General features: G+C 49.9%; 3 protein-coding genes and 3 non-coding genes across 6 annotated transcripts; 1 reads left to right on the forward strand and 5 right to left on the reverse strand.

The window, feature by feature from the left end:
• Positions 1–1260: 1260 nt before the first annotated feature.
• KIF24 (kinesin family member 24) lies at positions 1261–86718 on the reverse strand. Its single transcript, XM_060236611.1, has 14 exons — positions 86543–86718; positions 83557–83712; positions 55270–55894; positions 54578–54767; positions 45236–45333; positions 40767–40982; positions 29595–29682; positions 23905–24026; positions 20227–20332; positions 18077–18148; positions 15132–15241; positions 7201–9438; positions 4055–4148; positions 1261–1432 (listed from the first exon to the last, which is right to left on the reverse strand). The coding sequence occupies exons 3-14, from the start codon at positions 55875–55877 to the stop codon at positions 1310–1312; spliced, it is 4065 nt and encodes a 1354-aa protein (XP_060092594.1). The 5' UTR covers positions 55878–55894; positions 83557–83712; positions 86543–86718; the 3' UTR covers positions 1261–1309.
• TRNAT-GGU (transfer RNA threonine (anticodon GGU)) lies at positions 46342–46411 on the reverse strand. The gene has a single exon. It is a non-coding gene; the product is annotated as a tRNA-Thr (tRNA).
• TRNAN-GUU (transfer RNA asparagine (anticodon GUU)) lies at positions 68718–68789 on the reverse strand. The gene has a single exon. It is a non-coding gene; the product is annotated as a tRNA-Asn (tRNA).
• A 284-nt stretch (positions 86719–87002) lies between the features above and the next one.
• Positions 87003–95349, forward strand: NUDT2 (nudix hydrolase 2). Its single transcript, XM_060236245.1, has 3 exons — positions 87003–87239; positions 89536–89694; positions 94953–95349. Exons 2-3 carry the CDS (start codon positions 89547–89549, stop codon positions 95264–95266), a joined length of 462 nt encoding a protein of 153 aa, XP_060092228.1. The 5' UTR covers positions 87003–87239; positions 89536–89546; the 3' UTR covers positions 95267–95349.
• TRNAN-GUU (transfer RNA asparagine (anticodon GUU)) lies at positions 90879–90950 on the reverse strand. Its single transcript has one exon. It is a non-coding gene; the product is annotated as a tRNA-Asn (tRNA).
• An 11493-nt stretch (positions 95350–106842) lies between the features above and the next one.
• LOC132570178 (uncharacterized) lies at positions 106843–116867 on the reverse strand. The gene is made up of 3 exons (XM_060236612.1): positions 116746–116867; positions 108789–109259; positions 106843–107048 (listed from the first exon to the last, which is right to left on the reverse strand). Exons 1-3 carry the CDS (start codon positions 116798–116800, stop codon positions 106843–106845), a joined length of 732 nt encoding a protein of 243 aa, XP_060092595.1. The 5' UTR covers positions 116801–116867.
• Positions 116868–141688: the final 24821 nt, after the last annotated feature.

The raw sequence follows: 141688 nt of genomic DNA on the forward strand, positions 1-141688 counted from the left end.
CCGGTTAGCAAACTCTGCTCCACAAAAGCCCAGGGCGTTGCCGATGGTTCACAAATTAGACTCCTATCCTTCTGGGCGCAGGCTAAATCTTGTCTCCTGCATCCCCCCTGAATCGTTGACGGAGCCGAATCAAAGTACCTACATGGATTGCGAGCCTTGGGTAGTCTTCTGCAAGCCCCAGTGGTCAGCCTCACTGCCTTCACTGGCCTACTCTTCCGCCCTGAGCTATTTTTGCAAGTAACACAATTTTGTTCTCTTTCCCCCCCCATCCCGCCCCTATACTTTAAATCTTTTACATGTCAGCTCTCACAAGGAAACGTCTGACGTTGCCTGAGCCAATGAAAAGCTGGTGACCTTTCCGTTCCTCTCTGCGTCTGGGGCCACAGATGTGGCATAGGCCGATTCTTGCGGAAGACGTGTGTCCAGGCCAGAGGTTTCTTGCTGCAAAAGTGTTGGTTCAAAGGGAGGGTGGCACAGCGAGGAGGGCGCCCTAACACACCTGCCAGGTGTGAGCGGCAATGGGCATCATCTCTTGGCCTTACACTGCTGCCACCCCCCTCCAGCACCAAGACCCTGCTGGAGACAGCAACCTTGCTTAGGACAGCCCCAGAGGTTAGAGAGAATCAGCGCTTTTTTTTGTAGCAGGAACTCCTTTGCATATTAGGCCACACACCCGTGATGCAGCAATCCTGGAGTTTACAGTAGGCACCGTGCTAAGAGCCCTGTAAGCTCCAGGAGGACTGGCTACATCAGGGGGGGCGTGGCCTAATAGGCAAAGGAGGTCCTGCTAGAATTCCTTACACGGCTCTTAGCACAAAGCGTACTGTAAGCTCCAGGAGGATTGGCTACATCACGGGGGCGTGGCCTAATGAGCAAAGGAGTTCCTGCTACCAAAAAAAAAAGCCCTGGGGAGAACAAGCAGCACAGAGTTTTTAGTTGCACTGCGTTTACCGCGATCTGGCAGGGCTCCAGGCAGCGCGTCCTGTAGCAAGCACATTAACTGATCTTTGCAAAGGTTTTTTGTGTGTGTGTGAAATGATGTGCATCTTGGGAACCTCCTCTCCAAAAACAGTTGCTGGCTTCCTTTGAAGGAAGACAGTGCCGTCACGATCGTCTCCAGACGGGACGCATAGATGGGACTATTAAAAATACAGAAATGAGTCGGAGGGCTTTGGCCTGCAGCTGAATGTCCCTCTTAGCAGCACTCAGTCTTCACACCAAGTACAAACTCTACACACGCAAGGTCCTTTGCTGGTTGGCCACTGGAGGCGGAGCGATGGGGCTGGGTCAGGGCGGAGCTACATCCTGGCTAAGTCGGGGACCTTCTCTGCCAGGTAGCTAAAAGGGGCTGCAGCTGAGTTCTCGACCTTTGGATGCACTTCAGTTTCAGCAGCAGGATCCCGTCTAGTTTCACCACCGAGTCTTCGAGATCCTAAAAGAGGAAAGACGGAGGGTGAGATCCTGCAAAGGGGCGAAGACTTGGCAAAGGCGGAAATTGGAACAGCAGCTTCAGTTCAGGGCAATACGCCGTTTTCAGAGATCATTTATATAACTTCAATGAATCAGGGGAAAAACCCTCCTCTCTCTGTTAAAAATCTTCCTTGAGGGATGCTAAAATAAATCTGGAGTTTCGCATCACCTTTTCATGCTCTAAAGAGGCGCTGACCATCATCCCTCTGGAATATACCTGGCAGACATTGGATAGTCCAGGGGAGGCGGAACTTGCTTAACGCAAGAGCCGCATAGAATGAACATCAGATGCTTGAGAGCCGCAAGACAGGAAGGCAGGCAGGCAAACAGATGGGTGCAGGGACAGAGATGGAAAGAAAGCAACTTTAACTTTAAATGCATTCTCCAAGCCGTTGGCTGGCTTGGCTTGGAGAATTGATTCAAAGAGAGAAATGCCTTTTCGAAGTCAGCTAATGGGGTAGTGAACATAAGAGAAGCTCTGTTGGATCAGGCCAATGGCCCCTCCAGTCCAACACTTTGTGTCACATAAGAGAAGCCCTGTTGGATCAGGCCAATGGCCCATCCAGTCCAACACTCTGTGTCACATAAGAACATAAGAGAAGCCCTGTTGGATCAGGCCAATGGCCCATCCAGTCCAACACTCTATGTCACATAAGAACATAAGAGAAGCCATGTTGGATCAGGCCAATGGCCCCTCCAGTCCAACACTCTGTGTCACATAAGAACATAAGAGAAGCCATGTTGGATCAGGCCAATGGCCCCTCCAGTCCAACACTCTGTGTCACATAAGAACATAAGAGAAGCCATGTTGGATCAGGCCAATGGCCCCTTCAGTCCAACACTCTGTGTCACATAAGAACATAGGAGAAGCCATGTTGGATCAGGCCAATGGTCCATCCAATCCAACACACTGTGTCACACAATGGCCAAAAAACCCAGGTGCCATGAGGAGGTCCATTAGTGGGGTCAGGACGCTAGAAGCCCTCCCATTATGTCCCCCCCAAGCACCAAGAATACAGAGCATCACTGCCCCAGTCAGGGACTTCCAACAACATGCTGTGACTAAGAGCCACTGATGGACTTCTACCAAAGATGTTTATCCAATCCCCTCTTGAAGCTGTCTAGGCTTGTAGCTGCGACCACTTCCTGTGGCAGTGAATTCCATGTGGGTGAAGAAGGACTTTCTTTTATCTGTTCTAACCCAACAGCTCAGCAATTTCATAAGGTGCCCATAAGTTCTTGTGTTGTGAGAAAGGGAGAAAAGTCCTTCTTTCCCTACCTTCTCTATCCCGTGCATAATCTTGTAAACCATGTGTGGCTTTGAGAGCCACACAATAAGTGTGAAAGAGCCACATGTGACTCCCGAGCCATGGTTTGGCCAACCCTGGGCTAGTCCAAAAAATTAACAACTGAACAGAGGAAAAAGGCCTTCCAAACGGGGAAAAAAGGATGGTGCGGCCTCGTTTGGAGTCCTGTGTACAAATCTGGTCACCGCACCTCAAAAAGGATATTATAGCATTGGAAAAAGTGCAGAAAAGGGCAACCAGAATGATTAAAGGGCTGGAACACTTTCCCTATGAAGAAAGGTTGAAACGTTTGGAGCTCTTTAGCTTGGAGAAACGTTAAGTGCGGGGTGACATGATAGAGGTTGACAAGATTATGCATGGGATGGAGAAGGTAGACAAAGAAGTACTTTTCTCCCTTTCTCACAATACAAGAACTCGTGGGCACTCGATGAAACTGCTGAGCAATCGGTTTAGTGTGGATAAAAGGAAGTCCTTCACCCAAAGGGTGATTAACACATGAAACTCACTACCACAGCTACAAGCATAGCCAGCTTCAAGAGAGGATTAGATAAATATCTGGAGCAGAGGTCCAACAGTGGCTCTTAACCACAGCATATAGATAGAACTTTCTGTCTGGGGCAGTGATGCTCTGTATTCTTGGTGCTTGAGGGAGGGGCACAGCGGGAGGGCTTCTGGCCCCACTGATGGACCTCCTGATGGCACCTGGGTTTTTGGCCACCATGTGACACAGAGTGTTGGACTGGATGGGTCACTGGCCTGATCCAACATGGCTTCTCTTATGTTCTTACGTGACTCAGAGTGTTGGACTGGATGGGCCATTGGTCTGATCCAGCAGGGCTTCTCTTATGTTCTTATGTGACACAGAGTGTTGGACTGGAGGGGCCATTGGCCTGATTCAACAGGGCTTCTCTTATGTCCTTATGTGACACAGAGTGTTGGACTGGAGGGGCCATTGGCCTGATCCAACAGGGCTCCTCTTATGTTCTTATGTGACACAGAGTGTTGGACTGGATGGGCCATTGGCCTGATCCAACAGGGCTTCTCTTATGTTCTTATGACCTCTAAGCAGGAGGCGAGCACAACAGGACTGCTGCTAACTAGCACAGGACGTCCTCCGCCTGCTACCAGGAAGTGTACTCCATTCAGCTGTCTCCCTCCCAACTCTTGCATGGGGAAGTCAGACGACAACGTGCATATCCTGCGATCTAACAAACGAAATGTCAGAGAGGGCCCCCAGAGGAACAAGCTCTGCTTTGAAGCGTGTTCAGGACACTCACCAGGTCTGACAACTGCCTCATCAAGTCCTCTTCCCGCAGGGACAGGGCGGCCAGTTCGTCCAGCTGTTCCTGACGGATCTGGATCACAAACTGCCTGTGGGGCACATTTAAAGACACACATAACACGTATTAGCAGGACTCCCTCTGCTCCGCTCGCTGCAAATGGTTTGAGCAGCCGTGAGCTCTCTGATTTGCCTGCCAAGGACGACAACCTGTCCTCCTTCCCCGCCACCTTCCAAGAGCTTTCCACCTGCCACCCACCCTGCCCAAACCACGTTTTTCTGGCCAAGGGGGAAGACGAGGGAAATAACAATGCTGAACTTAGCACTGGTGCTTTGAGGGCTTCAAAGCATGACTCGTACACAGTCCTCTTTCTCCTTTCCAGTTTGGTGACCCTTCTGGAGCGTCTCCTTCCCAGAGAGCTAGTTGGGTGTAGTGGTTAAGTGTGCGGACTCTTATTTGGGAGAACCAGGTTTGATTCCCCACTCCTCCACTTGCAGCTGCTGGAATGGCCTTGAGTCAGCCATAGCTCTGGCAGAGGTTGTCCTTGAAGGGGCAGCTGCTGTGAGAGCCCTCTCAGCCCCACCCACCTCACAGGTGTCTGTTTTGGGGGAGGAAAGTAAAGGAAATTGTGAGCCGCTCTGAGACTCTTTGGAGTGGAGGGCGGGATATAAATCCAATATCTTCAACTACCTCACAGGGTGTCTGTTGTGGGGGAGGAAGGGAAAGGAGATTGTGAGCCGTTCTGAGATTCTACGGAGTGGAAGGCGGGATATAAATCTAATATCTTCATCTACCTCACAGGGTGTCTGTTGTGGGGAAGGAAGGGAAAGGAGATTGTGAGCCGCTCTGAGACTCTTTGGAGTGGAGGGCGGGATATAAATCCAATATCTTCATCTACCTCACATGTGTCTGTTTTGGGGGAGAAAGGTAAAGGAGGTTGTGAGCCGCTCTGAATTTCTGATTCAGAGAGAAGGGCGGGGTATAAATCTGCAGTCGTCTTCTTCTTCCCCTCTGAGCAGACAGGAAGGCAGCAGCTTGTAGAATGACACCTTGTCAGCACGTGCCAGAAGTGAGGCTTGATGCCAGACCTGCTTGCCCCACCACTCCATCCACGTGGGGCTGCCCTTGAAGACTACCAGGGGTCATTTTGTAGAAAAATAGATGGTGGAGCTCATCCAGGGATTGTTATGCAGTTGCAATACTATTCAATGGACAAGAAGGCGGAACTCTGAGAAGAAGGTGGAACTCTGAGAAGGAGAAGGCGGAACTCTCAGGAGGAGGTGGAACTCTCAGAAAGGTTCAGGAGTTGTGCTCCTGTGAGCTCCCACTAAATCTGAGGCCTGCCAGAGACTACAACTGGTCCAGAAAGTCACAGTCTGTCAGGGGCCAGCAGCTGGAAGTGTATGTCATCCATTTGGAAACAGCGACGTTGGTTGCCACTCTGCTTTCAAGTTCAATTCAAGGTGCTGGTTATGACCATGAAAGCCCTTCATGACTTAGGCCCCATGCATCTGAAGGGCTATCTCCTTCCATAGATGTCCCCAGGGCTTTTTTTGTAGCAGGACCTCCTTTGCATGTTAGGCCACACACCCCTGATGTAGCCAATCCTCCTGGAGCTTACAGTAGGCCCTGCACTAAGAGCCCTGTAAGCTCTTGGAGGATTGGCTACATCAGGGGGTGTGGCCTAATAGGCAAAGGAGCTCATGCCAGAATTCCACCCTTCTCCTTTGCCTATTAGGCCACACCCCCTGATGTAGCCAGTCCTCCTGGAGCTTCCAGCAGGCCTGGTAAGAAGAGGCCTGTCAGTTGTCATTCCAGGTCATCTCTAGACCCGCCTGGAATTTGGCAAGTCTAGAATTAGGCCACCAACCCCTGATGTAGCCCTGCACTAAGAGCCCTGTAAGCTCTTGGAGGATTGGCTGCATCAGGGGGTGTGGCCTAACAGGCAAAGGAGTTCCTGCTACAAAAGAAAGCCCTGGAAGTCCCATCTATGGTCTTCAGGGCGGGCACCTGCTGGCTGTTCCAAGACTTAGGGTGGCTTGTCTGGCATCCGGCAGAGCCCGGGCTTTCCCCATCGTGGCTCCAGCTTTGTGGAAGGGTCTCTATGAAGAAGTGGAGGGGCCTCCTCTGAGATCTTCGTGGGGGAGGGGTGTGTGGCTGCCAGGCAACATTTAAGGGATGGAGGGAGAGAAACGGGGGGGTTGCCTATTTTATTTTTGGTACCAAACTGAAAAATGTTTTTAATTATTATTGCAACTAGAAGGAATCAGAGAGTCATAGAGTTGGAAGGGACTTCTAGGGTCATCTAGTCCAACCCCCTGCACAATGCAGGAAACTCACAAACACCTCCCCCTAAATTCACAGGATCTGCACTGCTGTCAGATGGCCATCTAGCCTCTGTTTAAAAACGGAAGGAGAAGAAGAAGATATTGGATTTATATCCCGCCCTCCAGAGCGGCTCACAATATCCTTTCTCTTCCTCCCCCACAACAGATACCCTGTGAGGTGGGTGGGGCTGAGAGGGCTCCCACAACAGCTGCCCTTTCAAGGACAACCTCTGCCAGAACTATGGCTGACCCAAGGCCATTCCAGCAGCTACGAGTGGGGAATCAAGAAGAAGAAGAAGACAGCAGATTTATACCCCACCCTTCTCTCTGAATCAGAGACTCAGAGCGGCTTACAATCTCCTATATCATCTTCTCGCACAGCAGACACCCTGTGAGGTGGGTGGGGCTGAGAGGGCTTTCCCAGAAGCTGCCCTTTCAAGGACAACCTATGCCAGAGCTATGGCTAACTCAAGGCCATTCCAGTAGCTGCAAGTAGAGGAGTGGGGAATCAAACCTGGTTCTCCCAGATAAGAGTCCTTGCACTTAACCATTACACCAAACTGGCCCACCCACCTCCCGAGGAAGCCTGTTCCATTGAGGAACTGCTCTCACTGTCAGGAAGGAGATACAGGATATGAATGTTTTAATCAATCCGTTGATGCATTGGCCACCCTACTGTGCCGGCTCTACTAACTGAGAGGGTTGCTGCGGGAGGAAGGAGGAGGGAGGGGTGGGATGGGTTGTCTGGGTCCAGCCGCCACCCACTGGGAGGATCAGCTGCCCCCCCCCCCTAAACCTTGAGATCCAGAAACTCACCTTCCCGATGCTTCCTTAGATGGGAGTAAATGTTTGGAGGCGTCCTTCAGGGAGCTCTGGGGAGACCGAATATTCGTCCCCGAATCCTGTTCAGCGGCATCCGAAGATTTCTGAGCAGATGCTTTCGAAGCGCTTTTAAAGAGCCCTGTCTCCTGACTGCTAAATGTCAGCTTGAACCGCTCCGGCGGACAGCCAAGCTCCAGTTTCTGGGCTTCCGAGCTGGGCTGTGGAGAGAGGCTTTCTCCAGGGGGTTCCTGGTTCTCTGGTGTCCTCGAGACAAACACCTTTTCCAGGCTATCAATGTGCTTCAGCAGCATCACGGACTCAGAGCAGTCTTCCTCACCCCAGCGGAATTGCCCTGAACAGCTCAATGAGGCAAGCACGGTGGCTTCCACGTCAGCGGTGACCTCACCGCCCTCCAGGTTGCCAGGAAGCAAAGGGCCTTCCTTCCCTTTCCGCGGGGAGACCTCCGCCAGGCCTGCGTCCCCAGCAGAGAATCCACAAACGCAGCCACAAAGTTCGCTCAAGGGGGACGCATCTCCCAAGGAAGAGAGGACCTTTGGACTGTGACAAAACTGGGAAAGCCACTGGGCTTGCGGAGAAAGCGGCTGGACGGTTCTTCTGCATGGATTCATTTCACACATGGGGGCAGGAGGAGAAGACTTATTCCCAAGGAACGGTCTGGGGTCCTCTTCCATTTGCATTCCGGGGCTGGAGGAGTCTTTCCCCTCTCTCTCCTCGTGTGAATCCCTTCCTTGCCTCTGGTCTGGAGTGTCTTCCTTTGCAACATCTGCTCTCTCAGCATCCAGCGGCGACACTGTCCATGGAGTCCTCGTTCCTGCAACAACGTCCAATGGAAATCCCAGAGATCTGGAGAGGTCACTTCCTTTCTGGAGCCCCTTTTCTAAATTTCCCGAACAGCCTTGGCCAGAGTCTTCCCTTTGGCAACAGGCAACGTATCCTATGGAACCCGGTGCCCGAGCAAAAGCCAAGATCTGCGTTGCTTTCTCCCACCTAGAACAGCCGTCTTCGGAGCAGCCTACATCCAGACCTATACAGCGGAGTAGGCTTTGCCCTACGGAAGGAGCTCCCGTGTCCCTTCTGTCGCACGGCACGCTGTCCCCTTGCAAGCAATAAGGCTTCTCTGGCGTGTCGTCCTGTGGAGAGGAATCGAGCCCCGAAGCTCCTTCTGTGCTCCAGTCGGACCGACTCTGTGTGCTTCCCTCGCAACTAACGGCCTCCTCCGTCCTCGGTAAGGACTCCTCTTTACTCTCAAGCAGCTCGAAAAACAGCTCGTGTCCGACCTGGACCTCCCGCCCGCCGGTCCCACGCTCTGCCCGATGGAGGAAAAATGAACGCTGGCTGCCTTCCTCAGCCGCTTCGGCCTCGGGCTTCCCACGGCTGGGCCTGGGCGAGAAGGAGTCCTCGCTGAAGTCGCTGTCGTCCAGGTCTTCCAGCTGCATGGTCTCATCTTGACTCGGGGGAGAGGCGGGGAGCTGGGGCTGCACCCGGACCTCCTGCGGCTTGTACTGGCCCAGGAACCTCTCCAGAGGCTGGTAGTTCAGCTTTTCCTGAAGGATGGGGAGCTGCTGGAACTGCTGGTGGTAAAGGCGGAGGTGCTGCTCTCGGTCCTTCTGTTGCGGCGGGACGCTCGTCCACGCTGCCGCACACTGTTCGGCAAACACTTTTCTGCCGTCTGGTATGCGGGATGGCAGGCCACGGGTGTCCCCCAGGGTGAAGCTGGCTCTGGAAATCAGCTGCTTACGCACAGGCTGGACTTTCCGGCTCCTGACGTGCTGCCTGTCTCCTTGGCTGCCTTCCCTCGCGGCCCTGGGAGAGGAAGCCCCCTGCCCCTGCTCAAGGTGGCCGTGGTCAGAATGTGGGGCAAGGTCCTCGGATATCTTCTTGGCTGGCAGGCCTGCCCCCAGAGCTCCTTTCAGTGGGGTGGGGTGGCCCAGCCAAGCAGCGCCAGGATACCCTTTGCGGGCAGCTCCTTTGGGGGTGGAAGAGAAAGGAGGGTTCGTCGAGTGGAACAGCAAAGGGGAAGCCTTCGCCGTGGTGGAGGCTGCGGCTACCAAGGGAGACTGCAAGCCCAGTTTCACCTTCTTCGGTGAGGACTTCTCCCCGGCTTGTGGGCACAGGGAACTCTGGATGCGTTTTGGAGACATGCTCCCTGTGGTCCGTCGCCTGCTCACAGCTGGCGCGCAGCATCTCAGCCCCTTTTTCAGCTCTTTCACCCTGAGTAGAAAAAGCCAGGCATTAAGAAATGTTCTGAGACAATATTCACCTTCCGTAACACTGAATTTGACTTACAAAAGCCCATGACATCCAGTTATCTTACACTGGAGTGGCCAAACTGTAGCTTGGGAGCCACATGTGGCTCTTTCACGCATATTGTGTGGCTCTTGGAAGCTCCCAGCGCCACATCAGCCAGCTGGGAGAATGCATTTAAAGTTAAAGTTAGTTAGTTCGTTTCTTCCTACCTACCTACATCTGTAGTTCATGTCTTGCAGCTCTAAAACATCTGACATTTCTCACAGGGGAGGGACGGTGGCTCAGTGGTAGAGCATCTACTTGGGAAGCAGAAGGTCCCAGGTTCAATCCCTGGCATCTCCATAAAAGGGTCCAGGCAAATAGGTGTGAAAAACCTCAGCTTGAGACCCTGGAGAGCCGCTGCCAGTCTGAGAAGACAAGACTGACTTTGATGGACCGAGGGTCTGATTCAGTATAAGGCAGCTTCATATGTTCATATATGTTCTATGTGACTTTTATGTTAAGCTCCCAGCAACCTGTCAGCTGGCTTGGAGAAGGCATTTCTCTCTTTAAATCATTTGTCCAAGCCAAGCTAGCTGGCAGCTTGGAGAATGCATTTAAAGTTGCTTTCTTTCTATCTCCCCCTCCCATCTTCCTTCCTTCCTTTGTTCCTTCCTTCCTGTCTCGTGGCTCTCAAACATCTGACGTTCACGTCTTGTGTTAAGCAAGTTTGGCCACCCCTGATCTAGACAGCAGCCCTGGCCTTCCTTGGTGGTCCCCCATCCCATCCAAGTACTTACACCAGGGCGGACCTACAAACAGTGGCGAGGTTGCTACCAGTCAATTAAGTTTTAACTTTGGTTTTCTTGCATCAGGCAAGGTTGGACAGAAGATGGAGGAGGAGGAAGCGGTGGCGACGGCTTGGATTATCCCCTGCTCTTCGCTCAGTCTCAGAGCAGTTTATAATCTCCTTCCCATCCTCTCCCCACAACAGGCACCCTGTGGAGCAGGTGGGGCTGAGAGAGCCCTGAGAGAACTGGGACTGACCAGAGGTCACCCGGCAGCTGCATGCAGAGGAGTGGAGAATCAAATCCTGCTCCCCAGATTACAGTCTTCTGATCTTAACCACGACGCAAAATTGGCTCTCCAGTTAATATAACAGTTAATAAAACCACTTCCGGTTCAAGGATTCTATTACTTAACGACTGGGATTTTCCCCATTATGTGGTTGGGTGTGCAGAGTGCCCTCAAGTCCCACCTGCCTTATTGAGATCCCAGCAAGGGGCTTTCAAGGCAAGTGAGAAGCAGAGGTGGTTGGCCATGGCCTTCCTCTGCAGAGCATTTCTTGGTGGTCTCCCTTCCAAGACTTATGGAGATCCGAGCAAAGGGCTTTCCAGGCAAGTGAGAAGGAGAGGTGGTTGGACATGGCCTTCCTCTGCAGAGCCTTCCCTGGTGGTCTCCCATCCAAGACTTATGGAGATCCCAGCAAGGGGCTTTCAAGGCAAGTGAGAAGCAGAGGTGGTTGGCCATGGCCTTCCTCTGCAGAGCCTTCCTTGGTGGTCTCCCATCAAAGACTTATGGAGATCCCAGCAAAGGGCTTTCCAGGCAAGTGAGAAGGAGAGGTGGTTGGCCATCGCCTTCCTCTGCAGAGCCTTCCTTGGTGGTCTCCCATCCAAGACTTATGGAGATCCCAGCAAGGGGCTCTCAAGGCAAGTGAGAAGCAGAGGTGGTTGGCCATGGCCTTCCTCTGCAGAGCATTCCTTGGTGGTCCCCTTCCAAGACTTATGGTGACCCCAGCAAGGGGCTTTCAAGGCAAGTGAGAAGCAGAGGTGGTTGGCCATGGCCTTCCTCTGCAGAGTCTTCCCTGGTGGTCTCCCATCCAAGACTTATGGTGACCCCAGCAAGGGGTTTTCAAGGCAAGGGAGAAGCAGGGTTGATTGGCCATGGCCTTCCTCTGCAGAGCCTTCCTTGGTGGTCTCCCATCCAAGACTTATGGAGATCCCAGCAAGGGGCTCTCAAGGCAAGGGAGAAGCAGGGGTGGTTGTCCATGGCCTTCTCTGCAGAGCCTTCCTAGGTGGTCTCCCTTCCAAGACTTATGGTGACCCCAGCAAGGGGCTTTCAAGGCGAGTGAGAAGCAGAGGTGGAAGGCCATGGCCTTCCTCTGCAGAGCCTTCCTTGGTGGTCCCCTTCCAAGACTTATGGGGATCCCAGCAAGGGGCTTTCAAGGCAAGTGAGAAGCAGGGGTGGTTGGCCATGGCCTTCCTCTGCAGAGCCTTCCTTGGTGGTCTCCCATCCAAGACTTATAGTGACCCCAGCAATGGGCTTTCAAGGCAAGTGAGAAGCAGAGGTGGTTGGCCATGGCCTTCCTCTGCAGAGCCTTCCCTGGTGGTCTCCCATCCAAGACTTATGGTGACCCCAGCAAGGGGCTCTCAAGGCAAGTGAGAAGCAGAGGTGGTTGGCCATGGCCTTCCTCTGCAGAGTCTTCCCTGGTGGTCTCCCATCCAAGACTTATGGTGACCCCAGCAAGGGGCTTTCAAGGCAAGGGAGAAGCAGGGTTGATTGGCCATGGCCTTCCTCTGCAGAGCCTTCCTTGGTGGTCTCCCATCCAAAACTTATGGAGGTCCCAGCAAGGGGCTCTCAAGGCACGGGAGAAGCAGGGGTGATTGGCCATGGCCTTCCTCTGCAGAGCCTTCCTTGGTGGTCTCCCTTCCAAGACTTATGGAGATCCCAGCAAGGGGCTTTCAAGGCAAGTGAGAAGCAGAGGTGGTTGGCCATGGCCTTCCTCTGCAGAGTCTTCCCTGGTGGTCTCCCATCCAAGACTTATGGTGACCCCAGCAAGGGGTTTTCAAGGCAAGGGAGAAGCAGGGTTGATTGGCCATGGCCTTCCTCTGCAGAGCCTTCCTTGGTGGTCTCCCATCCAAGACTTATGGAGATCCCAGCAAGGGGCTCTCAAGGCAAGGGAGAAGCAGGGGTGGTTGGCCATGGCCTTCTCTGCAGAGCCTTCCTAGGTGGTCTCCCTTCCAAGACTTATGGTGACCCCAGCAAGGGGCTTTCAAGGCGAGTGAGAAGCAGAGGTGGAAGGCCATGGCCTTCCTCTGCAGAGCCTTCCTTGGTGGTCCCCTTCCAAGACTTATGGGGATCCCAGCAAGGGGCTTTCAAGGCAAGTGAGAAGCAGGGGTGGTTGGCCATGGCCTTCCTCTGCAGAGCCTTCCTTGGTGGTCTCCCATCCAAGACTTATAGTGACCCCAGCAATGGGCTTTCAAGGCAAGTGAGAAGCAGAGGTGGTTGGCCATGGCCTTCCTCTGCAGAGCCTTCCCTGGTGGTCTCCCATCCAAGACTTATGGTGACCCCAGCAAGGGGCTCTCAAGGCAAGTGAGAAGCAGAGGTGGTTGGCCATGGCCTTCCTCTGCAGAGTCTTCCCTGGTGGTCTCCCATCCAAGACTTATGGTGACCCCAGCAAGGGGCTTTCAAGGCAAGGGAGAAGCAGGGTTGATTGGCCATGGCCTTCCTCTGCAGAGCCTTCCTTGGTGGTCTCCCATCCAAAACTTATGGAGGTCCCAGCAAGGGGCTCTCAAGGCACGGGAGAAGCAGGGGTGATTGGCCATGGCCTTCCTCTGCAGAGCCTTCCTTGGTGGTCTCCCTTCCAAGACTTATGGAGATCCCAGCAAGGGGCTTTCAAGGCAAGTGAGAAGCAGAGGTGGTTGGCCATGGCCTTCCTCTGCAGAGTCTTCCCTGGTGGTCTCCCATCCAAGACTTATGGTGACTCCAGCAAGGGGCTTTCAGGGCAAGGGAGAAGGAGAGGTGGTTGGCCATGGCCTTCCTCTGCAGAGTCTTCCCTGGTGGTCTCCCTTCCAAGACTTATGGTGACCCCAGCAAGGGGCTTTCAGGGCAAGGGAGAAGCAGGGGTGGTTGGCCATGGCCTTCTCTGCAGAGCCTTCCTTGGTGGTCTCCCTTCCAAGACTTATGGAGATCCCAGCAAGGGGCTCTCAAGGCAAGGGAGAAGCAGGGGTGGTTGGCCATGGCCTTCTCTGCAGAGCCTTCCTTGGTGGTCTCCCTTCCAAGACTTATGGAGATCCCAGCAAGGGGCTCTCAAGGCACGGGAGAAGCAGGGGTGGTTGGCCATGGCCTTCTCTGCAGAGCCTTCCTTAGTGGTCTCCCATCCAAGACTTATGGAGATCCCAGCAAGGGGGTTTCAAAGCAAGTGAGAAGCAGAGGTGGTTGGCCATGGCCTTCTCTGCAGAGCCTTCCTTGGTGGTCTCTCATCCAAGACTTATGGAGGTCCCAGCAAGGGGCTTTCAAGGCAAGGGAGAAGCAGGGGTGGTTGGCCATGGCCTTCCTCTGCAGAGCCTTCCTTGGTGGTCTCCCATCCAAGACTTATGGAGATCCTAGCAAGGGGGCTTCAAAGCAAGTGAGAAGCAGGGGTGGTTGGCCATGGCCTTCCTCTGCAGAGTCTTCCCTGGTGGTCTCCCATCCAAGACTTATGGAGGTCCCAGCAAGGGGCTTTCAAGGCAAGGGAGAAGCAGGGGTGGGGTTTGCCGTTGCCTTCCTCTGCAGAGCCTTCCTTGGTGGTCTCCCATCCAAGACTTATGGAGATCCCAGCAAGGGGCTTTCAAGGCAAGTGAGAAGCAGAGGTGGGGTTTGCCGTTGCCTTCCTCTGCAGAGCCTTCCTTGGTGGTCTCCCATCCAAGACTTATGGTGACCCCAGCAAGGGGCTCTCAAGGCAAGGGAGAAGCAGAGGTCGTTTGCCGTTGCCTTCCTCTGCAGAGTCTTGCCTGGTGGTCTCCCATCCAAGACTTATGGTGACCCCAGCAAGGGGCTTTCAAGGCAAGGGAGAAGCAGGGGTGGTTGGCCATGGCCTTCCTCTGCAGAGCCTTCCTTGGTGATCTCCCTTCCAAGCACCGACTCTGCTTTGCTTTCAATCTCTGACCAGATTGAGTTAAGTCTAGATCAGGGATGGCCAAACCTGCTTAATGTAAGAGGCATAGAATAAATCTCAGATGTCTGAGAGCCACAGGACATGAATGTCCAATGTTTGAAAGCCGCAAGACGGAAAGAAGGGAAGGGAGGAAAATAGATGAGGGGAGGGAGGAGGGAGGGAGGGAGAGGTGGAAAGAAAGCAACTTTATGTGCATTCTCCAAGCCGCTGACTGGCTTGGCTTGGAGAACCGATTTAAAGAGATGCCTCCGCCAAGCCAGCTGATGGGGTGGGGATGGGGGCTTCGAGAGCTGCACAATATGTGAAAGAGCCACACGGACTTTCGGAGCAACTCCAACAAAAGAAGAGCAACTCAGAGAAACGCTCAGACTGCTGTTGCTCGCAGTGCTGGCTTGGGCCTGTGGCTCGACAACAGTTTTCATGAATTCATTTTGCCAGCTGCCCTTTCAAGGACAATCTCTGCCAGAGCTATGGCTGACCCAAGGCCATTCCAGCAGCTGCAAGGAGAGTCATGACGTTTCCCCAACTTGTTCTTCCTCCCTGCGGAGCAGGCCATTCCCATTTTGTGGAGAAGAAACCAACCTTCCCTGACGCCGGACAAATCTGTCCCCAGCCTCAGCCACCTTTCCCAAGCCCAGTGCTCTGGGCATCCGGCTGAGATGATGAAACCGGTCTTCCGCCACAACTGGGCTCTGGTCCCCGCTTCTTTCCAAATGCCCCCGAATGGGCCTCTGCCCCTTACCTGTCGGCGTAGCGCAAGGTGTTCAGGGTGTGCTCTGTCGCGATGTGGCTGGGAGAGACGTTCGCGATCATGCACGTCTTGGAATTGCCGATGAAGGAATCTTTTAAGACCTTGAAGGAGGAAGATGTGATTTACAATCTTTAGTGCCCTGTTATTTCAATAAACTGCCGGTACCCTCCCCGTGCCCTTGGAAGGAGGCAGGGCAGAAAAAGAACTGGGGGGAAAAATAACATAAAGATGGTCAGGGGTGGAATTCTAGCAGGAGCTCCTTTCCATATTAGGCCACACACCCCTGATGTAGCCAATCCTCCACGAGCTTACAAAAAAAGAGCCGTGTAAGCTCTTGGAGGATTGGCTACATCAGTGGGTGCAGCCTAATAATAATAAGAAGATGAAGATATTGGATTTATATCCTGCCCTCCACTCCAAAGAGTCTCAGAGCGACTCACAATCTCCTTTCCCTTCCTCCCCCTCAACAGACACCCTGTGAGGTAGATGAAGATATTGGATTTATATCCCGCCCTCCACTCCGAAGAGTCTCAGAGCGGCTCACAATCTCCTTTCCCTTCCTCCCCCGCAACAGACACCCTGTGAGGTAGATGAAGATATTGGATTTATATCCCGCCCTCCACTCCGAAGAGTCTCAGAGCGGCTCACAATCTCCTTTCCCTTCCTCCCCCACAACAGACACCCTGTGAGGTAGATGAAGATATTGGATTTACATCCCACCCTCCACTTCGAAGAGTCTCAGAGCGGCTCACAATCTCCTTTCCCTTCCTCCCCCACAACAGACATCCTGTGAGGTAGATGAAGATATTGGATTTATATCCCGCCCTCCACTCCGAAGAGTCTCAGAGTGGCTCACAATCTCCTTTCCCTTCCTCCCCCACAACAGACACCCTGTGAGGTAGATGAAGATATTGGATTTATATCCTGCCATCCACTCCGAAGAGTCTCAGAGCGGCTCACAATCTCCTTTCCCTTCCTCCCCCACAACAGACACCCTGTGAGGTAGATGAAGATATTGGATTTATATCCCACCCTCCACTTCGAAGAGTCTCAGAGCGGCTCACAATCTCCTTTACCTTCCTCCCCCATAACAGACACCCTGTGAGGTGGGTGGGGCTGGAGAGGGCTCTGACAGCAGCTGCCCTTTCAAGGACAGAGACTCAGAGTGGCTTACAATCTCCTACATCTTCTCCCCCCACAACAGACACCCTGTGAGGTGGGTGGGGCTGAGAGAGCTCTGACAGAAGCTGCCCTTTCAAGGACAGCCTCTGCCAGAGCTATGGCTGACCCAAGGCCATGCTAGCAGGTGCAAGTGGAGGAGTGGGGAATCAAACCCGTTTCTCTGAGATAAGAGTCCGCTTAACCACTACACCAAACTGGCTCTCCCAGAAGCTGCCCTTTCAAAGACAATCTGAGGGCTATGGCTGACCCAAGGCCATTCCAGCAGGTGCAAGTGGAGGAGCGGGGAATCAAACCCGGTTCTCCCAGATAAAAGTCCGTGCACTTAACCACGACACCAGACTGGCTCTCCCAATTTGCAAAGGCACTCCTGCTAGAATTTCACCTCTGAGAACGGTAAACGCTCCCAAAGTGAAAATTGTATTCAGTCGGCCAGAGCGACTGTTGTACTGGTGTTTAGTTCCACTTCTGACCATGCACAGTTCTGCGAGGGCCTGGGACGGTCTTGGGGAATTCTCGACACTTGAACAAAACTTCGGCTCCCGGGGGGATAGAAGGATCTGCTCTTTTCTCGACCACCTCCTTCTGCCGTCTCTGCTGTAAACCCAAGAACTAACGGGGCATTGATTTTTCCCAGAGGCCGCTAGGCCGATTCAAAATGTGCTCAGACGCTGGTAACTAAAAAGGTTGGAACAAAGCAAAAGACAGTAAAGCAGAACTATGCATGTAGTGCGAATGTACAAAATGTTGTATGTAATTTAATAATACATTCAGAAGTGCTAAAATATGGTTCAGCATATAAGTACCTAATTCCAACAGAAAGACAACTATCCATTTACATAAGCACATGTTTAAAAGCAGGGTGTTTTTTTGGAACAGGGGCTCCTTTGCATATTAGGCCACACCCACCCCTGATGTAGCCAATCCTCCAAGAGTTCATATGGCTTTTCTTACAGGGCCTGCTGTAAGCTCCAGGAGAATTGGCGACATCAGGGGGTGTGGCCTAATATGCAAAGGAGTTCCTGCTACAAAAAAGACGCCCCGTTTAAAAGTAGTTATTGTCTCCGTACACAAGAACCACTATCAAAGGCGTTTCGGCACCCGGCCCGGCTTCAGTGATATAATTCAAATGGAGCACTGTTAATTTAACAAAGATATATATAAAACTAATCGTACACAGAATGGACCTAAAATGAAAGGGGGAAAGTGAGAGAAAAAGAGAAATAATTATCTATATCTGCTAAGAAACAAAATTAATTTAAACTTTTGAAATACACAGAACTAGGAAAGCTACCTTAAATCACACTACGTGAAGCTATATTTTCTTTGCTTTTCATAGAACTAATTAAACACATAGAGATTTAAATACACAGAACTAGGATAGCTACCTTACACTACTTGCAGAGTTATATTTTATTTTACTTTCCTTTATTCCAACCTTTATGGTTACCTTTCTCATGCAGGGTTAAGTCAAGTCAAATTAGCCTTTATTGGCATTATATATATATATATATATATATATATATATATATATATATATATATATATATATATATATATATATATATATATATATATATATGTGAGCAAATTGGTTAAAAAAAAGATAAAAAGGAACGATTGCATACATATACATCAGGAAAAGCATAAACATAAACTATTTCTATGAGATCCTCTGGCGTGCCTTTAAAACAGGGTTGTGTCTTTCTTCCCTTTTCTCAGTTGTACTGTGATGTTGCCCCGGGTTTCTTTTTTACCTGAGTCAACTTGCTTTGCCTGAAGGGCGTGTGAGCATGTTCCTGATCCAAGGCGCGGATGCACTCCTTCAGCTACGGCAAAAAGAGAGAGACACAGCTGAGGCCATCGACTGTGTTTTTTAAAAAAAATATTCTACCCTGATTTTTGGCTGAACAGCCACAAAGTGGGGGGGGGGGGGGGAGATTGGTGGAGGGGGGGAGTTTTAAAGTAAAAAAGGCTAACGCCATGCTGGGAATTATTAGGAAGGGAATTGAAAACAAATCAGCCAGTATCATAATGCCCCTGTATAAATCGATGGTGCGGTCTCATTTGGAATACTGTGTACAATTCTGGTCACCGCACCTCAAAAAGGATATTATAGCATTGGAAAAAGTCCAGAAAAGGGCAACTAGAATGATTAAAGTTTTGGAACACTTTTCCTATGAAGAAAGGTTAAAACGCTTGGGGCTCTTTAGCTTGGAGAAACGTCGTCTGAAGGGTGACATGATAGAGGTTTACAAGATTATGCATGGAATGGAGAAAGTAGAGAAAGAAGTCCTTTTCTCCCTTTCACACAATACAAGAATTCGTGGGCATTCCATGAAATTGCTGAGCAGTGGGGTTAGAATGGATAAAAGGAAGTACTTCTTCACCCAAAGGATGATTAACATGTGGAATTCACTGCCACAGGAGGTGGTGGCGGCTACAAGCATAGCCACCTTCAAGAGGGGATTGCATAAAAATATGGAGCAGAGGTCCATCAGTGGCTATTAGCCACAGCATACTATTGGAACTGTCTAGGGCAGTGATGCTCTGTATTCTTGGTGCTTGGGGGACGGAGGCAAAGTGGAAGGGCTTCTAGCCCCACTTGTGAACCTCCTGATGGCACTTGAGGGGGCTTTTTGGCCACTGTGTGACAGAGTGTTGGACTGGATGGGCCATTGGTCTGATCCAATATGGCTTTTCTTATGTTCTTATGTGACACAGAGGGTTGGGACTGGATGGGCCATTGGCCTGATCCAACAGGGCTTCTCTTATGTTCTTATGTGACACAGAGTGTTGGACTGGATGGGCCACTGGCCTGATCCAGCATGGCTTCTCTTATGTTCTTATGTGGCACAGAGTGTTGGACTGGATGGGCCATTGGTCTGATCCAACAGGGCTTCTCTTATGTCCTTATGTGACCCAGAGTGTTGGACTGGATGGGCCATTGGCCTGATCCAACAGGGCTTCTCTTATGTTCTTATGTGACACAGAGGGTTGGACTGGATGGGCCATTGGCCTGATCCAACAGGGCTTCTCTTATGTTCTTATGTGACACAGTGTTGGACTGGATGGGCCATTGGCCTGATCCAACAGGGCTTCTCTTCTGTTCTTATGTGACACAGAGTGTTGGACTGGATGGGCCATTGGCCTGATCCAACAGGGCTTCTCTTCTGTTCTTATGTGACACAGAGTGTTGGACTGGATGGGCCATTGGCCTGATCCAACAGGGCTTCTCTTCTGTTCTTATGTGACACAGAGTGTTGGACTGGATGGGCCATTGGCCTGATCCAACAGGGCTTCTCTTCTGTTCTTATGTGACACAGAGTGTTGGACTGGATGGGCCATTGGCCTGATCCAACAGGGCTTCTCTTATGTTCTTATGTGACACAGAGTGTTGGACTGGATGGGCCATTGGCCTGATCCAACAGGGCTTCTCTTCTGTTCTTATGTGACACAGAGTGTTGGACTGGATGGGCCATTGGCCTGATCCAACAGGGCTTCTCTTCTGTTCTTATGTGACACAGAGTGTTGGACTGGATAGGCCACTGGCCTGATCCAACATGGCTTCTCTTATGTTCTTATGGCAGAGGGCAGGGAGTTTTAAAGTGGAGAGCCGCTGCAAGTCTCAGAAGACAATACTGACTTTGATGGACCGAGAGTCTGATTCAGTATAAGGCAGCTTCATGTGTTCAAAGCAGAAGGCACTGAAAAGAAACCTCTGCTTAGTGCCCATTGAAAGATGGGGGTGCCTTGAAAAGCGTAACTTTGGCCTCACCCTTTTTAAGAAAAAGAAAAACAGGCCGGCCTCTAGCCCCCACCCAATCCAGGGGCCACCCCACGTGCTGAAAAACCGCCTTCAGTCCTTCTCAGAGAAGAACACTCAGAATAACATTTCTGCACTCACGGCCAGAAGACTTTGGTTGATTTCTGCTCCTTCCATTTTTGTCTGCCTGTCGGAGTCTCTGGCATCAGCTGCTCTTTCGCTGCCCGCCAGATCAATAAAAGAGATCCTAGAAAACATTTTGACATTGTCATTAATATTATTGTTCTGCTGCTGTTGCTGTCATCTTTGCGTCGTGTCTGTGAATCAGTGTGGTGTGGAGGGGGAGCAGGAATCCAAGAGACTCCAGGTTCGAATCCCCACTCCTGCCAAGAGGTGAGTACTCTTTTCTTGGTGGTTCTGTGAGATTGTCCTGTTATTTAATAGTTTGAAGAAAGACCAAGGAGAGACAGACACTGTGCGTTTTTGTATTCCTGTACTTTATTCGATATCTAATAGGAACATAATAAACTGAACTTAGAATGAAGCTTTGCTTTGTGACTCTCTCTCTCCCCCCTTCTCCCTTTCTCTCTCTCTCTCCCCTCACCTCTCCCTGTCTCTCCCTCTCCCCCTCCCTCTTTCTCTGTCTCTCTCCCCACCTCTCCCTGTCTCTCCCTCTCCCCCTTCTCTCTCTCTCCCCACCTCTCCCTGTCTCTCTCCATGTCTCTCCCTCTCCCTTCTCCCTTTCTCTCTCTCTCTGTCTCTCTCCCCACCTCTCCGTCCTTCTCCATGTCTCTCCCCCTCCCCCTTCTCCCTTTCTCTCTCTCTGTCTCTCTCCCCACCTCTCCCTATCTTTCCCCCTCCCCCTCCGCCCTTCTCCCTTTCTCTCTGTTTCTCTCCCCACCACTCCCTGTCTCTCTCCATGTCTCTCCCCCTCCCCCCTTCTCCCTTTCTCTCTCTCTGTCTCTCTCCCCACCTCTCCGTCCTTCTCCATGTCTCTCCCCCTCCCCCCTTTCTCTCTCTCTGTCTCTCTCCCCACCTCTCCCTATCTCTCTCCATGTCTCTCCCTCTCCCCCTCCGCCCTTCTCTCTTTCTCTCTCTGTTTCTCTCCCCACCACTCCCTGTCTCTCTCCATGTCTCTCCCTCTACCCCCTTCTCCCTTTCTCTCTCTCTGTCTCTCTCCCCACCTCTCCGTCCTTCTCCATGTCTCTCCCCCTCCCCCCTTTCTCTCTCTCTCTGTCTCTCTCCCCACCTCTCCCTATCTCTCTCCATGTCTCTCCCTCTCCCCCTCCGCCCTTCTCCCTTTCTCTCTGTTTCTCTCCCCACCACTCCCTGTCTCTCTCCATGTCTCTCCCTCTACCCCTCCCTCCCTCCTCTCCTTCTCCCTTTCTCTCTGTCTCTCTCCCAACCTTTCCCTGTCTCTCTCCATGTCTCTCCCTCTCCCCCTCCCTCTCACCCCCCTTCTCCCTTTCTCTCCCTGTCTCTCCCTCTCCCCCCCCCTCTCTCTCTGGCAAGGAAATGCCCAGCCGGCCATAGATACCAAATTTCAACTTGAGAACAGGGACTTGGCGCTCCAGTTTTTCCAGCCCTTCAATGTTTTCCCCAACAGATTAAAAAGTGAAATGCGCTGCCAGCAGATGCAGTGACGGCCACAGGCAAACACAGCAAAGAGGACTAGAAAGATTCATGGAGGCGAGGTCTATCAGCGGCTACTAGCCATGGTGGCTAAAGGGAACCTCCATATTTAGAGGCCGTCTCAGAAACCCAGTGCCAGGGAACGTCAGGGAAAGGCCTTGGCTTCTCTGCCTGCTCACTGTACCTCCAGAGGAACAGCTTGACCACTGTGTGAGACAGGATGCTGAACTAGATGGACTCTTACTGGTCCGATCCATCCATTGTTCTTCTGGGCTGAATATCTCTGCTACGAAGATGAAGGATATCTCTGCTACGAAGATGAAGGTGGGGGGCTGGAAATTTGCCTCCGTGAGCATCGTCCTTTCGTACAACCACAGGAGGCAAACCACTGGGAGTTACTTAACATTGCATTTTAGGTAGAAATGAAGCCGGAAGAGACATTCTCCCTCAGCTTCTGTCACAGCCGAAGTGCTACCTGAGGTTGCCTGAAGCCACCTATCCGTGGCGGTGGCAAGTCACATTCTGTATATCAGCTGCAGACGTTCAGCATCCGTGCCGATGCCAAACATTTTCGGAAGTGGCTCAGTGCAGCATGGAGGCAGACCACGTGGCCTCGGAGTCTTCACAGAAGCGATTTGCTGCAAAGAGCAACTGCTGTGGGCTCTCCTTGGGAATTCATGGAAGGCACGTGGTACCCCTGCCTCCATTTAGCTACCTCCAGTGGCTGAAACATGAGAAGGAACCCTTGGCTAGAAGGAAGAGGAGGTGGAGGAGATTGGATTAATACCCCCGCCCTTCACTACCCAAAGGAGTCTCAGAGTGGCTTACAATCTCCTTCCCCTTCCCCCTCCCCACAACAGGCACCCTCTGTGAGGTAGGCGGGGCTGAAAGAGCTCTGACAGAAACTGCCCTTGAGCTGAACAGCCTTGAAAGAACTTGTAATTAGAACAACTGGGACCGGTGCATATAGAAAGAGCTGCAAAAAACACTGGAAGCAATAATACTATCACACTGTGTGTAAATACATTCTGGTTTAGTGCAAAATGAAATAAGACAAGGGAACACGTATTGCTTGAAAACCCCTACAAAGTCACTGCATCAGTCTCTCACTGGCTATTGCCTCTTCAAAATAAACTGTAGACGTGGACGGAGTCTTTTTGGTGTTCCGTTCGTGATTTAGACGGAGAGAATAAGGAACTGTTTATTAAAGGAATCCTCACGGTTTCACTTATCAAGTTCTTCTTCAACCTTTTCTCCCAACATTACACGGAGCCACAGTACTTTTTTCTATAACACAGATCAGCGCATGCTCTCAACATCTGCTATCCCTTGTCTTATTTTATTTTGCACTAAACCAGAACACATTTACACACTTACAGCGTGATAGCATTATTGCTTCCGGTAAGAGAACTTGTGACTGACTCAAGATCACACCACCATGTGGAGGAGTGGAGAATCAAACCCAGTTCTCCCAGATTAGAGTCCATGCACTTAACCATGACACCAAACTGGTTCTCTTGTGGTGGGGCTGAGAGAGCTCTCCCAGAAGCTGCCCTTTCAAGGAAAACTCTGCGAGAGCTATGGCTGACCCAAGGCCATTCCAGCAGCTGCAAGTGGAGGAGTGGGGAATCAAACCCGGTTCTCCCAGATAAGAGTCCGCATACTTAAACACTACACCAAACTGGCTCTCACAGAAGCTGCCCTTTCAAGGACAATGTGAGGGCTATGGCTGACCCAAGGCCCTTCCAGCAGCTGCAAGGGGAGGAGTGGGGGATCAAACCCGGTTCTCCCAGATAAGAGTCCGCACACTTAACCACTACACCAGACTGGATCTCACAGAAGCTGCCCTTTCAAAGACAATGTGAGGGCTATGGCTGACCCAAGGCCATTCCAGCAGCTGCAAGTGGAGGAGTGGGGAATGAAACCCGGTTCTCCCAGATAAGAGTCCGCACACTTAACCACTACACCAAACTGGCTCTCACAGAAGCTGCCCTTTCAAGGACAATGTGAGGGCTATGGCTGACCCAAGGCCATTCCAGCAGGTGCAAGTGGAGGAGTGAGGAAATCAAACCCGGTTCTCCCAGATAAGACTCCGCGCACTTAACCACGACACCAGCCTGGCTTTCTAAGCTAAGAGGGAAAAATGAAAGTCCAACCGCTGTGCCTGAAGCTCTTCAGAGGGCTCACCTCCCGAACACTCGCTTTGCTGCATCTTTAATCTGTATCTGGATGATGGCGTGGGAGCGAGACGAGTCTGAATTGACTCCGGTGGCCCCGGTACTGCGCTCCTTCCCTCCTTTCAAGATCACCTGGAAAGAGAGCAAAGCAAAAAAGCATCTTTATACACAATGATCTCGTTAAGGATGTTGGGGGGCGCAGGAGGGAACGAGAGCGTGGCTGAAAATGACAGCGCCCCTCAGGATGTGGCCCTGTTTGCAAAGCTGCCTCCTACTGAATCAGACCTCTCCCCTTGGTCCATCAGCACAGTCAACAACCATCTTCCTTATCTTCGCACCCCTTCCAACCCTCCCAGCAATCAACACAGAACAATGGTCACATTCCGCAGCCAGTTTCCTTATCACCACCCTTCCAGGAAGCCCCACCAAACAATGGGCACATCCACAAACCAATTGCCCTTTCATCACACCCCCTCCAGCCTAGAAATAGCAGCTCTCCAGCAGCCCTGGCCCCACTCAATGCACAGCAGCCAAGAAGGTCAGAACGCCTGCTCCGGCTGCAACGCCACTGAGGATGTTCTCCGCAGCTGAGAACGAAACGTCTGGAAGAAAAACTTTCTCCAGTAGAACACGGCACTTGAGCCCGAAAGATTCTACTAACCCTAATCACTTCATTGTTACATGGAAATAACCACTTCCCTCAACTTTCCTCTGACCCTGGACTATAAACTTTTCTCCCTTTCTCACAATACGAGAACTCATGGGCACTCAATGAAATTGCTGAGCAGTCAAGTCAAAACAGATAAAAGTCCTTCTTCACCCAAGGGGTGATTAGCACATGGAATTCACTGCCACAGGAGGTGGCAGCGGCTGCAAGCATAGCCAGCTTCAAGAGGGGGTCGGATAAACATCTGGAGCAGAGGTCCATCAGTGGCTATTAGCCACAGCATATGGTTGGAACTCTCTGTCTGGGGCAAGTGATGCTCTGTATTCTTGGTGCTTGGGAGGGGGAACAGTGGGAGGACTTCTAGTGTCCTGGCCCCACTGATGGACCTCCTGATGGCACCTGGTATTTGGCCACTATAGAACACAGTGTGTTGGACTGGCTGGGCCATTGGCCTGATCCAACATGGCTTGTCTTCTGTTCTTATGTCTGGGGTGATGCTCTGTATTCTTGGTGCTTGGGGGGGGGGGGGAGCATAGTGGGAGGGCTTCTAGTGTCCTGGCCCCACTGATGGACCTCCTGATGGCACCTGGTATTTGGCCACTGTAGAACACAGTGTGTTGGACTGGCTGGGCCATTGGCCTGATCCAACATGACTTCTCTTCTGTTCTTATGTCTGGGGTGATGCTCTGTATTCTTGGTGCTTGGGAAGGCTTCTAGTGTCCTGGCCCCACTGGTGGACCTCCTGATGGCACCTGGTTTTTTTGGCCACTGTGTGACACAGAGTGTTGGACTGGATGGGCCATTGGCCTGATCCAACGAGGCTTTTCTAATATTCTTATGTTCTCTTAACCCATGCACGAGAGCTTTCTCTTCTTTAAAGAAGTGTGTTTTTAGCACAGGATCGCTTATGTTCCGAATAAAACTTGGTTGGTCTTAACGGTGCCACTTGACTCCTGCTTTGTTGAACTGCTTCAGACCAACACAGCTGCCCTCTTGGATCTATCTCCTCCGTGTGGGCACTCTAGGAAAACAGGAGCGATGGTCGTCAACGGGCAAAGCTGCTGGCCAACTCGCCTGAGAAGAATTCCCGATGGATTGAATATCTGACGGCATAACCTCCGAGCACGGAGCAAAATCCAGCCGCTCTGTTTCTCCAAAGAAATGTTATATTAATTTTAATCCAATTTCATCCTGTCAGAATTTCAATAAGGAGCGCCACGGTTATTTTTAGTTCTCTCTCTCTCTCCCTCCTTCTCTTCTTCTTCTATTTAAAAAAAAAAACGCCGTTCTCTACCCATTTTCTATTTAATTGCTTCTTGTTTTCTCAGGTATCAGGCAGTGGGAGGCTAATTGCTGAAAAACACTCTCCGGTTTGGATCCAAAGTTTTTACAATCGGCAAGCTAAAACACACATCGACGCAATACCAAGAGGAAGATCTCGGAAGTCAATTACCTGCTCTGTAACCCACCAAGGTCGTTTTTGCTTAGGCTATCTGTAACAAATCCTTCAAAACATTGTCCATGTGGAATAAGTACACAGTGGAAATGCTCAAGCAAATGAACAAACAAATTGTCTTTTGTGAAGGCTCTACCTGAGCAGCTTCTACCTCTCCACCCTAAGTCATGTTCTGGTCATACTGAACGGCAGGCCTCAGATTCAGCGGGAGCTCACAGGAGCGTAGCTCCTGAACTGTTCTGAGAGTTCCACCTCCTTGTCCATTGAACAGGAGGTGCAGCTGCATAACAATCCCTGGATGAGCTCCGCCACCTGTTTTTCCACAAAATGACCCCTGCTGAACGGTTTTGTGAAAAAGCTCAGCACCATGGAATCTGTGACCCAGAGAGCATTTTCCTGGGAGTAAGCCCCACTGAAGAAAATGGTAATTACTTCTGGGTAGGCCTACTTAGCTTTTGGAATCATAAGAAGAGCCCTCCTGGAGCAGATTACTGGTCCATCTAGTCCAACATCCTGCCTCACACAGTGGCCAGCCAGTTCCTCTGGAGGGCCGACAACAGGGCAGAGAGGCCGAGGCCTTCCCCGGAGAAGAACATCAGAAGAGCCCTGCTGGATCAGACCAGGGAGGGTCCATCTAGTCCAGCCTCCTGTCTCCCACAGCGGCCAACCAGTTCCTCTGGAGGGCCAACAACGCCTGCAAGACCGTCCTCTTCAAACAGGCATTCACCAATGACTAAATTAATGTTTACCGCCAGATTAATAATGTTTACCGCCAGTATCAGACCTAGGAATGTTTTAATCATTGATTGGTTTTAATGTGAATTTAATATGAATTTATTGTTTTATTATTGTGTTGTTCACCTTAAATGTTGTTAGCCGCCCTGAGCCTGCTTCGGCGGGGGAGGGCGGCATACAAATAAAATTTTACATTACATTATAATTGTACACAGTATTCCAAATGAGACCGCACCATCAATTTATACAGGGGCATTATGATACTGGCTGATTTGTTTTCAATTCCCTTCCTAATAATTCCCAGCATGGCGTTGGCCTTTTTTATTGCAAACGCACACTGTCTTGACACTTTCAGTGAGTTATCTATCAGGACCCCAAGATCTCTCTCTTGATCAGTCTCTGCCAGTTCACACCCCATCAACTTGTATTTGTAGCTGGGATTCTTAGCCCCAATGTGCATTACTTTGCACTTAGCCACATTGAACCTCATCTGCTACGTTGACACCCACTCACCCAGCCTCAACAGATCCCTTTGGAGTGCCTCACAATCCTCTCTGGTTCTCACCACCCTGAACCATTTAGTGTCATCTGCAAACCTGGCCACTTCACTGCTTACTTCCAACTCCAGATCATTAATGAACAAGTTAAAGAGCATGGGACCCAGTACCGAGCCCTGCGGCACCCCACTGCTTACCGTCCTCCACTGCAAAGACTGCCCATTTATACTCACTCTCTGCTTCCTATTAATTAGTCAGTTTTTGATCCACAAGAGGACCTGTCCTTTTACTCCATGACTCTTGAGCTTACTAAGGAGCCTTTGATGAGGAACTTTATCAAAAGCTTTCTGGAAGTCAAGGTAAACAAACATCTATCGGGTCTCCTTTGTCCACATGTCTGTTTACTCCCTCAAAGAAATGTAACAGGTTAGTGAGGCAAGATCTTCCCTTACAGAACCCATGCTGAGTCTTCCTCAATAACTTGTGTTCATCAATGTGCCTACTCATTCTGTCCTTGATTATGGTTTCTACCAACTTTCCCGGTATTGAAGTCAGACTGTAATTTCCTGGATTTCCTCTGGAACCCTTTTTAAAGATGGGGGTGACATTTGCTACCTTCCAGTCCTCAGGAACGGAGGCAGATTTCAATGAAAGATTACACAAAGTTCAACTTTGAGTTCTTTCAGAACTCTTGGATGTATGCCATTCAGACCTGGTTACTTATTAGTTTTTAATTCATCAATCAGTTGTAGGACCTCCTCTCTTGTCACCTCAATCTGACAATTTTTATTGTTGGTCTTTATGTTTTTTGCAATGTGCTTCTCATGGTCCCTTTTTGCCTGCCTGATCACAGTCTTGCATTTGATTTGCCACAGCCTGTGTTCCCTTTTATTAATCTCACTTGGACTAGCTTTTCACCACTTAAAGGAGTCCTTCTTACATTTACAGCTTTCATTACTTTGTTTGTTAACCATGCAAGCCTTTTCTTATACCGGTTTGTGCCTTTCCTAACTTGTGGTATATATTTTATCTGAGCTTCTAGGATTGTAGTTTTAAATAGCCTCCAAGCTTCCCCAAGAGTTTTGACTTTATTTACCTTTCCTTTCAGTTTCCTCTTCACATGTCTCCTCATCTCAGAGAATTTACCCCTTTTAAAGTTAAACGTGGTTGTGGCGGTCTTTTGGGGCAACTCCCTATTTATACAAATGGTGAAATCAATAACGTTATGGTCACTGCTCCCAAGCGGTGCGATCACTTTTACATCTCTCACCAAGTCTTGGGCATTACTTAGGACCAAATCCAGGATCGCCCCACCCCTGGTAGGTTTTGTGACCATCTGCTCCATAGCACAGTCATTGAGAGCATCTAGAAACTCAATCTCTTTCTCTCGAGCTGAACACATATTGACCCAATCAATCTGAGGGTAGTTAAAATCACCTAGTTAAAATTATGACACAGTTTTTACATTTAGCCGCTATCTTTAATCCTTCCATCATATTATAATCATCCTCTATCTTTTGATTTGGTGGGCGATAACCAACTCCCATAGTTAAATTTCCTTTTGGGCCCTCTATTTTGACCCAAAGCATTTCGAGAAGTGAATTGAATTCTCTAACCTCAGTCTTACCGGACCGTATATCCTCTCTGACATACAGAGCCACCCCACCTCCAACCCTTCCCTCCCTATCCTTCCGATATAACTTATATCCAGGAATCACCGTGTCCCACTGATTCTCCTCATTCCACCAAGTTTCTGAAATTCCCACAATGTCTCTGTTTTCCCCCAACACTAAACATTCCAACTCACCAATTTTACCTTGAACGCTTCTAGCATTTGTATACAAACATCTATAATTTCCCAGGGAAGTTAGGCCCACAACCTTCCTCCTGCCGCCTCGAGACTTTGGCAGGCACTCCATACTGTTTGTCACCATCTCAGTGGACAACTCTGATCCATTACTCGGTTTATTGCATTTCCAGCATTTGCTGGCCAAAGGGCGGGGGCGGGGGGTCTAATCCATTTCCGTGCCCTGAAAGCAAATCCCAAGGCAGAACAGCTCCTCCATACTCGGCCATTAAAAGATTCCTTTAAAAAAGCTTTTGAAGAGGGAGAGTCAATTACAAAACTGCAAGAGTGAGGGAGAAGCTGAATGGCGAGTAATGGGATGCACACTTGGTCACGCTGAGAAACAGAAGGTCTAAGGGCAGACCCTTGTGAGACTGACTGCATTTAGTTAATCTGCAATGCTGATTTTAGGGTAATGAATCGGCAGGCTCTGCGGTCCCCTCTTAGCGTGCCAGGAGCCTCCCAAGTTAGAAAGGACCACCCCGCGAGTCAAAATTACCTCTAGAAGCAAGCTGACGGTATCCACGTGGACTTCCCGCAGCCCGACTATTTGGACAACGTGTTTGCTGTCTTCCCTGGCAAACAGCCTGCAGAGGAAACCTTAGATTAGCAAAGAGATGGATTCATTTGCTCCATAAGAACACCTACTGCTTCCGTCCTGAGGAGTACAGGTAACACAGAAGACACACACGGCCTCAATACATATGAACATATGAAGCTGCCTTCTACTGAATCAGACCCCCCTCGGTCCCTCAAAGTCAGTCTTGTCTACTCAGACTGGCAGCGGCTCTCCAGGCTTTCAGCTGAGGTTTTTCACGCCTATTTGCCTGGACCCTTTTTAGTTGGAGATGCCGGGGATTGAACCTGGGACCTTCTGCTTACCAAGCAGATGCTCTACCGCTGAGCCACAGCCCCATTCATGGCTCTCCAGGGTCTCAAGCTGAGGTTCTTCACACCTACTTGCCTGGACCCTTTTTAGGTGGAGATGCCGGGGATTGAACCTGGGACCTTCTGCTTACCCAGCAGGTGCTCTACCACTGAGCCACAGCCCCATTCATGGCTCTCCAGGGTCTCAAGCTGAGGTTATTCACAACTATTTGCCTAGACCCTTTTTAGTTGGAGATGCCGGGGATTGAACCTGGGACCTTCTGCTTCCCAAGCAGATGCTCTACCACTGAGCCACAGCCCCATTCATGGCTCTCCAGGGTCTCAAGCTGAGGTTTTTCACACCTACTTGCCTGGACCCTTTTTAGGTGGAGATGCCGGGGATTGAACCTGGGACCTTCTGCTTACCCAGCAGGTGCTCTACCACTGAGCCACAGCCCCATTCATGGCTCTCCAGGGTCTCAAGCTGAGGTTATTCACAACTATTTGCCTAGACCCTTTTTAGTTGGAGATGCCGGGGATTGAACCTGGGACCTTCTGCTTCCCAAGCAGATGCTCTACCACTGAGCCACAGCCCCATTCATGGCTCTCCAGGGTCTCAAGCTGAGGTTTTTCACACCTACTTGCCTGGACCCTTTTTAGGTGGAGATGCCGGGGATTGAACCTGGGACCTTCTGCTTACCCAGCAGGTGCTCTACCACTGAGCCACAGCCCCATTCATGGCTCTCCAGGGTCTCAAGCTGAGGTTATTCACAACTATTTGCCTAGACCCTTTTTAGTTGGAGATGCCGGGGATTGAACCTGGGACCTTCTGCTTCCCAAGCAGATGCTCTACCACTGAGCCACAGCTCCATTCATGGCTCTCCAGGGTCTCAAGCTGAGGTTTTTCACACCTACTTGCCTAGACCCTTTTTAGTTTGAAATACCGGGGATTGAACCTGGGACCTTCTGCTTACCAAGCAGATCCTCGACCACTGAGCACCATCCCTCCCCAAATTATATGAAGATATATGAACATATGAAGCTGCCTTCTACTGAATCAGACCCTGCATCCATCAAAGTCAGTCTTGTCTACTCAGACTGGCAGTGGCTCTCCAGAGTCTCAAGCTGAGGTTTTTCACACCTATTTGCCTGGACCCTTTTTAGTTGGAGATGTTGGGGATTGAATCTGAGACCTTCTGCTTACCAAGCAGATGCTCTACTACTGAGCCACCGTCCCTCCCCAAATACAGTGAATTCTGTGCAGACATGAGACTCCAGTCGGCAGCCACAAAGCCATGGATCTGCCTCCACAATGCCTCATAAGCCCAATGACGAGAAGCAAAGAAGCTCACAGCCCCAAAGTCTCACAGTTTTACGAAATCAATACTGAAAAAGATTGTCATCAAAATCTTACAATGCTAAGCGTTGCAGGCATTTCCTTGACTCGATGTGATTTGGTTAATAATTGGAAAGTTATCATTTGGTGCAAGCATCCAAACTGACGGCCGACGAAGCGATCTGTGAAACGCCTCTCCCAGCGAGCGACCCCATTTCCGAAGACTGCGGGGCACAACAGCATCCTTATTAGAGCACTGAAGAAAGGAGCAGGTCTCCATTCGAAGCTCTGAATATTTTCTATACGTGCTTGTGGATGGTATCTTATGCAGCATCAGTTTGGTTACTGTGACTTTAATTGTTTGCAGTTCACTCAAGTCAAGAGTCTACAGACTTATTTCGTTAGCGCATGTGCCTATTGTAAAATGCGTTTGAAAAACTCTGTGTCTTTGCTATTCCCATGAATTAGCATTGTAAGATTTTGGTGACAATTTTTTCAGTATTGATTTCATACATTGTGAGACTTTTGTATAGTAATCTGGGCTGGGAGCTTGTTTGCTTCTTGGCATTGGACTTTTGTCATGGCTTAGAACATAAGAGAAGCCCTGTTGGATCAGGCCAATGGCCCATCCACTCCAACACTCTGTGTCACATAAGAACATAAGAGAAGCCCTGTTGGATCAGGCCAATGGCCCATCCAGTCCAACACTCTGTGTCACATAAGAACATAAGAGAAGCCCTGTTGGATCAGGCCAATGGCCCATCCAGTCCAACACTCTGTGTCACATAAGAACATAAGAGAAGCCCTGTTGGATCAGGCCAATGGCCCATCCACTCCAACACTCTGTGTCACATAAGAACATAAGAGAAGCCCTGTTGGATCAGGCCAATGGCCCATCCACTCCAACACTCTGTGTCACATAAGAACATAAGAGAAGCCCTGTTGGATCAGGCCAATGGCCCATCCAGTCCAACACTCTGTGTCACATAAGAACATAAGAGAAGCCCTGTTGGATCAGGCCAGTGGCCCCTCCAGTCCAGCACTCTGTGTCACATAAGAACATAAGAGAAGCCCTGTTGGATCAGGCCAGTGGCCCCTCCAGTCCAGCACTCTGTGTCACATAAGAACAGAAGAGAAGCCCTGTTGGATCAGGCCAGTGGCCCCTCCAGTCCAACCTCTGTGTCACATAAGAACAGAAGAGAAGCCCTGTTAGATCAGGCCAGTGGCCCATCCAGTCCAACACTCTGTGTCACATAAGAACATAAGAGAAGCCCTGTTGGATCAGGCCAATGGCCCATCCAGTCCAACACTCTGTGTCACATAAGAACATAAGAGAAGCCCTGTTGGATCAGGCCAATGGCCCATCCAGTCCAACACTCTGTGTCACATAAGAACATAAGAGAAGCCCTGTTGGATCAGGCCAATGGCCCATCCAGTCCAACACTCTGTGTCACATAAGAACATAAGAGAAGCCCTGTTGGATCAGGCCAATGGCCCATCCAGTCCAACACTCTGTGTCACATAAGAACATAAGAGAAGCCCTGTTGGATCAGGCCAATGGCCCATCCAGTCCAACACTCTGTGTCACATAAGAACATAAGAGAAGCCCTGTTGGATCAGGCCAATGGCCCATCCACTCCAACACTCTGTGTCACATAAGAACATAAGAGAAGCCCTGTTGGATCAGGCCAATGGCCCATCCACTCCAACACTCTGTGTCACATAAGAACATAAGAGAAGCCCTGTTGGATCAGGCCAATGGCCCATCCAGTCCAACACTCTGTGTCACATAATAACATAAGAGAAGCCCTGTTGGATCAGGCCAGTGGCCCCTCCAGTCCAGCACTCTGTGTCACATAAGAACATAAGAGAAGCCCTGTTGGATCAGGCCAGTGGCCCCTCCAGTCCAGCACTCTGTGTCACATAAGAACAGAAGAGAAGCCCTGTTGGATCAGGCCAGTGGCCCCTCCAGTCCAACCCTCTGTGTCACATAAGAACAGAAGAGAAGCCCTGTTAGATCAGGCCAGTGGCCCATCCAGTCCAACACTCTGTGTCACATAAGAACAGAAGAGAAGCCCTGTTAGATCAGGCCAGTGGCCCATCCAGTCCAACACTCTGTGTCACATAAGAACATAAGAGAAGCCCTGTTGGATCAGGCCAATGGCCCCTCCAGTCCAACACTCTGTGTCACATAAGAACATAAGAGAAGCCATGTTGGATCAGGCTAGTGGCCCATCCAGTCCAACACTCTGTGTCACATAAGAACATAAGAGAAGCCATGTTGGATCAGGCCAATGGCCCATCCACTCCAACACTCTGTGTCACATAAGAGAAGCCATGTTGGATCAGGCCAATGGCCCATCCAGTCCAACACTCTGTGCCACATAAGAACATAAGAGAAGCCCTGTTGGATCAGGCTAGTGGCCCATCCAGTCCAACACTCTGTGTCACATAAGAACATAAGAGAAGCCCTCTTGGATCAGGCCAGTGGCCCCTCCAGTCCAACACTCTGTGTCACATAAGAACATAAGAGAAGCCCTCTTGGATCAGGCCAGTGGCCCCTCCAGTCCAACACTCTGTGTCACATAAGAACATAAGAGAAGCCCTGTTGAATCAGGCCAGTGGCCCATCCAGTCCAACACTCTGTGTCACAGAAGAACATAAGAGAAGCCCTGTTGGATCAGGCCAGTGGCCCATTCAGTCCAACACTTTGTGTCACAGAAGAACATAAGAGAAGCCCTGTTGGATCAGGCCAGTGGCCCCTCCAGTCCAACACTCTGTGTCACATAAGAACATAAGAGAAGCCCTGTTGAATCAGGCCAGTGGCCCATCCAGTCCAACACTCTGTGTCACAGAAGAACATAAGAGAAGCCCTGTTGGATCAGGCCAGTGGCCCATTCAGTCCAACACTTTGTGTCACATAAGAACATAAGAGAAGCCCTGTTGGATCAGGCCAATGGCCCATCCAGTCCAACACTCTGTGTCACATAAGAACATAAGAGAAGCCATGTTGGATTAGGCCAATGGCCCATCCAGTCCAATACTCTGTGTCACACAGTGGCCAAAAAAACCCAGGTGCCATCACGAGGTCCGTCAGTGGGGCCAAGACACTAGAAGCCCTTCCACTGTTCCCCCCCACAAGCCCCAGGAATACAGAGCATCACTGTTCCAGACATAGAGTTCCAACGATAAGCTGTGGCTAATAGCCACTGATGGACCTCTGCTCCATAGGCTTATCCAATCCCCTATTGAAGCTGTCTATGCTTGTAAGCGCCACCACCTCCTTTGGCAGTGAATTCCATGGGTTAATCACCCTTTGGGTGAAGAAGGACTTCCTTTTACTTGTTCTAACCCGACTGCTCACCAATTTCATCGAATGCCCACGAGTTCTCATATTGTGAGAAAGGGAGAAAAGAACTTCTTTCTCTACCTTCTCCATCCCATGCATAATCTAGTAAACCTCTAGCATGTCACCCCGCAGTCGACGTTTCTCCAAGCTAAAGAGCCCCAAGCGTTTTAACCTTTCTTCATAGGGAAAGTGTTCCAAACCTTTAATCATTCTAGTTGCCCTTTTCTGCACTTTCCCCAATGCTATAATATCTTCCTCTGTTTGGTGTGATGCCCTCGGAAGGCAACAGTGAGACAGCTCCTGCCGGGCTCGAAGTCCACGGGCAATGGCTCCCAAACACCAGCGAGGAAGTTAGTTTACTGATTTATCTGAACGTACAGTCTGCTGCATGCTAATGTCGATTGTATAACTGAGATTTCCCAGGAGTGGGTGGGAGGAATCTTCGCTTCATTTCACACTCGAAAGTTCGGGGGGCAGAACGCGTTTGCCGAACACACTGGATGGGACAATCAGCAGTGGAGGGAAAATTAATTACGCTGATATTCAAACTGCCATCTGCTGGCTCCGGAGTTAATAATCCAGAGAGATGATGGAGCGTTTGCGTTTCCCCTCCCTCCGGGGCTCTTCCCAGTCGCTTTCTCTGTACAAAATTGCTAAGCAGTTCCTTTTAGCACGTCAGCACCTGATTCAAGTCTCGGGTCACCTTGCCAAGATACACGAACGTGAGCGAACTGCGTATCAACCTAGTGCAGGGAATGTTTAAAGAGTTAGACGTGCTTGCCAGGAGGGTCGAAAGGAAGGAGGGAGTGGGCTTTCGATAAGAAGATGATGTTGGATTTATATCCCGCCCTACACTATGAATCTCAGAGCGGCTCACAATCTCCTTTATCTTCCTCCCCCAAAACAGACACCCTGTGAGGTAGGCAGGGCTCAGAGAGCTCTGACAGAAGTTGCCCTTTCAAGGACAGAGACTCAGAGCGGCTCACAATCTCCTATATCTTCTTCCCCCCACAACAGACACCCTGTGAGGTGGGTGGGGCTGAGAGAGAGCTCTGACAGCAGCTGCCATTTCAAGGACAGAGACTCAGAGCGGCTCACAATCTCCTATATTTTCTCCCTCCCACAACAGACACCCTGTGAGGTGGGTGGGGCTGAGAGAGAGCTCTGACAGCAGCTGCCCTTTCAAGGACAGAGACTCAGAGCGGCTCACAATCTCCTATATCTTCTCCTCCCACAACAGACACCCTGTGATGTGTGTGGGGCTGAGAAGGCTCTCAACAGCTGCCCTTTCAAGGACAGAGACTCAGAGTGGCTTACAATCTCCTTTATCTTCCTCCCCAACAACAGAGACCCTTTGAGGTGGGTGGGGCTGAGAGAGCTCTCACAGCAGCTGCCCTTTCAAGGACAGAGACTCAGAGCAGCTCACAATCTCCTTTATCTTCCTCTCCCACAACAGACACCCTGTGAGGTAGGCAGGACTGAGAGAGCTCTCACAGCAGCTGCCCTTTCAAGGCCAACTGCTCTGAAAGCAATGGCTGACCCAAGGCCATTCCAGCAGGTGCAAGTGGAGAAGTGGGGAATCAAACCCGGTTCTCCCAGATAAGAATCCGCGCACTTAACCACTACACCATAACTATATACCTGGCCAGCAGGTAGGTTTACGAGGGTCACATAACATTGGTCTTGGGCTGGCCACACGCTCTCAGCCTATCCTACCCCACAGGGTTGTTGTGAGGATAAAATGGAGGAGAAGGGAATGATGTCGGCTGCTTTGGGAGACACAGGCATGATGGAAATGAATAAAACAAAGGAAAGTGGGTGTAGAAGAGAGCGATGAAGGTGATTAGGGGCCTGGAGACCAAGCCCTGTGAGGAAAGGCTGAGGGACTTGGGAAGGTTAGGGGATATACTGGATGGGGGATATATTTCTGGGTCGCAGTGTGTGTGAACAAGATCTAGGGGTGTGGGTGGACCATAAGTTAAATATGAGCAGCCAGCGTGATGCAGCGACAAAAAAGGCTAATGCCATCTTGAGATGTATCAACAGAGACATAACTTCCAGAATGCAAGATGTCCTAGTCCCACTGTACACTGTATTGGTCAGGCCACACCTGGAGTCTTGTGTGCAGTTCTGGAGGCCTCGCTTCAAGAAGGACGTGGACAGAACGGAGCGGGTGCGGAGGAGAGCGAGGAGGAGAATCAGGGGCCTGGAGACCAAGAAGCCCTACAAGGAGGAAAGGCTGAGGGACTTGAGAAGGTTCCGTCTGGAGAAGAGGAGGCTGAGGGGCGGGGAGAGACAGGATTCCTCTCTTGAAGTACAGAGGCAGAATTCAACGAGACCTGAACATGGTGGAAAAGTGGGCGGAAGGGAACCAGATGCAATTTAACATAGATAAGTGCCGAGTTCTACATCTTTGTAACAAAAATGAGAAACACGCATACTGGATGGGGGATATACTTCTGGGTAGCAGTGTGTGTGAACAAGATCTCTGGGTGTCGGTGGACCATAAGTTAAATATGAGCAGCCAGCGTGATGCAGCGACAAAAAAGGCGAATGCCATCTTGGGGTGTATCAACAGAGGCATAACTTCCAGACTGCAAGATGTCCTTGTCCTGCTGTACACTGCATTGGTCAGGCCACACCTGGAGTCTTGTGTGCAGTTCTGGAGGCCTCGCTTCAAGGACGTGGACAGAACGGAGCGGGTGCGGAGGAGAGCGAGGAGGAGAATCAGGGGCCTGGAGACCAAGCCGTAGGAGGGAAAACTAAGGGACTTGAGAAGGTTCAGTCTGGAGAAGAGGAGGCTGAAGGGAGACACGATAGAGCAGGGAGCTGTTCCTGCGGGCAGCAGAGGAGAGGACTTGTAATAATGGGGTTAAATTAAGGGTGGGGAGGTACTGAAAACGTTTTTAGGGTAAGAATTGTTCAACAGTGGAATTGGCTACTGGGGGAGGTGGTGAGATCCCCCTCACTGGCAGTTTGGAAGCAGCGGCTGGACGAACACTTGTCAAGGCTGCTGTAGTCTGATCCTGCAGAGCACTGGGTTGGACTAGACGGCCTCTAAGGCCCCTTCCAACTCTGTGATTCTGTAAACAAAAAATAAGAGGCAGATGGCAGAGAGCAACAGGGGGATTCATCTGTCTTCTCCGTTGCCATCTTCCGCCATCAGATGAAGACTTTTAAATTTCTTTTGGCTCTCCCACAATGATCCATCTTTCTTGGAAAAGGAAAGGAAAGGTCCCCTGTGCAAGCACCAGTCGTTTCAGACTCTGGGGTGGTGTCACTTTCACAATGTTTTCACAGCAGACTTTTTTACAGGGTGGTTTGCCATTGCCTTCCCCAGTCATCTACATTTTCCCTCCAGCAAGCTGGGTTCTCATTTGACCGACCTCGGAAGGATGGAAGGCTGAGTCAACCTGGAGCTGGCTACCTGAACCCAACTTCTGCCGGGATCGAACTCAGGCCGTGGGCAGAGGGCTCCGACTGCAGTACTGCAGCTTTACCACTCTGCGCCATTTTAATTGCTGTTTTTATGTTTTCTAACTTTGCTCTTTAATTGCTTTAATGAGGTACGTTTGGTTTTTAAATTTTTAATTTAATTTTAAAATGTGATCTTTATCATGTGTGTCTCAGATTGGTCAGCTGCCTCGGTGGCCCTTGCAAGGTCAGAAGGGCAGGATACAGATTTTGCAATCAAACCGCTCTGTAGGTTAGATCCAGCTGAGCGTGTGTGACCAGCCCAAGGGCATGAAAGCAAACTTCTCTGCCATCAGGGTGGAGATTTGAACCTGGGACTCCCAGGTATTAGTCTGCCACTCTAATGAGCATGTGTACATATACGCTACCATGCATTCCAGATGTCTGTCTTTTAAAAAAGTTTTATTCTACTTGGACTGGATGGGCCATTGGCCTGATCCAACATGGCTTCTCTTATGTTCTGTGACACGGAGTGTTGGACTGGATGGGCCATTGGCCTGATCCAACAGGGCTTCTCTTATGTTCTTATGTGACACAGAGTGTTGGACTGGAGGGGCCATTGGCCTGATCCAACATGGCTTCTCTTATGTTCTTATGAAAGCGCCAGAGTCCGGAAGCCCCTTAAAGACTAACAACATCTGCAGCAGGGTGAGAGCTTTCGTGAGCCACTGAAGAAGCGAGGAGTGACTCACGAAAGCTCCTGCCCGCCATAAATGTTCATAGAACCATAGAAAAGGCAGGCACCTCCAGGGTCATCTAGTCCAACCCCCTGCACAATGCAGGAAACTCACAAATGCCTCCCCCTAAATTCACAGGATCTTCATCACTGTCAGATGGCTATCTAGCCTCTGTTTAAAAACCTCCAAGGAAGGAGAGCCCACCCACCTCCTGAAGAATCCCAGAGTTGGAAGGCACCTCCAGGGTCATCTAGTCCAACCCCCTGCACAATGCAGGAAACTCACAAATACTTCCCCCTAAATTCACAGGATCTTCATCACTGTCAGATGGCCATCTAGCCTCTGTTTAAAAACCTCCAAGGAAGGAGAGCCCACCCACCTCCTGAAGAATCCTAGAGTTGGAAGGCACCTCCAGGGTCATCTAGTCCAACCCCCTGCACAATGCAGGAAACTCACAAATACCTCCCCCTAAATTCACAGGATCTTCATCACTGTCAGATGGCCATCTAGCCTCTGTTTAAAAACCTCCAAGGAAGGAGAGCCTGTTCCACTGAAGAATCGCTCTAACAGTCAGGAAGTTCTTCCTAATGTTGGGCTGGAAACTCTTCTGATTTAATTTCAACCCATTGGTTCTGGTCCTGCCTTCTGGGACCACAGAAAACAATTCCACACCCTCCTCTAGATGACAGCCCTTCAAGTGCTTGAAGATGGTGATCATATAGAATCATAGAGTTGGAAGGCCCCCCCCTGCACAATGCAAGGAATTCACAAAGACCTCCCCCTAAATTCACAGGATCTTCATTGCTGTCGGATGGCCATCTAGCCTCTGTTTGAAAACCTCCAAGGAAGGAGAGCCCACCACCTCCCGAGGAGGAAGCCTGTTCCACTGAGGAACTGCTCTAACTGTCAGGAAGTTCTTCCTCACGTTGAGCCATAAATCGTTCTGATTTAATTGCAGCCTGCTGATGCTGGTCCGATCTTCTGGAACCAACTGCAAACAATTCCACACCATCCTCTAAATGACAGCCCTTCAAGTACTATGGAGTACTGTGTACAATTCTGGTCACTGCACCTCAAAAAAGATATTATAGCATTGGGAAAAGTGGAGAAAAGGGCAACTAGAATGATTAAAGGGTTGGAACACTTTCCCTATGAAGAAAGGTTAAAACGCTTGGGGCATTTGGTTTGGAGAAACGTCAACAGAGGGGTGACATGATAGAGGCTTACAAGATTATGCATGGATAGAAGTCCTTTTCTCCCTTTCTCACAATATGAGAACTCGTGGGCATTCGATGAAATTGCTGAGCAGTCGGGTTAGAACTGATAAAAGGAAGTTTTTCTTCACCCAAAGGGTGATTAACCTGTGGAATTTACTGCCAAAGGAGGTGGTGGCGGCTACAAGCATAGACAGCTTCAAGAGGGGACTGGATAAACATATAGAAAAGAGGTCCATCAGTGGCTATTAGCCACAGTTGGAACTCTCTTTTTGGGGCAGTGATGCTCTATATTCTTGGTGCTTGGGGGGGGGGGGGGCACAGTGGGAGGGCTTCAAGCTCCACTTGTGGACTTCCTGATGGCACTTGGTTTTTTTGGCTACTGTGTGACACAGAGTGTTAGACTGGATGGGCCATTGGCCTGATCCAACATGGCTTCTCTCTCTTATGTTCTTAAGTCCTTGAAGATGGTGATCCTATCACCTCTCAGCCGCCTCCTCTCCAGGCTAAACATGCCCAACTCCTTCAACCTTTCTTCATAGGACTTGGTCTCCAGACCCCTCACTATCTTCGTCACCCTCCTCTGGACCCGCTCGTCTAGTTGTTAGTCTTTAAGGGCCTCCTGGATTCTTGGCTCTTTTCTACGGCGATGGGCACGCTAACACAGCTACTCATCTTGGCTCCCTCTAATTCTACTTGGCTCCCTCTGATTTACTGTCCTTGCCACAGAAGCTGCGTTGCTGTATGTAAGTACCTCTTCCTTCCGTTTAGCAGGTCGTAAAGCTGCCCGCAGTAGATCTCATAAAAGCTAATCCAGACGTGAAGGTCTTTCCCAGCCTGGGATGTTTCTAAGTGCTGGAAGATATCTCTGGCCGCCAAGGCATACAGCCCGGGGTTTTGGTGCGAGCCGATCATGGTGTAGGTCTTGCCGGCCCCCGTCTGCCCGTATGCAAAGCAAGTGGCGTTGCCCCTGGGACAGAAGAAAAAGAATAAATGTATTTTTTAAAAACCCCAAACGACCAGCTTCAGGTAACGCCTTAACATTCAGGTAAATGTCTCGGAGATGGTGAAGGAGAGCCAGTTCGGTGTAGTGGTTAAGTGTGCGGACTCTTATCTGGGAGAAGCGGGTTTGATTCCCCACTCCTCCACTTGCACCTGCTGGCATGGCCTTGGGTCAGCCGTAGCTCTGGCAGAGGTTGTCCTTGAAAGGGCAGCTGCTGGGGGAGCCCTCTCAGCCGCACCCACCTCACAGGGTGTCTGTTGTGGGGGAGGAAGGGAAAGGAGATTGTGAGCCGCTCTGAGACTCTTCGGAGTGGAGGGCAGGATATAAATCCAATATCTTCATCTACCTCACAGGGTGTGTGTTGTGGGGGAGGAAGGGGAAGGAGATTGTGAGCCGCTCTGAGACTCTTCGGAGTGGAGGGCGGGATATAAATCCAATATCTTCATCTACCTCACAGGGTGTGTGTTGTGGGGGAGGAAGGGGAAGGAGATTGTGAGCCGCTCTGAGACTCTTTGGAGTGGAGGGCAGGATATAAATCCAATATCTTCATCTACCTCACTGGGTGTCTGTTGTGGGGGAGGAAGGGGAAGGAGATTGTGAGCCGCTCTGAGACTCTTCGGAGTGGAGGGCGCAATATAAATCCAATATCTTCATCTACCTCACAGAGTGTCTGTTGTGGGGGAGGAAGGTAAAGGAGATTGTGAGCCGCTCTGAGACTCTTTGGAGTGGAGGGCAGGATATAAATCCAATATCTTCATCTACCTCACAGGGTGTCTGTTGTAGGGGAGGAAGGGAAAGGAGATTTTGAGCCGCTCTGAGACTCTTCGGAGTGGAGGGCGGGATATAAATCCAATATCTTCATCTACCTCACAGGGTGTCTGTTGTGGAGGAGGAAGGTAAAGGAGATTGTGGGCCGCTCTGAGACTCTTCGGAGTGGAGGGCGGGATATAAATCCAATATATTCATCTTGCTGGAGGGCTAGATTTGCATCCTGGTGTCTGACAAACAGAGCTCACACTTTGAAAATCTTGTGGGTGTCTATGCTGCTAGAGCAGGGCTTCTAAAACTCCCCCTCCCTCGTGGCCCGGTTATTTTTAAACTGTTCCTTCCTGGCCCACTAAAATTTAGGGGTGAAGCCAGGAGACTTTGGGGGTGGAGCCAGGAGACAGGGAATCATCTCTCTCCACCTGGCGGGGAGACGGCAAAGGCAGGCAATCTGCTTACCCCCCCCCCCTTTTAAACACCCCACTGGGGGTGTTTAGATGGGGGGGGGGGAGTCTGAGAGCTGCCTTTGCGATCACCCCGCCTGGTGGGGAGACGGCGAAGGCAGGCAATTTCCCCCCCACCCCGCATTTATACACCCCGGTGGGTGTTTAAATGGTGAGGGGAGCCCAGAATCTGTCTTTGCCGGCTCCCCGAGACCTGGTATGGAGAGGTCCGTGACCGTGGCTGGGTCATGACCCTGCAAATGGGAAACACTGTACTAGAGGATTAGAATCCAGCTTTTCTTTACACAGCTACTCTCTGAAATTCTCTTGCTGAGGGCGTCAGGAAGCCAAGAGGGAGTCTTCCACATTTCCTTCTTGTTGGAACAGTGATGGTTTGAGCTGGTAAGAGCTCTTGTGTTAGGAGAGCCCACCCCTCACTTGATCCTTTCCCTTCCAGCAGTCTTGCCCGTGGAATAATTATCATCGTGCCTCTGAGTTTATTAAAATCTGCCCTACTGAAATGTGCAGCTACAAACTTTCTTGATCCCCCACAGCAAAATTGTTCTCTGTGGCTCCAAAAGTTAGGACCAGAACCAACGGGTTGAAATTAAATCAAAAGAGTTTCCGGCTCAGCATTAGGAAGAACTTCCTGACCGTTAGCGCGGTTCCTCGGTGGAACAGGCTTCCTCCTCGGGAGGTGGTGGGCTCTCCTTCCTTGGAGGTTTTGAAACAGAGGCTAGATGGCCATCTGGCAGCACTGAGGATCCTGTGAATTTAGGGGAAGGTGTTTGTGAGTTTCTTGCATTGTTCAGGGGGTTGGACTAGATGGCCCTGGAGGTCCCTTCCAACTCTTCTATGATTCTAACAGGCTTCCTCCTCGGGAGGTGGTGGGCTCTCCTTCCTTGGAGGTTTTGAAACAGAGGCTAGATGGCCATCTGGCAGCACTGAGGATCCTGTGAATTTAGGGGGAGGTGTTTGTGAGTTTCTTGCATTGTTCAGGGGGTTGGACTAGATGGCCCTGGAGGTCCCTTCCAACTCTTCTATGATTCTAACAGGCTTCCTCCTCGGGAGGTGGTGGGCTCTCCTTCCTTGGAGGTTTTGAAACAGAGGCTAGATGGCCATCTGGCAGCACTGAGGATCCTGTGAATTTAGGGGGAGGTGTTTGTGAGTTTCTTGCATTGTTCAGGGGGTTGGACTAGATGGCCCTGGAGGTCCCTTCCAACTCTTCTATGATTCTAACAGGCTTCCTCCTCGGGAGGTGGAGGGCTCTCCTTCCTTGGTGGTTTTTAAACAGAGGCTAGACGAACAGCACGCCACACTGCCTTTGATAGCTCAGGGAAGTTCTTAAGTGCCATTTTGATAGCAATGGGATGTTTCCTACCCTTTTTGCGCTGCTTTTCCCTGCAATATGGGGACTCAAAGCAGAGGCTAGATGGCCATCTGGCAGCACTGAGGATCCTGTGAATTTAGGGGGAGGTGTTTGTGAGTTTCTTGCATTGTTCAGAGGGTTGGACTAGATGACCCTTGAGGGCCTTCCAACTCTGTGATTCTATGAAAAGGAATTCTAGCAGGACCTGGTCACTTCCCAAGGTCCCCACCACCCTCGCCCCACCCACCATCTCTTGCCTCTTGGTCAGTATTAAGTATGGCCAAGCCCCTCGTAGCTTCCTCCACCCTTTGATGAAGGACGCTGTCGGCCAGACAGCTCAGCCATGTGCGTGGCTGTGGACACTTGGCAGAGTTCGCCTCCCAGCCCACATTTGTGACACTTCTTTGCAAAGAAGTATTGAAGGTAAGCATAGGGACCCATTCACAGTTCAGAACTCTAGCTCAGGGGTGTCGAAGGGCTGGATCAGACATAAATGAGACACCTTGTCAAGCCTGGCCATGTTGGGCCAGGCCATGTGTCTACCTGTTTAAGATTAGATAGCAGAGATATAAACTTTCTAAAGGACACAGAGAAACACAATTAAGGATTTGTTTTTTCTAAAAGAAAACCCCCTTAAAACATGCTTAAAACATTAGCACTCGTTGGTCTTAGGCACTTTCTTTGTATTTCTCCCATGGGATCCAGGGAACAGGGCAAATGAAGCTCTGGCTCTTTCCTGCCTTCCCCAAGGGACCAGGAGGGGGGGGAGCCTCAGCCAATAGAAGGAAGAGAAGCTTGGCTAAGTAGCCCTGCTGTGTGATTGTGATGACCTGGCAAAGCAAGCTGTTTTTCCCCCCACTGCCTTCCCAAGGGACCAGGAGGGGGGGGAGCCTCAGCCAATAGAAGGAAGAGAAGCTTGGCTAAGTAGCCCTGCTGTGTGATTGTGATGGCCTGGCAAAGCAAGCTGTTTTCCCCCCCACTGCCTTCCCAAGGGACCGGGGGGAGCCTCAGCCAATAGAAGGAAGAGAGGTTTGGCTAAGTAGCCCTGTTGTGTGATTGTGCTGGCCTGGCAAAGCAAGCTGTTTTTCCCCCCACTGCCTTCCCAAGGGATCAGGAGGGGGGAGCTTCAGCCAATAGAAGGAAGAGAGGCTTGGCTAAGTAGCCCTGCTGTGTGATTGTGACGGCCTGGCAAAGCAAGCTGTTTTTCCCCCCACTGCCTTCCCAAGGGATCAGGAGGGGGGGAGCCACAGCCAATAGAAGGAAGAGAGGCTTGGCTAAGTAGCCCTGCTGTGTGATTGTGATGGCCTGGGAAAGCAAGCTGTTTTTCCCCCCACTGCCTTCCCAAGGGAGGAGCCTCAGCCAATTGAGAAAATAGCGGTTTTGGTCTGTAACTCCTGTGTGATCGAGCAGAGCAAGCTGTTACAAAGAAGGAAGCAAGAGAGCGGGAGAAGGAGAGGCAGATGACAGCCGGTTGCTCGGGGTCTTCTGCTCTAGCTGCTGTAATGGGATAATGTGCAAGAGGTTATGCTTGTGAAAGTCTGTATGAAAGCAAAAACAAGGAAGAAGCAGGAACATAAAACGAGTGGCATGCAAAAAACAACAGAGGCTTTACCATAAGCAAAAGGCACACGATGAGGCCCTACCCATTGAAAATGTGCTGAATGAGAGGATGAGCAGTCTTCATGTACACGTCGCGATTGGAACACGCCTCCCCAAAGACCTCGTCAAAGTAAAACACATGCTGGAAAAGCAAAAGGGATGTTTGACGTGAGAAGGAGCGCCCCTCCTTTCACCTGCCCTGGTTGCAAAACATACAGCCTGAGATGCAGTCCCCGTTCAAAACTAGGACAAATCTGAATGCTTAAACAAAGGGCCCCTATTGTGGGCACCCAAGGGCGTCTTGGTGCCTGCCAACACCTTTGCTGGTGTCGGTCAAGAGTCTTCAGAAAGTGGGTGGGGCTTTTTGCCCGGACTTCTGACTGGCCATTGGAAATCTGCTGAAGAGCTACTATTAGATATGCACAAGGCACTTTTCTTTTTTGCATTAGGAACTCATTCGCATATTAGGCCACACCCCCTGATGTCACCATTGTTTCACGCTGGGCTTTCTCGTCGGAAAAGCCCAGCAGGGACTCATCTGCATATTAGGCCAGTCCCCTGACACCAAGTCAGCCAGAACTGCATTCCTGTGTGTTCCTGCTACAAAAAACGCCCTGGATTTGCATACCCTCACACCCTGACATTGTGTGGTTGGCCCCGCCTCCCGTAGCAGCCAATTTACAGTTGTTTCCACTTCCTGTAGCAGCCATTTTTTAGCCGATTCCACCTCCTGCAGCAGTCATTTTGTGATTGCCCCCCCCCTCCCCGTGTCCGGATTCCAAAGGTGCCTGCAGGGATGTTGGGAACTCCTGTCCTAGACCCCGCATGGATAAGTTCAGCCCACGTTATAGAAGCACCCGGGGTCTGGCCACAATAAAGAAAGGGACTGAGCAAACAGAATAAGGGAAAAGAAATCCTCGTCTGCTCGATTCAAATCTATCGTGAAGATACCGCTGGAAAGAAAGCACAGCATCGATCAGCACCCAGGTGAAGCTGCGCATTATTATGTTGTGAAGAACATATGAAGCTGCCTTACACTGAATCAGACCCCCCTCGGTCCATCAAAGTCAGTCTTGTCTACTCAGACTGGCAGCGGCTCTCCAGGGTCTCCAGCTGAGATTTTTCACACCTATTTGCCTGGACCCTTTTTTGGCGATGCCAGGGATTGAACCTGGGACCTTCTGCTTACCAAGCAGATGCTCTACCACTGAGCCACAGCCCCATTCATGGCTCTCCAGAGCCTCAAGCTGAGGTTATTCATGCCTACTTGCCTGGACCCTTTTTAGTTGGAGATGCCGGGGATTGAACCTGGGACCTTCTGCTTACCAAGCAGATGCTCTACCACTGAGCCACAGCCCCATTCATGGCTCTCCAGGGTCTCAAGCGGAGGTTATTCACACCTATTTGCCTGGATCCTTTCTAGTTGGAGATGCTGGGGATTGAACCTGGGACCTTCTGCTTACCAAGCAGATGCTCTACCACTGAGCCACAGCCCCATTCATGGCTCTCCAGGGCCTCAAGCTAAGGTTATTCATGCCTACTTGCCTGGACCCTTTTTAGTTGGAGATGCCGGGGATTGAACCTGGGACCTTCTGCTTACCAAGCAGATGCTCTACCACTGAGCCACAGCCCCATTCATGGCTCTCCAGGGTCTCAAGCGGAGGTTATTCACACCTATTTGCCTGGATCCTTTCTAGTTGGAGGTGCCGGGGATTGAACCTGGGACCTTCTGCTTACCAAGCAGATGCTCTACCACTGAGCCACCGTCGCTTCCCATAAGAGCCGGCTGTTCCCAAAACGTTCACATTTTCCAGCCACGGGTAAACAATAAAGACACATTTCTATACTAGTCTGGTCTCTTGAAATGGAGGGAGTACTCCGCCCGCTCGGCTGACCTTGAAGCTTTCATAACGACAGGCACAAAGCATGAGGAAACTTTTATGAGAACCCCACAAAAATGAAAAGAAGCTGTGTAAAAGCATAGATGTGGAGCTCCTCTTCAATTAGGCTCACAGAGAATTTCCTGGGGGGTTGTGTCCAGTGTAGCAACTTAAGAAAAGCCACGTTGGATCAGGCCAGTGGCCCATCCAGTCTAACACTCTGTGTCATACAGTGGCCAAAAAAACCAAGTGCCATCAGGAGGTCCATCAGTGGGGCCAGAACTCCAGCAGCCCTCCCTCCCACTATGCCCCCCCCAAGCACCAAGAAGACAGCATCACTTGCCCCAAACATAAGAATATAAGAGAAGCCCTGTTGGATCATGGCAGTGGCCCATCCAGTCCAACACTCTGTGTCATACAATGGCCAAAAAACCAGGTGCCATCTGGAGGTCCACCAGAGAGGCCAGGATACTAGAAGCCCTCCCACTGTTGCCCCCCTCCCAAGCACCAAAAATACAGAGCATCACTGCCCCAGACAGAGAGTTCCATCAATACCCTGTGACTAATAGCAAAACTTCTTTAAGCCAAGAATGAGACATGATATAGATGGAACTTTCTGACTGGGACAAGCGATGCTGTTTTCTTGGGGGGAGGAGCAACAGTGGGAGGGCTTCTAGTGTCCTGGCCCCACTGATGGGCCTCCTGATGGCACCTGGAGGTTTTGGTCACTGTGGACACAGTGCTGGACTGGATGGGCCATTGGCCTGATCCAACATGGCTTCTCTTCTGTTCTTATGTGACACAGAGTGCTGGACTGGATGGGCCATTGGCCTGATCCAACATGGCTTCTCTTCTGTTCTTATGTGACACAGAGTGTTGGACTCGATGGGCCACTGGCCTGATCCAACATGGCTTGTCTTCTGTTCTTATGTAACACAGTGTTGGACTGGATGGGCCACTGGCTTGATCCAACAGGGCTTGTCTTATGTTCTTATGTGACACAGAGTGTTGAACTGGATGGGCCATTGGCCTGATCCAACATGGCTTCTCTTCTGTTCTTATGTGACACAGAGTGTTGGACTGGATGGGCCACTGGCCTGAACCAACATGGCTTCTCTTCTGTTCTTATGTGACACAGAGTGTTGGACTGGATGGGCCACTGGCCTGATCCAACAGGGCTTGTCTTATGTTCTTATGTGACACAGAGTGTTGAACTGGATGGGCCATTGGCCTGATCCAACATGGCTTCTCTTCTGTTCTTATGTGACACAGAGTGTTGGACTGGATGGGCCATTGGCCTGATCCAACATGGCTTCTCTTCTGTTCTTATGTGACACAGAGTGTTGGACTGGATGGGCCACTGGCCTGATCCAACATGGCTTCTCTTATGTTCTTATGTGACACAGAGTGTTGGACTGGATGGACCACTGGCCTGATCCAACATGGCTTCTCTTCTGTTCTTATGTGACACAGAGTGTTGGACTGGATGGGCCAATGGCCTGATCCAACATGGCTTCTCTTCTGTTCTTATGTGACACAGAGTGTTGGACTAGATGGACCACTGGCCTGATCCAACAGGGCTTCTCTTATGTTCTTATGTGACACAGAGTTTTGGACTGGATGGGCCACTGGCCTGATTCAACATGGCTTGTCTTCTGTTCTTATGAGACAGAGTGTTGGACTGGATGGGCCACTGGCCTGATCCAACATGGCTTCTCTTTTGTTCTCTTATGTTCTTATGTTCCAGGGGAACTGATCTCCGTAGTCTGGAGAAGAATTGTTCTCATTCCAGGAGATCACTAGGCTGCACCTGGAGGTTGGCAAACCTAGCTTCAGGCTAAGGGATACAATAGAGCAGAAGGCTCTGGAATCGAAACAAAACAGTAGGGAATTATAAAAAAAAAAAGATCAGCAGGAAAGGGTCCAGGTATATTATTCGGGCATTCTCTAGGACCCAAACTTTGTATAAACTCCAAGTCAAAACTTGTCCTGATAGCAATGTATCAGCATAGGGACTGATTCTGGCAATACGATAAAGACTGAGAAATGATCCTGCTTCAACATAGCAGCGCAAAGCCCTTGCAAATAAGGTCAACGGAACGCAACAGTGTCGGCAGCAGCCAGCTTAGCTTCCTGCTTGAGGTCAGTTTCACATTATGTAATCTTAGGCTCCGCTGCTAGGAACCCAAATTAATTGCTAAACTGGTCAAAGTTGAATGCAAAACGGATGACTGGGGGGAACAAGAAGGAGATCAAGGTGAAAGAAAAGACAACAGGTTAATTGCACTATTTTTGCCAGCCTTATTAGATTGTGAAAAAAGGGTTCAGAACTGTATTATTCTAGCAGCACTGAGGATCCTGTGAATTTAGAGAGAGGTATTTGTGAGTTTCCTGCATTGTTCAGGGGGTTGGACTAGATGACCCTGGAGGGATCTCTCATTATTCAGATGTTGCCAGTGTTTTGACTATAAATGGGCAGCCCGCTGTTATCAGAATGAAGGCCCCAAAGACTCCCCATGCCAGGAAAGATTCTCCAATCTGCCATTTCAGGAGTGTAGCTGTGTAGATCTGCAGTAGAAGAGCTAGATTCGATTCCAGTGCCACCTGACAGACCAACAAGATCTTCAGTGTATAAACTTTTGACAGTCGAAGCTCGATTCGATTCTTGAAAGCTAGCTGTCTGGTGAAAAGAGCTTTCAAGAGAAGAAGGGTTGGTTTTTATACCCCGCTTTTCTCTACCCGAAGGAGTCTCGGAGAGGTTTACAATCACCTTTCCTTCCTCTCCCCATAATTGTCGCCTTGTCAGGCAGGTGAGACTGAGAGAGCTCTGAGATGCCCATGACTGGCCCAAGGTCACCCCGCTGGCTTTACATGGAAGAGGAGTGGGGTGTCGAACTCGGTTCTCCAGATTAGCTTCTGGAGGGCTGCCCTGTTGGTATAGGAGGAAGGTAAAGGAGATTGTGAGCCACTCTGAGACTCTTCGGAGTGGAGGGCGGGATATAAATCCAATATCTTCATCTACCTCACAGGGTGTCTGTTGTGGGGGAGGAAGGGAAAGGAGATGGTGAGCCGCTCTTAGACTCCTTGGAGTGGAGGGCGGGATATAAATCCAATATCTTCATCTACCTCACAGGGTGTCTGTTGTGGGGGAGGAAGGGAAAGGAGATTGTGAGCCGCTCTGAGACTCTTCAGAGTGGAGGGCGGGATATAAATCCAATATCTTCATCTACCTCACAGGCTGTCTGTTGTGGGGGGGGGGGGAAGGTAAAGGAGATTGTGAGCCGCTCTGAGACTCTTTGGAGTGGAGGGCGGTATATAAATCCAATATCTTAAATCTTAGGAAAAGAACCGTAGATGGAAGGACTGGCCCAGGAACTGTGGTGACTCCTGTTCTGGGTGAGGGTCATACTCACCCCCCCAAGAGGAGCAGGTTCACAGCTGGACAAGGCTTCTGGATCCAGCCCATCAGTTCAATAAGCAAGCAGCCCCCGTACCTTCCAACAGCTTCCCCTGGTTAGCCAGTAGCAGCTTTTCCTTTGGCAGAAAAGATCTCGCCACTGAAGGTGGCAATTTGAGAAAGGGCCTTCTTGGGAGAAGCACCAAAACTGGGGCAGCTCCCCCCCACTAGAAGAAGAAAATGTTGGATTTATACCGCGCTCTTCACTCTGAGCAGTTCACAATCTCATTTCCCTTCCTCCTCTGCAACAGACACCCTGTGAGGTGAGTGGGGCTGAGAGAGCTCTGACACAACCCGCCCTTTCAAGGACAGCTCTGTGAGAGCTATGGCTGACCTAAGGCCATTTCAGCAGTTGCAAGTGGAGGAGCGGGGAATCAAACCTGGTTCTCCCAGATAAGAGACCGCACACTTAACCCCTACACCGAACTGGCTCTCCCAGAAGCTGCCCTTTCAAGGACAATGTGAGGGCTATGGCTGACCCAAGGCCATTCCAGCAGGTGCGTGTGGAGGAGTGGGGAATCAAACCCGGTTCTCCCAGATAAGAGTCCACACGCTTAACCCCTACACCGAACTGGCTCTCCCAGAAGCTGCCTTTTCAAGGACAATGTGAGGGCTATGGCTGACACAAGGCCATTCCAGCAGTTGCAAGTGGAGGAGTGGGGAATCAAACCCGGTTCTCCCAGATAAGAGTCCACACACTTAACCACAACACCAAACTGGCTCTCAGGAGACAGACACCCTGTGATGTAGGTGGGGCTGAGAGAGCTTTTGAAAGGGCAGCTGCAAAGACAACTCCTAGGAGAGCTTTGGGTGACCCAAGGCCATTACAGCAGCTGCAAGTGGAGGAGTGGGGAATCAAACCCGGTTCTCCCAGATAAGAGTCCGCACACTTAACCACTACACCAAACTGGCTCTCCCAGAAGCTGCCCTTTCAAGGACAATGTGAGGGCTATGGCTGACCCAAGGCCATTCCAGCAGCTGCGAGCGGAGGAGTGGGGAATCAAACCCGGTTCTCCCAGATAAAAGTCTACACACTTAACCACTACACCAAACTGGCTTACTTCCAAGTAAACGTGCCTAGGAGCAGGCAGCTGGAGGGAGGGAACCACAGCGCATAGTTTAGCACGGCAGAACACAGCCCACTGAAACGCCGGTCGGTATTCTGAACAGCTGTTCTCATTCTCTAGACGACAAGAGTCTTTTCTACAACAGACTTCCTTTCCTGCTGCTGTCAATCAGAGCGGGAATCTGAGCTTGGGTAGCACCGGAGGCAGAGAAGAAAAGACCGTGAGCGAGCAAAATCATTTCTCTCTGAAGGGAGGAAAAACGTCCAGGGGGATGAATAAAGGAGGGGGGTGGCAGAAGCGTGTCCCAGTGCCCTGAAGGGCTTTGGGAACCTTGCCCTCTAGCGCTGAGGAAGCCGGCAAAAGGGAATTCACTAGGTAGGAAGCCCAGCCAGGCCAGCTTCGCTCAGCGTTTAAGCCTCAGGCAGTGACCAAAACTTCTTCCCTTTTGAGAGGCAGAAGGTACGTGCTGTTTAGGAGAGACCAGAGTTTTAATCTTTAGAACTTACAAGTTTTGGACTTTTTGCTGCAATCTGTGTCCTCTTCTGTCCGAATTACAGACCGGTATTAAATATTTCCTGAGCCGGGTAAGCCCAGGCCAACCTGATCTCCCGGAATCTTGGAGGCTAAATAGGGTCAACCCGGGAGGGTACTTGGATGGGAGGCCCCCGAGGAAGTCCAGGTCCGGTATGCAGAAGCAGGCAATGGCAAACCACCTCTGGACATCTCTTGCTTTGGAAACCCCACCGGGAGGGTAGCTACAGGGGGCCTCCCGGAGGAGGTACGGGCCCTGCGGTGCTTAGATCAGTTCCGCAGGGCCCGTAAGACCTACCTCTTCAAACTAGCCTTCACCTAATACCGAGCCAAGAAAGTTTCGCTGGACATGTTTTAGCCACTGAATTTTATTAAGACCTAAGTTATAGCACCACAATGTTAATTTTAATATAGTTGTTAATGGTTTAATGATGATTTTATTATTGAAACTGTAATTTACTATGTATGGTTTGATTGTATTTTATACTCTTATGTTGTGAGCCGCCCTGAGCCTGCCCTGGCGGGGAGGGCGGGATATAAATAAAAAGTATTTTTTATTGAAGAAATCCCTTGGCACCTGTCGCATCAACCATCACCTGTGGTCTGACCTAGCCTCAGATCGCAAAGCATGGAGGCACACCATCCACCAGGCTGTCTCTTCCTTTGAGAACGCACGCATAGCTGGTCTTGAGGACAAAAGGAGACTGAGGAAGAATCGCACTGCTACAGCACCAACCCCTAATCAGACTTTTCCCTGCAGCCACTGTGGCCGGACCTGCCTGTCCCGCATTGGTCTTGTCAGCCACCAGCGAGCCTGCAGCAGACGTGGACTACTGCACCCTTCTTAAATCTTCGTTCGCGAAGCCAAGCCGAGAGAGAGATTATTATTATTATTATTATTATTATTATTATTATTATTATTATTATTATTATTATTATTATTATTATTATTATTATTACTATTATTATTATTATTATTATTATTATTATATTATTACCCCCTTACTTCATTTAGGGTGCCCCAGACCATCCCTTCCCCTGCCGCGGGGGTAAAAGCTGAGAGGCTGGGGGCCACCCTTCCTCTCCCCATAACTTAAATTGCACGGGAGGGGTACCCAGGAGCAGCTGCTGCCCCTCCCAAGATATTTAAAGGGCCTGCCAATCAGTCTGGCGCCCTGAGTGAGGCACCCTGAGTCACGGCAGTGGTGGCCGGGGGAGGGGAGCCACGAAATGCACCCCCCCGGACTTTTTAACATGCCCCCGAACTTTTAAAACCCTGGCTATGGGCCTGAACCCCACCAGAGGTCATCATAGATGGCAGAAAGTACATGCTGTTTAGGAGAGACCAGAGTTTAATATTTAGACAGGTTAAAACGGATAAAAGGAAGTCCTTCTTCACCCAAAGGGTGATTAACATGTGGAATTCACTGCCACAGGAGGTGGTGGCGGCTACAAGCAAAGCCAGCTTCAAGAGGGGGTTAGATAAAAATATGGAGCAGAGGTCCATCAGTGGCTATTAGCCACAGTGTGTGTGTGTGTGTGTGTGTGTATATATTTGGCCACTGTGTGACACAGAGTGTTGGAATGGATGGGCCATTGGCCTGATCCAACATGGCTTCTCTTATGTTCTTATGTGACACAGAGTGTTGGACTGGATGGGCCACTGGCCTGATCCAACATGGCTTCTCTTATGTTCTTATGTGACACAGAGTGTTGGAATGGATGGGCCATTGGCCTGATCCAACATGGCTTCTCTTATGTTCTTATGTGACACAGAGTGTTGGACTGGATGGGCCATTGGCCTGATCCAACATGGCTTCTCTTATGTTCTTATAGATCAGCTGTGACTTGATGGGACTTCACACACACACACACAAGAGGAAGAAGAGGGGGACGAGGAAGAGGAAGAAGGTTTATGCCCTGCCCTTCACTTTGAGTCACAAAGCAGTTTACAATCTCCTTCCTCTCCTCACAACCGACGTCCTGTGAGGTAAGTGGAGTCGAGAGAGCTCTGAGACAACTGCTTTTGGGAGAACAGCAGCTCTGAAAGAGCTGTGACCGACCCAAGGCCACCCAGTTGGCTGTATATGGAGAAGCGGAGAATCGAAAGAGGTGGAGCAAATTACAATACTGAACCAGTACAATACACGTACCGGTTCAGTTTTCGAACAAACCTCCTGGTTCAGCCACAAACCACACCAAATTTTCCCAGTTCGTGCCCATCCCTAGGGTTGTGGTCGCTGCTTTGTTTCTTCTTCTTCCCACAAAAAAAGAACTGGAAACTGTGGAACAAATAAAGCTGAGTACAAAGAGCTGCTTCGTTACTATAACATGAAGTCTATTTTTATCTCTTATTCGACTGCACTCTTAAGTGGAGCAGCTTGACGTACACCACATGAAGAATTTAACACCCAAAGCAGGAGATTTCGGGGAACCCTAAAGAAAGCCAACCTGCAGGATGTACTGGGTGAGGTCGACGGCCTCCTTTTTCTCATGAAGCAGGAGAGTTTCTTTGTCTTCTACAGTGACGATGTTCACTTCTCCACGCCGCTCCTCCCTTAAGCCCAGGGGACGTTTTCTGACACACACCCGTATCTTGTCAGTCTCGGTCCAGGGCATTTCTTTCTCAGAGGGATTAGGTCTGCAAAAATAAGGTTTCAAACACCTAGGCATATGGGAAATGGAAACCACGCAATGTTATTAAAGCATGCAATTGAAAGGTATGCGCAATGCGTTCCCTAAAATAGTAATTGGGGGGTCAGTGGTTGTAAAATTCAATCCCTCCCCTTCTGCACCCCCACCCGTGTAGACGCCGGAAAGAACGGCCACCTGTCTTCAGATGTAAAGGAACACAAACGTACAATCAGGGCCAGCACGTGGGAGTAGGCCAAGTAGGAGGCACCCCTTCTCCCCGCGCCTGCCCTGTGCCCTCCGCCTCCCCACACCCACCGCCTGCTGCCTCCTCGCACCCGCCTTCCCATGCCCAAAGACACTTCCTGCGTCAAAGGGAGCCAGCCAGGCTGCGCTCTTGCGGCCCAATGACGTCACGTCTGATGATGTCATCGGGCCGTGAGCAGAGACAGGAGGGCGGGGGAATGGGCCTTGGCCTAGGGGCGCCGGAACCTCTAATGTACAATTATTACCTGATGCACGAATGCGGAACTCCGTAGTTATAACCAGAAATATGAGCTACCCTTTGGACAATGGGGGCTTCGGTATCCCCCAACAGAGGGGCAATATTGCTAGTCGAATTCATAGCTGGAAAGTCTAGCTTGCATTCTGTCCAAGTGGCGGGGGTGTTTTTAAGGTCCTTCTGGTGTCTCTTGAACTCTGGGTCATGCCCCAGCACCGTGGCTAACTCGTCTTTATCTTTCCTCGCAGGACAACTGGAGAGTCTACAGAATCCGGTTTCAGGGTCTTTTCCTTCCTCACTTTTGTCCAAGATAGAATCAAAGTGTAGCTGCCTACAGGGCCCAGGTCTGGTAACGGGAGCCTGGAAGCAGACAGCCCCTGTCTGAAAGCGCTGCTTGGTTTTTTTAGCGGTTTCCTCTTCTGCCTGCAAGATTTTGATTATTTTAATAAGCTGAAAGAGGTGCTTGCGGTCCTTCATGCTGTGAATCCCCAATTTGGCGTAATCTCTCACGGAGACCTTGGCCAGCTGGTCGATCTTCCGGAAGCCGAGGGCAGTGAAGTTGGGATAATATTTGTCGAGTTCGGCCTCACAGAGGCATTCGTAGAGACACGAGGCCATCTTCTACGGGAGGCAGGCTAAAACGCAAAACACAAGGCGCAAAAGGTTTCTGTGTGGAAGTCATGGCCGACAAAGGGAACAATCTTGCACTGCTGGAACGAACCTTCCATTTCCAGCTAACACTAACTAACAAACACCAGACCCCAACCTGTGACTCTTTTAATCTGCTAAAGAACATTTCACACACGTCTGAAGGAGGCCCGTCTGAAGTCAACTAGAGACAGGGCTTTTTCGATCACAGCCTCCTGCTGGTGGAACCAGCTGCCGGAAGAGGTGAGGGCCCTGCGGAACCTTGGGCAGTTCCGCAGAGCCTGTAAGACAGTCCTCTTCCGGTTGGCATACAACTGTCCGGCATCTGAATATCTGAATTTTAAGGACGATTGTAGGATAGCACGCTGACAAATTGTGTTTATTTTTATTGTGTAAATTATTAATGTATTTTAATTCTTGGTTTTATTGTTAGAATTTTGTGTTGTGAGCCGCCTTGACCCCGCTTCGGTGGGGTAGGGCGGGATATAAATCGAAATAAATAAATAAATAATTTCCATGACTCTGCATACTAACTCACTGCCCACTTTATATGTAGGATTGCTCGCCATTCCACCCTATTGTCATCTAGCACATGAAAGCTTCCATTCTGAAGAAAACTTGGTTGGTCTTAAAGGTGCCACTTGACTCTTGCTTTGTTCTACTGCTTCAGATCAATATGGCTGCCCACCTAGATGCTAGGGGAGGGACCGTGGCTCAGTGGAAGAGCATCTGCTTGGTAAGCAGAAGGTCCCAGGTTCAATCCCTGGCATCTCCAAAAAAGGGTCCAGGCAAATAGGTGTGAAAAGCCTCAGCTTGAGACCCTAGAGAGCCGCTGCCAGTCTGAGAAGACAATACTGACTTTGATGGACCAAGGGTCTGATTCAGTATAAGGCAGCTTCATATGTTCAAATGTCTTGACTGTTTAAGGGAGGGATGGTGGCTCAGTGGTAGAGCATCTGCTTGGGAAGCAGAAGGTCCCAGGTTCAATCCCTGGCATCTCCAAAAAAGGGTCCAGGCAAAGAGGTGTGAAAAACCTCAGCTTGAGACCCTGGAGAGCTGCTGCCAGTCTGAGAAGACAATACTGACTTTGATGGACCAAGGGTCTGATTCCGTATAAGGCAGCTTCATATGTTCATATGTAAAAGTCTGACTGGAAGTCCTGCACCAGTCCCATAGAAAAGGGGGGAGGGAGAGTAATGCAACAGTGCTTGGCACAATAAGGGACCCATACTAAGTCAGTCTGCTCAGAAGGAAGACCCACATTAGTCCGTGGGGCTTATTCCCAGGAAAATATCTATAGGACTTCAGCCAGTCTTGCATAAAACCCACACACAGACAAACAGGCAGGTATTTTATGATGAAGGCTGCCAATACAATACATACAAAGTAGGGGAGGGATGGTGGCTCAGTGGTAGAGGATCTGCTTGGGAAGCAGAAGGTCCCAGGTTCAATCCCCGGCATCTCCAACTAAAAAGGGTCCAGGCAAATAGGCATGAAAAACCTCAGCTTGAGAACCTGGAGAGCCGCTGCCAGTCTGAGTAGACAAAACTGACTTTGATGGACCCAGGGTCTGATTCAGTAGAAGGCAGCTTCATACGTTCATATATGTTTACATGTACATTTTTATTTTAAAAAATCAGCCGTCTGACCGTTCTTCCTGTTGCGGGACTGGTTTTTCTTCTTTCAAAGAAGAAAAAGTACTTGCTCTCCAGGAAAATACCAAATATGAAGTTACTACAAAAAAACTGAACCATATCCCCAGTGCAAACTTTTGAGGCAAGGAAATATTTGGTATTTTTCTGGAGCGCAAATACCTTTCCCTCTGGGAATATGGAAAAACCAGCCCCACAACAGGAAGAATGGTCAGACGGCTGATTTTTTAAAGACAGATAGATATGTAAGTCATCCGTAAATAGGGCAAAAGACTAGCGTACCAAACTGCCAGGTTGCTTGGTTTGTCGATATAATTTAGTACAAAGTAAAAGTGAAAACACCAAATCCCACGTAATATCTATAAACCACTTTTCTCGTTTCCTCAAAATGCTTCGCTTAGTCTCTCTCGGCAACCTGTACACTAACCCTTTAAGGTAGGACCATGTTATTATCATCCTATAGTATTGCTGGGATTACGGGTGGCAACTTTCAAAGTTTCCCAGTGAGTAACCAGCGGAGGAGTTTTGACCTGGGAACTTCCAAGCTCTCACTTCTGCTGATCAACGTAATACATTTCTTTCTGTGTGCAACACACTTTAGGAATACAAGCATGCACTGCTTCAGCAAGGAGACCGATTAAAATTTTGATCATGGATTCAGTCAGCTGCCCAAGAGCTGGCAAGTTATGGAACTGCCTCTCAAAACTGCTCGAGAATCCGGGGATTAGAGAAAGAAACTGTTACTCCAGCAGTTTAATGAAGAATACTTCATGGCACTTACGTTAAAGGTAAAGGTAGTCCCCTGTGCAAGCACCAGTTGTTTCCGACTCTGCGGTGACGTTGCATCACATTTTAATGGCAGACTTTTTACAGGGTGGTTTGCCATTGCCTTCCCCAGTCATCTACACTCCCCCCTCCCCCAGCAAGCTGCGTACTCATTTTACCAACCTCGGAAGGATGGAAGGCTGAGTCAACCTTGAGCCGGCTACCTGAACCCAGCTTCCGCCGGGATCGAACTCAGGTCGTGAGCAGAGAGCTCGGACTGCAGTACTGAAGCGTTACCACCCTGTGCCGGCTTAAACTCATCCCTATACTCTGCCAAATTATCATGGAAACTGCGGCTCTAGAGCGCAGCTGATTAGGAGAACGGAACCTGCAACGGTATCGACATCAGCCACCTGAAATAGCCACCAATTTAAAAAAACCAGAGTCCCAAACCACAACTTTTACCAAATAAAAATGGCTTTCTTTTCTGAAATCGGTAAGCTAGGCGTTTCTACCTTCTTTCAGAAGTCCACCCCCTTCCACAGCGCTTTGAGGTGCTGAAGAGTGTAACGGGAACTCATCAATCAATCAACCAATTGGTGAAAAGGCAGAAAATTAGTGGGGGGGGAGGGGGAGCTGACAATACACAATTAAGGTACACAGAGAAATTTGTTCTAGGACTGCACAGTCACTTACTTACATCAGCTGCCTTCTTGCGCCGGCGAGTCTACACAACTGGCGTTTCGCTCTGCACCGCCACAGAGTACCACACCAGCTACAGAAAGCAACATGCCTAAATTTAGACGTGCCTTTTCCCGGCCAAACATGCGTCCCAAACGCTCTCTCCGTGGTTAACGATCGAAAGGCTAAGAAATGGATATCGATATGCAACGAAGGCAAAGCGGGCGTTTGCAAGTATTAACAGATAAAAGGTTCGCTGCAGTTCGGAGCGTAATCCTGTAATCAAATACATTTCTGCCAAAGTGAGGGGCCAGATACACAGTTTTCCCCAAGTCAGCATATCCTTTGTAAGAACATAAGAGAAGCCATGTTAGATCAGGCCAATGGCCCATCCAGTGCAACACTCTGTGTCACACAGTGGCCAAAAAAAATTATACACACACACACACACTGTAGCTAATAGCCACTGATGGACCTCTGCTCCATATTTTTATCTAAACCCCTCTTGAAGGTGGCTATGCTTGTGGCCGCCACCCCCTCCTGTGGCAGTGAATTCCACATGTTAATCACCCTTTGGGTGAAGAAGGACTTCCTTTTATCCGTTTCAACCTGTCTGCTCAGCAATTTCATCGAATGCCCACGAGTTCTTGTATTGTGAGAAAGGGAGATTTGTATTTATGAGTGACGCCTGAGAGCACAATTCTCAAGCACACGTTGACGGTGGCACGCTTCCAATTCATTCGGGATAGCTGATGCTATCAGGGTTTCACGAGAGGCATCCCAGAAGCCGCTGGCCCAAAATAATTGGACGGCTCGCAAGTATCCAGACTTACAGCTAATTCTTTCTAGTAGAGATCCTGACTTTTTTTTCCCCCGCTAGAGGGGAAATAATTAAATAAATGGTCTTTTCTGGCAAATTCTACTGTTAGCAACCTGGTGCTTAAGAAAACAGGCTTGCTGGAAAGAAACCAGATCACCGGAGTGTCCTAACCTCGGTGCCTAATCGCGTCAGATCACAGAAGCTAAGCTGGTTAACTCCTTGGATGGGAGACCACCAAGGAAGTGCAGGTTTGCTATGCAGAGGCAGGCAAACCACCTCTGAACTTCTCTTGCCTGCAAAAATCCTATGACAGGGGTGGGGAACGTCAGGCCCGAGGGCCATTTACGGCCCTCAAGATCATTTAGTCTGGCTCTCGGGGCTTGCTGGGCCGAGTTTCCTTCTTGCAGGTATTGTGAAGGACCGCTGCTGGGGTATGTGGGTGCCTTTAAAGGTTTGCTGGGAGCAGCTGCAGTTTCCACATGGAGAGCCAGTTTGGTGTAGTGGTTAAGTGTGCGGACTCTTATCTGGGAGAACCGGCTTTGATTCCCCACTCCTCCACTTGCACCTGCTAGCATGGCCTTGGGTCAGCCATAGCTCTGGCAGAGGTTGTCCTTGAAAGGTCAGCTGCTGTGAGAGCCCTCTCCAGCCCCACCCACCACACAGGGTGTCTGTTGTGGGGGAAGAAGGGAAAGGAGATTGTGAGCCGCTCTGAGACTCTTGGGAGTGGAGGGCGGGATATAAATCCAATATCTTCATCTACCTCACAGGGTGTCTGTTGTGGAGGAAGAAGGGAAAGGAGATTGTGAGCCGCTCTGAGACTCTTCGGAGTGGAGGGCGGGATATAAATCCAATATCTTCATGTACCTCACAGGGTGTCTGTTGTGGGGGAGGAAGGGAAAGGAGATTGTGAGCCGCTCTGAGACTCTTCGGAGTGGAGGGCGGGATATAAATCCAGTATCTTCATCTACCTCACAGGGTGTCTGTTGTGGGGGAGGAAGGGAAAGGAGATGTGAGCCGCTGAGACTCTTCGGAGTGGAGGGCGGGATATAAATCCAATACCTTCTTCTTCTTCACATGAAAGGAGGGAGGGAGGGAGGGAGGGAGGGAGAGGTGGCAGGGGTGGGAGCCAGCCACCACCAGTTCAATTTGCATGTGATTACCCTCAGGTGGTGTGGCCTAATATGCTAATGAGTGTGTGACCTAATATTAGGGGGTGTGGTCTAATATGCCTGGACCTAGGCATTTGCCTAGGGTGGCAGGCCAGTGTGTGTGTGCGTGCACTGAAATAGGCTCTCCCCGCGTGACTTCAAATAGAAAAACAATTGTTTGCATTAACTTTGCCAGCCTGAATCGTTCTCCCTTGGCGGAGCACTGTTTTTTAAGTTGATAATTTTGCATGGCCTGTGAATGATGTTATAAATATCCAAATGGCCCTTGGCAGAAAAAAGGTTCCCCACCCCTGCCCTATGGGATCACTGTAAGTGGGGTGTGACATGAAAATCGCTTTCCACCAATATGTAGCTGCCTTTGGAGGCACTTTCTGCCAATATGTAGCCAGCCCTGGCTGGCTTGATTCCGTCATATCTTGGTAGCTAAGCAGAGTAGGCCCTGGTTACCCCTTGGATGGGAGACCTCCAAGGAAATCCAGGGTTGCTACCCAGAGACAGACAATAGCAGACTACCTCTAAACATCTCTTACCTTGAAAACCCTACGGGACTGCCAGTTGCTTGTGACTTGATGGAGCCCTCCTCCACCGCTATGTTAACAACAGAACTTGTCCGATATTATCCTGTACGCTTGGGATATTAGAGCAACTGAAAGGCGTACAGATTTTTATTCCTGTCTTTCTCCGAAAAGCTGACCTGTGTTTCTCCTCACCCTCACAACGGCCCTGTGGGGTGGGTTAAATTGAAAGACAACAACGCCCTGAATGACTTCTGGATGAACAGTGGTTCGAAGTCAGGTCTTCTTCCCCAACACAAGGTCAAGGCAGTGGCACGAGCAGAAGGTGTTCACGACGGCAGATCTTTCCCTCCCTCCCCGTTGCCGTAGGTGAAACCTGCGAACTAATGGGGGCCACAGAAACAGAACCAGGGAGGGGGAAATCAGACAAAAATCGCCTCTCAGTATCATAATGCCCCTGTATAAATCGATGGTGCGGTCTTATTTGGAGCACTGTGTACAATTCTGGTCACCGCACCTCAAAAAGGATATTCTAGCATTGGAAAAAGTGCAGAAAAGGGCAACTAGAATGATTAAAGGTTTGGGACACTTTCCCTGTGAAGAAAGGCTAAAACGCTTGGGGCTCTTTAGCTTGGGGAAACGTTGACTGCGGGGTGACATGATAGAGGTTTCAAGATTATGCATTGGATGGAGAAAGTAGAGAAAGAAGTACTTTTCTCCCTGTCTCACAATACAAGAACTCGTGGGCATTCCATGAAATTGCTGAGCAGTCGGGTTAGAACTTATAAAAGGAAGTACTTCTTTATCCAAAGGGTGATTAACATGTGGAATTCACTGCCACAGGAGGTGGTGGCAGCTACAAACATAGCAAGCTTCAAGAGGGGTTTGGATAAAAATATGGAGCAGAGGTCCATCAATAGCTATTAGCCACAGCTTATCATTGGAACTGTCTGGGGCAGTGATGCTCTGTATTCTTGGTGCTTGGGGGAGGGGAAGTGGAAGGGCTTCTAGCCCCACTTGTGAACCTCCTTTTTTTTTTGGCCACTGTGTGACACAGAGTGTTGGACTGGATGGGCCATTGGCCTGATCCAACATGGCTTCTCTTCTGTTCTTATGTGACACAGAGTGTTGGACTGGATGGGCCATTGGCCTGATCCAACATGGCTTCTCTTCTGTTCTTATGTGACACAGAGTGTTGGACTGGATGGGCCATTGGCCTGATCCAACAGGGCTTCTCTTCTGTTCTTATGTGACACAGAGTGTTGGACTGGATGTGCCATTGGCCTGATCCAACAGGGCTTCTCTTCTGTTCTTATGTGACACAGAGTGTTGGACTGGATGAGCCACTGGCCTGATCCAACAGGGCTTCACTTCTGTTCTTATGTGACACAGAGTGTTGGACTGGATGGGCCACTGGCCTGATCCAACATGGCTTCTCTTCTGTTCTTCTGTTCTCTGTTTCTGCTGCTCAAAGAGGAATATGCTTTCTATTGATGCAAAACGGAAGGGGATGATTTCTCCCAATTGCCCTTGGTCTCTCATTTGTGTCCACAGGAGGTCCCATAATTTATTTCTTTTTTGGTGGGGGGGGGTCACAAGGGGCTGCTATGGGAAGGGGATGGCAGGGAAATATTCCCCACCCAAACTGCCCTCCTACCAGCATATGTACAGGATCTAACTCTGCTACGGTTCTCAAACCTGCCCTGAAGCCCCAAAGGTTCCCTTGAGAGCCAGTCTGGGGTAGTGGTTAAGTGTGTGGACTCTTATCTGGGAGAACCGGGTTTGATTCCCCACTCCTCCCCTTGCAGCTGCTGGAATGGCCTTGGGTCAGCCATAGCTCTCACAGGAGTTGTCCTTGAAAGGTCAGCTGCTGTAAGCGTCCTCTCAGCCCCACCCACCTCACAGGGTGTCTGTTGTGGGGGAGGAAGGGAAAGGAGATTGTGAGCCGCTCTGAGACTCTTCGGAGTGGAGGGCGGGATATAAATCCAATATCTTCATCTACCTCACAGGGTGTCTGTTGTGGGGGAGGAAGGTAAAGGAGATTGTGAGCCGCTCTGGGACTCTCCGGAGTGGAGGGTGGGATATAAATCCAATATCTTCATCTACCTCACAGGGTGTCTGTTGTGGGGGAGGAAGGGAAAGGAGATTGTGAGCCGCTCTGGGACTCTTCGGAGTGGAGGGTGGGATATAAATCCAATATCTTCATCTACCTCACAGGGTGTCTGTTGTGGGGGAGGAAGGGAAAGGAGATTGTGAGCTGCTCTGAGACTCTTCGGAGTGGAGGGTGGGATATAAATCCAATATCTTCATCTAACCTCACAGGGTGTCTTTTGTGGGGGAGGAAGGGAAAGGAGATTGTGAACCGCTCTGAGACTCTGAGTGGAGGGCGGGATATAAATCCAATATCTTCTTCTTCTGTTGAGGACACGTTTTGCCACACACAAATCGGTCATTTTTCAAAAGTAAATAGTCTAATCATGCCCAAACTCTCCCTAGAAGCTAAAATGACTAAATCAAGGCTATTATCCTTGGGTCACATTAGGAGTAGCAAAGAGTCACTGGAAAAGACAACAATGCTAGAAGAAGCCTGTAGATTTATACCCCGCCCTTCTCTCTGAATCAAGAGTCTCCGAGGGGCTCACAATCACCTTTATCTTCCTCCCCTACAACAGATGCCCCGTGAGGTAGGTGGGGCTGAGAGAACTCTCCCAGCAGCTGCCCTTTCAAGGACAGAGTCTCAGAGCGGCCTACAATCTCCTTTCCCTTCCTCCCCCACAACAGACACCCTGTGAGGGGGGTGGGGCTGAGAGAGCTCTCCCAGCAGCTGCCCTTTCAAGAACAGCTCTGCCAGAGCTATGGCTGACCCAAGGCCATGCAAGCAGGTGCAAGTGGAGGAGTGGGGAATCAAACCCGGTTCTCCCAGATAAGAGTCCGCACGCTTAACCACTACACCAAACTGGCTAGGAAAAGATGAAGGCAGCAGGAAAAGAGAAGATGGACGGACTCTATCCAGGAAGCCACAAGGGCCCTCAGGTTGCAAGCAAGACCTTACCAAAACTGTTAACAATAGGAGGTTTTGGATGGAGGTCATTAATTCATAGGGTCACCGTAAGTCAGAAGTGATTTGACAGCACTTCACACACACACACACACACAATTTGCCTTTCTTTATAAGTACTATATGGATGTTATAATCTCTTGATAAACCATGTCCTCTATTTCAACTAACCAAGCCAGAATGTTACCTCGATTTATGGCACCCACACCTACAACAGCAGTCTGCTTTTTAATCACTCCCCAATGTTTTTTCAACCCTGTTTTGTCCTAACACTAACAAACACAGATCCCTATTTGTGATTCTTTCAATCTGCTAAAAACACTCCGATGATTCCACACTGCCCACTTATATTAAGTATTGCTGCTTGCCGTTCCCATTTTGTCCGATGAAGTCTGCTTAAGAGCACACGAAAGCTTCCGTTCCGAATAAAACTTAGTTGGTCTTAAAGGTGCAATTGTCTACTGCTTTGAGAATAGAAGAGTTGGCTTTCGAAGCCCGGAAAACCCACATTCTTGTCTTCGGTGCCATCTCTTGGTGGAAATGGGAAGTGCTGATTTTCCTGTCAGGCAAATTTCGAGGTTATTTGCTTATGCATCTACGAGGAGATGGCGCTCAAACGAGAGAGACAAGATGGAAAGAGAATAAATGCCACAAACAGTTCATGTTGCCCTGGAGAGCCGAATTAGCACCTTCCGGAACCCAGCTCCGCTCCAGTCCTTGGAAACTTCTCCACAAAAATAAACAGCACCAGTTGTGCGGATCTGAGGACATTTGTCGCTCGGTTTTAAGTTTCAGCCAAAGAGAAGCAGCTGTTGCTTCTCCCCCCCCCCCACCGCCCCCCACAAGAGGAAAGAACAAAGCAAGAACGTGGCTTTCTTTTCCAAAATGAACCCTTTGCTCCGTTCAAGCACAGAGGCATGGCTCTGTCATAGTCTACAAAAACTAATTCTATTCTGAGTCTGCTAGCAATTCATACAAGCAAATAGGCCATAAGAAGAAGAAGAAGATATTGGATTTATATCCCGCCCTCCACTCCGAAGAGTCTCAGAGAGGCTCACAATCTCCTTTACCTTCTTCCCCCACAACAGACACTCTGTGAGGTAAATGACAATATTGGATTTATATCCTGCCCTCCACTCCGAAGAGTCTCAGAGTGGCTCACAATCTCCTTTACCTTCCTCCCCCACAACAGACACCCTGTGAGGTAGATGAAGATATTGGATTTATATCCCGCCCTTCACTCCGAAGAGTCTCAGAGCGGCTCACAATCTCCTTTACCTTCCTCCCCCACAACAGACACCCTGTGAGGTAGATGAAGATATTGGATTTATATCCCGCCCTCCACTCCGAAGAGTCTCAGAGCGGCTCACAATCTCCTTTCCCTTCCTCCCCCACAACAGACACCCTGTGAGGTAGATGAAGATATTGGATTTATATCCCGCCCTCCACTCCAAAGAGTCTCAGAGCGGCTCACAATCTCCTTTCCCTTCCTCCCCCACAACAGACACCCTGTGAGGTAGATGAAGATATTGGATTTATATCCCGCCCTCCACTCCGAAGGGTCTCAGAGCGGCTCACAATCTCCTTTCCCTTCCTCCCCCACAACAGACACCCTGTGAGGTAGATGAAGATATTGGATTTATATCCCACCCTCCACTCCGAAGAGTCTCAGAGCGGCTCACAATCTCCTTTCCCTTCCTCCCCCACAACAGACACCCTGTGAGGTAGATGAAGATATTGGATTTATATCCCGCCCTCCACTCCGAAGGGTCTCAGAGCGGCTCACAATCTCCTTTCCCTTCCTCCCCCACAACAGACACCCTGTGAGGTAGATGAAGATATTGGATTTATATCCCGCCCTCCACTCCAAAGAGTCTCAGAGCGGCTCACAATCTCCATTCCCTTCCTCCCCCACAACAGACACCCTGTGAGGTAGATGAAGATATTGGATTTATATCCCGCCCTCCACTCCAAAGAGTCTCAGAGCAGCTCACAATCTCCTTTCCCTTCCTCCCCCACAACAGACACCCTGTGAGGTAGATGAAGATATTGGATTTATATCCCGCCCTCCACTCCGAAGGGTCTCAGAGCGGCTCACAATCTCCTTTCCCTTCCTCCCCCACAACAGACACCCTGTGAGGTAGATGAAGATATTGGATTTATATCCCGCCCTCCACTCCGAAGGGTCTCAGAGCGGCTCACAATCTCCTTTCCCTTCCTCCCCCACAACAGACACCCTGTGAGGTAGATGAAGATATTGGATTTATATCCCGCCCTCCACTCCAAAGAGTCTCAGAGCGGCTCACAATCTCCTTTCCCTTCCTCCCCCACAACAGACACCCTGTGAGGTAGATGAAGATATTGGATTTATATCCCGCCCTCCACTCCGAAGGGTCTCAGAGCGGCTCACAATCTCCTTTCCCTTCCTCCCCCACAACAGACACCCTGTGAGGTAGATGAAGATATTGGATTTATATCCCGCCCTCCACTCCGAAGGGTCTCAGAGCGGCTCACAATCTCCTTTCCCTTCCTCCCCCACAACAGACACCCTGTGAGGTAGATGAAGATATTGGATTTATATCCCGCCCTCCACTCCGAAGGGTCTCAGAGCGGCTCACAATCTCCTTTCCCTTCCTCCCCCACAACAGACACCCTGTGAGGTAGATGAAGATATTGGATTTATATTCCGCCCTCCACTCCGAAGGGTCTCAGAGCGGCTCACAATCTCCTTTCCCTTCCTCCCCCACAACAGACACCCTGTGAGGTGGGTGGGGCTGGAGAGGGCTCTCCCAGCAGCTGCACTTTCAAAGATAACTTTTATGAGAGCTCTGGCTGACCCAAGGCCATCCCAGCAGCTGCAAGTGGAGGAGCGGGGAATCAAACCCGGTTCTCCCAGATAAGAGTCCGCTCACTTAACCACTACACCAAACTGGCTCTCCAATATCAGGGTCCAATAAGGCCAATATCAGGGGTGGCCAAACTTTCTTTACGCAAGAGCCACACAGAATAAACATCAGATGTTTGAGAGGCGCAAGACATGAATGTCAGATGTTTGAGAGTTGCAAGGGAAGGAGGGAGGCAGGCAAACAAACAGACAGGGGACAGAGGAGAGAGGGAGAGGTGGAAAGAAGGCAACTTCAACTTTAAGCACTTTCTCAAAGTCACCGGCTGGCTTGGCGAATCGATTTAAATGCCTTCTCCAAACCAGCTAACGGGGTGGCGGAGGCTCCTGAGCTGCAGTTCAGCTACGCCTGGCCTATATTATGAACATATATGATGAAGCTGCCTTCTACTGAATCAGACCCTCGGTCCCTCAAAGTCAGTCTTGTCTACTCAGACTGGCAGCGGCTCTCCAGGGTCTCAAGCTGAGGTTTTCCACGCCTACTTGCCTGGACCCTTTTTAGTTGGAAATGCCAGGGATTCAACCTGGGACCTTCTGCTTACCAAGCAGATGCTCTACCGCTGAGCCACAGCCCCATTCATGGCTCTCCAGGGTCTCAAGAGGAGGTTCTTCACGCCTGTTTACCCGGGCCCTTCTTCGTTGGAAATGTCGGGGATTGAACCTGGGACCTTCTGCTTACCAAGCAGATGCTCTACCACTGAGCCACCGTCCCTCCCCAAATACAGTGAATTCTGTGCAGACATGAGACTCCAGTCGGCAGCCACAAAGCCATGGATCTGCCTCCACCATGCCTCATAAGCCCAATGACAAGAAGCAAAGAAGCTCACAGCCCCAAAGTCTCACAATTTTACGAAATCAATACTGAAAAAGATTGTCATCAAAATCTTACAATGCTAAGCGTTGCAGGCATTTCCTTGACTCGATGTGATTTGGTTAATAATTGGAAAGTTATCATTTGGTGCAAGCATCCAAACTGACGGCCTACGAAGCAATCTGTGAAACGCCTCTCCCACGGAGCAGATGCTCTACCACGGAGCCACAGCCCCATTCATGGCTCTCCAGGGTCTCAAGCTGAGGTTATTCACGCCTCTTTGCCTGGACACTTTTTAGTTGGAGATGCCGGGGATTGAACCTGGGACCTTCTGCTCACCAAGCAGATGCTCTACCACGGAGCCACAGCCCCATTCATGGCTCTCCAGGGTCTCAAGCTGAGGTTTTTCATGCCTACTTGCCTAGACCCTTTTTAGTTGGAGATGCCGGGGATTGAACCTGGGACCTTCTGCTCAACAAGCAGATGCTCTACCACTGAGCCAGAGCCCCATTTAGGGCTCTCCAGGGTCTCAAGCTGAGGTTTTTCACGCCGACTTGCCTGGACCCTTTTTAGTTGGAGATGCCGGGGGTTGAACCTGGGACCTTCTGCTTACCAAGCAGATGCTCTACCACTGAGCCACAGCCCCATTCATGGCTCTCCAGGGTCTCAAGCGGAGGTTATTCACACCTATTTGCCTGGATCCTTTCTAGTTGGAGATGCTGGGGATTGAACCTGGGACCTTCTGCTTACCAAGCAGATGCTCAGCCACTGAGCCACCGTCCCTCCAAACACCTAATTGAAGCTGCTGCAGAACCTTCTGGTGCCCCCAGTCCAAAATCCCTGGCTCTTTCATCCAACCACTTTTTCTTTCTCAACATCAAAAGCTTGTAAGTAATATTATACAAAGAAGAACATTGGAAGAGACGTGGCCCAGAGGAATGCAGAAGGTCCCAGGTTCGGTCCCCGGCATCTCCAGTAAAAGGACCAGAAAGGAGATGATGTGAAAGACCTCTGTTGAAGAACTTTGAGAGCTGCTACCAGGCTGTGCAGACAACACTGATCTTGATGGACCGATGGTGGAATTCACTGCCACAGGAGGTGGTGGCGGCTACAAGCACAGACAGCTTCAAGAGGGGATTGGATAAACATATGGAGCAGAGGTCCATCAGTGGCTATTAGGTACAGGGTATTGATGGAACTCTCTGTCTGGGGCAGTGACACTCTGTATTCTTGGTGCTTGGGAGGGGCTTCTAGTGTCCTGGCCCCACTGATGGACCTCCTGATGGCACCTGCATTTTTTTTGGCCACTGTGTGACAGAGTGTTGAACTGGATGGGCCACTGGCCTGATCCAATGTGGCTTCTCTTACGTTCTTATGTTTGGGGCAGTGATGCTCTACATTCTTGGTGCTTGGGGGGGCGGCAACAGTGGAAGGGCTTCTAGTGTCCTGGCCCCACTGATGGCACCTGGGTTTTTTTGGCCACTGTGTGACACAGAGTGTTGGACTGGATGGGCCACTGGCCTGATCCAACATGGCTTCTCTTATGTTCTTATGTCTGGGGCAGTGATGCTCTGCATTCTCGGTGCTTGGGGGCGGCACAGTGGGAGGTCTTTCAGTGTTCTGGCCCCACTGGTGGACCTCCTGATGGCACCTGCATTTTTTTTGGCCACTGTGTGACAGAGTGTTGAACTGGATGGGCCATTGGCCTGATCCAACGTGGCTTCTCTGAAGTCCTTAGGGACTTATTCAATATAAGGCAGCTTCACATGTTCTCTTGCTCTATTTTAAAAACAAGCCAACTAGGCAAACCCCCCAACTGAATCGCTGGAAATAAGCTTCGTTTCAGAGGACAGCCCTTGCAGCAGCCAGAGTTCATGATTTAAAAAATAGCTTCTGGAGGGCTGCCCTGTTGAGCTGCTGTAGAAGAACCTGATTGGAGTCCTGCAGCTCCTTAGAGACCAAGGAGGGTTTCCAGAGCACAAGCTTTCGAAAGTCAAAGCTCTCTTTGTCAGACACGAAGGGATCTGATACTTCTGATGAAGAGGACTGACTCTCAGCAGCTTACAGACTGGAAATACTATTGGTCTTTCTTTAAGATTCGCCTGCACTTGAACCTTGCTGATAAAAAAAAGTTAATGTTCCTCGGTTAGGTGGAGGTGGAAGAGGAAGAAGAGGAGGAGGAAGAAGATGATGATGGATTTGTATCCTGCCCTCCACTCCAAATCTTAGAGTGGCTTACAATCTCCTATATCTCCCCCCCCCCACAACAGACACCCTGTGAGGTGGGTGGGGCTGAGAGAGCTCTCACAGCAGCTGCCCTTTCAAGGACAGAGACTCAGAGCGGCTCACAATCTCCTATATCTTCTCCCCCCACAACAGACACCCTGTGAGGTGGGTGGGGCTGAGAGGGCCCTCACAGCAGCTGCCCTTTCAAGGACAGAGACTCAGAGCGGCTCACAATCTCCTATATCTTCTCCCCCCACAACAGACACCCTGTGAGGTGGGTGGGGCTGAGAGGACCCTAACAGTAGCTGCCCTTTCAAGGACAGAGACTCAGAGCAGCTTACGATCTCCTATATCTTCCCCCCCACAACAGACACCCTGTGAGGTGGGTGGGATGAGAGGGCCCTCACAGCAGCTGCCCTTTCAAGGACAGAGACTCAGAGCGACTTACAATCTCCTTTATCTTCTCCCCCCACAACAGATACCCTGTGATGTGGGTGGGGCTGAGAGGGGTCTCACAGCAGCTGCCTTTCAACGACAGAGACTCAGAGCGACTTACAATCTCCTATATCTTCTCCCCCCACAACAGATACCCTGTGATGTGGGTGGGGCTGAGAGGGCTCTCACAGCAGCTGCCTTTCAACGACAGAGACTCAGAACGACTTACAATCTCCTATATGTTCTCCCCCCACAACAGACATCCTGTGAGGTGGGTGGGGCTGAGAGGGCTCTCACAGCAGCTGCCCTTTCAAGGACAGAGACTCAGAGCGGCTTACAATCTCCTATATCTTCTCCCCCCACAACAGACACCCTGTGAGGTGGGTGGGGCTGAGAGGGCTCTCACAGCAGCTGCCCTTTCAAAGACAGAGACTCAGAGCAGCTTACAATCTGCTATATCTTCTCCCCCCACAACAGACACCCTGTGAGGTGGGTGGGGCTGAGAGGGCTCTCACAGCAGCTGCCCTTTCAAGGACAGAGACTCAGAGCAGCTTACAATCTGTTATATCTTCTCCCCCCACAACAGACACCCTGTGAGGTGGGTGGGGCTGAAAGGGCTCTCGCAGCAGCTGTCCTTTCAAGGACAGAGACTCAGAGCAGCTTATAATCTCCTATATCTTCTCCCCCCACAACAGACACCTTGTGAGGTGGGTGGGGCTAAGAGAGCTCTGACAGAAGCTGCCCTTTCAAGGACAACCTCTGCCAGAGCTATGGCTGACCCAAGGGCATTCCAGCCGCTGCAAGTGGAGGAGTGGGGAATCAAACCCGGTTCTCCCAGATAAGAGTCCGCGCACTTCACCACCGCAGCAAACTGGCTAGTTATTAGGAGGCAATTCATCAGTTCACTCCAGGACGTACCAGAGCTTGGAGGGGTGAGGAGGAAATAGGGGAGCAGCTGCACGCGAACACATGGAGAAACAGCAGATTTGAGTGTGAAAGAAACAGACAACTCAGGGTTGGCTGAAGCACTCGGAGGTGTAGAATCCTTCTCTCTGGAGAGGGGGTCGTGGATTTGATTTCCCTGTCCTCTACTTCCACTCATATATTACAAAAATCCCATACAGCTCCTGTGCTCTCTCGTCCAAAAGGAGCCCACCCACATAGTGCGGCTCCCGGGATTTCTCACAGCCTGGAAAAGCGGAACGCCCAGAAGAAAGAAGTACAAATATATGAAAAATCAAGGCTAAGTCTGAGCTCAGGAGCATCTCAGAGACTGACAAGATTTTGGAGGAGCTCTGAGTCTCAAAAGCTCATACCTGGAAAGCCTTGTTGGTCTCTGAAGCAGCTGGGCCCTCTATTGCACTGTTTAGATTTGGGCTGAGTGTTTTCCCCTTCCCCCTTTCGTTCTTGGTCTCTGAAAGTGCTACAGGACTCCAGTTCCACTTCTGCGGCAGACCGACATGACTATCCCTGGGCCAAAGGAGGCTAAGTTAAAAACAACAAGGGAGCAGGCCTTCTCGATAATGGCACCCCGATGGTGGAACCAGCTGCCAGAGGAGGTGCGAGCCCTGCGGGATTTTAACCAGTTCCGTAGGGCTTGTAAAACCGCCCTCTTCCAACTAGCCTTTTAAGTTGAACTTAGCAGTAACATCAAGCCATCTTTATAAATACTGAGGCCCTTTTCCCACTGACCTTACTCCGGAGCGACGTCCCTCTTCACCGCACAGCGTCTGCGCGGATTTCCCACCAACTGCTGCGCACCACCAGGAAGAGCCGCGGCTTTTGCGTCGCAGATGTAAACTTGTTTTTAGCGGTTTACATCTGCGACGCAAAAGCCGTGGCACTTCCTGGTGGTGCGCAGCAGTTGGTGGGAAATCCGCGCAGACGCTGCGCGGCGAAGAGGGACATCACTCCGGAGTAAGGTCAGTGGGAAAACGGCCTGAGTTTGTAGCACCGTTAAGTTTTACTGGATTTTAGACTATTTATGTAATTTCATTAATGCATGAACAGTTTTATATTGCTATTGTTTGATTTTATTGTTGTTGTATCATGGTATGTACGATGTCCTGTAAGCCGCCCTGAGCCTGCCTCAGTGGGGAGGGCGGGGTATAAATAAAAATGCATTATTATTATTATATTATTATTATTACTATCTTCTGAAATGGTGAAAAACAAGGAAGCATTTAAATGTAAGGGTGTATCCAGGGGTCGTTTTGTAGAAAAATAGGTGGTGGAGCTCATCCAGGGGTTGTTATGCAGCTGCACCTACTCTTCAATGGACAAGGAGGTGGATCTCTCAGAAGGAGGAGGTGGAACTCTCAGAAAGGTTCAGGAGCTGTGCTCCTGTGAGCTCCCACTGAATCTGAGGCCTGGGTGTATCACTGTGTTAAAAGACAGTGTCACAGTTAAATTCAAGTCCAGCTGAAGCTTAGGGACCAGCAAGAGTCTCTAAGTCAGGGGTGTCGAGCTAATTTGTTATGAGGGCCAGATCGGATATAAATCAGGCCCTGATGGGCGGGGCCATGCCAGTTTCAGCCGCGCCCTGTGTATACCTATTTAAGATTAGGGAGCAGAGATATAAACTTTATAAAGGACACAGACAAACACAGTCAAATATTTTTTTAAAAAAAAAACCTGAAAAGCATGCTTAAAACATTATCATTCATTGGTCTTAAAGGTGCTTTCTTTGTATCTCTCCCATGGGATCCAGGGAACTGGGCAAAGGAAGCTCTGGCTCTTTCCTTCCTTCCCCAGGAGGGGGAGGAGCCTCAGCCTATAGAAGGAAGAGAGACTTGGCTCAGTAGCTCTGCTGTTCGATTGAGAGAGCCTGGAAAAACAAGCTCTGCCCTGCCCCCTTCCTCCCCAAGGAAGGAGCCTCAGCCAACGGAGAAATAGAGGCTTTGCTCTGTAGCTCCTGCGCAAAGCAAGCGGTGACGCATAAGGAAGCAAGATAGAGGGAGAAGGAAGCAGGTGACGGCCAGTTGCTTGAGGGCTTGATTCGGCCCCCAGGCCGCATGTCTGACACCCCTGCTCTAAGTCAAAGAAAGAGAACGCTTCCGAGTGCTGCCGGACTTTAATCTGCCTGTTCTAGGAGATCAGTGGGGCTACCCTCAGAAGAGAAGGCAAACAAGTCCTAGCACAACAGCAACCAAGGGTAAGGTAATCACAAAACGTGGGGAGCACCTCAAGATGTCATACACGCATCAACATTGCGCAGAGTTACAGGAGCCCAACATACGATATAAAGGAGAAACAGAGATACACAAAATCAGAAATGTCCTTTTTGGAGGAAGTCTAAACAAAGACATAACTTCCCAGGCCTTTGCAAGCCGTTGCTTTCTTGGGAGCTGACTCAGGGCTTTCCAGAGTGCCGTGAATAGTTTCACTGCTATGTTCAGCTGCTCGGGTAAGTCCTTGCGGCCAAAGGAGCGCGACAACATACCGTTGGGGACATCCTAGGTCTGGAAACTAACCACGTTTCCAGCTTCCATCCAGAGCGACTTAAAAACAACGGGAAGATTCCATAGGGGAGATGGCAGCTTGAAAGCATCTCTTCACACACGTTAAATGTAGACACCCCAAACTGGCACAGAGACCGCATTCTTGATTTCAGGGAGTACAATTAGTGTAATAATATTAGAAGAGGGGTTCTATCATCCACTCCCTTCTAACAAAGAATTTTAACTAGAAAGAATTTTCCTTTCAGGTGTCCATCTGCTGAAGACAGATGTGTACAAAATCATAATAATGTGGGACAAGGGCTTTTTTTGTAGCAGGAACTCCTTTTCATATTAGGCCACACTCCGCTGATATAGCCAGTCCTCTTGGAGAGGAGTGACAAGTGGAGTGCCTCAAGGATCTGTCCTGGGACCTGTTTCGTTCAACATCTTTATCAATGATTTGGATGAAGGAATAGAGGGAACGCTTATTAAATTTTCAGATGATACGAAATTGGGAGGGGTTGCAAACACAGAAGAAGACAGAAACAGGATACAGGATGACCCTGACAGGCTGGAAAACTGGGCTAAAACCAATAAAATGAATTTTAACGGGGATAAATGTAAAGTTCTGCATTTAGGGAGGAAAAATCCAATGCATGGTTATAGGATGGGGGAGACTTGTCTTAGCAGCAGTATGTGCGAAAAGGATCTAGGGGTCTTAGGGGATCATACGCTGAACATGAGTCAACAGTGTGATGCGGTGGCTAAAAAGGCAAATGCAATTTTGGGCTGTATCAACAGAAGTCTAGTGCCCAGATCACGTGATGTGATGGTATCGCTTTTCTCTGCTCTTGTAAGACCTCACCTGGAGTATTGTATTCAGTTTGGGGCACCACATTTTAAGAAGGATATAGACAAGCTGGAACGGGTCCAGAAGAGGGCGACAAAGATGGTGAGGGGTCTGGAGACCAAGTCCTATGAGGAAAGGCTGAAGGAGCTGGGGATGTTTAGCCTGGAGAGGAGGTGGCTGAGAGGTGATATGAACACCATCTTCAAGTACTTGAAGGGCTGTCATCTAGAGGATGGTGTGGAATTTTCTGTGGCCCCAGAAGGTAGGACCAGAACCAGTGGGTTAAAATTAAATCAAGAGTTTCCGGCTTAGAGCGATTCCTCAGTGGAACAGGCTTCCTCCTCGGTAGGTGGTGGGCTCTCCTTCCTTGGAAGTTTTTAAACAGAGGCTAGATGGCCATCTGACAGCAATGAAGATCCTGTGACTTTTGGGGGAGGTGTTTGAGTTTCCTGCATTGTGCAGGGGGTTGGACTAGATGACCCTAAAGATCCCTTCCAACTCTATGATTCTATGATTCTAGGAGCTTACAGTAGGCCCTGCACTAAGAGCCCTATAAGCACTTGGAGGATTGGCTACATAAGGATTGGAGGATTGGAGAGCCAGTTTGGTGTAGTGGTTAAGTGTGCGGACTCTTATCTGGGAGAACCGGCTTTGATTCCCCACTCCTCCACTTGCACCTGCTAGCATGGCCTTGGGTCAGCCATAGCTCTGGCAGAGGTTGTCCTTGAAAGGGCAGCTGCTGTGAGAGCCCTCTCCAGCCCCACCCACCTCACAGGGTGTCTGTTGTGGGGGAGGAAGGTAAAGGAGATTGTGAGCCGCTCTGAGACTCTTCGGAGTGGAGGGCGGGATATAAATCCAATATCTTCTTCTTCTTCTTCTCATAAGGGTGTGTGGCCTAATATGCAAAGGAGTTCCTGCTACAAAAAGCCCTTCCTTTGCATATTAGGCCACACCCCCTGATATAGCCAATCCTTCTGGAGCTTACAGTAGGGCCTATACTAAGAACCCTGTAAGATCTGGGAGAACTGGCTAAATCAGGGGTGTGTGGCCTAATAGGCAAAGGAGTTCCTGCTACATTAAGCCTGAAATTCAGCGGCAAACGTTGAAAGAGAAAGCATTACCTACTTTGTGGATTATTTTCCAATAATAAGCTATGGCTAAAAACTGGCCGGCTAACTTTAGACTTTGTCTTTACTAACTTCTTAAAATTTGCACAAGCTTGAAGAATTTTCTGATCAGCCACGTCAATATTAGCCTGGAGATCTCAGAGGGAAAGCATCTGCCCCACAACTGATTTTGGGCAACAGCTGCCACGGGGACTGGAAACTTCTCCTCTTCTAGGTATATGAATAAAACAAAGCCGCAAGTTCGACTGGGCTGGTGATTATTTAAAAACTGTCTTATTTTTTTCCCCTTGCAAGCAACAACTAGGCACATATCTGTCTGGGCTGGGGATTATTTAAAAACTGTCTTATTTTTTTCCCCTTGCAAGCAAAAACTAGGCACATATCTGACTGGGCTGGGGATTATTTAAAAACTGTCTTATTTTTTTTCCCCTTGAAAGCAAAAACTAGGCACATATCTGACTGGGCTGGGGATTATTTAAAAACTGTCTTATTTTTTTCCCCTTGCAAGCGAAAACTAGGCACATATCTGACTGGGCTGGGGATTATTTAAAAACTGTCTTATTTTTTTTCCCCTTGAAAGCAAAAACTAGGCACATATCTGACTGGGCTGGGGATTATTTAAAAACTGTCTTATTTTTTTTCCCCTTGAAAGCAAAAACTAGGCACATATCTGACTGGGCTGGGGATTATTTAAAAACTGTCTTATTTTTTTTTTCCCCTTGCAAGCAAAAACTAGGCACATATCTGACTGGGCTGGGGATTATTTAAAAACTGTCTTATTTTTTTTCCCCTTGAAAGCAAAAACTAGGCACATATCTGACTGGGCTGGGGATTATTTAAAAACTGTCTTATTTTTTTTTTCCCTTGCAAGCAAAAACTAGGCACATATCTGACTGGGCTGGGGATTATTTAAAAACTGTCTTATTTTTTTTTCCCCTTGCAAGCAAAAACTAGGCACATATCTGACTGGGCTGGGGATTATTTAAAAACTGTCTTATTTTTTTCCCCTTGCAAGCAAAAACTAGGCACATATCTTCATTGCGTTTCGGCATAAAGGGATATTCTGTCACAATACATTTCAAGTTGTTTCTTCAGTCCCAGCTTTTCGGTTGCCTTGTTAGTGGGGTTGGTTGCATAGCAACCAGCATCTTCCGTTCAAGTTGTACAAAAGGGCGGGGGGGGGGGGGAGAATACTTCTAGTTTACCAAGAATTTCGTATTCCAGCTCAGGGGAAGACATTCCAAAGAGGGCGTTTGAGCGCTGAAGAAAAGGCAAAAAAGGCCATTCAGTTTCTGTGCCTCTTCCCGACCCTGCTTTAGAAAACCTCTCTCTTCTTTTTCTAACAACCCAATAGCTCTCCTACTTAACACACTACTATGCTCTTTTTAAAAAAGTTTACAACTTCTGTTGCATGGTATATTCCCCCCCCCCCCCCCGCAAGCCAAATCCTAGTATAAAAGCAAAAAGCCATTAAAGGCAAAAAGGCCCCACAATTTCTGTGCATGTAATGGCAAAGCTGCAGCACTGCAGTCTGAGCTCTCTGCTCACGACCCGAGTTCGATCCAGGCGGAAGCTGGGTTCAGGTAGTCGGCTCAAGGTTGCCTCAGCCTTCCATCCTTCCGAGGTCGGTAAAATGAGTACCCAGCTTGCTGGGGGTGAAGATTGATAGATGATAGATAGATAGATAGATAGATAGATAGATAGATAGATAGATAGATAGATAGATAGATAGATAGATAGATAGATAGATAGATTTATTGTCATTGTTCTCAACAAAAAGAGAGCAACGAAATGAGGTGCTCTTCCACAAAACATACCAACACATCAAACACACATATTCATATTCATACCATTAGATTCATACCATTAGATGACTGGGGAAGGCAATGGCAAACCACCCCGTAAAAAAAAAAGTCTGCCATGAAAATGATGCGAAGTCACCCCAGAGTCGGAATCGACTGGTGCTTGCGCAGGGGACTACCTTTGCCTTTTTAATGGCAACAGTAATTGTGTGTCATGCAACCCCAAACACTCAGAGCCTGAGAACAAAGCAGGAGTCCAGTAGCACTTTTAAGACCAAAAAAGTTTTATTCAGAATGTAAGCTTCCGCGTGCATACTTCATCAGACAATGGAATGGAGACACAGTTTTCCTGCATAGTTCGTAGGATAAGGACAGGGCCTTCTCTGTTATGGCCCCTACATGGTGGAACCAGCTGCCGGAGGAGGTGAGGGCCCTGCGGGACCTTGTTCAGTTGCGCAGGGCCTGTAAGACAACCCTCTTCCGGCTAGCTTACACCTAGCTTACACCTAACTGAGATGGGAAATTAAATGTAGCTTTACCAGATCCCTGCTATACATATTGTTGTACTGTTTAAGGTTTTAAGGTTTTAAATGTTCTGAATGTTTTATATGTTTATATATTTAAATGCTAGTTTAATTTTATGTTCGACTACCTGTTGTGAGCCGCCCTGAGCCACCTTCGTGGGGAGGGCGGAATATAAATCATAAATAATTAAAAATAAAACAAATAAAGTGGTTTGTAGAGGATTCTTAATTCTCAGTCCCTGAGGTATAATGTCCAAGTGTTTGCATTTTGTAAGAAAGGCAATACCAGTCTGTACCTGGGCAAGTTTCTTTGTAAGACTGACGGAGTTCCATTCCATCGGGCTTAATGCGGTGCCTCCCATGTAGACTGAGCAAGGCTGCCCACCTGGATCTATCAACTTAGAGCCTGAAACACGCGTGAGATGAAATATTTCCTTTGAACAGAGTTGCAATGAAGACTCTGACACGAGAATCTTGAGGAGGGAATGAATCCAGCTTGCCGGGCAAGCAGTCTTAATTTTATATATGTTCACCGGTTCTTCAAAACCATTCTCGTCTCAAAAATGCAATGACAAACAGAGCGTCCCAGGAAGGTCTGGCGTGGAAGATAACATCTCGCTTAGTCCGCAAAAGTTCACAATAGCCTTGTTGTTGCTTCCCAAAGCGCCATTGTCAGAAAAGGAAGAAACAGAAGGAATGCTGTGACGTTTAAAGGTTGCTGTTTTGCTTCCCGGAGATTTGCAAGCTTGGCACATCTCTCGATAGCTGGTCATTAGGTCAGAACCTGATCTTCCCAGTTTTTTGGGGTACAAGTAGCCATTCTCATTACAGGATATCTACAGAACAGTCTCTCTTGAGCACACTGACAACTTCACACACGTTTTGTTCCTTTATATATCTATACTTTTTTTTAAATTTTCCATTTTAAAAAACAAAAAAAAACCCTGCATGTTGGATCAAAGGTATTAGAAAACTAATAAACTTGTCTGATGAAGTCTGCTTAGAGCATACGAAAGCTGACATTCTGAATAAAACTTAGTTGGTCTTAAAGGTGAAACTTGTCTATTGCTTTGTTCTATTTCTTCAGACCATCACGGCTGCCCACTTGGAGCCAGTTTGGTGTAGTGGTTAAGTGTGCGGACTCTTATCTGGGAGAACCGGGTTTGATTCCCCACTCCTCCACTTGCAGCTGCTGGAATGGCCTTGGGTCAGCCATAGCTCTGGCAGAGGTGGTCCTTGAAAGGGAGCTGCTGTGAGAGCCCTTTCCAGCCCCACCCACCTCACAGGGTGTCTGTTGTGGGGGAGGAAGGGAAAGGAGATTGTGAGCCGCTCTGAGACTCTTCGGAGTGGAGGGCAGGATATAAATCCAATATCTTCATCTACCTCACAGGGTGTCTGTTGTGGGGGAGGAAGGGAAAGGAGATTGTGAACTGCTCTGAGACTCTTCGGAGTGGAGGGCGGGATATAAATCCAATATCCTCTTCTTCTTCTTAATAAACTTGCAAACATTCTAAAGGACTAAATCTAAAATTAATAACGACTAAAGCTGTTGCATCGGGGATATTCTCATATTCCTAGAATATCTCTCTCTCTCTCTGATAAGGTAAATCGTCTCCAGGTGATCAGAGGAGACTATATCTCTCCACAGCACATTTAAAATGCTTCTCTAAAATCACAGAGCTGGAAGTGCTCATAGAGGCCATCTAGTCCTCTGAATGCAGGATCAACCTAAAGCAGAGGTGGCCAAACTAGCTTCACGTAAGAGCCACAAAGAATAAACGTCAGATGTCTGAGAGCCACAAAATGTGAACGCCAGATGTTTGGGAGCGAAGGAAGGAAGGAAAACAGATTGGGGGGGTAGGAGGGGGAGGTGGAAAGAAAGCAACTTTAAATGCATTCGTCAAGCTTCTAGCTGGCTTGGCTTGGGGAAGCGATTTAAAGAGACAAATGCCTTCTCCAAGCTGGCTGACGGTGCGGTGGAGGCTTCGAGAGATACACAATGTGTGTGGAAGAGCCACAGTTTGGCCACCTCTGACCTAAAGCTCCCCTGTTTGAAGACTGTTTGAAACAGCCACTGTTTGAAGGCTGCCTTGTGAGGGGGAGCTCACCGCCTCCCTCGGTAGCTGATTCCACTGCTGAACTACTCTTACCATAAAACAATTCCCCCCAATATCCAGCCACTACCTTTCCACCCATCATTTAAACCCACGATTCCAAGTCCTGTCCTCTGCTGCCAACAGCAGCAGCTCCCTGCTCTCCTCTGTTGTGAGCTGCCCTGGGCCCGCTTGAGGGATAGGGCAGGATATAAACCCCAAAATTAATTAAATTAAGCCTTCGGATTTAGGTGGCCAGCCTTTACATTTGCATTCCCACCAATCCCCAGAAGGTCCACAGGTCCTCTTTAATTTTACTTTCCCCCCTTATTTGGAATAATAGAATAGAATACTAGATTGTAGTGTAGCGTAATGAATAGCAGAATGTAATGTAATATGAAACAGCAGATTGGAATGTATTTCTCTGGTCTGGGGACAGGGGAGATAAACCTACACAGCCAATTGCCTTGCTTCAAAGAAGAAGATCCTGTAAGGTTGTCTCCATACTTGAGAGGAGTCGCATGGAGCATAATAGGGTCAGTTAATTGCTCTCAGCATCCCATAGTTCAAAGATACGTTGGCTCATCTATCTATGGTTTAGACACATTTATTTCCTTCATTATGTTCCCCCCTCAATTCAACCCAAACAAATGATAACCATACAAACTAAGCTTGTTACTCCTGTTGGATCCTTGAATTTGTTAAACATCTTCATTATGCTGTATGCCAGCTTCATTATGCTGTATGCCAGTTTGGTGTAGTGGTTAAGTGTGCGGACTCTTATCTGGGGGATCGGGGTTTGATTCCCCCACTCCTCCACTTGCACCTGCTGGAATGGCCTTGGGTCAGCCATAGCTGTTGTTGTAGGAGTTGACCTTGAAAGGGCAACCTCTGGGAGAGCTCTCAGCCCCACCCACCTCACAGGGTGTCTTGTCGGGGAGGAAGATAAAGGAGATTGTGAGCCGCTCTGAGACTCTGAAATTCGGAGTGGAGGGTGGGATATAAATCCAATTTCTTCTTCGCTGCTCACGCTCTACCTATATGTATGGACTGGTAATTTCCATTTCACTGTATCTGAGGAAGTGTGCATGCCCTCGAAAACTTATACCTTGAATAAAAGTCTGGACACAGCCTTTCGAAGACTTCAAGAGAACAATCATGCCCCCTTCAACCTCCTCTGCTCCAGACTCATCATTCCATTTCTAGTGGTAGGAGAAAGAAGAGCACCTCCTGGGGCATTCTTTAACCCACAACCTATGGCGAACTTCAGGGAGAGGAAATAATTTCCCCTCCTCAGGGCTTCTTTTGCAGCAAGAACTCCTTTGCATATTAGGCCCCACACCCCTGATATAGCCAATACTCCAAGGGCTTGCAGGGCTCTTCGTACAGGGCCTACTGTAAGCTCCAGGAGGATTGGCTACATCAGAGGGGGTGTGGCCTAATATGCAAAGGAGTTCCTGCTACAAAAAAGCCCTGCCCCTCCTCCTTTCTGCTCTCCCTTCAAGTATGTTTTACTCCACAACAGCCGTGCAAATAAACTCTCACGAGCGATTTCCACAAGGGCTTGACACTGTTGGGAAGTAAGCTTTTTTCTTGCTTGCTCATGGCACTGTGATCCGTTTTGTGCACCTGCTGGTGTTTCCCCAGCTTCCCTCCAGTCTTTCACAAACCTGCACAAAGCTTGGCTGGCTGTCAGGAGAGTGGGAATGTTCAGATTTTCCCACCCATGTGGCAGCCATTCCCTTCACCACCACCAGGGGGCTCTTTTGGGAAAAAAATATCAGCAAATGAATATTGTTATATTGACTGAACACTGGCAGAATCGGAATACTAGGATTTCTAGCTTCTGAACTTTCAACTTTTAAAAAACAAGTAAACCTTCTTCAAAGGGAAAAGTATAAAGGATAGCTCCGCCACAAAAGAGGTTAGACTTACGACAGAAAGGGTACATTCCCATGACGCTAAATATTGCATTTTGCAACTGGATTTTTGCTATTCGTACGCAGTAAAAATTCAGCTGCAAAATGCATTATTTTGTGTAGTGTGAATGCACCCAAAGGCGGAAAGAAAGAAAGAAAGAAAGAAAGAAAGAAAGAAAGAAAGAAAGAAAGAAAGAAAGAAAGAAGAAAGAAGAAAGAGAAAGAGGAGAGAGAGAGAAAGAGAGAAAGAGAGAAAGAATGAAAGAATAGAAGAGGAAGAGAGAGAGAAAGAGAGAAAGAGAGAAAGAAAGAAAGAAAGAAAGAAAGAAAGAAAGAAAGAAAGAGAGAAAGAGAGAAAGAGAGAGAGAAAGAGAGAAAGAGAGAAAGAGAGAAAGAGAGAAAGAGAGAAAGAGAGAAAGAGAGAAAGAGAGAAAGAAAGAAAGAAAGAAAGAAAGAAAGAAAGAAAGAAAGAAAGAAAGAAAGAAAGAAAGAGAGAGAGAGAGAAAGAGAAACTGATATTATATTTAACAATATTTAATTTTTTGAAAACTGGAAAGGACCCTCTGGTCCAGGGATAGCTGCTGTCTATAGTTGTCCCTGGGAAGAATTTGCGGGGTAAGGACAGGGGCTGGCACACAGGGCGACTCGTGATGCCAAACTGGGATCAGCACTCTATGGTTTAACTATAGAGTTTGAGACAAATCCCTCCATGTTCCCTCCACCGGCATGCGAAGCATCGGCAATGGCCGAGAGAAACTGCTGCTGCGTTGCATTAACAGCCACCGCATCCAGAAGGAAACCACAGAAACCTGTCCTGGTGTACAAACCACCTCCCCTACGCTGGCTGCATAAAAGCTTACCTATCATGGCAGGTACCAGACTCAAGCAGATGGCAGTGAGAGATGTAAGCAGTCAAGTATATTTGTCACTCGCTCTTGCGGACACGGCAGAAGATGTGTGCGGCTGTGCGACTTCTGCAGCGCTAATCACCGATCAGCCACATCGGTCAAACAACTCTGCAACAAGCACAGACTAGAAGCAAGTAGGAACTATAAAAACCGTGCGGGTGCGGATCATGCAAGGAATGTTTATTAAGTATGCAAGAAGGGCAAGTGTGTTTCCCAGTTTCTGTACAGAACATTTCAACGTGCCCCCCGCCACAAACACAGGTCCAAATTCAGTAGCGACACCTCTGCCGGGAATGGGAGCCCCTCCCACTCAAACACCACCACCCCATTTCCACAACACACCACAACCACAAAGAGTGCCTTCAATACATTAGTTTCGCCTAGAACAAAGGGCCCCAACCTTCTAAAGTCTGCAGGCAGCTATGGAATTCTGACATGGCAGGGGGCCCACAACAGCAAAATGGCTACTGCAGGAGGTGAAGTAGGCTTGCCAATCCCCAGGTCCCAGCGGGGGTTCTCCCGCTTTCCCAGGCTCCTTCCCGCCCCCAGTCAGCTGGCCAGCGGGGGAAGCCCCGCCCCCACAGTCTCCCATTGAAAGGCTTCCTCTTGGGATGGTGTGTCTGTGTTACTTTGAAGAAGCTGAGTAGAGAGGCCAATCCCTCACTTCAGAGTCGCCAGAAACGGAGGGGGGACGGGGAATGTCTGCTGAGCACTTCATTATTCCCTATGTGGAGATTGATTCTCATAGGGTACAATGGGGAATTGATCTGGAGGTTTCGGGGCCTCTGGGGGAGCTGTTTTTTGAAGTAGAGGCACCAAATTTTCAGTATAGCATCTAGTGCCTCTCCCCAAAATACCTCCCATGTTTCAAAATGATTGGACCAGGGAGTCCAATTCTATAAGCCCCAAAAGAAGGTGCCCCTATCCTTCATTATTTCCCATGGAAGAAAGGCATTTAAAAAGGTGTGCTGTCTCTGTAAATGTGATGGCCAGAACTCCCTTGGAGTTCAATTCTGCTTGTCACACCCTTGCTCCTGGCTCCACCCCCAAAGTCCCCAGATATTTCTTGAATTGGACTTGGCAACCCTAAGGTGAAGACAGCCACGAAAGGACTGCTGCAGCTTACCTTCCGTTATGCTACGGTCACAGCCAATGTTCCCTCTAAGCTGTGGAGTCTTATGAGCAAAAATTCTACTTTGTGTGCTACTGACATTAAAGTTGTGAGCAAGCAATCTGGCTACTGCATGAATTAGTTTTGCTCTGGGGCCATTTTTCCTGAGCTAAGACAAAAAAATGTGTGAGCTGCACACACCCCTGACACCAAGCCAGCCGGAACTGCATTCCTGCTCAAAAAAATGCCCTGGCAAAGAGTAATATTGCGAATATGTGCTCTCCAGTTTAGTTCTCAAGAGAAAAATCCCCTTATGAGGGCCAGTGTAACATCAGCATGAATCAATCTTTGTGGCTATTTCATTTATTTACAGAATTTGCACCCTGCCTTTAAGGCCACCAAGGCAGCCAACAGATTAAAAGCATACATACTAAAAACACATTTTGGAAACCATTGGGGGGGGGCATCATCCAACTAATTTAAAAAAAACAAAGTTTAGAAACATACAAAATATAAACACAAAACAGGGAAGGAAGGAAGGAAGGAAGGAAGGAAGGAAGGAAGGAAGGAAGGAAGGAAGGAAGGAAGGAAGGAAGGAAGGAAGGAAGGAAGGAAGGAAGGAAGGAAGGAAGGAAGGAAGGAAGGAAGGAAGGAAGGAGTGCAGAGGAAATGTCAAACAAAATAAAAAAGTCACTTGCTGGCTGGAGAATGGCAACAGAAGGGGGCAGACAAGTCTCCCCGGGAAGACAGTTCCAGAGTCTTGGTGCCACAACGGAGAAGGCCCTCTCCAGGACTGACAACTGCCAAATCACAGAAGCTGGACGCACCTGAAGCAAGCCTCCTAATACGATTGTAGTGGTTGGGGAGGTTCTTAAGAGAGTAGGCGGTCCTTCTGATATTTTGACCCCAAGCTACGTAGTGTTTTTAGGTCAACACCAGCATCTTGAATTGTGCCCAGAAACAGCCTGGGGGCCAGTGTAACAGCCAAGACTGGGGTGATATGGACCCTATAGCCAATGCCAATCAACATCCCGTCTGAGTGTTCTGTACCAGTTACAGCTTCCAGACAGTCTACAAGGGCAACCCCAAAGAGAGCCCATTGCAGTAGTCTAACACAAGGAGGCCATGCACCACAGTAACCAGATCTTTTCTGCCCAGCTGGTTAAACAGCTGGTGTTGGCAAAAACTGATATTACAGGTTGTGCTAAATCAATCATAAAATCGTCAGTTATGGGTTGCAACATTACTGGCATTTTGAGGGGCTGGACCCTGGGGAAGGGCCTCATGCCATTGAGTCCCCTTTCCAAAACAGCCATATTCCCCCAGGGGAAGTGAGCTCTGTAGTTGGAGATGAGTTGCAATTCCGGGAGATTTCCAGGTGCCCCCTGGAGTTTGCAGCCCCTTAACCCATTTACCACTATTGCACTTTGCCCACCCAAGAAAATCCAGTTGTGAATAGCTGCTATAATGCAACAACTGTGCAATAGCCAAAGATGCAGCCATAGTCTTATTTCCAGTCCCATTATTAAAAAAAATAATAATAATAAAGCTTCCAAATGATTCATTTAAACAAAACTACCTCAAAGGACAATAAATGCACACGTGTAAATAGGAGGCGTCTGAACGCCCAACGCGTGCAAAGACACCCCGAATTTTGCATTGAACGTTAAATGCAATGCATTTTAAATTCCCAGGGGCCACGACGTCATGGGGGGTAGAGAATGACGTCGCCATAGCAACAGCCAAGCTCCCCCAGCAACAGCGCCTTGTCACCACAAGCCCACGGGTTTCCCCTTCCCTCGTCCCCGTTCCCCGCTTGCGGCTTACCTCCAACACCGGGAGCGACCCTCTCTTTATCTCAAAGAAGGAAGAGGCGAGCACCACGCTCGGAATGCTCGAGCAAGGCTCCGCTGACGACGCCTAGGCCGCGTCTCCATGGCAACGCCGCCAAGCCGCTGTTCGAACGCGCGCGCCTCGCTACTGCCCCGCCCCCAAGTTGACATAAACGTCCAATGGGAAACCGGGTAAGAGGAGAGAGGAAAAGGAGGCCGAGCCCCGTCTGGCCAATCGGGTGCTTGAAATTTCCAGGGCGGGAGGGAAGCGTCAGTAAGGCGGGAAGATGACGATTCTCTTCTGGAAGGTACCGCCCCTAACATCGATTGGTTTTTTAAAAGGCGGAGCTTCGCGTCAGGGCAGTTTGGGAGACTTCTATTGGTGCACTGTCCATCAGTCATAGCTCAAGATGCAATCATATTACTATTTCTATACCTCGCTCCACCCCGCACCCTTTTCCCTTTCTTCATTGGACTATCCCTTGTCTTCTTCATTCCCTGCCTTTCAACGTGATTGGGCCAGCGAGTGGCCGGGTTGGCTTATGCATTGATTGGCAGGCTTTCAGGCCAATTGAAAAGTCGCAATCTGCTCGGGCTCCTTGCATGAGGCCCATACAGTGAAGGTGTGGGATTGAGGTTTGCAAACGCAGGGCGTGATGCGACAGCCTCTTCCTGGTCATCTTTACTTCCAAGTAAGCCCATTCATTTCAATAGTCCTTGCAAGCTCCGTGCATGGCAGATTTTTAAAAAATTATTATTAAGAGTCATAGCTGCTGCTTATGCAGAGCCTATAAATGGGTCTGTGTTGTTGTTCAGTCGCACAGTCGAGTCCGACTCTCTACAACCCCATGGACAAAGTCACACCAGGCCCTCCTGTCTTTCACCAACCTCCGAAGTCTGCTCAAATTAATGTTGGTTGCATCAGTAATGCTGTCCAGCCATCTCATCTTTTACCTTCTGCCTTTCCCAGCATCAGGGTCTTCTCCAGGGAGTGCTCCCTTCTCATTGGGTGGCCAAAATATTTCAGCTTCAGCTTCAGCATCTGACCTTCCAGGGAACAGTCAGGGTTCATTTCACTTAGGACTGACTGATTGGATCTTCTTGCAGTCCAAGGGACTCTCAAGAGTCTTCTCCAGTGAGGGCTCCCTTCTCATTGGGTGGCCAAAGGATTTGAGCTTCAGCTTCATCATCTGACCTTCCAGGGAACAGTCTGGGTTGATTTCCCTTAGGACTGACTGATTGGATCTTCTTGCAGTCCAAGGGACTCTCAAGAGTCTTCTCCAGGGAGTGCTCCCTTCTCATTGGGTGGCCAAAGTATTTGAGCTTCAGCATCTGACCTTCCAGGGAACAGTCTGGGTTGATTTCCCTTAGGACTGACTGACTGGATCTTCTTGCAGTCCAAGGGACTCTCAAGAGTCTTCTCCAGTGAGGGCTCCCTTCTCATTGGGTGGCCAAAGTCTTTGAACTTCAGCTTCAGCATCTGACCTTCCAGGGAACAGTCGGGGTTGATTTCCCTTAGGACTGACTGATCGGATCTTCTTGCAGTCCAAGGGACTCTCAAGATTCTTCTCCAGCACCACAGCTCAAAAGCATCTATTCTTCTGCACTCAGCCTTCCTTATGGTCCAGCTCTCACAGCCATACATTAATACTGGGAATACCATCGCTTTGACTATACGGACTTTCGTTGGCAGGGTGATGTCTCTACTTTTTATTATACTGCCCAGGTTCGCCATAGCTGTCCTCCCAAGGAGCAAACATCTTTTAATTTCATGACTACAGTCACCATCTGCAATGATCTTGGATCGCAGAAATGTGAAGTCTGTCACTACTTCCATGTCTTCCCCTTCTATTTGCCAAGGTGTGATGGGATTGGAGGCCACGATCTTAGTTTTTTTGATGTTGAGTTTCAAGCCTACTTTTATGCTCTCCTCTTTCACCCTCAACAAGAGGTTCTTTAGGTCCTCCTCACTTTCTGCCATTAGAGTGGTATCATCTGCATATCTGAGGTTGTTGATGTTTTTCCCGGCAATCTTAATTCTGGTTTGTGCATCATCCAGGCCAGCATTCCACCTGATGTACTCTGCATATAAATTAAATAAGCAGGGTGACAATGTACATCCTTGTCGAACTCTTTTTCCTATTCTAAACCAATCAGTTGTTCCATATCCCGTTCTGATTCTTGACCCTTATACAGGTTTTTCAGGAGACATGTGAGGTGGTCTGGTACTCCCATCTCTTTAAGGACTTGCCACCGTTTGTTGTATCCACACAATCAAAGGCTTTAGCATAGTCAATGAAACAGAAATAGATGTTTTTCTGATACTCCCATGCTTTCTCTATAGTCCAACGAATGTTGGCAATTTGATCTCTGGTTCCTCTACCTCTCCGAAACCCAGCTTGAACTTCTGGTAGTTCCCGATCGACATACTGCTGAAGCCTAGCTTGTAGGATCTTTAACGTGACCTTGCTGGCATGTGAAATGAGTGCAATGGTGCGATAGTTTGAACATTCCTTGGCATTACCCTTCTTTGGGATTGGAATATAAACTGATTTTTTCCAATCCCGTGGCCACTGTTGCATTTTCCAGATTTGTTGACATAATGTGTGCATAACTTTAACAGCATCCTCTTTTAGGACTTTGAAAAGCTCAATTGGGATACCGTCATCTCCGCTCACTTTGTTGTTAGTAATGCTTTCTAAGGCCCATTTGACTTGACACTCCAGGATGTCTGGCTCAAGGTCAGTGATTTCACTGTCATGGTTGTCAAGTTCATTGAGATCCTTCTTGTATAATTCTTCTGTGTATTTTTGCCACCTCTTCTTGATCTCTTCTGCTCCTGTTAGGTCCCTACCGTTTTTGTCCTTTATCATGGCCATCTCTGCACGAAACATTCCCTTGATTTCTCCAGTTTTCTTGAAGAGATCCCAGATAAGAGTCTACGCACTTAACCACTACACCAAACTGGTTCTCTCGTATTTGTTCTAGGTAGGACAGTCATGGCCTTAAGAGCATGCGGCTTGATAATCTTCAGGAAGCTGCGTGAGTCATCGACACTGCCATCCTCAGCTGCCACTCTTGGGAGCAATATCGAGTACCTCCTCTTGCAGACGTCATATGGAACCCACCATTGGACTCCTCCAAAAGGTAGCATCTTGGTTTTGGCTGGATCTGCAGATAGTAGGCTGCTCAGCTGATTAAGGGAGTTGAACTTTATGTTAGATTTTATATTTTGTGAGCCGCCCTGAGCTGCTTTGGTGGGAGGGGCGGGATATAAATTGAAATAAACTGAAACTTAATTTGGTCGTCTCCCTTTGAAAGGATTGACTTCTGAGCAGGTGGAATGTTTGTGGGTGTGTCAGAATTCCAATGGTGCTTGGAGGCTCAAAAAGGTTAGGGACCCTGATCTAGACTATGTGAAGAAAGCCCTACCTTTTGCTTGCCTGGAATCTGCTATCTCTTAGAGGAAAGGAAAGGTCCCCTGTGCAAGCACCAGTCGTTTCCGACTCTGGGGTGACGTCGCTTTCACAACGTTTTCACGGCAGACTTTTTACGGGGTGGTTTGCCATTGCCTTCCCCAGTCATCTACACTTCCTCCCAACAAGCTGGGTACTCATTTTACCAACCTCAGAAGGATGGAAGGCTGAGTCACCCTCCTAGTAGGAAAGGAAAGGTTCCCTGTGCAAGCACCAGTCGTTTCCGACTCTGGGGTGACGTTGCTTTCATGTTTTCACAGCAGACTTTTTACGGGATGGTTTGCCATTGAACATATGAAGCTGCCTTATACTGAATCAGACACTTGGTCCATCAAAGTCAGTATTGTCTTCTCAGACTGGCAGCGGCTCTCCAGGGTCTCAAGCTGAGGTTTTTCACACCTATTTGCCTGGACCCTTTTTTGGAGATGCCGGGGATTGAACCTGGGACCTTCTGCTTCCCAAGCAGATGCTCTGCCACTGAGCCACCATCCCTCTCCGGTATGAACATATGAAGCCACCTTCTACTGAATCAGACCCTCAGTCCATGAAAGTCCGTCTTGTCTACTCAGACTGGCAGCGGCTCTCCAGGGTCTCAAGCTGAGGTTTTTCACACCTATTTGCCTGGACCCTTTTTAGTTGAAGATGCCAGGGATTGAGCCTGGGACCTTCTGCTTCCCAAGCAGATGCTCTGCCACTGAGCCACCATCCCTCTCCAGTATGAACATATGAAACTGCCTTATACTGAATCAGACCCTTGGCCCAGCAAAGTCAGTACTGTCTACTCAGACTGGCAGCGGCTCTCCAGAGTCTCAAGCTGAGGTTTTTCACGCCTCTTTGCCTGGACCCTTTTTTAGTTGGAGATGCTGGGGATTGAACCTGGGACCTTCTGCTTAACAAGCAGATGCTCTGCCACTGAGCCACAGCCCCATTCATGGCTCTCCAGGGTCTCAAGCTGAGGTTATTCACGCCTACTTGCCTGGACCCTTTTTAGTTGGAGGTGCCGGGGATTGAACCTGGGACCTTCTGCTTACCAAGCAGATGCTCTACCACTGAGCCACCGTCCCTCCTCTTCAGGAAGGAAGGCAAATAGATGGGGGAGGGAGGGAGTGGTGGAAAGAAAGCAACTGTAACTTTAGATGCATTCTCCAAACCTCCAGCTGCCTTGACTTGGAGAAGTGATTTAAAGAGAGAACTTTCTTCTCCAAGCTGGCCAACGGAGCCGTGGGGGCTTCGAGAACCACATAATAAGTGTGAAAGAGCCACAATTTGGCTACCTTGGTCTGAAGAAATAGCTCAAAACTGGAGTCCAGTGGCACATCGAAGACCAACAAGGTTTTATTCAAGGTATAAGCTTTCGTGCGCATGCAGAATTAAACTTTGTTGGTCTTAAAAGTGCCACTGGACTCAAACTTGGTCCCCGTTGAGAGTGAAGATGCTTGCTGTTCCAAGGTAGCATCATAAGTCTTCAGCCCTGTGGCATTTTGCTTCCAGGAGTCCATTTGTGGGACGTAGCTCATAGGAGATCCCAAATGAGAATCCTCGACCGGCTGCTATGTCCAAATATGTTTCAGAACAAGAGCTGTGCTTTGAAACGTTATTTCTAGCGCCTGCCCTTTTCTTAGTCCTCACGTGGTCGACTGTTTATATTCCTGTCCAGAAGATGTTCATGAGAAACTAAAATCTGGCTTTTCTCAGGAAAACCAAAGGCCGGCTTCAGGACAGGTTATATTTATACCTGACTTCGTAATGAGGTAGAAACAAGGAGACGGTTGAGGGGGATTTCATGCTACTGTCTGCAGATTTCTTGCTTCTCTCTCTCCCTCCCTTCCTTCCTTTTTCTCACCCAAAATTAGAGGGCAACAGATCCTTTCTTTTATCGAACTGGTGTGCTCTGTGTTTCTGTAGAGATAATTTATTTTATTCATTTTCTTTCTAGCCCACGTTACTCCTCAACTGGGACCCAAAAGCAGCTTACGTTGTTCTCCCCTGCTCAGTTTGCTGCAGACTCTTATCTGGGAGAACAGGGTTTGATTCCCCCACTCCTCCACTTGCAGCTGCTGGAATGGCCTTGGGTCAGTCATAGCTCTCATAGGAGTTGTCCTTGAAAGGGCAGCTACTGTGAGAGCTCTCTCAGCCCCACCCACTTCACAGGGTGTCTGTTGTGAGGGGAGAAGATATTGGAGATTGTTAGCCACTCCGAGTCTCTGGGATTCAGAGTGAAGGGCAGGATATAAATCCAATGTCGTCGTCGTCTTCTTCTTCTACTACTACTACTACAGTTTTCCATAAGGTGTCATGATCTGGGGCCTAGAGGGCAAGGAGAGACCTGCCTAGTGAGGCCTAGAGGGCCTGAGGAAGCCTACCTCAATTGGCTACATCTCCCAGAGCTTCTGGGAGAGCCCTCTCAGCCCCACCCACCTCACAGGGTATCTGTTGTGGGAGGAGAAGATATAGGAGATTGTAAGCCGCTCTGAGTCTCTGTCCTTGAAAGGGCAGCTTCTGTCAGGGCTCTCTCAGCCCCACACACCTCACAGGGTGTCTGTTGTGGGAGGAGAAGATATAGGAGATTGTAAGCCACTTGAAAGGGCAGCTGCTGTGAGAGCCCTCTCAGCCCCACCCACCTCACAGGGTGTCTGTTGTGGGGGGAGGAAGATATAGGAGATTGTGAGTCGCTCTGAGTCTCTGTCCTTGAAAGGGCAGCTGCTGTGAGAGCCCTCTCAGCCCCACCCACCTCACAGGGTGTCTGTTGTGGGGGAAGGAGATAAAGGAGATTGTAAGCCGCTTTGAGTCTCTGATTCAGAGAGAAGGGCAGGGTATAAATCTGCCGTCTTCTTCAGTTTTATCATCACAACAGCTCTGTAAGGTAGACTAGGCTGAGGATATGTGGCTGACTCAGGGTTCCCCAGCAAACTTAGTATTTATGTGTTGATTCAATGCATTGTGCCCTGACTCTCTCCCCAAGGATGGGGGGCAAAGCGGGTGACATCATTGGCCTTGCTTCTGTTTTGTCCTTATGACACACCTTGTTAGGCAGGTTAGGCTGAGAGTGTGAGACTGGCCAAGGTCACCCAGCAAGCTTCCGTGGCAGACAGGGGACTCGAACCCGAGTCTCCCAGATCCATGGCCAACACTCTAACTCAGGTCAAACATGCAGCCCGAGGGCCAAATTAGGCCCCCAGAGGGCTCCTATCAGGCCCCTGAGCAACTGGCTGTCATCGGCTTTCTTCTCCCTCTCTCTTGATTCCTTCTGCATAACAGTTTGCTTTCCAAGGCCTGCTCAATCACACAGGAGCTACAGAGCAAAGCCTCTGTTTTCTCCATTGGCTGAGGCTCCTCCCTTGGGGAGAAGTGGGGAGAGAGGCAGAGCTTGTTTTTCCAGGCTCTCTCAATCACGCAGCAAAGCTACTGAACCAAGTCTCTCTTCCTTCTTCCTGGGGAAAGAAGGAAAGAGCCAGAGCTTCCTTTGTCCAGTTCCATGGATCCCATGGGAGAAATACAAAGAAAGCACCTTTAAGACCAATGAGTGCTAATGTTTTAAGGTTTTAAAATATATATATTTAATTGTGTTTGTCTGTATTCTTTATAAAGTTTATATCTCTGTTACCTAATCTTAAATAGATACACACATGGCTGGCCCAACAAGGTCTCATTTCAGATCCGGCCCTCATAACAAATGTGTGAGATACCCCCCTGCTCTAACCATTACACTGCACTACTGGCCAGAATTGTTACTAATTTGTGAACCAGTGGTGTCAAACCCGTTTGTTATGAGGGCTGGATCTGACATAGAATCATAGAGTCCTAGAGTTGGAAGGGGCCTCCAGGGTCATCTAGTCCAACCCCCTGCACAATGCAGGAAACTAACAAACACCTCCCCCTAAATTCACAGCATCTTCATTGCTGTCAGATGGCCATCTGGCCTCTGTTGAAAAACCTCCAAGGAAGGAGAGCCCACCACCTCCCGAGGAAGCCTGTTCCACTGAGGAACCGCTCTAACTCATAGAATCATAGAGTTGGAAGGGACCTCCAGGGTCATCTAGTCCAACCCCCTGCACAATGCAGGAAACTCACAAACACCTTCCCCTAAATTCACAGGATCTTCATTGCTGTCAGATGGCTATCTAGCCTCTGTTTAAAAACCTCCAAGGAAGGAGAGCCCACCACCTCCCGAGGAAGCCTGTTCCACTGAGGAACTGCTCTAATTCATAGAATCATAGAGTTGGAAGAGACCTCCAGGGTCATCTAGTCCAACCCCCTGCACAATGCAGGAAACTCACAAACACTTCCCCCTAAATTCACAGGATCTTCATTGCTGTCTGATGGCCATCTAGCCTCTGTTTAAAAACCTCCAAGGAAGGAGAGCCCGTCACCTCCCGAGGAAGCCTATTCCACCGAGGAACCGCTCTAACTCATAGAATCATAGAGTTGGAAGGGACCTCCAGGGTCATCTAGTCCAACCCTCTGCACAATGCAGGAAACTCACCTAAATTCACAGGATCTTCCCCTAAATTCACAGGATCTTCATTGCTGTCAGATGGCCATCTGGCCTCTGTTGAAAAACCTCCAAGGAAGGAGAGCCCACCACCTCCCAAGGAGGAAGCCTGTTTCACTGAAGAATCGCTCTAACGGTCAGGAAGTTCTTCCTGATGTTGAGCCGGAAACGCTTGATTTAATTTCAACCCCTTGGTTCTGGTCCTACCTTCTGGGGCCACAGAAAACAATACCATCCCATCCTCTAGATGACAGCCCTTCAAGTCCTTGAAGGTGGTGATCCTAAACAACGTAAACAGGATCATAAACGAGACCTTGTCAGGCTGGGCCATCAAATTCTTGGGGGGAGCCATCATGTCCCCCCCCCCCCCCCGCTCAGCCCGCTGAGGCCCTCTGTCTGCTTTTCTGAGCCCTGTGTGTTTTCTCTTTCCATATCAGGGCATGTCGATCCAGGGGAAGATGACCTTCAGACGGCCCTCCGGGAGACCCAGGAGGAAGCGGGGCTGGACACCAGCCAGTTCACCATCCTAGAAGGCTTTAAGAAGGAGCTGAACTACACCGTTAGAAGCAAGCCCAAAACGGTCATCTACTGGCTGGCGGAACTGAAAGACAACAACGCGGAGATCAGACTCTCTTCGGAGCACCAGGCCTTTCGCTGGCTGACCCTCAACGAGGCCTGTGAGCTGGCTGGGTATCAGGACATGCAAGCCGCCATCCGGGAGGCCCATCAGTTTCTGTCTTCCCGGGCGTGAACGCTCCGCGGGGATCGGAGAAAGCGTTTTTAGAGGAAACCTGGGCTGCTAATCCCGTAAGAATAAAACACGGAATGTCAGAACACGCAAGCCTCTTCCTAACAAATACAGCATTGATATTGATATTGGCCAGGTTTGCAGATGACACTAAATTGTTCAGGGTGGTGAGAACCAGAGAGGAATGTGAGGAACTCCAAAGGGATCTGGGGAGGCTGGGCGAGTGGGCGTCAACGTGGCAGATGGGGTTCAGTGTGGCCAGGTGCAAAGTAATGCACATTGGGGCCAAGAATCCCAGCCGTCTTCTTCGTCTTCATCTCCTCTGGACCCATTCTAACTTGTGTATATCCTTCTTAAAATGTAGTGCCCAAAACTGAACACAAGACTCCAGGTGATTCTGTGCCGCTAGCATTTTGTTGGAGGGATCCACATTAAGAAAGGCAGGCGTGTATGGGACATTAGATTCCCCCTTGAAAAAAAAAATTCCATTCAGCATTAGACATATTTTTTAATTTTGAACTGTGTCTAAAACAAACTGCATTTGGATGAAGGCATAGGCTGACCGTAAGCGACCGCTGCAGAATATCAGGCTGAGTTAGTGGGGTCCGGAGCAGAACCGAAAGGCAAAAGACAATGATATCACCTTCACACGTACACACACACACACACACACAGAAAAAATGTCTACCAACACCTCTCACAGGAAACCCTTAAAGTTGTTCTTTCAGGCTTCCGTTCTATTGAGCTGATGTTATTACTCCACAGTGTTGTAAGTATCCTATCCTTGAAAACTGCATTATTTTTTGCATTCATTCATTTTAAAAAAAGGTAAAGGTAGTCCCCTGTGCGAGCACCAGTTGTTTTCGACTCTGGGGGGACTGCTGCTTTCACAACGTTTTCACGGCAGACTTTTTACAGGGTGGTTTGCCATTGCCTTCCCCAGTCATCTGCGCTTTCCCCCCAGCAAGCTGGGGACTCATTTTACCGACCTTGGAAGGATGGAAGGCTGTGTCAACCTTGAGCCGGCTACCTGAACCCAGCTTCTGCCAGGATCGAACTCAGGTTGTGAGCAGAGCTTAGGACTGCAGCTTTACCACTCTGCGCCACAGGGCTCTTGTTTATATCATTAATTTATATCCTACTTTCTTTCCCACTTGGGACTCAAAGAGGCTTAGAAGACTGTTCTCCCCTTCTCTGTTTCCCCTCAACAACAGCCCTGTGAGGCAGGCCAGGCTGAGAGTTTGCGACAGGCCTGAGGTCACCCAGCAGGCTTCCGCAGTATCCTCCGTCTCCCATCCAAGCACTGACCCTACTTCACTTCTGAGATCTGATGAGATCAGGCTGTATCGTGCTGCCTTCCTTCCCAAGTGGGAATTCAAACCTGGGGCACGCAGTCTGCCACTCTATCCGCTACTTTACGCGGGCTGTCACAAACCTGCTAGTTCAGGGGTGTCAAACTCATTTGTTATGAGGGCCGGATCTGACATAAATGAGACCTTGTCGGACCAGGCTGTATGTATATCTATGTAAGATTGGGTAGCAGATATATAAACTTTGAAAAGGACACAGACAAACACAAATATATCTATATCTATCCATCCAGGGAACAGGGCAAAGGAAGCTCTGACTCTTTCCTTCATTCCCCAGGGGACTGGGGAGGAGGAGCCTCAGCCAATAGAAGAAAGGGACTTGGCTCAGTAGCTCTGCTGCGCAATTGAGACAGCCTGAAAAGGAAGAAGGAGAAGATACTGGATTTATATCCCGCCCTCCACTCCAAAGAGTCTCAGAGCGGCTCACAATCTCCTTTACCTTCCTCCCCCACAACAGACAAGCTCTGCTTCTCCCTTCCTCCCCAAGGGAGGAGCCTCAGCCAATGGAGAAAATAGAGGTTTTGCTCTGTAGCTCCTGTGCAGTTGAGCAGGCAGAAGGTCCCAAGTTCAATCCCCAGCATCTCCAACTCAAAAGGGTCCAGGCAAATAGGTGTGACAAAACCTCAGCTTGAGACCCTGGAGAGCCGCTGCCAGTCTGAGTGGCAAAGCAAGCTGTGATGTAGAAGGAAGCAAGAGAGGGAGAAGGAAGCAGATGACAGCCAGTTCAGGTGTCTGATAGGAGCCCTCCGGGGGCTTGATTCGGCCCTCAGGCTGAATGTTTGACACCCCTGCGCTAGTTCTTCTGTGTACCATCCACCTGCTCATTCCTAGCCAACCTTCTGCTCTAGTTCCTCTCCTCATGGTTGGCGGAAAGACATGTGGACCAGCATCGTCCTAAAGAGAGGGTGTCACATTCCCCCGTACTGTCCCTGTTAGCTTCCCTGAAAGGAAATATAGCTGAGATATTGGTAGCCCCATTCCAAAGACCCCTTACCTACTTAATGAGGATAGTAAATAAGCCCCTTTCTTGAGGTGAGTAGAAATACCGTTCAGGAGACCAGGCCGGGAACCTTTACAAAAAAAAGCTGGTTCTCTTTCCCCACGTGCACCGTTTTGGGGCCAGCAGTTGTCTAGCATAGGTGCTCCCTCATCTGATTTATAGAGCCAGAGGTACTGGCTTCTCCATAGCTTCCCAACACTGAACCCTCTGTGGAGAGGGAAGAATCACAAGTTGAAGGCACAAAGATGAAGACGCTGTTAAGGCATCTGGCGGCCAGCCGTTCCAAAGTTTACGCTCCTAGAGAGACTGTATAAAGGTAAAAGTCTGTAATCATCATGCCCCTGTATAAATCGATGGTGCGGTCTCATTTGGAGTACTGTGTGCAGTTCTGGTCGCCGCACCTCAAAAAGGATATTATAGCATTGGAAAAAGTCCAGAAAAGGGCAACTAGAATGATTAAAGGGCTGGAGCACTTTCCCTATGAGGAAAGGTTGAAACGCTTGGGGCTCTTTAGCTTGGAGAAACGTCGACTGCGGGGTGACATGATAGAGGTTTACAAGATAATGCATGGGATGGAGAAAGTAGAGAAAGAAGTACTTTTTTCCCTTACACACAATACAAGAACTCGTAGGCATTCGATGAAATTGCTGAGCAGTCAGGTTAAAACGGATAAAAGGAAGTACTTCTTCATCCAAAGGGTGATTAACATGTGGAATTCACTGCCACAGGAGGTGGTGGCGGCCACAAGCATAGCCACCTTCAAGAGGGGTTTAGATAAAAATATGGAGCAGAGGTCCATCAGTGGCTATTAGCCACAGTGTGTGTGTATATATAAAATTTTTTGCCACTGTGTGACACAGAGTGTTGGACTGGATGGGCCGTTGGCCTGATCCAACATGGCTTCATTAATGTTCTTAAAACTAGACCCCTGTGCAAGCCCCGCGTCTTTCCCGACCCATGAGGTGATGTCACACCACGTTTTCACGGGAGACTTTTTACGGGGTGGTTTGCCGTTGCCTTCCCCAGACATCTACACTTCCCCCCCCCCCCCCAGCAAGCTTGGTACTCCTTTGACCGACCTAGGAAGGATGGAAGGCTGAGTCAACCTTGAGCCGGCTACCTGAACCCAGCTTCCGCCAGGGTCGAACTCGGGTCGTGAGCAGAGCTTAGGACTGCAGTACTGCAGCTTACCACCCCGGAGCCTGTACTGCAGAATTTATCATAGCAGACTTGACAAATTAAAAATCAACCCTCGGCCTTCATACGGGCACTTCCTATGTGAGATTGAGGTGGGACTGTCCCCCTCCAGAGGACTATACCACCTCAGAGTTGCCAGGACAACGCAGGCAACATCCCAAGCCCACTGAGGAAATCTGGGTGCCCATGGGCAAGACGTAACAGTCTTACATTTATCGATGCAGCAAACGCGGTTGGCCGCAGGTGAGAATATTTGTCCCCTGCTTTCTCCTCAAGGCGATTAGTCGAACAAAGTCAGACCCAGAGAAGGGTCTCAACGGCAGGTTAAATGGTCCCATGGGAAGGTGGTGCCACGGAAGCGATAGATCTCAGCGGAAGCAAAATTTAGCATATTGGATAGCTCAAGTTGTCAAAGAGCGGGGTGACGGTCCCATCTTTCCATTCAATGAGGATCTCCCCGTGCTTCAGAGAAGGGGAGGGAGAAGAAGGGATGATCTGGGTCTTATGGCTGGCACTGGGGGTCCTCGAAAAGGGCAGCCGCTCCTCGTCGCTCGCCTGGTGGCTTTTCTCCGGGTACCTCTGAACTTTCAGGCCGGACAGCAGCGTTTTCTTCTTCCTGGCAGGAGAAATACAAGACCTCATCTTGCAATTTGTATGGCTTCCCTTCTCTCCCCCACCCCCTTTATGTCATTTGCACACCGTCTTTCTCACTGTGACTAATAAGACGTAAGAAGAGCCCTGCTGGATCAGAGTAGTCCATCGAGCCCAGCATCCTGTCACATACAGTGAGCAATCAGTTCCTCTGGAGGGCCAACATCAGGGCAGAGAGGCTGAGGCCTTCCCATGAGAAGATCAGAAGAGCCCTGCTGGGTCAGACCAGGGAGGGTCCATCTAGCCCAGCTTTCTGTCTCTCACAGTGGCCAGCCTGGAGGGCCAGCAACAGGGCAGAGAGGCCGAGGCCTTCCCCTGAGAAGAACATCAGAAGAGCCCTGCTGGGTCAGACCAGGGAAGGCCCATCTAGTCCAGCCTCCTGTCCCACACAGTGGCCAACCAGTTCCTCTGGAGGGCCAGCAACAGAGCAGAGAGGCCAAGGCCTTCCCCTGAGAAGAACATCAGAAGAGCCCTGCTGAGTCAGACCAGGGAGGGTCCATCTCGTTTAGCATCATGTCTCACACAGTGGCCAGCCAGTTCCTCTGGAGGGCCAGCAACAGGGCAGAGAGGCTGAGGCCTTCCCCTGAGAAGAACCTCAGAAGAGCCCTGCTGGGTCAGACCCGGGAAGGTCCATCTAGTACAGCCTCCTGTCTCACACAGTGGCCAGCCAGTTCCTCTGGAGGGCCAACAACAGGGCAGAGAGGCCTTCCCCTGAGAAGAAAATCAGAAGAGCCCTGCTGGGTCACACCAGGGAAGGTCCATCTAGTACAGCCTCCTGTCTCACATAGTGGCCAGCCAGTTCCTCTGGAGGGCCAACAACAGGACAGGGAGGCCGAGGCCTTCGCCTGAGAAGAACATCAGAAGAGCCATGCTGGATCAGACCAGTAGTCCATCTAGTCCAGCCTCCTGTCTCATAAAGTGGCCAACCAGTTCCTCTGGAGGGCCAACAACAGGGCAGGGAGGCCGAGGCCTTCGCCTGAGAAGAACATTAGAAGAGCCCTGCTGGATCAGACCAGCAAGGGTCCTTCTAGTCCAGCCTCCTGTCTCACACAGTGGCCAGCCAGTTCCTCTGGAGGGCCAGCAACAGGGCAGAGAGGCTGAGGCCTTCCCCTGAGAAGAACATCAGAAGAGCCCTGCTGGGTCAGACCAGGGAAGGTCCATCTAGTACAGCCTCCTGTCTCACACAGTGGCCAGCCAGTTCCTCTGGAGGGCCAACAACAGGGCAGAGAGGCTGAGGCCTTCCCCTGAGAAGAACATCAGAAGAGCCCTGCAGGGTCACACCAGGGAAGGTCCATCTAGTACAGCCTCCTGTCTCACACAGTGGCCAGCCAGTTCCTCTGGAGCGCCAACAACAGGACAGGGAGGCCGAGGCCTTCGCCTGAGAAGAACATCAGAAGAGCCCTGCAGGGTCACACCAGGGAAGGTCCATCTAGTACAGCCTCCTGTCTCACACAGTGGCCAGCCAGTTCCTGTGGAGGGCCAACAACAGGGCAGAGAGGCTGAGGCCTTCCCCTGAGAAGAACATCAGAAGAGCCCTGCAGGGTCACACCAGGGAAGGTCCATCTAGTACAGCCTCCTGTCTCACACAGTGGCCAGCCAGTTCCTCTGGAGCGCCAACAACAGGACAGGGAGGCCGAGGCCTTCGCCTGAGAAGAACATCAGAAGAGCCCTGCAGGGTCACACCAGGGAAGGTCCATCTAGTACAGCCTCCTGTCTCACACAGTGGCCAGCCAGTTCCTCTGGAGGGCCAACAACAGGGCAGAGAGGCTGAGGCCTTCCCCTGAGAAGAACATCAGAAGAGCCCTGCAGGGTCACACCAGGGAAGGTCCATCTAGTACAGCCTCCTGTCTCACACAGTGGCCAGCCAGTTCCTCTGGAGCGCCAACAACAGGACAGGGAGGCCGAGGCCTTCGCCTGAGAAGAACATCAGAAGAGCCCTGCTGGATCAGACCAGTGAGGGTCCATCTAATGCAGCCTCCTGTCTCACACAGGAGCCAACCAGTTCCTCTGGTGGGCCAACAACACTGCATAAATGCCGAGGCCTTCTCCTGAGAAGAACCAAAGAAGCCCTGCTGGATCAGAGCTGTGGTCCACCTTGTCCAGCATCCTGCCTCATACAGTGGCCAAGCACTTTCTCTGGATGGGCAAAAGCAGGGCAAAGAGCCCAAGGCCTTCCCCTGATGTTGCCTCCTAGCTCTGGGATTCAGAGCTTCTAAACGTGGAAGTTCCCCTCAGTCACCATGGCTAATCCCATTTTAAAGTTGCTGCTTCCTGTGGTTGTCGCGACATCCACTGGCAGCAGATTCCACATTTTAATCGTTCTTTGTGTAAAGCAGATTTAGGTGGGCAGCTGTGTTGGTTTGAAGCAACCTTTAACAGGGGCACCTTTAACACCAACAAAATGTGATTCTTGCATTCTTGTAGGAGGACCTCCTTTGCATATTAGGCCACGCACCCCTGACGCAGCCAATCCTCCGTGAGCTTACAGTAGGCCCTGTATGAAGAGCCCTGTAAGCTCTTGGTGGATTGGCTACATCAGAGGGGTGTGGCCTAATATGCAAAGGAACCCCTGCTACAAATAAAAGCCCCGGGTCTCTATGGCAACTATCATCCCAATACAGCAATGCCATCCCCATTCTGGAAAAATATATCGAAGTGTATAACAATATTACTGTATATATGCCAGTCATTTTCTTAGCAATGAAATTCTGTAACCTTAAGCATACCTTACACATTCTGCTGTGTTATAAGGAACATGTAAAATATGCATGAAGGGAGGAAAATGCTTATACTATTTCCTGTATTCTAACGATGGTGATGATATTGGATTTATATCCTGCCCTGTACTCTGAATCTCAGAGACTCAGAGCGGCTCACAATCTCCTTTACCTTCTTCCCCCACAACAGACACCCTGTGAGGTGGGTGGGGCTGAGAGGGCTCTCACAGCAGCTGCCCTTTCAAGGACAGAGAGCGGCTTACAATCTCCTATATCTTCTCCCCCCACAACAGACACCCTGTGAGGTGGGTGGGGCTGAGAGGGCTCTCACAGCAGCTGCCCTTTCAAGGACAGAGACTCAGAGCGGCTTACAATCTCCTATATCTTCTCCCCCCACAACAGACACCCTGTGAGGTGGGTGGGGCTGAGAGGGCTCTCACAGCAGCTGCCCTTTCAAGGACAGAGACTCAGAGCGGCTCACAATCTCCTATATCTTCTCCCCCGCAACAGACACCCTGTGAGGTGGGTAGGGCTGAGAGAGCTCTGACAAAAACTGCCCTTTCAAGGACAACTCTGCCAGAGCTATGGCTGACCCAAGGCCATTCCAGCAGCTGCAAGTGGAGGAGTGGGGAATCAAACCTGGTTCTCCCAAATAAGAGTCCCTGCCCTTAACCACCGCACTAAACTGGCTCCCAACTTAAATAACTAAGAGCAAGTCCTAAGCCATCCCCAACACTTACTTGTTATAGTGGATGTTGAGGGCCAGAATGATCAGTCCCAGTACGAAGGCCAGTGGGCTCAGGACCAGCATCACCATCTTCCAGTTGGTACCTGACACAGGATTGCATGACATGTCAGGAAGGGGAGGGGCCGTGGATCAGAGGGAGAGCCTCTGCTTGGCATGCAGAAGGTCCAAGGTTCAATCCCGGGCATCACTGGTTAACAGACCTGGCAATAGGGTGACGTGCAAGACCTCAGCGTAAGACCCTGGAGAGCTGCTGCCAGTCTGAGTAGATAATACTGACCGGGATGGACCAAGGATCTGATTCTTTGCCTCTTCTTATTCCTCTACAGTTACCCCAAGGAGTTTTACTCTTCTAAGCTGTTGGACAGGCTGCGGCCTACTCAAACAGTTGCCACCTTTACTAGGTCTAGAAGTTGTCTCTCCTGAACTTATTGAGGGGACAGCCAGAGGGAACAGTAACAGAGGTGATTGGCCGCTGCCTTCCTCTGCAGAGCCTTCCTTGGTGGTCTCCCATCCAAGACTTATGGTGACCCCAGCAAGGGGCTTTCAAGGCAAGTGAGAAGCAGAGGTGGTTGGCCATGGCCTTCCTTGGTGGTCTCCCATCCAAGACTTACGGTGACCCCAGCAAGGGGCTATCAAGGCAAGTGAGAAGCAGAGGTGGTTGGCCATGGCCTTCCTTGGTGGTCTCCCATCCAAGACTTACGGTGACCCCAGCAAGGGGCTTTCAAGGCAAGTGAGAAGCAGAGGTGGTTGGCCATGGCCTTCCTTGGTGGTCTCCCATCCAAGACTTATGGAGATCCCACCAAGGGCTCTCAAGGCAAGGGAGAAGCAGAGGTGGTTGGCCATTGCCTTCCTCTGCAGAGCCTTCCTTGGTGGTCTCCCATCCAAGACTTATGGAGATCCCAGCAAGGGGCTTTCAGGGCAAGGGAGAAGGAGAGGTGGTTGGCCATGGCCTTCCTCTGCAGAGCCTTCCTTGGTGGTCTCCCATCCAAACACTGCCCCTGCTTAACTTCTGAGATCTGACAGCATGGCTATACCGCGCTGCCTTCCCTTCCCACAACGTCTGCTACATGAGCCTTTTAATCGGAGTGGACAGGATTGAACTTGGGACCGTCTGTGCGTGAAGCAAATGCTCTTCTGCTGAGCCATAACCACTCCTGCACAGCTTGGGGGGCGGGGGTGGGGTGCCATCCCTTGACATCCCTTCCCATATTTCAGTTTCAACAACCATCTTACCTGCAGATCGGGCCGCGGCAGCCTTCCTTTGGTTCCCGGCGTGCTTTCTGTGAGTGTGCTTTTCTGGAAGGGAAAGAAAATCAGGAGAAGGAGACTTGAAGGGATGCCGAAGAGGAAAGCGCAGCTGCTGGCGTTCTTGCCTCTCCTTACCCACTTACCCACCCGAGTTTCCAAGATTTCTTTGTGGCAGGCCACAATCAGCATTACTTGGGTCGCATTGAGCGTTGCTGTTTCAGACTTCTTGTTTATGTGATCTGAAATGTGTATATTTAATGGTGTTCTTGCCTGGCTCGTTGGAACCTTTAGAACTAGGGTTGCCAAGTCCAATGTAAGAAATAGCTGGGGACTTTGGGGGTGGAGCCAGGAGACTTTGGGGGTGGAGCCAGGAGACATTAGGGGTGGAGCCAAGATCAAGGCTGGGACAAGCATAATTAAACTCCAAAGGGAGTTCTGGCCATCACATTTAAAGGGACGGCACACCTTTTCAGTTCCTTCCTTCCATAGGAAATAATGAAGGATAGGGGCATCTTCTTTTGGGGTTCATAGAATTGGACCCCCTGGTCCAATCTTTTCGAAACTTGGGGGGTATTTTGGGGAGAGGCATTAGATGCTATACTGAAAATTTGGTGCCTCCACCTCAAAAAACAGCCCCCACAGAGCCCCAGATACCCGCAGATCAATTCTCCATGATTTTCTGTGGGAATAAATCTCCATAGGGAATAACAGAGTTCCCAGCAGACATTTCCCTCCCCTCCCCCTGCTTTCTGATGACCCTGAAGCGGGGGGGGAGGGCCTCCAAACCGGGGGATCCCCTGCCCCCACCTGGGGATTGGCAACCCTATTTAGAACTGAGCTTGGGGACTCAGGAACAATGAGCAGGATCCAAATATCTGCTGCCCTGCTCCAATCACGGGCCCCCTTGCTGGCTTGAATGGGCCAATAGCGTGCTTGCGCGGGAACTCTGAGTGTATATAAGTTGACCCCATTGGCCCAGGCTTCAAGTCTTGGAGTGCAGCGCTATACGATGCTGTACTGCAATAAAGAGCTATGATCACGACCACCTCGCCTCTTTTGCGTTAAACCCGCTATATTATAAGACTGAAGGTGGATGTTTGCTCACAGGAGTTAGCATTGGGCAGGGCTATTTTTTGTAGCAGGAACTCCTTTGCATATTAGGCCGCATATCCATGATGTAGCCACAGGGTTGCCAAGTCCAATTCAAGAAATATCTGGGGACTTTGAGGGTGGAGCCAGGAGACATTGGGGGCGGAGCCAGGAGCAAGGGTGTGACAAGCACGATTGAACTCCAAAGGGAGTCCTGGCCATCACATTTCAAGGGACGGCACACCTTTTCAATGCCTTCCTTCCATAGGAAATAATGAAGGATAGGGGCACCTTCTTTTGGGGCACATAGAATTGGACCCCCTGGCCCAATCTTTTTGAAACTTGGATGGTATTTTGGGGAGAGGCACCAGATGCCACGCTGCAAATTTGGGGCCTCTACCTCAAAAAACAGCCCCCCCCCTAGAGCCCCAGATACCCAAAAATCCATTATTTCCTATGGGAATACATCTCCATAGGGAATAATAAAGTTCCCAGCAGACATTTCCCTCCCCTCCCCCCGCTTTCTGATGACCCTGAAGCGGGGGGAGGGCCTCCAAACCGGGGGATCCCCTGCCCCCACCTGGGGATTGGCAACCCTATGTAGCCAGTCCTCCAAGAGCTTACAGAAGGCCCTGTAAGCTCTTGGAGGATTGGCTACACCAGGAGGGTGTGGCCTAATATGCAAAGGAGTTCCTGCTACAAATAATAGCCCTGGCATGATGTAGTTAGTAAACTGTTGGTCTCAGATCCGAGAGACACGGGTTCAAATTCCCACTCTGCCATGAAAACTTGCTGGGTGACTTTGGGCCAGTCACTCTCCCTCAGCCTGACAGGGTTGTTGGAAGGATAAAAGAGGAGAAGGGAACACCGTAAGTTGGTTTTGGTCCCCCTCAGAATCACAGAGTCAGAAGAGACCTACAGGGTCATCTAGTCCAACCCCCACACAATTCAGGACATTCACAACTCCCTATACAATTCCCCCCCCTATACACCCCCCCTCCCCCAGTGACCTCTGCTCCATGCCCAGAAGATGGCAAAACACCTCCAGGATCCCTGGCCAAACTGGCCTGGAGAAAAATTGCTGCCTGACGCCAAAGAGGCCATCAGCATTTCCCTAAGCGTGTAAGAAAGGGCCCCGAGAACTAAACACGGGTGCAACCCTTCCAGTCTGCCTTCTCACGATCTGCCAAAGTTCATGGAATCAGCACTGCTGATCAGGGAGAAAAGTGAGGTATAAATGAAGAACATCAGAAGAACATGCAGATCTGAGCCTCTGTCAAAAAGCCAGTTTGGTGTAGTGGTTAAGTGTGCGGACTCTTATCTGGGAGAACCGGGTTTGATTCCCCACTCCTCCACTTGCACCTGCTGGAATGGCCTTGGGTCAGCCGTAGCTCTGGCAGAGGTTGTCCTTGAAAGGGCAGCTGCTGTGAGAGCCCTCTCCAGCCCCACCCACCTCACAGGGTGTCTGTTGTGAGGGGAGAAGACATAGGAGATTGTGAGCCGCTCTGAGTCTCTGATTCAGAGAGAAGGGCGGGATATAAATCTGCAATTCTTCTTCTTCAAAGGTACAGAAATATCTTGTCGCCTCTCCGTGAGCAGGACTCACCCTCTTCTGGTTCCAAAATGGTTTCTTCTTCCCTCGAGAGAGTGCTGTTAATATCAGGTCCCGCTTCCAAAGTGATGGTAGTAGCAGGTTTGGTTGTGGGGTCCCCCCGGAAAGCGGGTGTCTCTGGAGAAGTGCTCGTTCTAGCTTGGGTCGTTTCACCTGAGGAAAAAAGACAACCAGTTAAGTTCATTTCAGCTTACATTGTGAATCAAATTCGTCGGTCTTAAAGGTCCTACTGGACACCAACTGTGTTCATGGCTTCACGACAGCATCGGCAACACTGTTGGAGTACCTTAACCTATGAGGAAAGTCTGAAGAGGATGGGACTTTTCTGTTTACAAAAGAGATGACTGGGGGGGGGGGGGATATTATAGAGCAGGAGTGACCAAACTGTGGCTCAGGAGTCACATGTGGCACTTCCATACATATCGTGCAGCTCTCAAAGCTCCCATTGCCCCATCGGCCAGCTTGGAGAAGGCATTTAAAGTTGCTTTCTTTCCACCTCTCCCTCCCCCATCTGTTTGCCTTCCTTCTTTCCTGTCTTGCAGCTCTCAAACGCCTGACGTTCAAGCCTTGCGACTCTCAAGCGTCTTGACGTTTATTCGATGCGGCTCTTACATTAAGCAAGTTTGGCCACCCCTGTTATAGAGGATGTCGAATTGTACACAGGGTGGACAAAGATCACTTTTTCTCCCTTTCCTCAAATACTAGAATTCAAGAGCATCCAATGAAGCAAGTGGACTGTAGGTTCAAGACAGACAAAAGGAAATACTTCTTGAAACAGGAGGTGGTGGCGGCTACAAGCATAGCCAGCTTTAAGAGGGGAATGGATAAAAATATGGAGCAGAGGTCCATCAGTGGCTATTAGCCACAGTATATGAGTGTGTGTATATATATATATATGTGTGTGTGTGTGTGTGTATACACACACATATATTGCTCACTGTGTAACACAGAGTGTTGGACTGGATGGGCCATTGGCCTGATCCAACATGGCTCCTCTTATGTTCTTCTATCTGGAGCAGGGATGCTCTTGTTGTTTGCGGGGGGAGACACAATGGGAGAGCTTCTGGTGTCCTGGCCCCACTGATAGACCTCCTGATTGCACCTGGTTTTTTGGCCACTGTCTGACACAGAGTGTTGGACTGGATGGCCATTGGCCTGATCCAACAGGGCTTCTCTTATGTTCTTATGTAACACAGAGGGTTGGACTGGATGGGCCATTGGCCTGATCCAACATGGCTTCTGTTATGTTCTTATGTGACACAGAGAGTTGAACTGGAGGGGCCATTGGCCTGATCCAACATGGCTTCTCTTATGTTCTTATGTGACACAAAGTGTTGGTCTGGATGGGGCATTGGCCTGATCCAGCAGGGCTTCTCTTATGTGACACAGAGTGTTGGACTGGATGGGCTATTGGCCTGATCCAACAGGGCTTCTCTTATGTTCTTATGTGACACAGAGTGTTGGACTGGATGGGCCATTGGCCTGATCCAACAGGGCTTCTCTTATGTTCTTATGTGACACAGAGTGCTGGACTGGAGGGGCCATTGGCCTGATCCAACATGGCTTCTCTTATGTTCTTATGTGACACAGAGTGTTGAACTGGAGGGGCCATTGGCCTGATCCAACAGGGCTTCTCTTATGTTCTTATGTGACACAGAGTGTTGGACTGGAGGGGCCACTGGCCTGATCCAACAGGGCTTCTCTTATGTTCTTATGTGACACAGAGTGTTGGACTGGATGGGCCATTGGCCTGATGCAACAGGGCTTCTCTTATGTTCTTAGCAAACTATACAAATGGTAACTTAATTGTGGTTCCATCTCCCATTTCTCTGCAGCCTGACTCAGTGACAGATCCGTAAGGGAAAGGTCGGCCAGCTTTCTCTTTGCCCTTACTTTGAGGAACTGACTCCCAGGGGACCACTGGCTTCTCCGTCAGGTGGTGAAGCCCCCAAGCCCCAGCCGGGTCCGCGGTGCAGAGGATCTCATCCATCCAGGTCTTCCACCTGCTGAACTTGTCCTTCTCGCTGGAGAGGAAGGCCTTGGGTCCTCCTGGCTGGGTGCTGAGGTGCAAACCCAGGCCTTGCAAGCTGAGGTGGCCCTTCTTGCTGCACACCCAGGGCTGGTGTCCGCGGCCCCCGCAGGGCTCTAGCTGAGCGGCTGCAAATTCTTGAGGCTGGCGGACAGTCAGGCACTGCCTGGTTTTGAGGCTGACGATAGCCCGGGAAGCTGCGTCCCACCCCCACTGGAATTGTGGGGAATGGGGCTTGCAGTCTGAAAGGCCAATCTTTTCCGTTTCGTGGGGGGAGACGTGGAGACACTTGCCCAAGCGGACATTCTTGATGAGGAAGCCTTCCCCACTGCAGGCTGCGAGGGGGAAGAAAACACAGTGGGTTACATGAGGAATTCGAAGAAGGCTGCAGATTTATACCCCGCCCTTCTTTCAGAATCAGAGTCTCAGAGTGGCTTGCAATCTCCTTTATCTCCTTCGCCCACAACAGATACCCTGTAAGCAATGTTCCCTCTAAGCTGCAGAGTTTTGTGAGCAAAAATTCTACTTTGTGAGCTGCTGGTATTAAAGTTGTGAGCTACTGGCATTAAAGCCGCTCTGAGCCTGATAGGGGCAGGCGGGATATAAATATAATAAATAAAATAAATAAAAGTTATGAGCTTCCGCATAAATTATTGTGCTCTGTGGTCATCCTTCCTGAGCTATGACAAAAAATGTGTGATCTGGAGGCTAAAAATCTGTGAGCCAGCTCACGCTAACTCAGCTTAAAGAGAACACTGCCTGTGAGGTGGGTGGGGCTGAGAGAGCTCTCACAGCAGCTGCCCTTTCAAGGACAACTCCTACGGGAGCTATGGCTGACCCAAGGCCATTCCAGCAGGTGCAAGTGGAGGAGTGGGGAATCAAACCTGGTTCTCCCAGATAAGAGTCTGCAGACTTAACCACTACACCAAACTGGCTCTCTATTAGAGCTATGGCTGACCCAAGGCCATTCCAGCAGGTGCAAGTGGAAGAGGGGGGGAATCAAACCCGGTTCTCCCAGATAAGAGTCCGCGCACTTAACCACTACACCAAACTGGCTCTCTCAGAAGCTGCCCTTTCAAGGACAATGTGAGGGCTATGGCTGACCCAAGGCTATGCCAGCAGCTTCAAGTGGAGGAGTGGGGAATCAAACCTGGTTCTCCCAGATAAGAGTCCACGCACTTAACCACTACACCAAACTGGCTCTCTACATATATGCAGGGCTCTTTTTTTGAGCAGGAGCATTACTCACCGAAACACAGTTCCGGCTGGCTTGGTGTCAGGGTGTGTGACCTAATATGCAAATGAATACATATCTTGGAAGTACGGATCTTGGAAGCTGAGCGAAGTCGGTACTTGGAAGGGAGACCACCAAGGAAGACTCTGCAGAGGAAGGCAACGGCTAACTACCTCTCCTTCTAATCTTTCTTGAAAGCCCTGGACTTGGGTTGCCATGAATCGGTTGTTTTATTTATTTATCTAATTTCTATCCCGCCCTCCCCGCCAAAGGCAGTCTCAGGGCGGCTCACAAACCAAGGGTCAACACAGACACATTAGTGTGACCGGTACAATAAAACAACATTAAAACATAAAAACGATTGGTTAAAACATTTTACAGTTGCTACTATAATAGCTTCAGGCAGCGATTGCATTTTAGTGGTTAACGGTACTCGGAGATCTCAGGGTCGCCGTAGTGTGCTAAGATAGGCCATTTGTGGTGTTCTTATGGGCCAGTCCCGTTGCTGCAGTTGTTACCATCATGTGAATGCCTGGCGGAAGAGTGCCGTTTTGCAGGCCCTGCGGAACTGTAAAAGCTGTCGCAGGGCCCTCACCTCCTTTGGCAACTCATTACATAAGAACAAAAGAGAAGCCATGTGTCTTATGTGACACAGAGTGTTGGACTGGATGGGCCACTGGCCTGACCCAACAGGGCTTCTCTTATGTTCTTATGTGACAAAGAGTGTTGGACTGGATGGGCCACTGGCCTGATCCAACAGGGCTTCTCTTATGTTCTTATGTGACACAGAGTGTTGGACTGGATGGGCCACTGGCCTGATCCAACAGGGCTTCTCTTATGTTCTTATGTGACACAGAGTGTTGGACTGGATGGGCCATCGGCCTGATCCAACAGGGCTTCTCTTATGTTCTTATGTGACAAAGAGTGTTGGACTGGATGGGCCACTGGCCTGACCCAACAGGGCTTCTCTTATGTTCTTATGTGACAAAGAGTGTTGGACTGGATGGGCCACTGGCCTGATCCAACAGGGCTTCTCTTATGTTCTTATGTGACAAAGAGTGTTGGACTGGATGGGCCACTGGCCTGATCCAACAGGGCTTCTCTTATGTTCTTATGTGACACAGAGTGTTGGACTGGATGGGCCATCGGCCTGATCCAACAGGGCTTCTCTTATGTTCTTATGTGACACAGTGTGTTGGACTGGATGGGCCATCGGCCTGATCCAACAGGGCTTCTCTTATGTTCTTATGTGACACAGAGTGTTGGACTGGATGGGCCATCGGCCTGATCCAACAGGGCTTCTCTTATGTTCTTATGTGACACAGTGTGTTGGACTGGATGGGCCATCGGCCTGATCCAACAGGGCTTCTCTTATGTTCTTATGTGACACAGTGTGTTGGACTGGATGGGCCATCGGCCTGATCCAGTCCAACATTCTGTGTCACACAGCGGCCAAATATATATATATATATATATACACACACACACACACTGTGGCTAATAGCCACTGATGGACCTCTGCTCCATATGCAGGGAAAGGCGGTCCCTAAGGTATGCAGGACCCTGACCATATAGGGCTTTAAAGGTAATGACCAGCACCTTGAAGCGAATCCAGTACACTATCGGTAGCCAGTGCAGCGCTTTCCGCATAGGCTGAATGTGTTCCCGTGGAGGAACTCCCATTAACAGCCTGGCTGCAGCGTTCTGCACTAGCTGAAGTCGCCGGATTTGGGACAAGGACAAGATAAAGGTTGTGAGTGACTTGATGCCATTTATGTATGTTTGTAAATTTATATATGTTGATAAAATGATTTTTAAAAACCGCAAACCTTTATCTTACATATAATTTCCTTTATTACAAGCCTAAAATTGGTTTCTCTGTTTTGTAGTGTTCAGTGATCAAAAGTGCGCTGCAGCAAATGGCAGTGGATGTGAAATTTTCCGGCAGCAGCCTGTATGGGATTTCCTGTCTGCTCCTAGAACAATACTTTGAAGTAGGTATCCCTGCATGACCATCCTCTATAAACATGGAAAAGAGAAACAATAGATTAAAGGCTGCAAAGAAATTCTAGCTGTCCAATATGCATTTCAGCTAAATAATGCTTGCTTGTGGCTTCATAAGAACATAAGAGAAGCCCTGTTGGATCAGGCCAATGACCCATCCAGTCCAACACTCTGTGTCACATAAGAGAAGCCCTGTTGGATCAGGCCAATGGCCCATCCAGTCCAACACTCTGTGTCACATAAGAACATAAGAGAAGCCATGTCGGATCAGGCCAATGGCCCCTCCAGTCCAACACTCTGTGCCACGTAAGAACATAAGAGAAGCCCTGTTGGATCAGGCCAATGGCCCATCCAGTCCAACACTCTGTGTCACGTAAGAACATAAGAGAAGCCATGTTGGATCAGGCCAATGGCCCATCCAGTCCAACACTCTGTGTCACGTAAGAACATAAGAGAAGCCATGTTGGATCAGGCCAATGGCCCATCCAGTCCAACACTCTGTGTCACATAAGAACATAAGAGAAGCCATGTCGGATCAGGCCAATGGCCCATCCAGTCCAACACTCTGTGTCACGTAAGAACATAAGAGAAGCCCTGTTGGATCAGGCCGATGGCCCATCCAGTCCAACACTCTGAGTCACATAACAACATAAGAGAAGGCATGTTGGATCAGGCCAATGGCCCATCCAGTCCAACACTCTGAGTCACACAAGAACATAAGTGAAGCCCTGTTGGATCAGGCCAATGGCCCATCCAGTCCAACACTCTGTGTCACATAAGAACATAAGAGAAGCCCTGTTGGATCAGGCCAAAGGCCCATCTAGTTCAACACTCTGAGTCACATAACAACATAAGAGAAGGCATGTTTGATCAGGCCAATGGCCCACCCAGTCCAACACTGTGTCACACAGTGGCCAAAAAAACCCAAGTGCCATCAGGAGGTCCATCAGTGGGGCCAGGAAATGGGGGTCAGGAGGAAATGGGGCATTTTGGAACAATGCTTCAACAGCCTACTGAAAGAGAATGAAAACAGGCAAAGAACAGAAACACTTGAACATATGAAGCTGCCTTCTACTGAATCAGACCCTTGGTCCATCAAAGTCAGGGTTGTCTACTCAGACTGGCAGCAGCTCTCCAGGGTCTCAGGCTGAGGTCTTTCACATCAATTAGCGGAGCTGTTTTAACTGGAAATGCTGGAGTTTGACCCTGGAACCTTCTACATGCCAAGCAGATGTTCTTCCACTGAGCCACAATCTCTCCCTCACCAGTTTACCCACAGTTTTGCCAAACGTCTTGTTCCAGTCCGGTGAGGATTTAGGACATTACTTTGCGACATTTCCTTTAATACAGCAAAAAGCAACGGCTGATGAGTTTTATTTATTTATTTGCATTATCTGTAATCTACTTTTCCCACCGGGGCTCAAGGTGGATTACCCAGAGCAAGCCAGCACAATCAATAAAATGGGACACTCAACAACAACAAAAAATGAAATAGGATTAGGGTCGCAGAATCAACCAGAAATCTAAAAAGTGGAACTGGAGCAAAGCATCAGTGTTAACATGGCACATTAAATCGGGGTGTCAAACGTGTGGCCTGAGGGACGGATCAGGCCCCCAGAGGGCTCCTATCAAGCCCACGAGCAAGTCTGCTTTCTTCTCCCTCTCTCTTGTTTCCTTCTGTGTCACAACCTGCTTTGCCAGGCTTGCTCAATTGCACAGGAGCAAAGCCTCTATTTTCTCCATTGGCTGAGGCTCTTTACTTAGGGAGAAAGGGGAGGGAGGGAGAGCTTGCTTTGCCAGGCTCTCTCAATCGCACAACGGAGGGAAGTCACTGGTAAATGAATAAGCACACAATCACAAATGGTTCTAGTGACCAACAATTACTAAGACTATATAGCAATACAATAATGTGACAATGGTGAGAACACACAAATACATAGAGACACAGACAAAACTCTCAAAGAGTGCATTCATGGAAGATAGCAGAGCACCAAAGTGGAGTTGACTTGTAGCTCCTGTTTTGACAAATCTTCAAGCAACGGAAAGCTCTACTCCATTTTCCTTCGAATCAAATAATCCACAAACCACAATTCATCCAGCTTCACAGTTCATCAGTATCGACAACCTCTTCCATATACAGGAGCTACAGGTCGCCTCCCTGTACTTTGGTGCTCTACTATCTTCCAAGAATGCATAGAACAAAGTTTGAGAACAGTAGCACTTTTAAGACCAACAAAGTTTAATTCTGGTTATAAGCTTTTGTGCAGATGCACACTTAATTAAATCTGAAGAACTGTGCATGCACGGAAAAGCTTATGTCCAGAATTAAACTTTGTTGATCTCAAAGGTGACGCTGGACTCAAACTTTGTTCTCTTGTTTCAGACCAAGGCAGCTTCCCACTAGAACCAATTTTTCATAGGTGTGGGAAGCCAGGAGAAGAAGATGATCTCATCTAGAGTATTGTGTTCAGTTTTGGGCACCACAATTTAAGACGGATATAGACAAGCTGGAGGGGGTCCAGAGGAGGGCGATGAAGATGGTGAGGGGTCTGGAGACCAAGTCCTATGATGAATGTTTGAAGGAGCTGGGGATGTTTAGCCTGGAGAGGAGGCGGCTGAGAGGTGATAGGATCACTATCTTCAAGTACTTGAGGGCTGTCCTATAGAGGATGAGGGGTATGGAGACCAAGTCCTCTGAGGAAAGGTTGAAGGAGCTGGGGATGTTTAGCCTGGAGAGGAGGCGGCTGAGAGGTGATAGGATCACTATCTTCAAGTACTTGAAGGGCTGTCATATTGAGGATGGTGTGGAATTGTTTTCTGTGGCCCCGGAAGGTAGAACCAGAACCAATGGGTTGAAATCAAACCAAAAGAGTTTCCAGCTCAACACTAGGAAGAACTTCCTGACCGTTAGAGCAGTTCCTCAGTGGAACAGGCTTCCTCGGGAGGTGGTGGGCTCTCCTTCCTTGGAGGTTTTTAAGCAGAGGCTAGATGGCCATCTGACAGCAATGAGGATCCTGTGAATTTAGGGGGAGGTGTTTGTGAGTTTCCTGCCTTGTGCAGGGGGTTGGACTAGATGACCCTGGAGGTCCCTTCCAACTCTATGGTTCTAGGATTCTAAGAATAAGAAGAAATTGGATTTATATTCTGCCCTCTACTCAGAGTCTCAGAGCGGCTCACAATCTCCTTTATCTTCCTCCCCCACAACAAACATCCTTTGAGGTGGGTGGGGCTGAGAGGGCTCTCACAGAAGCTGCCCTTTCAAGGACAACCTCTGCCAGAGCTATGTCCAACCCAAGCCCATTCCAGCAGGTGCAAGTGGATGAGCGGGGAGGGGGTCTACCTGACCTCATATAGGTCATTCTCATTTATGACCTCATTTAGGTCATATAGGGACCACAGTGGAGAAAGAGTTGCTGATTTTGCCCATTTGCCAATAAATTGATGATTCACAAATAGAAGCTAATGGCAGAAAAATGTTTAAGAACATAAGAGAAGCCCTGTTGGATCAGGCCAATGGCCCATCCAGTCCCACACTCTGTGTCACACAGTGGCCAAAAACACAGGTGCCATCAGGAGGGCCATCTGTGGGGCCAGGACACTAGAATCCCTCCCACTGTTGCCCCCCGCAAGCACCAAGAATACAGAGCATCACTTGCCCCAGACAGAGAGTTCCATCTATAGGCTGTGGCTAATAGCCACTGATGGACCTCTGCTCCATATGCTTATCCAATCCCCTCTTGAATCTGTCTATGTTTGTAGCCACCACCACCTCCTGTGGCAGTGAATTCCACATGTTAATCACCCTTTGGATGAAGTACTTCCTTTTATCCGTTCTAACCCAACTGCTCAGCAATTTCACGGAATGCCCATGAGTTCTTGTATTGTGAGAAAGGGAGAAAAGGACTTCTGTCTCTACCTTCTCTATCCCATGCATAATCTTGTAAACCTCTATCATGTCACCCCGCAGTCAACGTTTCTCCAAGCTAAAGAGCCCCAAGCATTTTCACCTTTCTTCATAGGGAAAGTGTTCCAACCCATTCTAGTTGCCCTTTTCTGCACTTTTTCCAATGAAAAAGTGTTTCTTCTGAAAGCTGGGACTTTTTCTCCTGCAATTGGACTTTGATGCTCATTGGCAGTTCGGCAGGGGGAGAAGGGGGCTGTTGGAATTATATAGATGGAGCCATAGAGCGCTTCTGGGCCATCAAATTGGTCCAAGCCTGGTGATTTCCTGAAGACCTTCCAGTGTCCGTAACGCAGCATAAATTCAAGCTAGGCTGTCACTAAAGACTTCACCAGCTCTGTTCCGAAAGCAGAGCCAATTGCATGCTCATCGTTTGCAAAACTTCTGCAGCTCTCACTCGCAGTCATCCTCCACAGATGTTTTGGAATCCTCCTCAAAGGTCACCGCGCTGCAGGCGCGCACCGTGTTGCTGGGACAATCGGCTCTTGCCGCAAAATCGACACAGAGATGGGCAACAGAGATATAGACCGGAGCTCCTTTCAGTGCAAAGGAACTGGCATGACTTGTTCTTATGGACAGGGGGAAAGAAAGGAAAGGAAAATATGGGTGAAAACAGACTTACCCAGCAGCCAATAGAGCAGGAACTTCCAGAATGGGCTTCCCTTGAAAAGCTTCATTGTCTCTCAGCAAAAAAGGGAAGAAAAGTGTTTCTGAAAGGGTGGAATTGGATGCTTTCGTTCCTTTAAGCTGGGCAAGGCGAATAGCTAATAGCTAAAACTAGAATGGAAGGCAATAATTTCTGAGCTTTTCGGTTTTCCTTTTATTGCCCAAGGTAACCAGGCAGGGTTTCCAGAACTCATCTGCGGAAGGTACTCTCTTTGGGCTGTCAGTCACCAACTTGGTAAGCAACCCCTTTTCTCGAAACCGGCTCCTGCTGCTGAAAGAAAAGGCCAATTCCTGTGCGTCACAGAGTTCTTTGTCAGGCGGACAAAGAGGGGAGGCAGATCCCTTCGTAGCTGCAGCAGCATTCCCAAATCCTGATGGATGTGAAAGTCCGATGCAGAGTTAACACAACAGCCCAAAAGGCTGGGAAGGGGTGTTGGCAGAAGCTGGGATTTCTGAACAGCACAGCCGCTGAACAGGGAATGCAAAGAGCTGGAGTGGCTGTCTGGCTGGCTGGCTGGGGCACTGCGGGGTGTTGGAGGAAGGCCAAGACAATCACCTCGAGCAAAAAAGGAAAAGAAGAGAAAGAGGAGGAGGAGGAGGAAATGGAGAAGGCTGCAGCTCAGTTAGAAGAGCCTCTGCTTTGCATGCAGAAGAGTTGGGAGAGCCTCTGCTTTGCAAGCAGAAGGTCCAAGGTTCAATCCCCGGCATCTCCAGTTAACAGCAGCAGGTAGCAATGAAGGAAAGAAAGCCACCAACAGTAACCAGACTGTTATTATGTCTCTGTTATTATGTTTCTGCCCACCTGCCCTTCAAAGCAAGCAGCACAGTGGTTTTTATGGGCTCGCCGTCTGCTTTTTTAATAATTGGATCCGATCGTTTATGGGTTTTATGATGTGGTTTTATTGCTCATATTTTTGTTGTGGTCTGCCCTGAGCCTGCTTGTCGGGGAGGGCAGAATAAAACTACAATCAAATCAATCTGAAGCAGGGTGTTGGATGAGTTTTATGGAGAGGGGAGGGACGGTGGCTCAGTGGTAGAGCATCTGCTTGGGAAGCAGAAGGTCCCAGGTTCAATCCCCGGCATCTCCAAAAAAGGGTCCAGGCAAATAGGTGTGAAAAACCTCAGCTTGAGACCCTGGAGAGCCGCTGCCAGTCTGAGAAGACAATACTGACTTTGATGGACCAAGGGTCTGATTCAGTGTAAGGCAGCTTCATATGTTCATATGTTCATGAGATTCTGGACTCCAAGAAGACAAATGTGTGGACTCTAGATCAAAGCAACCCTGAATTCTCCCTAGAAGCTAAAATGACTCAACTGGGCTTTTTCTACAAAAAAAACAAACCAGCAGGAACGCATTGGCATGTTAGGCCACACCCCCTGATGTCACCACTGTATCACACAGAGCTTTTTTTGTACAAAAAGCCCAGTGGGAACGCATTGGTATGTTAGGCCACACCCCCTGATGTCACCACTGTTTCACACACGGCTTTTTTTGTAGAAAATGCCCTTCGGGAACGCATTGGCAGGGTAGGCCACACCCCCTGATGTCACCACTGTTTCACACACGGCTTTTTTTGTAGAAAAAGCCCAGCGGGAACTCATTGGCAGGGTAGGCCACACCCCCTGATGTCACCACTGTTTCACACACGGCTTTTTTTGTAGAAAATGCCCAGCGGGAACTCATTGGCATGGTAGGCCACACCCCCTGATGTCACCACCGTTTCACACACGGCTTTTTTTGTAGAAAAAGCCCAGCGGGAACGCATTGGCATGGTAGGCCACACCCCCTGATGTCACCACCGTTTCACACACGGCTTTTTTTGTAGAAAAAGCCCAGCGGGAACGCATTGGCATGGTAGGCCACACCCCCTGATGCCAAGCCAGCCGGGACTGCGTTCCTGTGCTTTCCTGCTCAAAAAAACCCTGAAGTATTGCGGTTATATTCTTAGAAGGCAAGAGTCCCAGGAGAAGACGGTCATGCTAAGAAGAGATGGCAGCATCAGGAAAAGAGGAAGACCCAGCCAGTCTTCCCTGTAAGCTGAGTTAGCGCGAGCTAGCTCACAGATTTCTAGCCTCCAGCTCACACCTTTTTGTCTTAAGCTCAGGAAGGATGGTCCCAGAGCACACTAATTTTTGCAGCACCTCGCCACTTGAATGCCAGTAGCTCACAAAGTAGAATTTTTGCTCACAGGGCTCTGCAGCATAGAGGGAACATTGGACCCCATAAAGGAAGCCACAAAGGCCCTTAGTTTGCAAGAGCCGTGAAAGGCTGTTAACCAGATAGGGTTGCCAGGTCCAACTGAAGAAATATCTGGGGACTTTGGGGGTGGAGCCAGGAGACTTTGGGGGTGGAGTCAGGAGACACTGGGGATGGAGCAAGGTTGTGACAAGCGTGATTGAACTCTGGAGGGAGTTCTGCCCATCACATTTAAAGGGACTGTGTGCCTTTTAAATGCCTTCCCTCCATTGAAAAGAATGGAAGATAGGGGTGACAGCTTTTGGGGCTCATAGAATTGAACCCCCTGGTCCAATCCTTTTGAAATTTGGGGGGAGGGTTGAGGAGAGGCACCAGATGCTATGCAGAAAATTTGGTGCCTCTACCTCAAAAAACAGCCCCCCAGAACCCCAGATACTCACAGATTTATTCTCCATAGGGTATAATGGATTGCCCAGCAGATATTTCCCTCCCTCTCCCTCCTTTCTGATAAATCCAAAGTGGAGAGAGGGCCTCCAAACCAGGGGATCCCTTGCCCCCAACTGAGGATTGGCAGCCCTAAGACAATTTGGAGGTTGTCAATTCACAGGGTCACCATAAGTCATAAGAAACTTGACAGTACATAGCAGGCGATGGAAAAGACCCTTTCTCTGCCTGGGACTTTCGGAGAGCAGCTGCCAGTCTGAGTAGGCAATGCTGACCTGGATGGATTGTGGGCATCCCAGGTTCAATCCACGACATCTCCAGTTAAAAGGACCAGGCAGGAGGGGATGTGAAAGACCTTCTCTCTGCCTGAGACCCTGGAGAGCAGCTGCCAGTCTGAGTAGACAATGCTGGCCTGGATGGACCGTGGGTGCAGAGGTCCCAGGCTTAATCCCAGGCATCTCCAGTTAAAAGGACTAGACAGGAGGTGATGGGAAAGACTTTCTCTCTGCCTGAGACCGTGAAGAGTGGCTGCCAGCCTGAGTAGACAATACTGAACTTGATGGACCGTGGGTGCAGAGGTCCCAGGCTTAATCCCAGGCATCTCCAGTTAAAAGGACCAGGCAAGAGGTGATGGGAAAGACCTTCTCTCTGCCTGAGACCCTGGAAAGCAGCTGCCAGTCTGAGTACATAATGCTGACCTGGATGAACCAAGAGCCTAATTCAGTAGAAGGCAGCTCCATGTGTGTTTGTTTCTCTGTGAGGGGCATTCACATGCACAAAAAAATGTGCTTTGCAACTGTGTTTTTATGGGTAAGAATAGCAAAGTCCACTTGCAAACAGTCACTGCCTTGTGAAAGCACGCAGTGTGTGCGCATGAAGGGGCAGCCCTTCCATTCTAGCATGGGATGCAGGGTGTTCCTTTCGGCTGCTTCCCTCTTATGCTCGCAGGGCACTGTGAATCTGTTGTGGTTACCCAGGAATCAACAAAGCCAGTTGCCTTAGACACACGGCAATGACACAGACGCAGCTTACCACAAATTTTCAGAGCACTCGACCCGTGAAGCATCAGTTTGGATTCTTTACTTGGGTTTCACACCGTTCTTTTCCCCCCTCTCCATTTTTGTTTGTTTCTTTTCTTTCTTTCTTTTTCGTTGAGGAGTTATTATTTTTTTAAAAAAATAAACCAATATTTATCGAAAGAAATATGAATACATATCTACATACTTCAATAAGTCAAATGCAATGAGAAATAACCACGGATTGAAGACAAATACATAAGAGATAGGATCAAAATATTCAGGAAAGAATAAAAGAATATGCCTGGCAAATTCAAAACTTCACCTATAGGATTTTAAATATATAAGAAAGTTAGTAAATAGAATCATAGAAGAGTTGGAAGGGACCTCCAGGGTCATCTAGTCCAACCCCCTGCACAAGGCAGGAAACTCACAAATATCTCCCCCTAAATTCACAGGATCCTCATTGTGTCAGATGGCCATCTAGCTTCTGTTGAAAAACCTCCAAGGAAGGAGAGCCTACCACCTCCCGAGGAAACCTGTTCCACTGAGGAATCGCTCTAACTGTCAGGAAGTTCTTCCTAATGTTGAGCCGGAAACTCTTCTGATTTAATTTCAACCCCTTGGTTCTGGTCCTACCCTCGCCAAGCCAAGCCAGCCAATGAAGAATGCATTTAAAGTTAAAGTTGCTTTCTTTCCACCTCCTTCCTTCCCCACCTATTTACCTCCCTCCCTTCCTACCTACCTACATCTGACGTTCATATCTTGCAGCTTCTGATGTTTATTCTATGTGGCTCTTACATTAAGCAAGATTGGCCACCCCTGCTATAAAGTCCACCCACCATAGCAGCCATTTCTCCAGGGAAACTGGAGACAGGGGAGACATGCTGGAATTTCAACTGTTCTCCAGACAACAAAGATCACTTCCTCTGGAGGAAACAGCTGGTTTGGAGGATGGAGTCTATGGCATTGTACCTGGGTGAGGTCTCACCCCTCCCCAAGTCCTGCCCTCCTCAGCCCCAAGCTCCACCCCCAAATCTCCAGGAACTTCCCAACCACAGTTGGCAATCCTAAGAGCTAAAAAGCAGAGCACATGGGATAGAGTGTGAGTAGATCTCTCCTCTATAAGGTACTATTTTTCTCCTTGCACAAAGGGTGCATGTGAAAATGGTCGACTCAAGCAGCTGGCCAACTTTACCATCTCAGAATTTGCTCCACGGCTAGAGCAGAGTTTAAGGGCATTTTCGCACAGGGCTTACCCTGGAGCGACGTCCCTCTTCACCGCGCAGCGTCTGCGCGGATTTTGCACCAACTGCTCCGCAGAACCCGGAAGAGCCGCGAAGAGCCACAGCTTTTGCGTCGCGAATGTAAAGTTGGTTTTTGGCGGTTTACCTTTGCGACGCAAAATCCGCGGCACTACGCGGCTCTTCCGGGTTCTGCAGAGCAGTTGGTGCGAAATCCGCGCAGACGCTGCGCGGTGAAGAGGGATGTCGCTCCGGGGTAAGCCCTGTGCGAAAACGCCCTAACTCTCCAAATACTCAGAACTGAACAAAACTCTGCTGAAATAGCAACATTGATTTAAAAAAAAAAAAAGTTAGAAGTTTCCTTGGTTGAGCATTAATTGATGTTTTCTAAAACAATTTTTTCCATATAGAACCATAGAGTTGGAAGGGACCTCCAGGGTCATCTAGTCCAACCCCCCCCCCCCCAATGCAGGAAACTCACAAACACCTCCCCCTAAATTCACAGGATCTTCGTCACTGTCAGATGGCCATCTAGCCTCTGTTGAAAAACCTCCAAGGAAGGAGAGCCCACCACCTGCCGAGGAAGCCTGTTTCAATGAGGAACCGCTCTAACTCAGAATCATAGAGTTGGAAGGGATCTCCAGGGTCATCTAGTCCAACCCCCTGCACAATGCAGGAAACTCACAAACATCTCCCCCTAAATTCAAAGGATCTTTATTGCTGCCAGATGGCCATCTAGCCTCTGCTGAAAAATCCCCAAGGAAGGAGAGCCCACCACCTCCCGAGGAAGCCTGTTCCACTGAGGAATCGCTCTCATGGTCAGGAAGTTCTTCCCAGTGTTGAGCTGGAAACTCTTCTGATTTAATTTTAATCCATTGGTTCTGGTCTTACCTTCCGGGGCCACAGAAAACAATTCCACACCATCCTCTCTAGGACCGCCCTTAAAGGACTTGAAGAGCTAGCAAATATGGGATTGTTGTCAGTGGTATATTGACAAACCTAGGGCTTTTTTTCCCCTTGTAGAAAAAAGCCTGGCAGGAACTCATTTGCATGTTAGGCCACACACCCTGATGCCAAGCCAGAAAGAACTGTGTTCCTGTGCAGTCCTGCAAAAATAAAAGCCCTGGTCAAGCCGCTGGACACATGAAGCTGCCTCGTACTGACTCAGACCCTTGGTCTATCAAGGGCAGTCTTGTCAACTCAGACTGGCAGCTGCTCTGCAGGGTCTCAGGCGGAGGTCTTTCCCATCACCTCCTGCCTGGTCCCTTTAACTGGAGACATGGAGGATTGAACCTGGGACCTCCTAACTGGCCCTTTTAACTGGAGATGCCTGGGATTAAACCTGGGACACCCACGGCCCATCCAGGTCAGCATTGTCTACTCAGACTGGTAGCTGCTCTTCAGGGACTCAGGCACAGAAAAGGGCTTTCCCATCCCTTCCTGCCTGGTCCTTTAACTGGAGACTTGGAGGATTGAACCCAGGACCTCCTTCTTGGCCCTTTTAACTGGAGATGCCTGGGATTAAACCTGGGACACCCACGACCCATCCAGGTCAGCATTGTCTACTCAGACTGGTAGCTGCTCTCCAGGGCCTCAGGCAGGGAAAAGGTCTTTCCCATCACCTCCTACCTGGCCCTTTTAACTGGGGATACTAAGAATTGAACCTGGGACCTTTTGCATGCCGAGCAGATGCTCTGCCGCTGCGCCACGGCCCCACAGTTATCTCCTGCTCAGAAGTCTGCAAGGATAAACACCCACTGTGAATGGGGTGGTGCAGGAGAGCCAGAAGTAGGGTTGCCAATCCCCAGGTGGAAGCAGGGGATCCCCCGGTTTGGAGACCCTCCCCCCACTTCAGGGTCATCAGAAAGCAGGGGGGGAGGGGAGGGAAATGTCTGCTGGGAACTCCATTGTTCCCTATGGAGACTTACTCCTATAGGAAATAATGGAGAATTGATCCACGAGCATCTGGGGCTCTGGGGGGGGGGGCTGTTTCTTGAGGTAGAGGCACCAAATTTGCAGTATAGCATCCAGTGCCCCTCTCCAAAATACCCCCCAAGTTTCAAAACGATTGGACTAGGGGGTCCAATTCTGTGAGCCCCCAAAGGAGGTGCCCCTATCCTTCATTATTTCCTATGGAAGGAAGGAATTGAAAAGGTGTGCAGTTCCTTTCAATGTGACGGCCAGAACTCCCTTTGGAGTAGGCTTGCCAAGTCCAATTCAAGAAATATCTGGGGACTTTGGGGGTGGAGCCAGGAGATTTTGGGGGTGGAGCCAGAAGACATTAGGGGTGGAGCCAAGATCAAGGCTGTGACAAGCATCATTGAACTCCAAAGGGAGTTCTGACCATCACATTTAAAGGGACGGCACACCTTTTCAATGCCTTCCTTCCATAGGAAATAATGACGGATAGGGGCACCTTCTTTTGGGGCTCATAGAATTGGACCCCCTGGTCCAATCTTTTTGAAACTTGGGGGGTATTTTGGGGAGAGGCACTAGATACTATACTGAAAATTTGGTGCCTCTAACCCAAAAAACAGCCCCCCCAGAGCCCCAGATACCCACGGATCAATTCTCCATGATTTTCTATGGGAATAAATCTCCATAGGGAATAACAGAGTTCCCAGAAGACATTTCCCTCCCCTCCCCCCGCTTTCTGACGACCCTGAAGTGGGGGGAGGGCCTCCAAACCGGGGGATCCCCTGCCCCCACCTGGAGATTGGCAACCCTACTTTGGAGTTCTATTATGCTTGTCGCACCCTTGCTCCTGGCTCCACCCCCAAAGTCTCCTGGCTCCACCCCCAAAGTCCCCAGATATTTCTCGAACTGGACTTGCCAGAAAGGTGGTGGGCTCACAGCAGGAAAACAGCCGCTGGGGTTTAGTTTAATGCCCCCACACACACCCCACATTCCACTCAACCCCCTACAGCCCACTTCTGATTTCCCCATCCCCCACAAGAAGCTGGTTTTTTTGCATGTTTAGCTCCTAGTCTCAGGTTAACTGTCTCTCTTACAGGACACGTCGAGGAGATTTTAGCCCTAGGAAAACAAAAATTATATTTAGAAAGCAATATTTTTTCTTTGAAGAGAAACCAAACCAGCTCTGTGTGTTTCAGCGTTTCTCCTTCCCTCCCCGTCTCCCATTCCCAGTGCTAGAGAGTGCAACCCCTTCTTCTTCTTTTCACTAATTCTTTATTAAGATTCTGGCAACGCACAGCTCCCAGAACAGACACTGCTGTGTTGCCGGAGGACTGCAAGCAAGTAGTCCAGCTCAAGGGGCAGAAATGCAAGGGAACTTTGAAGCTGGAACAGGGCACAGAAGAAAAATCCCCCTTCCCAAAATTCTCACTTTCTTGAAGAAGAAGGCTGATTCTACATTCATGTTTGAGTGAAGAAGAAGACCTATACTGAAGTTGGATTTATATCCCATCCTCCAATCCGAATCTCAGAGCAGCTCACAATCTCCTTTCTCTTCCTCCCGCACCTGTGAGGTGGGTGGGGCTGAGAGAGCTCTCCCAGAAGCTGCACTTTCAAGGACAACTCCTGCAAGAGCTATGGCTGACCCAAGGCTGAAGGTCTCCGGACCTTCTGGATGGCGTGTTGCGAGATCAACGTGAGATCAACGCCTAAGACTCAGACCAAGATACCTGCACCTTATAGACACTATCGTACTTTAAATTAAGACCATTTGCACTCCATTGTCACCAGCACTTTAAAATATCTGGACTTAAAACAGCAGCACTTTAGCCAAATAAGGACTTTTAAGGTCATTTGCACTTTATTGTCCCCAGCACTTTATTTGGTACAAACTGTTCCCTCCCACCCATTGGATCCTATCTCCCAAATTATTAAGATTGGTGTGATTTATTGGTTATTTAAACTGTTAAGACTGGATTAATTATTGGTTATTTAAACTGTTTTATTGACTAGCTAATTTAATGGAACTATTTATGGCAAATTAATTGGATAGGGGATAATGACTGAAGAGTTTTAATTAAGAAGCCAATTGGAAATATAATTTATTATTGTTAGCTAGTGGATTGGATGGGTCACGTGGGGGGTAAATTAAATAACTATTAGATTAAGTAATTATTAGATTAAGTAACTATCAGATTAAGTAACTATTAGAATATTAGTGGGTAATTTACTTATTGATAGGCCAATTGGAGGTGGGAGGGTTGAGAGGAGACACAGTCAGTGGAGGAGCTGGTGGCACCAGTGAGAGATGATTGGTCTGGGGATTCCGGTACTCCTGGGGAGGGGAAGGTATGACGGTGGGAACAGGCAGAAATGGAAGGGAAGGAGATCGAGACGAGATAGTGCTCGACCACCTTCCAGCCTGCGTCCCATCCCGATGGTGACAGGTAGTGGGGCAAGGCGAGATTACTCGCCTCCGTCACTGGTGTTATGTAATGCCAGGTCCATTAATAATAAGACCTCTATCCTTCGGGAATTCCTGCTTGAGCAGGACATGGACCTGGCATGCGTGACCGAGACCTGGGTCCGCGATGGGGAGACCGTAGCTCTCTCCCAGATGGCGCCCCCGGGATACTCGGTCTTTCACCAGTCGCGGACTAGCGGGCGGGGGGGAGGGGTGGCCCTGTTCATTCGAGAGGTTTACTCCTTCCGGGCCCTCCCGGCTCCGGAGATCAAGGGCATTGAATGTGCCGGCCTGGCGTGGGATGTTGGGGAGGGGTTGGCGATCTGGCTGGTGTACCGACCGCCTAACGCACCGGCCAGCGCCTTACTATCACTGATGGAGGTCGCAACAGGATGGGCATTGAGGCACCCGAGACTTTTGATTCTGGGTGACTTCAATGTCCATGCCGATGACGTGACCTCCAATCAGGCGATGGACCTAGTGTCTTCCATGGCGACACTAGGACTCTCCCAAGTAGTTACCAGGCCGGTCACATGTTAGACTTGATCTTCGCGTCGGGAGTTCTAGTGGACGATCTTGCTTCTATAGCGGTGCCATGGTCGGATCACTATGCCCTCAAGGCTCGTGTGGACGTCCCACCCCAACCCCGTTTGGGCGGCGAGCTTATTTTAGCTCGCCCGCGGAGCCTGATGGACCCGGAACGGTTCCTGACGGCTCTGCGGGATCCCTGGCCCCCTGGCGATTCCCTCGATGATCTGGTGGAGTCCTGGAATAATAGGCTCACCGGAGCCATCGATGAGATCGCGCCTAGGCGTCCTCTGCGCCCTCGTTCAAGGCCGACACCCTGGTATAACCAGGGGCTGCGTCGGCTGAAACGGGGACTCAGACGACTAGAGAGGCAATGGCGGCGTACTCGAGACGAAGCGACTCGAACATCTTATAGAGAGGTTATGAAGTCCTATGAGATGGCAGTCAAGGCCGCAAAGAAAACTTACTTTGCGGCGGAGATTGCGTCCGCAATTTCGCGCCCGGCACAACTGTTCAACACAATCCGGACTCTTACAACGCTGCCACAGGGCAGACCAAATTTCAATGAATTGGAAATTGGCTGTGAGGCTTTTGCGGATTTTTTTGCGGATAAAATCGCATCGCTCCGTTCCGACTTTCCTGCCATATTAGATACAGTTAGTGGACCTGAGGCTCCGTGCCTGTCTTCGGATCGTGTCCTGGACGGCTTCGGCGCGCTCAGCCTGGAAGAAGTTGACAGGATCCTCCTATCTGCACGCCCAACAACTTGTAAATTGGACCCATGCCCCTCCTGGCTTATTAAGACCTGCCGGAGGGAGCTAAGATATCCTATACGGGATATCATAAATAGATCCCTACTGGAGGGGCATTTTCCATCAGCGCTCAGAGAGGCGGTGGTCCGCCCCCTCTTGAAGAAAACAACGTTAGATCCGACCGAATTGGCACACTATCGGCCGGTATCGAATTTGCCCTTTTTGGGCAAACTTATCGAGAGGGCAGTGGCGTTGCAGCTACAGAGTTTCCTGGAGGACGCTTCTATCCTTGACCCCTACCAGTCTGGTTTTCGCCCGGGCCACGGGACGGAGACGGTGCTGGTCGCCCTGGTGGATGACCTTCAGCGGCATCTGGATCAAGGCGGCTCGGCGGTGCTGATGTTGTTGGACCTATCGGCAGCGTTCGATATGGTCGACCATCGGCTTCTGGCGTGCCGCCTTGCCGACGCAGGGATTCAGGGGTTGGCCTTGCAATGGTTTTCCTCTTTCCTTGACGGTCGGGGACAAAGGGTGGCGATTGGGGAGGAACTGTCCCGGAGACACACGCTTGACTGCGGGGTGCCTCAAGGGGCGGTGCTCTCCCCGATGTTATTTAACATCTACATGCGCCCCCTTGCCCAGATTGCCCGAAGGTACGGGCTCGGGTGTCATCAATATGCTGATGACACCCAGCTCTATCTGCTTATGGACGGCCGGCCCGCCTGCACCCCAGAAAATCTGGACCGAGCGTTACAGGCAGTGGCTAGGTGGTTTAGGCTGAGCGGGCTGAAGCTGAATCCGGCGAAGACAGAGGTCCTGTGCCTGGGTCGCTGCGGCCCGGGAAGGGAAATCCCCCTGCCAGTTTTTGACGGCGCGCCGCTAACAGCGTCGGGCAGGGTCAAGAGCCTGGGGGTGCTGTTGGAGCCTTCACTGACAATGGAGGCCCAGATAGCAGCCACTGCCAAGTCCGCGTTTTTTCACCTTAGGCGGGCGAAGCAGTTGGCCCCCTTCCTGGAACGTGACGACCTGGCAACAGTGATTCATGCTACGGTCACCTCGAGGTTAGACTACTGTAATGCCCTCTACATGGGGCTACCCTTGTGCCGGACCCGGAAACTGCAGTTGGTGCAGAACGCTGCTGCCCGGCTGTTATTAGGGCTCCCAAGACGGGAGCACATTCGGCCGGGGCTCCGGGATCTGCACTGGCTGCCGGTAATATTCCGAGTCCGGTACAAGGTGTTGGTCATTACCTTTAAAGCCCTATATGGCCTAGGACCTGTCTACCTTAGGGACCGTCTTTCCCCACACGTTCCCCAGAGAGTACTACGCTCGGGTTCACAAAACCTGTTGGTAGTCCCCGGGCCAAAGGAGGCCCGTCTAAAATCCACCAGGGATCGGGCCTTCTCAATAACGGCACCTTATTGGTGGAACCAGCTGCCGGAGGAGGTGCGGGCCCTGCGGGACCTAGGGCAGTTCCGCAGGGCCTGTAAGACAGCCCTCTTCCGGCAGGCCTATAATACTGACTGACAAGGAAATCTTTTGGATGGAACGAAATGCATCTGTAGACCGCCGGTTTTATCTATCTTGTTTTTATTAATTTATGGTTTTAATTCTACTTGTAAGTGTTTTAAATTGTAGTATTAAATTATTATGTTGTAAGCCGCCCTGAGACACTTCGGTGTGAAGGGCGGGGTATAAATTCCAATATAAATAAATAAATAAATAAATAAAGGCCGTTCCAGCAGCTGCAAGTGGAGGAGTGGGGAATCAAACCTGGTTCTCCCAGATAAGAGTCTGCACATTTAACCACTACACCAAACTGGCTCTGTGAGAGCTCTGACAGAAGCTGCCCTTTCAAGGACAACTCCTGCGAGAGCTATGGCTGACCCAAGGCCATTCCAGCAGCTGCAAGTGGAGGAGTGGGGAATCAAACCTGGCTCTCCCGGATAAGAGTTTGCGCACTTAACCACTACACCAAACTGGCTTTCAGAATGAAGTCACAACCAATCCTCTAAGCTGTGGATCATGACCAAAAACTCTGCTTTGCGAGCTACTGGCATGAAAGTTGTGAGCTAAATTAGTTTGCTCTGGGGCCATTTCCCCTGAGCTGAGACAAAAATGTGTGAGCCAGAGGCTAAAAAACTGAGCTAGCTCATACTAACAGCTTAGAGGAAACACTCGTCAGGGAACCAAAATTAAGAGGGGAGTGTTTGCCAGTATCCCCTCGTCTGAAGAAGTCTGTATGTATACGAAAGCTTACTGAATAACACTTTGTTGGTCTTAAAGGTGCCCCTTGACTCCTACTTTGTTCTGCGGCTTCAGACCAACACGGCTGCCCGCTTGGATCTATCGATGTTGCAACCAGGCCCTTTGTAAATATATGACTGGATGCTTTTTGAAATCTGGAGGTCATGCCAGGAGGTGTGTGTCCAGGCCTCACCTGGAGGTTGGCAACACATACAAAGGGAGATCATCAGGCTTACAGACTCGAGGGTGGCCGGAAAAGTAGAGAAAGGTTGTTTTTGGTTTGCCTAAAGATGGCTGCAGAGGTGACAACAATCACACTTTGGCAGCCAATAGCAGACAACTGAAGCCATGTTGGATCAGGCCAACAGCCCATCTAGTCCAACACTCTGTATCACACAGTGGCCAATAATTTATATATATATACACACTGTGGCTAATAGCCACTGATGGACCTCTGATCCATATTTTTATCTAACCCCCTCTTGAAACTGGCTATGCCTGTAGCCACCACCCCCTCCGGTGGCAGTGAATTCCACATGTTAATCACCCTTTGGGTAAAGAAGTACCTCCTTTTATCCATTCTAACCCAAATGCTCAGCAATTTCATTGAATGCCCACGAGTTCTTGTATTGTGAGAAAGGGAGAAAAGTACTCCTTTCTCTACCTTCTCCATCCCATGCATAATCTTGTAAACCTCTATCATGTCACCCCGCAGTCGACGTTTCTCCAAGCTAAAGAGTCCCAAGCGTTTCAACCTTTCTTCATAGGGAAAGTGTTCCAACCCTTTAATCATTCTAGTTGCCCTTTTCTGCACTTTTTCCAATGCTATAATATCCTTTTTGAGGTGCGGTGACCAGAATTGCACACAGTATTCCAAATGAGACCGCACCATCGATTTATACAGGGGCATTATGATACTGGCTGATTTGTTTTCAATTCCCTTCCTAATAATTCCCAGCATGGCGTTGGCCTTTTTTATTGCAATCGCACACTGTCTTGACATTTTCAGTGAGTTATCTACCACAACCTCAAGATCTCTCTCTTGGTCAGTCTCTGCCAGTTCACACCCCATCAACTTGTATTGGTAGCTGGGATTCTTGGCCACAATGTGCATTACTTTGCACTTGGCCACATTGAACCTCATCTGCCACATTGACGCCCACTCACCCAGCCTCAACAGATCCCTTTTGAGTTCCTCACAATCTTCTCTGGTTCTTACCACCCTGAACAATTTAGTGTCATCTGCAAACTTGGCCACTTCACTTCTTACTCTCAGCTCCAAATCATGTTGGATCAGGCCAATGGCCCATCCAGTCCAACCCTCTGTGTCACATAAGAACATAAGAGAAGCCATGTTGGATCAGGCCAGTGGCCCATCCAGTCCAATACTCTGTGTCACATAAGAACATAAGAGAAGCCCTGTTGGATCAGGCCAGTGACCCATCCAGTCCAACACTCTGTGTCACATAAGAACATAAGAGAAGCCCTGTTGGATCAGGCCAATGGCCCATCCAGTCCAACACTCTGTATCACATACGAACATAAGAGAAGCCCTGTTGGATCAGGCCAGTGGCCCATCTAGTCCAACACTCTGTGTCACATAAGAACATAAGAAAAGCCATGTTGGATCAGGCCAATGGCCCATCCAGTCCAACACTCTGTATCACATAAGAACATAAGAGAAGCCCTGTTGGATCAGGCCAATGGCCCATCCAGTCCAATACTCTGTATCACATAAGAACATAAGAGAAGCCCTGTTGGATCAGGCCAATGGCCCATCCAGTCCAACACTCTGCGTCACATAAGAACATCAGAGAAGCCATGTTGGATCAGGCCAGTGGCCCATCCAGTCCAACACTCTGTGTCTCATAAGAACATAAGAGAAGCCATGTTGGATCAGGCCAGTGGCCCATCCAGTCCAACCCTCTGTGTCACATAAGAACATAAGAGAAGCCCTGTTGGATCAGACCAACAGCCCATCCAGTCCAATTCTCTGTGTCACATGGTGGTCAAAATCCAAGGTGCCGTCAGTGAGGCCAGGGCACTAGAAGACCTCCCACTGTCCCCCCCCCCCGCCCCCTCAAGCACCAAGGAGACAGAGCATCACTGCCGCAGACAGAGAGACTCATCTATCCCCTGTGACTAATAGCCACTGATGAACCTCTGCTCTATATGTTTCTCCAACCCCCTCTTGAAGCTGCCTATGCTTTTCTTCTATATCTACATAACCCAGCTGTGTGGATTCTTTGATTTGCACAGTGGTGCAAAAGCTGGAAATTGAAAAGTCCCCTGGGGTTTTGGGATAGCGTCTGAATCCACATGCTGCCCCCTATGGGTCCTAAAATGGATTGCAGCAAGGAAATTTTAACAATGTCCCTGTGATGGAGTCATGTCATTATTTGCCACCCGGGCCTTTTTTTTTGTAGCAGGAACATATTTGCATATTAGGCTGCACCCCTCCCTGATGTAGCCAATCCTCCTGGAGCTTACAGTAGGCCCTGCACTAAGAGCCCTGTAAGGAATTCTAGCAGGACCTCCTTTGCATATTAGGCCACACCCCTCTGATGTAGCCAATCCTCCTGCACTAAGAGCCCTGTAAGCTCTTCGAGGATTGGCAGCATCACCCTTGGTCTATTTAGGGCACCTCCCCCTAAATTCACAGGATCCCCATTGCTGTCAGATGGCCATCTAGTCTCTGTTTAAAAACCTAGAATCCTAGAGTTGGAAGGGACCTACAGGGTCATCTAGTCCACCCCCTGCACAATGCAGGAAACTCACAAAAACCTCCCCCTAAATTCACAGGATCCTCATTGCTGTCAGGTGGCCATCTAGCCTCTGTTGAAAAACCTCCAAGGAAGGAGAGCCCACCACCTCCCGAGGAGGAAGCCTGTTAGAATCATAGAAGAGATGGAAGGGATCCCCAGGGTCATCGAGTCCAACCCCCTGCACAATGCAGGAAACTCACAAACGCTTCCCCCTAAATTCACAGGATTTTCAACGTTGTCAGATGGCCATCTAGCCTCTGTTGAAAAACCTCCAAGGAAGGAGAGCCCACCACCTTCCAAGGAGGAAGTCTATTCCAATGAGGAAGCGCTCTCACGGTCAGGAAGTTCTTCCTAGCGTTGAGCCGGAAACTCTTTTTGATTTAATTTCAACCCGTTGAAATTAATTCCAACCTGTTACTTCACAGGCTGCTGCTGAACAACAAAAGATACAATGCCCACCCTATATGGGCAGATATGCCCAGGAGAAGAAGATGGTGGGCAAACGGCTTCTTTTGCAAGCACAGGGCTGTCTTCCTGCTCTCGCCTGCCGCCTCCTGAAAGGAAAGTGAGCTCGACATTTCAAGCACAGCAATGCCCGAACACCCTGCTAATAAAGTAAAGATTTATTTGATGAACGTGTTGTACAAAATAAAAACATTTGCTAAAGTGGGGCACGTCTCCTTCGCCTCTTCATCCTTCGTTCCCTGCGGCGCCATCTCTGGTCCTTGCTGCTTAGTCTTTGGTCGCTGCAACGACTCGAACTCAGGTCCCTGCAGCTCGATCTCTGGTCCATGCTGCTAGATCAACAGCTCAGTCTCCCTCTTTGCTCCCAGGCTGCACCGTTTCGGTCTACTTCCTTCTTTCCCTAGACCTACCTCGGGTCACTTCCTTTTTCGTTCTCTGGCTCGCTCTGTGTGGATGTCCCGGGAGAGCGAGAGAGCCCATCTTGCTTGACGGCCGTTTCTGAAATCCTACAGGAAGCGCTTGGGGCTGTGCAACTCCCTGGGAGTCAAAACACTGCAGTTCCACCCACCTCATCTGGGCTGCTCTAGCAGGTTGGAAACTCGGTGGTCGTGACATCCCGGGGCTCTTCTTGGTGCTTTTCTGACTCCCTTTCGCCCTTTCCTGGTTCTGCACCCAGATATGGAACCCTTGCCTCAGGAAGAGTTTCTTCTCCACGATTGTGCCAAGGAGAGACAATTTCCTGTGCATGTCTTTGGCAGGGACACCCTTTACGAATTGGGCCAGCTGGTCTTCCCCTCGGATCCCCTTGCTGATCTCTTCCACCATCCGGCGTGCCTCTCTTTCAACGTGCCCGCTGCCTCTTGGCATCTTGACGGAATGGCGGCTGCCATGTCTCCCCGCTGCCTCCTTGCCGGGAAGATGTCCTTTCTGCGATGGCCACTTTCTCCAGTGCATCATCCCTTCTTCCTCTTCCTTAGCTCTTTGGCTCTCGCTGCCTTCGGGCCTCGTGACCCTGAAAGTCTGCATTCGGACAACCATTCTCCTTCCCTCACGATCAGGCCCCGAGATGCGTCTCTGCTCCGTCTTTACCAAAGGAGGCCTTTCCTTACGAACTGGACTCTTTGAAGACGTTCGGGAGTGTGTAGCTGGTGGGGAACTTGCACATTTCGGACTCTCTTGGGCCTTCAGACTCGTCTGTGTTCTGGGCATCTCTCTGGTGCTGCCTGCCGCCTCCTTTCTGAGGTCGTAGCTCTGCCTGGCATGCTCTGCCTCAGTGTCCCTGTCTCCCACTCTCTCCCATTCACGTTCTGTGCTAAACTGAGGTACCAACCCTGTAGGCGAAGAGTGTGGCTTCTTAGCGGGGGAGACAGTGCCCCCCTCTGCCTTTCGGTCTGTCGTGGCCGGTAAGTTGTGTTCTGGGGGGCCTTGGAATCCGCCTTGCTTTTCCGAGGAGCCCTGATTTTGTGGCGAGTGCTGGCTGAACGCCCCGGAGTCTCGGGGGCTTGACGCTGCCTCTGAGGTTGGATTCTCCCTTCCTTTGGGGAGCAGAGGCCGCTTCTGACAGCGGCATGCTTCACACAGGTCCTTGGAAGACCATCTTCGGAGCGCCCTGACAGATGGCTGGTGCCTCGGGGCCTTCTTTCTCTCCTGAGTCCCACCTAGCCTGCTCCTTCTCTTTAGTGAGCTGCCACCAGCCTGTCTGTGAGGCCTGGCCAGTGTATCCTCGGACTGAATGAGGTCCTTGGAGATGGGACCGCCATGCTGTGGGACAGTGTCTGCGTTTCCATGCACGATACGGGCAGAGGGGAACTCCAATTCCTGGTGGGTCTCAGCTGTTAGGCTCTCTTCTGACAAGTCAGTGTCCTGGAGGTCAGGGTACCCCGACGTGTCCAGCTCTGTCCCTTGGGCCTTCCCTGATTTCTGCTCTGCATCCGATAGCAGCGAAGACCCTGAGTCGTTCCCATGGGCTCTCAAATAGCACGCACAGGGATACGCATGATTCTTCCGAGAACTTCTTGGCTTCCAGCCAGGATACGAGATATACCGTGCAGGAGGCTCCATCAGGTCAGCTCGAAGCCAGCTGCCCTCTGCTGTCTTCTGGAAGCCACGCTTCACCTCCTGCGACGTCCCCTTCCTATTCCGAAGTGTAGTCTTTGAAGAGCGCGAGGTGGGAGCTCGTCCCGTTGCGGTTCTTCCACTTGAGTATCTGGCTCTTGGCAGGTTTGTTGACCGAGTGCTTGCATTGCTTCTGTATTTCTTGGGCCTAGGGCTAGAGGACGCGAAGGATGAGATCCTAGGATCCCGTCTTGGGTCAAAAACCTTCTGCTTTTGTGCAGCCTTCTTCAGAGGTGGTCTTTTCTGCAACGTGCTCCTTTGTGATGATTCTCTCCCAGCCTTCCAGCTGTCACTTTCTCCTGGCATCGCCATGGCATGTTCCAGTTTTGTGCCAGGACAGAAGAGGGGTTCTTCAGGAGCTGAGCAGGAATCTTCTTCCCCGCCTTGCTCAGTTTCAAGCAAGGGCTCTGGGTGGTACATGGCTTGGTCGTCTGAGCTAGTGTCCGTAGATGGTTCAGGAGCAAACTGAACATCAGACTCCATGAGGGTCTTACCATGAGAATATGCTGAAGGGGGTTCCTGATCATCCATTTCTCTGACATCGAGATGGGACGGGAGCGGAATAAATGCCTTCATCGACTTGTGGACCAGTCTGGGAAGGCCCCATCTGTGCTCTATCATCAAATTCCTCAGGTGGATTTCCAGATTTTCCTTTGTGTCTGGACCCAAGAAATGCAAGCTTGGGACGGCAACATTCACTCTCCCTGCAGTCCATGGTTTCTTCGTCCGGACGCCCATTTCTCCAACGGCATCCTTTGCTCTTGCTACAGCAGTGCTCCCTCCACCTGTAGATGATACTCCTTGGTGCAACTCTGGGGGAACCGGCGCAAATGCATGCACAGATCTCTGCACTGTTAGTGGCAGTCCCCATTCATGCTGTATCTTCTTGCGCTGGATGTGAAACTCTAGAGCGTCCTGATTGCTGTCAGTGAGAAAAGGCAGTTTTGCCTCGAGAGACGTAGGAGAAGGAATCGCCGAGGAAGCTCCCGGTTCCTCCTTCTCTCGCTCCCTTGATGTTTCTCCCCTGCCCCGGAGTTTCCGCACAGATCTTTCTGTCGCAATTTGGGGATGGATCCCAGACACTGGGGGAGATTTAGAACGTTGACGCAACTGGGGCTTCTGATCTGTTTCACCAGAACGTGAAAGGGATGCAGTAGGCAGAAAAGCTCCCAGCGACTGTTGAACGAGTTTCGGAAGGCCCCATCGGTGTTCTGCAATCCGTCTCCTCATGTGGGCTTCCAGTTGTTCCTTAGCCTCTGTGCCTAAAAAGAGGAGCCTCTGCACAGGGATGTGCACTTCTGCGCCCCGCAGACGTCTCGTAGTTCGGGTCGCCGCAGCATCTTGGGCGTGCGTCGCCAGCTCACGGGGAAATGGAGCAAAGGCACGCAGGGACTTCAGCACAGTGGACGGCAGCCCCCACATATGCTGGACCTTCTTGCGCTGCATGTGGAACTCCAGAAGTTCCTGAGCCTCACCCGTAAGGAATGGCAGCCTTTCCACAGGAGAGGAGAAGGAAGTTGCTCGTTTCCGCACAGATCTTTCTGTTGCTCGTTTCTTCGGAGGGATGTTCTCTCGATTCCCTGTTTTCCTCCTTCTGGGCATAGCCTCCCATTTGCAACCATCGCGGTGGACTCCACCAGTTGCAGCCGCCTGGAAGGGCTTGTGGGGCTGAGCTGACGGAGTCTCTGCTTGATCGACCTTGGGTGGAGAAGCAGTTTTGGGAGGCAGGAAAGCCTTCAAGGACTGCTGGACCAGTGCTGGGAGCCCCCATCTGTGCTTTGCGATCATATTGGTCAGGTGAGCCTCCAGACGCAGCTTCGTGTCCGGGCTCAGGAACGAGGGACTCGGCGTAATGACTCGCACTTCTCCTCCGACCCACGGACGCCTCTCCCTTGGGGTCTTTCCTGTGTGCTGCACGTTCTTCTCTGTCTCAAAGGGGAATGGGGCAAAGGAACGTAGGGACTTTATTGCAATAGATGGTATACCCCACGCATGCTGGATTTTCTTGTGCTGGATATGAAATGCTAGGCGATCCAGGACCTCTTCTGGGAGGAAGGAGGGCTTCAGCTCAGGAGATACAAAGGCGGCCCTGTGTTTGCCTGGACTTGTGGTTGCCACTGGCTTCTTCTGTTGCGTGCTCTTCTGCTTCTTGGGTGTTTTGTGTCTAACCCTGAGTAACTCTGGTGACTCCTTTCCCTCAGGATCAGGCTGCGTTTCACGCCGCTGGTGCGGTTGGGAATGATGCGTTTGGGAAGGAAGTTCAGGCGGAAGAAATGCCCTCAGAGAATCCTGAACCAGTCTGGGAAGGCCCCACCGGTGCGACGCGATCCGACTCCTCACGTGGGCCTCCAGATGGTTCTTGACATCTGGATCCAAAAACACCACAGCCTGGAAAGGCACACTCACTTCCGCAACGGATTGGGGTGTGTGGTCAGTGGCTGCCTTCGCTGCCATGTATGCTCCCGCTCTTGGCTTCATGCTTACTCGTGAGTCGGGTGGAAGTGGAGCAAAGGCACGCAGGGATTTCTGCACCATGGACGGCAATCCCCACTCGTGCTGAATCCTTTTGCGCCGTACGTGGAAGTCTAGGAGATCCCAGGCCTGACTCGTGAGGAATTTTGCTGCCTGGAGAGACTTCCTCTCTGGGGTCTTTCTTCCATGCTTGGGTGTTTTATCTTCGTGCATTTCTTCAGGAGATAACTCTGCAGGTTGTCCTACTGCTCTGTGGAGGAGATGTTGAGCCCCACCTTCCTGCCCTAAACCTCTTCTGGGTGAAACTCCTCTGCGTGTACCCCTGCCCCGGAAGTCTTCTGCCTTGATCTGGGGTTGTTTGGCAGCTGCCAGGGGAATTTGACCTTGGTCTTTGCTTCTTTGGGAAAGAAAGGCTGGTGGAAGAAACATCTTCAGGGATTGCTGAACCCTCTTGGGAATGCCCCATCTGTGTACCGCTGTCCGGCTCCTTAGATGTTCCTCCAGATGCCTAATTTTGACTGGATCTAGGAACAGCAGGCTCTGGGGAGCGATGCTTACTTTTACGCAGCACGGCTTCATGGCTGGTTGCTCCAAAGACAGTGTGCTCCTTCGTGCTTCTGAAGGGAATGGAGCAAATGCACGAAGGGATTTTTGGATCGTGGATGGCAAGCCCCAGTCGTGTTGCAGCTTCTTATGCAGGACATGGCTTTCCAGGAGCTCCACGGCCTTGTCCGTCAGAAAAGACAGCTCCACCATAGGAAACTGGAGGGATCTTGATCCAACTCCTGCTGAATTCCTTGACCTTCTTCCAGGCCTAGTGGCTCCATGTCCCTTCCGCATTGCTTCTTTTCCGAGAAGAGACTTCTGTGGCTTTTCTGGAACGGTTCCAAACATCTTCTTCAGGGATTCGGTGTGCAGGCTGGGTAGTCCCCAAAGATACGATAGATATTTGCGCTTGATGTTCAGCGTTATCTTCTGCAGAGCTTCTGGTTCCACAAAAAGCACGGGCCCTTTGAGTTTCACCACCGGGACAAGCGGGGGATGTTTTGGGAGGCGGGTGTGTTTGATGGTGCCGGCGACGACCGCTGCCAACTGGAATTTAATTTCTAAGGACTTTTTCTTGAGATGATCTTCTAGAACCCTGATCTTCGAACTTCTGAAAAGCCCTAAAATTGGCGACACCGATGTCCGCAAAGGGGCCTGCTGGGATACAAGGTCCATGGATGTCACCTGCTGGGGCCGAGTGAAAAGCTGGGCTCTTTTCATGTCAGGTGTACTGGTCATGACGCTCCCATCAGTTGCTTCTTCCTCTTGAAATTCTCTGTCTCCTAGAGGGGTGGATGTAAAAGCACGTATATAGCCCTGTAATCTCTTAGGGAGACCCCACTGTCCGTGGATGATCATCTTCTTCAGGCTGGTTTCCAGCTCCTTCTGGGCAAGTGCAGAAACAAACGGAATGTCTGCCACCAGAACGTTTACTTCCTGGATTGTTTTCCGTCTTGGATGATGAGCGTAAGTAGACAGCCCAGGGGCCCAAGCTCGAAGCGACCGTTGGATAGTGGAGGGCAAGCCCCAGTGATGGTGAAACCGCTTCTTCTGGATGTGGTGTTCTAGACTCTCTCTTGCCTCTTTCTGGAAGAAGGGCGTCTTTACTTCCTGAAACCTGACCTTTTCGCGGTTGACTCGAACGGCCGGATGTCCTTTTAGGGCGAACGCAGACAGAGACTCCATGTACTGGCCCGGCAGGCCCCAGAGAAAGGCCAGATGTTTGTGCTTCATGTTTACTTCTAAGAGATCCACAGTTGCTGGCGGCAGGAAGGACAGGGAGACGATTCTGCTCGTGGAGTGTTTCTGGCCAGCTCGGACCAGTTTGGGAAGGCATGTCTTCCTCAAACCGCTGACGGTTGCCTGAGACTGGCTGACTAAGGGAGGAAATGCCCCTAGGCGTGTCTCAAGGTACTTCTTCCTGAGGTGAGCCACCACGCTCCGCTGCTTCGAGGAGATGCATTTGGTCATCTCGCCTGCCCAGAAGGATTGTGGGATTTCTTCCGGTCTGAATCTCGCCTGCTCAGATCTCTCTTCCTTGTAATGCAGAGTAAACAGTGTCTTTCCCCAAGAAGCAGAGGGAACAAACACCTTCAGCGAGGCAAGGATCCTGCCCGGCAAGCCCCACTTCCGCTGCAGCTTCATCCTCTGGATGTGGAATTCCAGGCGGTTGCAGGTGGCCCAAGGAAGGAAAGACAACACCTGAGGCAGCACGCAGGTGTCAATCACGGTTTTAGAAAGACGAGGCAGTGCAGGCACCCCGGGCATAAAGCCTCCAAGGGACCTCAGGGCGAGGGCCGGGAGACCCCATTCGTGTTGTATCCGTTTCTTCTTGATGTGTGCTTCTAAGGCCGCTGGGTCCAGACCCCGGAACACTGGCGGCTTCCCTGCTGGAAGCCCGAAGGCAGCCCTTCGGCTCTTGACCGGGTGGAAAGACACCCTGGGTGCCATCGCTGCAAAGGCCTCCACGTAGCGCATCCCCAGTCCCCACAGTGACGCCAAATGATTGCACCGCAAGGCCAGTTCTACCCGGTCCATCTCCTCTGTCCTGAGGAAGGGGAAGGAAGAGTGACGGGGTTCCAAGATACGGTGGCCTGCAGGGATCAGCTTGGGAAGAGGCTGCTTTGAGGATAACGAGGCGTGCCTCCAGGAAAGTCTGGGGACAGTGGGGAAAACCCCCAAATGCACTTCCACGGATTTTTTAGCCAGGTGCTGTTGCAGCTTCTTCACAGCTGGTCCCTTGATCACGGAGCCCTGACACGTCGGGCAGAAGGCTGCACCCACTGTTTGCGGGGCCTCTCTATTCATGGCACCCTTGGCTCCGGGTCTTCTGCGAAGCCGGCTGCTGGACTCAGTAGAAAAGCTTCTTCTTGATGGCATCATTCTCCTTTCTGCAAGGGGAGAGTCTGTCTCTGGCATCAGCAGGTGCAGGGATTTAAGGACCCTGTGGGGCAGCCCCCACTGCCGTTGAAGCTTCAGCCTCTGGAGGTGGTGTTCTAGGCGGCTGCAGGCACCCCGAGGGAGAAAGGCTGGGTCTCGCTGCAGGGTTTGGATGCGCGTCGTCGTCTTCCGGAAGGCTGGGGCCAGGGGGAACCCTTGCGCGAAGGCCTTGACGGAATGTCGGACGAGAACAGGCAAGCCCCACTCGTGCTGCAAGCGCTTCTTCCTGACGTGCAGCTCTAAGGCCTCTCGGGCCGGGCCATCGAGAAACAAGACCCGCCGCTCGGAGAAGTCGAGAGCAGTCCTCCTGCATCTCCTGAAGGACTGGACGGGAGCACGAGGGATCATGGCGTGGAGGCCTTCCACGTACCGTGCGCCCAGTCCCCAGAGGGACGTCAGGTGGCAGAGTCGCATGGCCACCTCCATCCTACCTGCATCTTCTTGGGACACAAGAGGCAGGGAGCATTTCCGAGGTAGCGGAGGCTTCTGTCCCGGGGGGATTGGCTTAGGGAGCCGCTGCCCGGACATCGATGATGCGCATTTCCAAGACCGCTTGATGACAGCTGGGAAGACTTCCAGTTGTACCTCCACACGTTTCTTAGTCCAGTGAAGCTCCATCTTTTTCACATTTGCGGATCCTAACTGGGGGAAGCCCCGAGGCCTCTTTAGGGCATTATCTCCCATTTTCCTCCTATAACACTCAGAGCACAGGGCATCTGTCATTGGAGGTGCTGAATAGTTCCGATGCCCCGCTTTCCTGGCATGGCTTCCCCTGCTCCGTGCAAAAGGAAACCCTGGTGGCTTTTGACTGAAGGAATCCACCTTCCCGTCTGGGTGTAGCAGCCTCAGAGACTGAAGGACTCTCCTAGGCAGCTGCCATTGCTGGTTGAGTATCCTCTTCTGCACATTTCTCTCCAGCTCTCGTCTGACGGCGTCGCTCAGGAAAGTGGGCTCGGTCAAGGAAACAGCCACCTCTGCGCGCCTTTCTTTCTGGGGGCAGAAAGAAGGGGCGCCTGTTAGGAGGTAGCGGAGGGATCTCTGAACGAGGCCCGGGAGCCCCCAGGCGTGTTGCAGGCTCTTCCTTCTCACGTGCCACTCCAGCACCTCTCGGGTTCGTTGGCTGATGAACGGAGTCTGCACTGCAGCGAGCTTGGGCTTGGTGGGTTTGTTTGCAGGCAGGGCGACGGCAGGTGGTCGTGTGTCCTGGAACAGCCGGGCAAGGGACTTATTGTACACCGTAACCAGTCCCCATCTGTACATCAAGCCTTTGTGGATGACGTTGAGTTGGAGA

The sequence above is a fragment of the Heteronotia binoei genome, chromosome 4 (genome assembly GCF_032191835.1).
Source record: "Heteronotia binoei isolate CCM8104 ecotype False Entrance Well chromosome 4, APGP_CSIRO_Hbin_v1, whole genome shotgun sequence".
Lineage (NCBI taxonomy): Eukaryota > Metazoa > Chordata > Lepidosauria > Squamata > Gekkonidae > Heteronotia > Heteronotia binoei.

What these genes read in the sequence shown, in the direction of transcription:
- KIF24 (XM_060236611.1), bottom strand. Translation starts at nt 55,877, where the DNA reads ATGGCCTCGTGTCTCTACGAATGCCTCTGTGAGGCCGAACTCGACAAA. An exon ending in GTTCCGCATTCGTGCATCAG is followed by an intron (nt 54,768 to 55,269) that starts GTAATAATTGTA and finishes TTATTTTTGCAG; the next exon opens with ACCTAATCCCTCTGAGAAAG. An exon ending in CCGTCAGCTTGCTTCTAGAG is followed by an intron (nt 24,027 to 29,594) that starts GTAATTTTGACT and finishes CTCTCTTTCCAG; the next exon opens with GTGATCTTGAAAGGAGGGAA.
- NUDT2 (XM_060236245.1), top strand. Translation starts at nt 89,547, where the DNA reads ATGGCCTTAAGAGCATGCGGCTTGATAATCTTCAGGAAGCTGCGTGAG. An exon ending in CCATTGGACTCCTCCAAAAG is followed by an intron (nt 89,695 to 94,952) that starts GTAGCATCTTGG and finishes TTTCCATATCAG; the next exon opens with GGCATGTCGATCCAGGGGAA.
- LOC132570178 (XM_060236612.1), bottom strand. Translation starts at nt 116,800, where the DNA reads ATGAAGCTTTTCAAGGGAAGCCCATTCTGGAAGTTCCTGCTCTATTGG. An exon ending in CCTGCTCTATTGGCTGCTGG is followed by an intron (nt 109,260 to 116,745) that starts GTAAGTCTGTTT and finishes TCCCCCTCGCAG; the next exon opens with CCTGCAGTGGGGAAGGCTTC. An exon ending in CTGGGAGTCAGTTCCTCAAA is followed by an intron (nt 107,049 to 108,788) that starts GTAAGGGCAAAG and finishes TTTTTTCCTCAG; the next exon opens with GTGAAACGACCCAAGCTAGA.